Raw genomic sequence first — 144179 nt, 5'->3', positions numbered from 1 at the left:
AATTTTAACAATTAAACAGTGGTGTCAGGTAGATGGAAAGATGTACAGATGTCTCCAAGAGCTGGACTCTGTCTAAATGTGAAGCTATGACAGCACATGTTCCAGAATTCCTTGTCTGATTAACTGTTCACACTTCCAACGAGGTAAAAAATGCTGAGGGAAAAAAGGGACACAGAAAAGAAATTATTGGAAAATAACCTCTTGGATTATATTTTACATCAATAAAAAACAAACTAATAGCTTATTTTAAAATTCCAACACTGATAGATCATAATCAACTCAACAGCAACAAGTAGTTAATAAGGAATTAAGTTAAGTTTACTATATTTATTGCTTTATTCAAATTTTGTTAAAGCTATTGGTATTTTAATCAGAATTACTTAAATGAATTGTATAGTTTAAATTAAATTCAATAAGAAACTTGTAAACACAGAAGTGGTTTTTTGCCCAACTTTAATAAACCCTGAATTTTCCAGGAGTGTAACTAGTATATATATTTTTTTTAAAAAAGAAGAACTTATGAATTAAGGACATCAGGTATAATGAATAACTATACAGACAACTTACAACAAAGATACAAGAGATCTAGTAAAACTAGGTAATCTTGGAACCTTGAGCTTCAGAAGAAATTATAGAAAAGTGGACTGAAAACTAACTAGAAGATGAAGGGAAACAAAAGTGGTGCAAGAACAGACAGGTGAATTGTCAGCTAGCCTGACGCATTCCATCCAGACAGAAGCCTGGCACATTGGTAGCTGGCACTAAGAAAGGATCCTCACTTGTTTCCCACACCCTCCTGATATCACAATTGCCAGCCCCTACCTTCACCCATACACCAGACAGAGATATCCTTGTAAGTCCATTTCTGCTTGAAGACAAAGCTATGCCCTCATGGTTTAACATCCCCATGCCTAGAGATGGATTATCACCCCCATGCCCAGAAATGCTTGAGATTCTCCTCATAGCACTAGCAAAAAATACAATGCTGGATCCCTCGCTGCTCTTGGACACGTGGAAAGTTCCCCCATGATTAGCCATTCTGACCCAGCTGCTTCTCTACCAGAAAGATTCCCCTCAGCTATCACCTAAGCTGTAAAAACACCCTACTGGATCAGGTACGTGGACCACAGAAAACAGATAGGCCTGCCAAGCTCCATCTGGAATCAATATTCAACCCCCTAGAGGCTGTGACCTATACAAAAAGGTCCTCACCCCAAGTTTTCTCTTTGTTTTTCCTTTTCCTTCACTTCCTTTTATTTATTTTAATCACTTCTGCACTCTGCTTTCTTCTTTATTTCTGCTTCTACTTCTATTCTTTCCATTTTAATTTACTTTTCCAGTTCCCTTCCTTTCCTTTTTTATGTTTTGATTAGCTTCTCTTTTATTTTTCTCTACCTTGGTTTTTGACACACACACACACACACACAGACACACACACACACACACTTCTAGTTATTAAATTCCTTTCACTTGCTCTTGTTTGTCCGCTGTCTCTTGCTGGTTTCTTTTTCAAAAATTATTTCTTCGTTGGCAATTTTTTTTGTCCCTTCCTGTTCTACCTGACAGTGGACAGCAATCGCAGGCCTAGCCACCTCTATGACTGTAGTCATACCTATACAGTGACAGACAATACATACTCCTGTACCACCTGATCATCTTTACGTAAGTGAGACCACCAAACAAACCATTGCTAACTGTGCTATAATAACAACAAACAGTACCACACACATTCTCAAATTATCCTTTACAACAACCACTAGATAGGTGGAGTGTCTGCAGTCTCAAATACTAAGATCAATTAAACACAAAAACACTAATACTACAACATCTCAGTGGCAAAGGCAATTTAAGTTTATATGAAGAAACAAGACAGAACAGCTGAAGCACATGACCAATATAGAGCTAGAAGACCTTTTTTCAGGAAGAAAAGGCATTGAAATTACCTGATAAACTATTAAAAATTATACTTTTATACTATCAATGAACCGGGAGAAAGGAAAGATTGCGAAGCTAAAGAAAAACTGAACACACACACACACACACACTTTAGAGTAATTCAGGAAAGCACTAAAATAACACATCAATTGAAACTAGAAACCGTATACCACAGCAAAGAGAAATTCAGAAGATTAATACTAAGATGAGAGAAACAGATAACGCATTAGAAGAGCAAAGGACTTTGCGAGTAGAAGGAGGCAGGGGAAGGGAGTGGTAAGCAAACAACGCCAAAGACAGGGGAACAACTAAGGAATTAAAATCAACAATGAGGAGGACATAGAGATCCTGGTGGTGTTGGGGTAACAGCAATTTAGCTGAGAAGAACTACTAAGGTGGAAGAAGGGTGAGTGTGATGGTGAGGTAGAAGAAAGGTAAAAAGAAACAGGAAAGATCTAGGAAGCAAAGCTATAGATAGAGGTATAAGCATAAGTGTGTACCTATGTAAATACATTAATTCATAAAAATAGAGGTATTGGTCTATGTACATCATATATGGCAAGACATTGATGTAGTAGATGGACGTTAGGTCTCTGCTCAGGGCCTGCCTTCAATACAAGAATACTTTGTTCTAAGAACCTGGCATGTTGTGATGCTCACCCTCCTGGCATGATCGGTGAAGACAAAATGGGTGCACAAGCAAATGTGGTAAAGAAAGCTGAAGGATTGCCTGCAACAATGATGCAAAAATAGAGCGATACTGGGGATGGTTCAGGACTGGATGGGGTGTGCTCTCTTGTCTAGAGGGTCACTGTGAGGTGGAGCTGGTTCGACAGCACCCGACCACAACAACAACAGAAAACTAAGACTGGCTCTGACAAGTGTCAGATGCTGCTCACCCAGGCTTGGACATTAACTTTCCATCGCATTAAATGTAATCGCTTGGTGTCAGAGTTGGAGAAGCTGCTATTCATACTCTAGTGATCAAGTGTTATGTGAGAAAATTACTTGTACATTTACTAGTTTGCTATTCATACCTTATTTCAGTTTAGCTTAATAACCCATTCCCTTGTTTTCTTTATCTCTGGGGAAAATAAGTATCACTAATTGGAGCAGGATATGTGAAAGTACTGCAAAAATAAAACACACCATGCTAATATTAAAAAAAAAAGAAAGCTGATGGTACCTCTTCTATCAAAAGATATAGCATCTGGGATCTGAAAGGCTTGAGGTTAAACAAGCAGCTGTCTAGCTGATAAACAAACCCACATGGAAGAAGCACACCAGCCTGTGTGATCATGAGATGGGATCAGGTAACAGGCATCAGAAGACGCAAAACACACACACACACCCCCACACCCCCCCCCCCAAATCCATCTGTAGATAATGGAACATCTCCTTGCAAAAGGGTCACAAGGGATGAGTCAACTAGGATGCAGTATAACACCAATGAAATATACAATATTCCTCTGGTTCCTTGAGGTTCCTCACCCCCCACTACCATGACTCCAGTCCTGCCTTTCACTGTGGGCTAGACCAGAACATGTACACAGATACAGATAAGAGCTCGAGACACACACTGAATCAAGGAATAACAATGGAAGTAGTGATACCAGGAGGGCAGGAGAAAGGTGACTCCAATGATTGAAACATAACCACACCCCCACCCCAGGGGGACGATCAACAGAAACCAAGGGTGATGGGAGAGAGTGGTTGGTTAAGATATGAAAATAATAATAATTTATAATTTATCAAGGGGTCAAGGTGGGGTGGGGAGGGAGGGGAAAAAGAGGGACTGATATTTTGACCCTGGCCTCTAAACCCCTGATAAGGCCTGACCGTGGCAGCCTGCTCTCTGCTGGCTCCTCTAAGCCCCATGTCCATCACATGGCTGGTTCATTTTCTGTCAGCGCCCACGTAACTGACATATCTCCCCCACTTGCCTGAAAAGACAGCCAGGAGATCACCTCGCTAGGGTTTGGGATCAACGGTGGCCCTCTCTCCTTTGGGGACTGCCTACACCAGCGGAGCTCTTAACACTGGTCTCACTTCATGCCCTGCCTTGCCCTAGGGGCTAACTGACCCTGGGGCACAGCAAGGCCAGTATCATCACAAGGGCATAAGGACTGCACCTCTTGGCCTCCTAGTACAATCCTGCCCCTTGAGAGTCCCTGGCGTCTAATAGTAAGGGCTCAAATAGAAAGTAAATGTTTAGAAAATAATCTTGGCAACATATGTACAAATATGCTTGATACAATTGATGTATTGATTGTTATAAGAGCTCTAAGAGCCCCTTTATTAGTCTAGGTACTTTGGAGAAGTAAATCTACAGCAACTTGTGTATAAGAGAGAGTTGTATGTAAAGGTTAAGTGCGCATCAAGAAAATATCCCAACCCAGTGCTGCCCAAGCCCACAAGTCCAACATTAACCCATTAGTCCAATAACAGTCCACAAAGTCCTGCTCCATCTCACAAAACAGACACAATGATGTCGACTGCAGAGGAAAGCTGAGTCAATGAATATGTAAGCATCTCAGCGCTGGCAGGGGTCTCCACGTGGGTGCTCCAGCACCCAGGGCTGCATCGGGGTACGTTCATGTGGCTTCTCCCTGGGAATGTCTTGCAGGAAGTCTGTCTTGCAAGCTGAAGCAGGGAACTGCGAAAGCAGTTGCACCCTGGTGTGACCACAAAGCAAGAGACCCGAGAACTAGAAAGGTGAGGCTCACTGAGCCATTTATCCCTCTGCCCTTCAATTAACCCCACATGTGTTTATCGGCCAGGTTGGCACAATAAACTAACTGAGTCCCCAGTAGTATGATCTTTTAATTTTAAAAAAGAGCAAATGGACTAGAATTGAATCAGAGAGAGTTCATCAGTGAGATTAAAGAAAATCTCTCAACCTAATTTGGTAAAGGAATAATTTTTAAAATAGACAAGAAAATCTAGAGAAAATCACAGAATTCTGTGGGACAACATCAAGTACATTATGTGTGATTGGACAAAAAAACAGGAAGAAACAAACAAAACAATCAAAAGAGCAGAGAGAAGGAAACTTCCTTAATATATCATGACATGGTAAAAAATGTACTCATGAAGCTAAACAAACCAAAAGCAGGGCTGACTGAAATAAAATAATCATGACATATCATGATGAAAGTTACAAATGACAGGAATCCTGACAGCAATTGAGGAAAAATAAGTTACTTAAAAAGAGGAACTGAAAACAAAAATTGTCTTAGAAAAAGTGCATCCAGAAGGCTCTGTAGCAGAAAATGACGAGACTTGGTTTAATGTACTTTGGACATTTTGTCCAGGGAGACAGACCTTGGAGACGTGTCCCACGCATGATAAAAGTACCGGGTTTTAGAACCGAGGAAAACCTTCAACAAGATGGATTGACACAGTAGCTGCATCACTGGGCTCAAAGATAAGAACAATAGTGAGGACTGCACAGTATGGGGCAGGGTTTTGCTCTATTGTCCATAGGAACACTGAGTTGGAATAACTCCACAGCACCTTCCAATAACAGCAACAACACCACCATCTATCATACACGAACACACTGAAGCAGGAAAAGTAAACATACATATTGAAAAGAGAAACGAGTCATGCAATTAAAAACTCCCAATACATTCAAAGAAGAGTTGACACCAATTTTATTCAAACCATTGTAGGACATAATAAAAATGGAAAGTCCCCAAATTCATTTTATGAAACTTGTAAAATCATTATACCCAAATCAGACAGAAACATAGCCAGGAAAGAAAATAATACAGCAATATCCCTTATGAACATAAATGTAAAAATATCTCAACAAAACCCTACCTAATAAAGCCAACAATAAATATCTCAGTAAAGTAAATCATCATGACCAACATGAATTCATAACAAGGGTGCAATGATGGTTACATATTAGAAAAACAATCAATGTTATCCACTATATAAACAAAACAACAGGAAAGAACTTTATAACCATATTAGAAAAATTCAAATCCTACAATCCTGAGAAGAAAATGGGACCGACGGTTCCAGGGGATAATAGAAAGGGAGAGCTAGGGAAGGGGGAGGGGAGCCAACAGACCCACGGACAGGGAACAACAAGAGATCTAAAATTGATGGAGAGGAAGGTGTAGAATGCCTGGTGGGGTTAGATCAAGTGCAATGTAGCTGAAAGAGGAATTACTGAGAGCCAAATGAAGGTCAAACATGATAGTGGGACAGGAGGAAAGTAAAGGGAAATAGAGGAGGAAAGGAGGCAAAAGACATTTTTTTTTACATTTTATTAGGGGCTCATACAATTCTTATCACAATCCATACAAATACATACATAAATTGTATAAAGCACACCCCTACATTCTTTGCCCTAATCATTTTCAAAGCATTTGCCCTCCACTTAAGCCCTTTGCATCAGGTCCTCTTTTTTTCCCCGTCCCTCCCGGTTGCCCCCTCCCTCATGAGCCTTTGATAATTTATAGATTGTTATTTTGTCATATCTTTCCCTATCCGGAGGCTCCCTTCCTCCCTTTCTCTGCCGTCCATCTCCCAGGGAGGAGGTCACATGTGGATCCTTGTAATCGGGTCCCCCTTTCCAACCCACTCACCCTCACTCTCCTAGTATCACCCCTCAGACCCCTGGTCCTGAAGGTATCATCCACCCTGGATTCCCTGTGTCTCCAGCTCCCATATGCACCAGTGTACATACAACCTCTGCCCTATCGAGTCCTGCAAGGTAGAATTCGGATCATGGTAGTTGGGGGAAGGAAGTATCCAGGATCTGGGGGAAAGCTGTGTTCTTCATCGGTACTACATCGCACCCTGACTGACCCATCTCCTCTCCTAAACCCCTCTATGAGGGGATCTCCAGTGGTTGACAAATGGGCTCTGGGTCTCCACTCTGCACTTCCCCCTTCATTCACTATGGTATATATATATATATATATATATATATATATATATATATATATATATATATATATATATATATATATATATATATATATATATATTGCATGATGCCTTTGGCACCTCGTGATTGCACAGGCTGGTGTGCTTCTTCCATGTGGGCTTTATTGCTTCTGAGCTAGATGGCCGCTTGTTCACCTTCAAGCCTTTAAGACCCCAGACACTATCTCTTTTGATGGCCGGGTACCATCAGCTTTCTTCGCCACATTTGCTTATGCACCCGTTTGTCATTGGTGATCGTATCATGGAGGTGTGCACCCAATGATATGATTTTTTTGTTCTTTGATACCTGATAACTGATCCCTTCAGGACCACGCGATCACACAGGCTGGTGTGTTCTTCCATGTGGGCTTTGTGCCTTCTGAGTTAGATGGCCGCTTGTTTATCTTCAAGCCTTTAAGACCCCAGACACTATCTCGTTTGATTGCCGGGCACCATCAGCTTTCTTCACTACATTTACTTGTTCACGCACTTTGGCTTCAGCAGTTGTGTAGGGAGGGTGAGCATCGTAGAGTGCCAACTTAATAAAAGAAAGTATTCATGCATTGAGGGAGTGCTTGAGTAGAGGTCCAAGGTCCTTCTGCCACCTTAAAACTAAACCTATAAATACAGAAACATAGATCTATTTCCCCATCCTCATATATATATTTGCATGTACATGTCTTTGTCTAGACCTCTATAAATGCCCTTTGACTCCTAGCTCTTTCCTCCATCTCCCTTGACTTTCCTCCTGCCCTACTACCAAGCTCCATCCCCACCTGGGTTACAGCTATACCTCTTCTTTATGTAACCTTACCCTTGATCATTCCCTACCAGGCCTGCCACTCCCTCCTCACTACCATTTTGGGTCCCATGTTGTTCCCTTGTCCCTGGGTTTGTTAACACCACTTCCTTACCCCCCCACTTCCCCTATCCCAAGCCCCCCCCGGAACTGTCGGTCCATTGTTTTTCCTCCAGATAGTTCATCCAGCCTGTCTTATTTAGACAGACCTGTGGAGACAATAACATGCACGAAAATAAGACAGAGGAAAACAAAGCAACAGTATACAACCAGACAACAAAACAACAACAAATCACTGACAAAGAACAAAACAAAACACATCAAGAAAGAAAACTTGTAGTTAGTTCAAGGATCGTTTGTTGGAGGCAAAAGACATTTATAGAGGTGTAAATATACACACATATATAAAAATATACTTATATAATGATAGGGATATGGGTCTATGTTCATATATTTATGTTTAATATCAAGGTTGCAGATGAATATTGGTTCTCTATTTAAGTCCTCCCGCAACGCAAGAACACTTCCTTCTAATAACCTGGCATTCTGTGATGCTCACCTTCCTGACATGATAGCTAAAGTCAAATGGGTGCATTAGCAAATGTGGTGAAGAAAGCTGATGGTGCCTAGCTATGAAAAGATACAGTGTTTGGGGTCTTAAAGGCTTGAAGTTAAACAAGCGGCCATCTAGCAGGGAAGCAATAAAACCCACATGAAAGAAGCACACAGCCTGTGTGATCACAAGGTGTCAACAGGATCAGGTATCAGATGACCCAAAACAAACCATCATATAGATATGAATTGGGGGGGGGGGTTTGGAGTGGAGACCCAAGGCCCATTTGTAAACAATTGGACATCTCCTCACAGAAGGGTCAAGTCAGTCAGGGTGAAGTTTAGCACCAACAAAATACACACTACTCTAGCTCTTTAATTGACCTTGGCACCCCACTATCCTGACCCCAGTTCTAGCTTACAAATCTGGCTTGACAGGAACATGTACCCTAGTACATATCAGAGCTCTTGGTACACGGAATCCAGGACAGATAAATCCCTCAGGAACAGTAATGGGAGTAGCAATACCATGAGGGGAAGGGGAAGATGGGAGAGGAAAGGGAGAAAAGGAAAACCAGTCACAATGATCGACATATAAGCCACTCCCCACCTGCAGGGGACAAGCAACAGAGTAAAGGGAGACTGCAGACAGTGTAAAATATGAAAATAATAATAATTTATAATTTAACAAGGAGTCATGAGGGTGAGGGAGGGAAGGAGGGAAATAAAACAGGAGCTGATACCAAGGCCTCAATTAGAAAATGTTTTGAAAATAATGGTGACAACATATGTACAAATGTGCTTGATACAATTGATATATGGATTGCTATAAGAGGTGTAAGAGCCCCTAGTAAAATGATATTAAAAAATACATCTACCTCTCCGTCTCTCTGCCACCCCGAGTGTGGTGGTGCTCCGACTTCACCATGTCATCTCATAAGACTTTCAGGATCAAGAGATTCCTGGCCAAGAAACAGAAGCAGAATCTGCCCATTCCCCAATGGATTCGAATGAAAACCGGTAATAAAATCAGGTACAACTCCAAGAGAAGACATTGGAGAAGAACCAAGCTGGGTCTGTAAGGAGCCCCCTGAAGGATGGCACGCATGGCCGCATTTTCCCAGGCTCAAATCATGAATTAAGATTTTTGTCCCCATCTGATGAATTGAACTTCAATCGGCAAATAATCTGGTTTATTCCTTGTTTTTTTGCTTCCTAATCAAGTTTAACAATAAATAATGTAAGGTTGTTGTTGTGAGAAAAAAATACATCTATACTACTATAATACCTCAAGTAGAAAAAGACAGAAAATGGGGTAAGATGGCCACCATATAACAAGCCCGGGAAGATGTGCTCAGCAACTACCAAAGAGTTTCCACTATGAGAGAGATTCTGCACTTCCTGGTAGCAAGAAATTCAACTTAAAAGCCAAGTTGACCCAAGTTTCTCAAAGTGGAAAGCAGCAAGGCCTGCTGACAGACTCCCCTTTACGGATGAGCAGCAACATGAGTTGCTTCTACAAGCATCGTGATTCTTCGTGGCCCCTGAGAAAAGACAGTCAGCCAGCCAACCCTCTACCTCCCTGGCCTCTAGGGACACAGATAGCTAGATCACTTGGGCAGCTTGGTACACACATGCTCAGTACCCAAGGTATGCTTTGTACCATTTCCCCATCTTCCTCCTCTTTTCCTGCTTTGTTCTACAAGGCATTCCATCCCGTGTGCCAGCGCCGTGATACCGCATACATGTACACACAGACTACTAAAAGAGCAGGAATCCCCACCCACAAGGTAGCTTTATTATATATATTTTTGGATTTTGTACTTTTGTTCTATTTTAATACTCTCTCTCTCTCTCTTTTTTGATCTCCTACTTCCTCTTCTGGAGTGACTCCACCCTCCTGAGAATCCACATTCCTCCCAGGAAGAGACAGGTCTGTGTATCCCAGCATACCCACTCTAGCATGGGCTTTCCAGGACCTCCTAAGTGCACAGATATGCTCACATTCATTCACATTGCCACAATAGCAGAATCTGGTACCCACAACCATACCCAAGTCTTTTTTTTTGATCCTTGTACTTCTATCAATTATCTTTCTATTTTCTTGCTGTTCTCTCGTTAAATATCTTTCCATGAAACCTATTAATTGAGATTAACTCTCTGCCCGCAAGTGTCAACTCACAGTGATCCTATAGGACAGGGTAAAACTGTCCGGTGAGTTTCTGAGACTGTAACTGTTTATGGGAATAGAAAGTCTCCTTTTTTTGGCGGAGCAGCTGGTGGTTTTAAAATGTTGACCTTTCGGATTACAACTCAATACATAACCATTATATGACCAGAGCTCCTTATTGTGATTACCCCTCTGAAAATATTTTCCCATTATTTTTGCAAGTCTGTTGGCTTATTCACAGTCACTTATTACTATCATTACTTTATTCTTATCATTACTTTTATTTTATTCTATTTTTCCCAGCCACTATCCCCACTTAGGCACCTTTCCCCTTCTTTTCATTTCACCACTGTATGTTTTCCAGCTCCTATTAGAACTCACCTGTGTCACTAGACAAACTCTACCTCTGTATGACCAGCAGCTCACACACCACAATGCTGAAGAAACAGCAGTCAAGCACAGAAAGCTTCCAAATTCAAGAAAAACAAACATGAACAACCAAGTAGCACTCAAACCAATGGAATAGTCTGAAGATGTGATTGTGAACCACCAGTAACAGAATTCAGAAGAATGATGCTTAGGTCAAGAGATCTGGGGAATGTTCATCAGAAAAACAGAAGAAATTGAGAAACTAAAATCCTTAAACCAAAGGATTCTAGAAGACAAGCAATGAGATAACTGAATTAGGCAACATAGTAAAAGGCTAGAGGAATAAAATGGAAAAGGAAAATAAAATAAATGAGCTTGAAGACAATTACCCTCACGACAGTAGACAAGAGAAGCAATCAACAAAAAAACCCGGAAGCATCCAAATAAATCCTGTAGGACACTATCATAAGAACCCATCTAAGAAAAGAAAAAAGAAAAGAAATGCTGGGAAAAGAACACCACCAAAAAAAAAATCTACAGAGAATAGTACAAGAAACCATGGAAGAAAATTTCAACATACTATTCAACAAGCTGAGAAGAATGGACAACCAAAGAGAAAACATCAAGACATAAAGAAAAGGAGAGAATCTGAGGGCAGCTAGAGAAAAAGGAAAAGTCATCTACAAAGGAAAGTTGAAAAGGATAAATTCAGACTTCTCAGCAAAAGACCTGCAGGCAAGAAGACAATGGAATGACATATATACAATTGTGACGGGTGGAAGGGGGGGTGGGGCGGAAGGAAGCCAGCCAAGAATATTATACTGAACAAAAATATCCCTCAAATACAAGGGAGAAATAAAGGTTATTTCCTGAGGAGGAAAAAATAAAGGAATTTTGAATTCAACAATTCATTTTCTCAGATCACAATGTTATAAAACTGGAAATCTACAACAGAAAGAAAAGGAACAAAAAGACAAACACATGGAGACTGAACAACATACCATTTCAAAATGACTGGACACTAGAGTAAACGAAAACGAGAAATTAAGAAACTCCTTAAAACAAGCAAACCTATAACACATCATACCAAAAACTCGGATACAACAAATGCAGTTATCTGAAGTCAATTTATAGCAATCAATACACACACGAAATATGAGAGAAATCCAAAACCAATACTAATAAAACACTTCCAAGAAGTAGAAAGAGGGAAACCACATAAGTCCTTCAACAATAAAGGGAAAGAACTAATAAAAATTGAAGCAGAAATAAATGAACTGAAAAATGGGGGGGAAATCAACAAGACAAAAAGTTGGTTATGAAAAGATTAACAAAATCGACAAACTGCTAGAAAACTTAACAAAGGAAAAGAAAGATGCAAATATCTAGAATTTGAGATGAAAAGGGTGCCATCACAAAAGATCCAAATGAAATAAAAAGATACATGTAGAGCAAAAGAAGAATTAGAGGTCACCAAGAGACTTCCAACCAAGAAAGATTCTAAAGAAGTATGTATGTTGCCTTCACAGGAGAATGCTAGCAAGTATTCAGGGAAGAGCCATAACTAATTCTGTGCAGACTATTCCAAAATATAGAAACTGACAGCAAACTCCCACACGCATTCTATGAAATGAGCATAATCCTCAAAACCTGATCACGATCATTTAGAAAAAATGAAAACAGGAAGTAGATAAGAGTGTCCCTCATCAATATTCTTATTCAACATTGTACTACAATAAACATCTTAGCCAGACAGACAGCAAAAAAATTTTAAAATAAAAGGAATATAATTGGGCAAAAAATAGGTCAAGCTGTCACTATTTGCAGATAGTATGATTTTACATAGTGAGAGCCCCAAGGACTCCACAGAAAGATTGTTGGAAAGTACTAACGAATCTGTTAAAGTAATGGCATACAAGATTAATAAGCAGAAATCAATTTTAATATGCTATTGAAGAGCTCCAAAATAAAAACATCAAGAAAAAAAATTAAAAAAGAGAAAACAATATCATTTATAATATCCATACAAAAGATGAATACCTGGGAATAAACTTAACCAAAGAAACAAAAGACCTGTACAAAGGAAACTACAGAAAAATCAAAATGTGAATATTACTGAAAGCAATAAATCTATAGATAGAACACAATTCTGATCAAAATCATTTTCTTGGGGGCTCATACAGCTCTTATCACAATCTATGCATCCATCCATTGTGTCTAGCACATTTGTTCATTGTTGCCATCATCATTTTCAAAACAATTTCATTCTACTTGAGCCCTTGGCATGGGCTCCTCATTTTTCCCTCTTCCCTTCTTCACGAACTCTTAATAATTCATAAATTGTTATTAATTTTTCATGTCTTACACTGTCCGAGGTCTCTCTTTACCCTCTTTTCTACTGCCCATGCCCAAGGAGGGGTTACATTGTGATCAGTGCCCCCTCTTGTTACCACTACTCTCACAGCTGTCTACAAATGGGTTTGGGGTCTCCAGTCCACCCTCCCCCTCAATCACATCAAAAAGGCTTTTTGTTCTGGGTCTTTGATGCCAGATACCTGATCCCTTCGACACCTCTTTATCACACAAGCTGGTGTGCTTCTTCCATGTGGGCTTTGTTGCTTCTTAGAGAGAGTCACTTGTTCATCTTCAAGCCTGTAAGACCCCAGATGCTATATCTTTGCATTGCTGGACACCATCACCTTTCTTCATTACATTTGCTTATGCACCCATTTGTCTTCAGCAATTCTGGCGGGAAGGTTATCACAGAATGCCAGGTGACTAGAACAAAGTGTTCTTGCGTTGAGGGAGTACTTGAGTAGAGGCCCACTTAATTGGACCTTTTGGACCTACTTTCTATCCAGCTCTTGGTAATCCAGGGTGTGTGCTACAGACTCGTGGACTTAATATTGTTCTTTGGAGGCACACAATATCTTTCATAGGCCACACCAGAAAGAATCCATATGGAAGCTACATTCACTGGAGTTTGTAAACTGGGCTTTCATTCAAACTCATCAGGAGCCCTTTGATTTAAGACTGAAATTCATCAGTGTGAGAAGATGATGACTGCTATCCCAAGTTATGGAATTGGCAGTTATTGGACTTTGGTTTGACTCTCTGGCCTTCAGGGTGCCTAATGAATGGTGATCCAGGAATACCAAATATTTACTACTTTAATGCTCTTCTTATTTTGTTATGACATGTATTAGTCAGGTATGCATGTTGCTACCTTTTGGAATGAATTTTGTTGAAAGTTTTGTTCCAACATCAACCCTAATTATTTGTGTAAATAGTGTCCAGCCCAGCCTGTGTGATCACGAGGTGTCAATGGGATCAGGTATCAGGCATCAAAAAACAAAAAGTCCTATCACTGTGATGAGTGGGAGTGCGAAATGGGGACACAAAACCCATCTATAGGCAACTGGACATACCCTTACAGAAGGGCCTTGGGGAGGAGACAAACCAGTCAGGGTATAGTATAGTAAAGATAAAACATACAGCTTTCCTCTAGTTCTTTAATGCTTCCTCCCTCCCACTATCATGATCCCAATTCTACCTTACAAATACGGGTAGACCAGAGGATGTACACTGGTACAGACAGGAACTAGAAACAGAGGCAATCCAGGACAGATGACCCTCTGAGGACTAGTAGTGAGAGTAGCGATACCGGGAGGGTGGAGGGAAGGTAGGGTAGAAAGGGGCAAGGGATTATAAAGATCTACATATAAACTCCTCCATGGGGGACAGACAACAGAAAAGTGGGTGAAGGGAGACGTTGGACAGTGTGAGATATGCCAAAATAATAATAATTTATAAATAATCAAGGGTTCGTGAGGGAGGGTGGGGGAAGGAGGGTGAAAATGAGGAGCTGATACCAAGGGCTCAAGTAGAAAGAAAATGTTTTGAAAATTATATGGCAACAAATGTACAAATGTGCTTGACACAATGTATGTATGGATGAATTGTAATAAGAGCTGTATGAGTCCCCCCAGAAAAGATTTTTTAATAAATTGTTCAGAAACTTGAATTTAATCTATATAAGTCAACAATTCGAGCATGAATTGATGTCTGAAACCAGCCTATACTTCTATATGCTTTTCTCAACCGTGTTTTAAATTCTGTATCATTAGCTAAATGAATCACACTATCGTTACCTTATGTCCCAGGAAGATGGTTTGAAAAGTTTTCGTTATCATAAAATGATAATGTTGTTTCTAAAGTGAACCAGAGACATATATAAACCACAGATATGTGAATGGATTTTGTGCTCCCATTTAAATCTAGCCCCAATCTAAGAACTATGCGTTCTTAGGATGTGGCCCTCTTTAATGCTTAAAGAAGTCACTAAAGATATAGGTGCTATAGAAAAAACAAAACAAAAGAGAATGAAAAAACAACAAACAAAGCCCAAGTAATATACTCATAAAAATTATATCTGTTTGTAATTAATAGATAAAAATTTTACTAGTACATTGCTTAGAACACATGGTAGATAAATGGAATCACAGAATGGAATTTTCCCACTTTTTGCAGTCCATTGTATATTCAATATTTGTAAGTCTTACCATTTACAAAAAGTACAAAACAAGGTGATCTATATTAAACATAATGCCTGTGCTATAAATTGTCATCACAAGGTAATTATTTTACTATTGATTCGAACATTTTCTTCATTCAATACTTTTATTGAAGTTCAAAGTATACATTCTTAAGATAATAAATACCTGGCTGTTTTTTCTTAGTATCACAGAGGTACCATCATCAACTTCAAATTCTCCATAGTCTCTTAGACACCGTACCTGAAAAGAAAATCAGATATTTTATCCAAATTACCTTTTAAAATATGCAGTGATCATAACATGAAGTGGGATTATATAAATGCCTGAACAGTAAAAGTACTGTATTTTATGTGTCTGTTTCCTCCTCTGTGTACTTAGGACCCTTACTATTCCCAGATATTTACTGTGGTCCTAAACCTAAAGATCTCAATTTCCTACGTCACCGGGAAGGGAAAAATAAGCTTTGCAAATGTATACATGGATGGTATTACCAATAAGGAAACCAGGGATTTAGATAAAAGGAGACTACATAGTTGGACGTTTTCCCTCTCAAACAATGCACTATATTAATCAGAAGGAATAAAAATGAGGGACATAACAGTGGCAAACAAGAAAGAAAAGAGCATTTTACCTCAACTAGATTGACCAGATCCTTCCCATAATCCATCAGGATAAAAGAACATACATCTAAAAAAAAACTGTTTTTCTTTTTAACAATTTATTGGGGCTCATACAATTCTTATCACAGTTCATACATATACATACATCAATTGTATAAAGCACATCTGTACAGTCTTTGCCCTAATCATATTTTTCTCTTTTCCTTTTTTACATTTTATTAGGGACTCATACAACTCTTATCACAATCCATACATATACATACATCAATTGTATAAAGCACATCCATACATTCCCTTGCCCCAATCATTCTCAAGGCATTTGCTCTCCACTTAAGCCCCTTGCATCAGGTCCTCTTTTTTATTTTTTCCCCCTCCCTCCCCTTTCCCCCCTCCCTCGTGTGCACTTGGTAATTTATACATCGTTATTTTGTCATATCTTGCCCTATCCGGAGTCTCCCTTACCCCCCTTCTCTGCTGTCCCTCTCCCAGGGAAGAGGTCACATGTGGATCCTTGTAATCAGTACCCCCTTTCCAACCCACTCACCCTCCACTCTCCCAGCATCATCCCTCACACCCTTGGTCCTGAAGGTATCATCCACCTTGGATTCCCTGTACCTCCAGCCCTCATATGTACCAGTGTACAGCCTCTGCCCTATCCAGCCCTGCAAGGTAGAATTCGTATCATGGTAGTTGGGGGGAGGAAGCATCCAGGATCTGGAGGAAAGTTGTGTTCTTCATCGGTACTACCTCGCACCCTAATTAACCCATCTCCTCTCCTAAACCCCTCTATGAGGGGATCTCCATTGGCCGACACTTGGGCCTTGGGTCTCCACTCTGCACTTCCCCCTTCATTTAATATGGTATATATATACATATATACATATACATATATACATATACACACATGTACACATACATACACACATATCTTTTTTTTTTTGCATGATGCCTTATACCTGGTCCCTTGGCACCTCGCGATCGCACTGGCCGGTGTGCTTATTCCATGTGGGCTTTTTTGCTTCTGAGCTAGATGGCCGCTTTTTCACCTTCAAGCATTTAAGACCCCAGTCACTATCTCTTTTGATAGCCGGGCACCATCAGCTTTCTTCACCATATTTACTTGTTCACCCACTTTGGCTCCAGACGTTGTGTCGGGAGAGTGAGCATCATAGAGTTCCAATTTAATAAAAGGAGATATTCATGCATTGAGGGAGTGAACAAACTGTTTTTCAAAAGCAATCAAGTCTTCCAATCTCTTGTTTCTCAGGAATACTTAAAAATACATTTAAAAGATTCAGTTTCATGCTCTTTCATTTTGCTTACACAGTAACTTAGCAATCAATTAATTTTCATTTAGTATTTTAAAAATAAAACAAAATTTATGGAAGATGGAATGTTAGATTACATTAAGATGCTTGAAATTAAAGTGCCAACATCCAATCATTTTTGACCTATAAAATATAAGCTTAATATAGTTCAGCTCACACATCACTATTACCTTAAAACTGTGAATCAAAGTTTGTTGCAGAGAGGGCACTATAAGTATTTCCATACTCCTGTCCCTCTATAGCAGTGTTTCCCAAAGTGGGGATACTGCAATGATCCAGGAGGAGTATAAAGCAGATAGCTACACTTTATCCTGGAGTATAGGCTATTGTATAAAAGTTTTTAATTTTACACACACACACACACACACACACACCATAGTGAATGAAGGGGTAAGTGCAGCGTGGAGACTCAAAGCCCATTTGTCGGCCACTGGAGATCCCCTCATAGAGGGGTTTAGGAGAGGAGATGGGTCAGTCAGGGTGCGATGCAGTACCGATGAAGAACACAGCTTTCTCCCAGAACCTGGATGCTTCCTCCCCCAACTACCATGATCCGAATTCTACCTTGCAGGACTGGATAGGGCAGAGGTTGTACACTGGTGCATATGGGAGCTGGAGGCACAGGGAATCCAGGGTGGATGATAACTTCAGGACCATTGGTATGAGGGGCAATGCTGGGAGAGTGGAGGGTGAGTGGGTTGGAAAGGGGGAACTGATTACAAGGATCCACATGTGACCTCCTCTCTGGGAGACAGACGGCAGAGAAGGGTGGGGGGGGGGGTAAGGGAGACTCCGGATAGGGAAAGATATGACAAAATAACAATGTATAAATTACCAAGGGCACATGAGGGAGGGGAGAAAAAAAAGAGGACCTGATGCAAAGGTAAAGTGAAGAGCAAATGCTTTGAGAGTGATTAGGGCAAAGAATGTAGGGATGTGCTTTATACAATTGATGTATGTATATGTGTGGATTGTGATAAGAGTTGTATGAGCCACTAATGAAATGTAAAAAAAGAAAGAAAAAAAAAAAAGAACACAGCTTTCCCCCGGATCCGGGATGCTTCCTCCCCCCAACTACCATGATCCTAATTCTACACTGGTGCATATGGGAGCTGAAAGCACAGGGAATCCAGGGTGGATGATAACTTCAGGACCAATGGTATGAGGGGCAATGCTGGGAGAGTGGAGGGTGAGTGGGTTGGAAAGGGGGAACTGATTACAAGGATCGACATGTGATCTCCTCTCTGGGAGACGGACGGCAGAGAAGGGTGGGGGGGTGGGGGGTAAGGGAGACTCCGGATAGGGAAAGATATGACAAAATAACAATCTATAAATTATCAAGGGCTCATGAGGGAGGGGGGGCAAGGGAGGGAGGGGGGAAAAAAAGAGGACCTAATGCAAAGGGCTTAAGTGGAGAGCAAATGCTTTCAAAATGATTAGGGCAAAGAATGTAGGAATGTGCTTTACACAATTGATGTATGTATATGTGTGGATTGTGATAATAATTGTATGAGCCCCTAATAAAATGTAAAAAAAATGATTAGGGCAAAGAATGTACAGATGTGCTTTATACAATTGATGTACGTATATATATGGATTGTGATAAGAGTTCTATGAGCCCCTAATAAAACAATTAGGAAAAAAAACAGGCCCAAAGAACAAAAGAAAACTGGGTTAGCAATATATATATACATAAATTAAAATATCTATAAAGAGATTCTATCACCGCCCTCTAGTTGATTCTAACTCACAATGACCCTATATTGGTTTTCCAAGGCTGTAAATCCTTACAGAAACTAAGAGTCTCATCTTTCCCCTGAGCAACAGTTGGTAAATTTGAACCGTAAGAACCTCAGAACCCTGGTGGTACAGCAGTTAATCACTGGGTTGCAATCTGCATGGTCGACAGTTCAAAACTACCAGTACCAGTAGGAGAAAGCCTGGGCTTTCTACTCAGAAACCCATAGGGGATCCCTAGGAATCAGCATTGACTCAATACCAGAGAGTTTGGTTCTGGAACCTTATGGTTAGCAGTCCAATCAATGCCTATCCTACAATGCCAGCAGGGATCCTAAGAAAGAGATGAAGAGATGTAGTCAATGAATAAGGCCCATCTAGCAATCATCTCTTATGCATTGTATTATCAATTCTAGCCTATATGGCTATGGTTAAAATCCCATTTTGGAGGGATGGTTATGTGGAAAAGCCATCTCAGAAGCAGGAACACAGAGAAATGCTGGACCATCAAGGTGTAAGAGGCCCTAGTGGGACATACTTGAGATCTTTGTCTGAAGTGGTAGAGACTGAGATGGAGGCATCAAAGGCTGCATCACAGAGACCATGGGACAGAACAGAGGGACTAGGCCAAGACCAGAGCTGAGGCAAGGCGTCCATGACATAAAACAGAGGAGCAATACTGAGACTATGATACTTTGAGGCAGAGCAGTGGGCTGCCTTTCTGGCCCAAAGAGGCAAAGGGACTATGTGACTGAGAGGCTAAGGACTAAAGACTGACATGACTGCTGGATGACAGGAGAGGTACACTTACTGTTTCCTGATGCTGACTTGTGGTAACTAGTTACCTTCCTTAATAAGCCCACTAAATTGTGAATATTGTCTGTGAGTTCTGTGAGGCCAACTGGGACCGATAATTGAACCCGACAGAAAGGCAGTGTGTGAGGGAGGAGTGGGTGGTGTCAGAATAGATATTGAAGGATGAAGGATGGAGGCATGTCTGAACTCTGCCTCATGGAAACAGTGAAGCCAGAGAAAGTCAAATACGGCCCTCTGATATGTCTTCCTACATTTAAAGCAGCCAATCCAATTACTAGCACTAACAAATAAGAGAAACAACGTTACTGGATAACTCAACAGGATATTTGAGTTGGCAGAAGAACAGAACAGCTTATTGAGTCTGAGGAACAAAAGTAAAGAAACATGATCCCAAGGAACACCATCAAGCAAATCAATGCAAATATTATGGAAGTCCCAGAAGAGGGCAAAGGGTAACTAAATAAAACTTAATAGACAACAGCAGAACATTACCAAAACTTGACAAAGGACAAGAATGTACATATCAATGACACTTAAGAATTTCCAAATCAGAAGAAAGCCTGAGAGATCCACACCAAAATATCTTATCATCAAACTCTTTAAAAAAAAGATAAAATCTTGACAATATCAAATAAAATGAAGTACCAATTTACATATATAGAAACCCTGGAAACCAGGAGGTAATAGAGTCACATATTTAAAATAATGAAAGAAATGAACAGCCATCCAAGATTCCTATAGCCAGCAAAACTTTCCTTTATAAATGAGGATAAAATTCAAGAAAACAAATAAAACCTGAGGGAATGTTGAGACATTCCTTTAGATTGAAATACAAGGAGAGTAGATTGCAAGATGAAGCAATATAGAGAAAAAGGTGTTAGGTTCCTGGATTCAGGTACCTGAAAGAATTCACACAGCAGAAGCAGGTTTGTAATCCAAGTGATTTTATGGGGAAAAGGGAAGTTTCAGGTATTACAGCCTCAAAAAATACACATTGTTTTAAGAAAGCATAAAAGGATCCGCAGAACTGCACATGGGTTCACTGCTGAATGGGAAAAAAACACATAGAAAGAACAGGAACACATAACCCAGCACGTGGAACCAGGAAATCCCAGGGGCCAAAAGGGCTCCCACCCCCCACTTGTGGAGAATGCTGGAATGGAAGGAAGTCAAGGCAGGGTCTTTATTCCCTCCTCTCCACAACGGCTGGGGGAAGCATGGTTGAAGGTATTGGTTGGTTCCACTGGCTTGAGTTTAGGCCCACCTGTGTGAGGTAATGTAACTGAGCCTAATCTGTGTGCCCTGGTGGACCTCCCCTTGGGGCGGAGGGAGCTCTTGTCTGAGCATGCTCAGTTTGATTGTTCTAAAATTTAACGGATGCCTGATTTCTTCCAATCCTTTTGCTTTAGCCTTATCCAGTTAGTGCGGAGACAACCCCCTTGTGGTGCTTATGTAATCTGATGTCAGTTTGGGACTTGAGAGGATTAAGAGTGAAGTGGTGGAGTCTAGTTGGTCAATCAGGATAGCCAGTGAGGCCTCTGTGTGGGCATTGCCTTCGCCTGAGAATTCTGGGAACTCCAGTATTTCCTCCTTAAACAGGAGACGCTTCTCTCTCTCAGCTCACTTCCTTGGAGATGCTCTACTGGCAAGACACATGGCACTACGTCCTGGTAGCTGGGAAAGCCACATGGACCTACCCTGATGCAACAGACCTCTGGAGCCAGAGAAGCTACATAGAGAAGAACCCTGCCAGCGCTGAGATGTTTACAATGCTACTGGATCCAAAAACTTTCTACTCGCTGGTTCAAGATCGTCCTGCAATCGGAGTCATTGCATGTTTCGTGAGTCTGACGAGGCCTTTACAGATTGGTATCAGACATATGGGCTAATATTGGGCTCACGGACTTGACCTGGACTGGGCTGGGACGTTTTCGCAATATTCAGTTGTTCTTCTATATAAACCTCTTTCTTATAAACATGAGTTTCTATGAATTTGTTTCTCTTGTCTACCCAGACTAACACTCCCCCTTTATGGCCCCTATTCTGGCTACCTAACATATTTAGCCAACACCTAAGTTGAATGCAAACATTTTTCTTTGGTCTACTTTATTCAATATTCAAAAGTATACAAAAGAGGATAATAAAGATGGTTCAAAATCCAAAAATTAACTAAGCGCCAAAGTATGTGGTACTACTGGAAGAAATGAGGAGCAAAGAGAGGATAACCCACTTAACAAGTAACAAAATGACAACTATATGACAGGGACTTCAAGTGTGTGCAAATATGGAATTTAAAAACTGAAAAAAGTCCCAGAAACATTTGAAGCTCCTTGGTAAGTACTTCCTTAGTGGTAGTAACTTTCAATATGAAAGTATTAAAATGTCCAGTGTAAAAGCAGAGACCTTGTGATATGCATATGATACAACTTTGCTTATGGAAAGCTAAGAGGATTCAACACATTAATGAAGAACTGAGACTAAAGCTTTCTGTAGGGATTATGGCTCGATGGGAAAAAAAGCCTCATGCTCGGGCCAATAAACACAATGATAAAAAGAGAAAAAAATAAATTGACACGGATTTCATTTATTTCAATGCATAATCAACATTCATGGAATTAGTGAAGAAATCAAGCCATGAGATAAATGCTGCAAAAGACTTCTTTAAAGTGTTAAAGAGCAGCAGAGTCAGCAAAATGACTGTCAGACAACAAACTCGGACAACTCTCAGCAATTATAGAGAAGGTCCACTAGGAGCGATATCCTAAACTTCATGGAAGAGAATCTCAATATGAAGTACATCCAAGCTTCTTAAACTGAGAGAGCAGTAGCAACTACTAACAGATTCCCCTCTTTGTTATAGGCTGTCCACACGCTGGGGAAGCGTCCCTCCTGCCTGGCATAGCCAATTTTTTCTGGTCCCTGAGCTAACCCAGCTGACCAAGCCTCTTGGCTTGCTGTCCTCTGGTGAAGAACAGCTTTGCAGAGTCAGCTTGGTGCAGACAGTCACTAGCCAAGCTTAACTTTTGCTTTGTTCTACAGTTCCACCAGCCCTTGCTCAACATTCCTCACCTTGCCACCCCCAAGCAGGAAATGTGTTAGCAAAACAACACAATTAGGGGGCAAGGGGGAAAGAGAAGCCTAGCACTTCCCGCACCAATCTCAAAGTAGACTTGAGAGGTTTAATTTAACCCCCCCATTGGGTGAGAAATCCACACACCTGGCCCTAGACCTGGCAGGAACCCCATCTTATCCCTCAAGGGGTGGAGTCAAGGGACAGAGTTTTTGTGGGTTTTGAACTGCGGACCATGCTGATCGCAACCCAATGTGTAACCACTGTACCACCAGGGGTCCTTTTATCTCAGTAAAACTATGAAAACTAGTCCTCGGTTTATCTGACCCCAGCCATGCTATTTTTTAATCACCTAATATGTATATGAAAGGTGAACAATGAATAAGACAGAGGTGAATTGATAACTATGAATTATGATATCGCAGAAAAGCACTGACAAAACATCAACAGCCAGAAGAGCAAACAAAGCTATGCTGGAAGAGCTACAGCGGGAGTGCCCCTTAAAGAGGCCGACTCCGTGTATATGTCATCTGGATGGCAAGTCCCTGGATGGTCAAAAAGAGGAAGCCTCTCAGTGGTACACATTGACACCATGACTGCAATAATGGGCTCAAACAGCAATGTTTGAGAAGAGGGTGCGGGGCAAGGCAGTGTTTCATTCTGTTGTACATCTAGTTACTATGAATAGGACTTGGTGGCACCTAACAAAACTATATTCATATCTCCTTCTTACATAATAGGAGCATAATCCACACATTCAATAAAATCCATTCTCAAGAGGTAAAACTTACTTCAATATATAAGCTTTGGGGAGGCTTCATATCCTGTGTTATGTCCAAACCTTCATTTCCTCCCAATGATCTCATGTAAGTAGCAAGGGACTTCTTATAACAATTGAACCATTCTATCTGAAAACAGAAAAATGGTCTTTTTACCAAGTGACAAAGAAAACAAGCTTGCCAACATTGTGTAATCGTGACTTCAAACAGCACATACGCCCATGTAGATCATGAGTGTGGCATTCCTGTATTTATATAGCGAACATTAATGGTTGTCTTCTACGAGTCAGGAACTGTCTGTGCACTTAGGATGGAGCATTCAACCAAAACAGAAAAAATTCTTGTTATCACATAGCTTACAAACCAGTAGACCTAAGCACAGATCTAAAAAAACCATTCAACCAGAAACAACACTACGAAAAACACATGATTCAGTTATGGTCGCTTTAAATACTGCACGGACTCTTTTTATAAGAATGGAACAACATGCTTGAGCAGACAATGCAAATGTCCCCAAAGAGAAGGAAGGACAAGCAAAATGAGGAGTGCACACAATAGAAGATAGTGAGGCTTACTTTGGAATTCAGTTCTAAGTTGTATCTGACAAGGGTAAACCTTTATCACACGTAAAGTGGCGCAAGAGGTCACATTATTTTACGACTGCATTTGTAGGAAAGTCAGTCATCGGAATTCTATAAATGTAAAAAAGTAGATTAAGAGTTGCCAAAGGGCTGGGGGAAGGAAATAATAATAAAAGTCATTTGTTATTTTTTAAAGTCTATTATGGTTAGGGTGAAAGTTTACAGAGAAAACTCATGTTTTATACAGTAATTTATATATATTTTGTTTTGTGACATTAGTTGCAATCTCCTCAGAATCTTATTTATGTATAATTACAGAAAGGTAGGCAAAACAAAGATGTACAGGTTAATGACATTATTAAGAAACAGCCTGGTCAAGGAGTAACACATCCTCAGCCCCAAAATGGAGACTTATCATTTTGTTCCATTCTGAAAATTTTACATTATCACCCAAGAATGCATCCCTAAAACACTAGTTTAGTGCTGTTCATTATTTGTACTTTAAATAGATCCACACAGTATTTATTATTTTGTGACAAATTTCTTTCACTAAACATATTTTGGATTTCTGAAATTCTACTTTAAAGTGATGAAGAGCAAGGATGTCACACTTTGAGGACTGAGCAATGCCATGGGATTTTCCATTGACCTTAGCCATGGGATTTTCCATTGCCTCATAAGCATATGAAAGTTGGACAACAATTAATAAAGACCAAAGAATAGATGCCTTTGAATTAGCATGTTGGCAAAGAACACCGAAAGTACCATGGACTGCTAACTGAACAAACAAATCTGTCTCGGAAGATCACAGCCAGACTGATCCTTAGAGATGAGTATGGCAAGACTTGTCTCACAAGTTTTGGGCATGTTTTCAGGAGACCAGTCCTTAGAAAACGACACAATACTTGGTACAGTGCAAAGTCAGTGGGAAAAACAAAAACAACTCAAGGAGATGAATTGATACGGTAACTCAACAATGGGTTCAAACATAACAATTGTGAGGATGCAGAGTCTAGTAGTACTTCATGCTGATCTAGACAGGGCCACTATGAGGCGGAACTGACGAGAAGGCACCCACCACTACTATGTTGGTTAGTATTGGGTTATGTGTTGGCTAAAGCCAAGGTCAACAGTTTGACTCAACCAGTTACACCTAGGGAGAAAGGGGATTTCTGCTCCTATAAAGAAATACAGCTTCAGAAACCTAAAGAGCCAGTTCTACTTTGCTCATCCTTAAGGATTGTTAAAAGTCAATGGCAGTGGGTGTTTTACACAATTAATGTATGTATGTATGGATTGTGATAATAGTTGTATGAGCCCCAATAAAATGATTTTTAAAAAAGAAATTATGACATAAGATTATCTCTCTCTAAAGTGTCTTGGAGTCTCTAACTTGTAAACTACTATTTGTCTACCTTCATGGAAAAAAATAATACACTAATCTTTGTTAAAGATGGCATCACCTATCCCTTATCGGTGAGTTCAAAGTGAAATGTTCACATATAGAAACTGAATTTCGGTTTATGCTCTGAGAAGGAAAAGGCAGAGGCAGTGATTCTCTCCATAGACTAGACCTTGTAGAGACTCTATTAACACCGAATTTGGACCCCAGCTATAAGGGATTTCCATTGAACTCAAGGTCAAAATGAAGTCTAAAGTATGGAAATCTAATCTCAAGACTAACATTATAATTCTTAATTATAATTTTCTGGTTCGAAAATCAGCATCTTGAAGTCTTACTTGTGTGCCTTGTCATGACTACCTTGTACTAAACTAAAAAAGTTTATGCACGACAAGTTCATGTATTTATGTTTAAAATAAAATCCTCATCTATTGGTTACTTAAATTTTAAGATAAAATCCTACAAGAACTATTACTCTTAAACACTCTATGTTTTTAAAAAAATACTATAGCTATTGTTATTAGAGAAAGAACATGTTCTGTTCATTTCACCATAATAAAGAGGCACCCCTCAAGTCCACTTAATGTAAGATTCCGGCACAAAGACCATGGAAAAAGAACCTGAAAAATTAACTGGTAACGTAATTATTTAGTAGTTCCCTCAAGAAGCTGAGGTACTTTGTTTCTTTCTCCAGAACATGAACAGAATAAAAGTAAAGCATGGAAATGTACTTAGCAATCCAAGATCAGAGGAGGCAATGGTATTAGAGATTAAAACCTGAGCAGACTGCGGATGACAGTGGAAGCCCAAACTCCATTTGCACAGTTCCCACACAGATTAAGCCTCCAGTGAATCTCCTTAGACCATGAACAAAGAATGGAAATAGTCTTGTTATACACTGAGTGCATTGGAAAGTAGATTAACACAGATAATTTTTAACGTTATTGTTTTTCTCTCTTTTGGTCCCTTTTAAATTTGTTCTAGTTTTTATATTTTCTTTTGGATTGAGGGCTGTTTTTTTTGCATATGATTTTCTTTCCTTTTTTTTGGAGTTTTCAGTGGTTTATTGAGCATTCAATATTTTGCCATGATGACTTAGGATAGTTAGGTGTTTTTTTTATTTTGTGTTTTACATTTTATTAGGGGCTCATACAACTCTTATCACAATCCATACGCATATGATTTTCTTTAAGTAAAATCTAGGATAGGACTTAGTTACTGTGAAGACTATAAATGGATTAAGTTTCTTTGGGTTAGGACAGGGCAGGCTGGGGCAAATGGTGAGTTTAAGACTGAAGAAAATGTTCTAAAATTGATGGAGATCATAACTGCACAGCTATTTTTAATATATTTAAACCACTGGGTTGTGTGGTATATGAATTATGTCAATTAAACTCAAGTTAAATTTTTTAAATGCAGTTAGCAAGTAAATTGTTTATAAAACTCATGGCAAATTTACTGAATACATGCCGTGGCAATTACATTATATCCTGTCAGCCTGTCAATAAAATTGCAGCTTGATGACCTCATTTTGAGGCATGACAGAAATAAGTAGCTCAATGGAGATCAAACCCAGTCTCTCTGCCTTCCTTTTCTGCGCTGAGACAGTCAGAGAGCTGGAGGAGACCCGTGCCAACACTGAAATGCATACACTGCCACTGGATCCACAAGACCTTCTACCCACTGGCCTGCGATATTCCTGCATTTGGCATCATTACATATACTGTGAATCTAAAGAGGAATTTATCGACTAGTACCGAACATATAGGCTAATATCGGACTTAGGAACTTGATCTGAACTGGGCTGAGATGTTTTCTCAATATATAATTGCTCTTTTATATAAAGTTCTTATACACATGAGTGTATGACTGTTCCTCTAGTCAACCCAGACTAACACTTTCTTTCATAAGTGATATACTATACCAAACTCACACAATAACAGCATTGATCACATTCCGTTCTATGCTATGTTCCAAATGGGCAGCCTTAATCATCCTGTAACAACCCTGTTAATACAGCAGTTCTCAACCTGTGGGTTACGACCTCTTTTGGGGTCAAAGGACCCTTTCACAGGAGTCACTTAAGACCATTGGAAAACATGTATTTCCAATGGTCTTAGGAACCAAGTCACTGCTCCTCTATCCATCTCCAGGAGGGTCTGCCCACATACGAGTACGCAGCGTAATGACATAATCAGACAACCCCATCACATTCAACTTGTACAAATAAAGGTGGATGTGACAGGGTTGGCACCACAATGTGTTTATGTGGACAAGTCACACATGCGTAGAGAGCAGCTGCTGTGTTAAAAGCAGCTACTGTGTTAAAAGCAGCGACAGTGTTAAAAGCAGCAGTATTGGTGGTAAATGACACTTCATGAATTATTATTTCTGGGTAAAATCATAAACTACTGCAAAAAATCGATATCTGTACCATGGGAACTTTATCTGGATGCTGATTGGTCTTTTTATATTCAGCTGTGGTTGATGTGAATACTGCTCCTTGTGATAGTAACAGGTATGTAAAAACACAACATAGAGAATGTTAAATCATAGGAAATTTTAATAAACTATATTGACTAAATTGTGCCATGTATCATCTTTAGTACTATTTTTTTTTAAATAAGAAATTTAAAAAAGACGCTTGACTTGAAGGGAAAACTATCTAGGCTTCATTGAGAGTAATTTACGCCTACTTAAAGACAGATTGCCCTACATGTAATAGCTACATACAAAAATGTTATAAAACTGTCCTTGGTTTTACAATGATAAATGAAAAACATAAAAATTCTTCAATCGAACAAGGCATGCAAGGATTTTTTTCATGTCATTTTTTTTGTTTTTGTTAAACAGTGAGAGCAAAATAACCTACTGAAATACAAAGAGAGAAGCTGAATGAGCAAGCCACTGATGGAGAAGGGGAGCTTTCACAGAACCAGTGTTTTCCCCATCCCATCTCCACCTGATGTTGATCAAAACATACCATTGGTGATTTAGTAAACGAATAAACAAAGGGAAAAATTTAATATGCTTGTGTACATGCACCAGTTACTTTGTGTACAATAAAGGAATGAGGAAGGGGAAATGAAATAAAGAGAAAACTATACTGTAGTTGTCAGGAGGTGGTGGAATCAAACTGTGGTTTTCTAATCGAGAATGGATTCTTGGTCGGCTGGAAGAGAGTTCTGGAGGAAAGGAGCAGGCTCCCTTAGAAGATGCCTCCTGTCTGCTGCTGGAACACATCAATTGTATCTTCATCCTCCATTTCCAACTGTGCAGGTGTGTCTGTTTCATTGATTGGCTGTCTGTCGAATCAAATCAGATCTGACTCATTGACAAACCCTGTTCACAATAGGCTTCCATTAGCTTACTAAGTGGGTGTGCCTCTGAATCTTAAACTGCACCACAGAACCATCCTGCCCTACCACCTTCAAGTTAATCTGATCATTGTTCTCAGTCCTGACTCCTCCCTTGAGTTTTTTGTTGGCCAGGGTGAATGCTGAAGTCTTCTCAAAAGAGGTACCAGGTCCGCACCAAACGAGCACACAGGCAGCTGCAGGAACAGCAGGAGGAGGTGGCAGTGGTGGAGGAGGGAGAGCCATCTTTTGTATTATTAAAGCTATGGTTATATATTATTTTCATTAGCCAACCATCCCATGACAATGGATCATGTAGAAGAACGTTAAGAAAAGATAGTGAGGATTTTTTATGTTATGGTTTTCTTCAATGACAGCAGGAACTGAGAAACTACAATGTCTTACTTGTTGTGAAGTTCTATTAGTTGAATCTATGAAGCTGAACAAACTAATATGCCATTTTGATAGCAAATATCCGAGCTTTGCTGGCAAGGATACCAACTATTTTAAAAGCAAAGCTGATGATAAACTCAAGAAAGCCAGACTTGACACTGGTGGCAAGTACCACAAACAAAACGTAGCAGTCATTGAAGTTTCATATTTGGTGGCACTCAGAATCACCAGCGCTATGAAACCCTACACCATTGCTGAGGATTCACTGTTGCCAGGGGCCAGTAAATTGTTCGAGTTATGATCAGAGATGAATTTGTTACAAAATTGAGCGCAATTTTCTTATCAAATGACACTGCCTGCAGAAGAATAGCAGACAAGGCTGCTGATATTCTTGATCAGATAATCCAGGAAAGTAAATCTGCTCCACTTCCAATATTTAGCATCCAGCGTGATGAATCTACAGACGTTGCAAACTGTTCACAGTTACTGTTTACCTGAGGCATATTAATGATGGCGACTTTAAATATGAGTTTCTTTTTTTGCAAACCTCTTAAAATGGCAACTACTACACGTGATGTATTTGATAGTTGGTTCATTCTGAAAGAGCATAAGATCTCTTGGGAAAAGGTTTGTGGTGTTTGCAGATGATGCTCCACTATGCTAGGATGTCAATCTGAATTTCAACGTTTGGTACTGAGTCACCGAAAGTCACCGGAACTCACTGTATAACTCATCAGAAAATATTAGCAACAAATACACGGCCAAAAGAGTTACAAGAAGTAATGAGAAGCATCATAAATTCTGTCAATTTTGTAAAGGCGAGCACTTTAAACAGTCTACTGCTTTCGCAACTGAAGTGAGACGGTTGTCCAGAGGAAAAGTTTTAAAAGGTGTTTTTGAGCATGGTGATGAACTCAAAACGTTTTTTATCAGAAAACATGACCGCAGTTCAAAGCATTTTGCAGCGATAAAAGTGAGATACAGAAAATAGTTTGATTGCCATCTTTGCCATCTTGAATGAGTTACAATTTATTACTGCAAGGACAAAATGCAACATGCCTTGATTTATCTGAAAATATCTGATCATTCCAAAGGAAACATCAGCTTTGGGGGAAAAAATTGGATGAAAATAAAATTTACCAAAAAAATAATAAAAAGAAAATAAAATTTACATGCCTACCCTATCTGTTTTCTTTGAAGAACATGACACTGAACCAGACAAAAGGATTACAATTTCTGTGAAAGAACACTTGCATATGCTTGCAGATGAAATTTCATCGTACTTTCCAAATCTACCCGACACCTCATTTGCACTTGCCAGAAGCCCATTTGCAGTCAAAGTTGAAGATGTTCCTGAGATAGCACAAGAGACGTTTATTGAACTAACAGCGATGCAGCGAGAACTGATTTCTCTACAATGCCAGTTACAAAATTCTGGATCAAGTGTTTGCAGTCAGGTCCTGTTCTGTCGGAGACTGTGTTGCACCTTTTTCTTCCATTTCCAACAACTTATCTTTGTGAAACAGGGTTTTCCAGCTTGTTTGTTATCAAGTCTAAATAAAGAAGTAGATTTGTTGTGGAAGATGATCTTGTGCTCTTGCAAAGACTGTCTGGAGAATTTCTGATCTAGTGAGAAAGAAACTATCTCAACCTTCTGGCTTTTTACGCACACTGTCGCAAAATGTAGCAATGTAGTTCACTATTGTTATATTAAGACTGTTACTCATGCTACACCATGCTTCAAGACAAAATTTCATTTATTTATAATTAGAAATCAGTATTTCACAAGATATAATTACCTATTTTTGTGATTAATCACTATGCTTTAAATATGTTCAATTTGTAAACTAAAAATATATCCTACATATCAGATGTTTACATTATAATTCACAACAGTAGCAAAATTACAGTTATGAAGTAGCAACAAAAATGATTTTAAGATTGGGGATCACCACAACATGAGGAACTCTATTCAAGGGTCGTGGCATTAGGAAGGTTGAGAACCAAGGCTGTAGTAGGACACACTATGACCCCATTTTGTAAATAAAGGAGTGAACACAGAGCAATGAGGTTACTTGCCCAAGATTAGAAAGCAGTGTCAGGAGTTGAAACCAAGTGTTCTGACTCTAATGTTCTATCTTGAAATACTGGTCTAGCACCCTACCTTCAGTGACAAATACTCATCTTATTCTGAATATTTATTCATGCTGACTAGAAAACTACATATCTCCTAAGAATAATGTCGGCTTTTCAACTCCACTGATGAATCACTAATAAATAAAAGAAACTCTTTTTTATTGTTTGTCAGTTTTCCCTGTAGCACTAGAATTACTTACTACTACTCCCTTCCAGGAGGGTACCCCAGTGGCAGTTGCCACATTTGTCACTATTAATGGAAAGGTTGGCAATTTGAATCCACTTAGCTACTCTGTAAGAGAAAAATATGGCAGTTGGTTTCCATAAAGATTGATAGTGTATATGGATTATGTGCCAAATAAGACAGTTCAAAACAAAAATAATGTATAGCCTTATAAACCTCTGAGGCAGTTTGAGTCACAATCGACTTGAGAGTAATGAGTTTGGTTTTATACTTCCCATGCCTATCGCAGTAAGTACTAACTGCTTAAAAAACGCTGAAAACTTATTGCTGAAAAGGTGATCAAATCATGGATCAAATGATAGCAACTCAAAAGATTAGCTAGGAATCTTGGAGTAGTAAGCTTATGCTAGTGAGGAATAACTCAGAAAAGTATGGTAAGAATGGTTGCTTAATTCAAAAAGTATGTGTCAATAAATTATATATACAAACTGCTGAGTTAGTAGTTTATATTTACCTCTACACATTCTCACAAACAAAATATAGAAAATTTACAGAAAACAGAGAAATACCAGTAAACATCATTGTAGGAAAAAAAAGCCAGGATCTCAGTATTTTCCCAAAATCATTAACTTGAAAAAGTGCTAACTTACTTCTTCAGCAGACATGTGAAATCGTAAAGCATTAGGCAACACACTGCCATATTCCCACCTAAGTGCACGAATCCGCAGTAACCGGTCATACCTAGGACATTGAGAGTATTAGCATAGAAACAAGCAGGAAATCAGACACTGTTCTATCAGTAAGGACTCAAGGATCTTATCAACTAAACTGTCATTTGTGGATTTTTTTTTTTAAGATTCTGATGCAAATAGATCTACTCTAAGAAGACATCTTTGGGACTACCAGAAATCGGGAATAGGAACTGGGCTGATGCCCCTAGCACTGTTCATTGTCGTAACTGTGATGGTGACACAGCAGTAATGTGGAAAAAGATCAGAAAGGCCCTTATTTCTTAGAGATGTATCCTAAAGTATATAGTGGTAAAATGTTATCTGATGTTTAGTACTTAGTTTTAAGTAGCCTAACATACATATGTCATAAATTATGGAAAATGTATTGTTAAATTTATAAGACAACTCCAGGAGCTTCACTATATTATTCTCTCTGCTTTCAAGAATAGTGCAATCTTTTACAATACAAATTTTAAACTGGAAAAACGAAATTAAAATGCTTACATTAAATCAAACTTAAAAGAAATAACTCACTGCCACATGGAGTTGTTTGACTCATACTGACACTGTAAGGACAGGATAGAAGCGCACCAGTGAGTTTCCGAGATTGTAACTCTTTTTTAAGAGTAGAAAGCCTCATCTTTTCCCCGCAGAACAGCTGGTGGTTTTGAAATGCTGTTTCTGGTTAACAGTCCAGCGCATAAACACTGAAAACACTCTCACTTCCATCAAGCCAATGCTGACTCATAGCAAACCCCTGTGGGTTTCCAAGATTGTAATTATTTACAGGAATAGAAACACGGCCTTTTCCCCTCGGAACTACTAGTGGTTTTGAACTGTGGACCATGTAGATCACAGCCCAACAAGTAACCATGCTACCAGGGCTCCATGCATAACCACAGAGATAAATAAATCTGAGATCTGTTGCTATCAACCAGAAACTTAATTGAGAAACCCCATGGAAAACTCTTCTTTGTTTCCTGCTACTACAAGTAAAATCACAGCAGCTTACAAGTACGCAATAGTGCAGCGTCGATTTCTTAACAAAGAACAGTGCCGAAATTGGATGGTTGGTATCAAATTGCTTCTTCCGTCTGATTTTGCTTCATTACTAGGAAGAGAATTAAAGAGAAAATGGATAAATACACTGCAGAACAACAAAAATTTTTAAGTTTTATTGACATGTAACAATTCACATCAAACAATTCAATAGTTATTAAGAATTGTACAAAAAACTGTACAATTACCACTACAATCAATTTTAGAACATTTTCTTATTTCTTGTACTCATTGTTATTAGCTTCCTCTTTCCCACCAACCACCCCTACAATCCCCACAAGAAACCATTAAATCCAGTTCCTGGCACTACAGAACCAAAAAAATTAATTTTTCCATGATATTTTTCAAAGGACTGATACACGTACACATTTTTACCTATTTGTACGTAACAGTTTACCTAAGCAAATTGTGCTGCTTCTACTTCAGAACTTTTATTTACACATTACAAGATTAAAGTAAGAAAAAGCCAAGTTAACTAACTTGTCAATGCAATGATACTATAATAATTTAATCTCCTTTAACCAGTTGGTATTGTACAGTTTTGCACACTGATTGCTTTCTATTATTTCAAAAGACAAGTGTCCTATTTGTTCACTGAGGTAAGAGAAAACCTGACATCCTGGCCCGAAGAAGGTGGTCTTACATGATGTTTCTATTGTATGAGCACTCCGCTTCTAGGAGCACTTCTGAATCCTCACCACACTACTGTAGCTGGACATGGAGTCAGCAGTTTATTCATTCAACAAATATTTGCTATTTCCCCATCTATATTTTTTACTATACTTTAGGGTTTTTTCATATACAGAGGAAGTAGTTTCACCCTATAAAATGCACATCTTCTTAGACACTTGATATGGATCACATTTTAAAACCAGAAGAACAAAAGGAGTAAGTATCTACTTTAGCATTTTAAAGCAATTAGATGAATATAAAAAGGGTCCACCATGCTTTGTTCCACATAATGCACTAGGCCCTGAAAACAGGAAAAATGCACACCCTGTGCTGTTAGGTTTTTCTATCTGCTGTCACTCTATGGGTACCAGATTATGGTCTACATTGTACAAACTAAGCACAAATACACCTAATACCAAGTACTTAAAAACATACATCAAATGTCCTAAACAAAAATCACATTTATAGGTGGGTAAATAAAAAGATTTCTTTTGATATATAATTTAACCAGACATTGCTTACAGTGATTGTTTTCTCAGAAGGACATCAGGAAGATGGGGGACAAATTTTTAAAACAAGAATTTACAAGTGTTATGAATACAAGAAAGTAGTTCAAAGTGGAACACATCCTGGCCCACCAAGCCCTGAGGACGATATTTCCACTCAGAGAAGTCAAAGCACAGAGAGGACCATATGGCCAGTCCACTATGAGACACGATGTACCTCACTGACCCATAGTGCTACCAGGGGACAACACTGGAAACACAGTGTGGGAACTGTGCCCAATCTGACCCCATCACACTGAGGCAAAACACTAAGAGCCATGCAACAGAACAGCAAAGGAAGCAGAGCAAAGAAGTCTTGAGGGAGTACAAAAAATAGACTTTGGGGCCAGAGTGTGCCACCCCATCAGACTCAACTGGAAAACACTCCTAAAGGTCAACAAACAGACCTTGAACTATTTACAGGCTTTTCTTTTTTTTTTTTTGTCTTTTTTTGGTTTTCTTTTGTTGCTTCGTTTTGCTCTGTCTTGTTTTTTGTGCATATTATTATCTCTGCAATTCTATCTAGAAAAAATAGGCGGGATAAACAATCTGAAGGAGAAAACAACGGACTGCTGGTTCTGGGGAGATATGGGAGCAGGGGAGGCGGGGGTGGGGGGAAAGGAAGTGGGTGTTAACAAACCTAGGGACAAGGGAACAATAAGTGATTCAAAATCAATGGCCAGGAGGGTGCAGGAGGCCTGGTAGGGCTTGATCAAGAGCAGTATAACCTAGAGGAATTACTGAAATCCAAATGAAGACTGAGCATGATAGTGGGACAAGAAGAAAGCAAAAGGAAATAGAGGAAAGAATTAGGAGTCAGAGTATTTAAAGGTCTAAATACAGGTGTGTACATGCCAATATTTATATATGATGATGGAGAAGTAGATCTAATGTGCATGTATTTATAGGTTTAGTATTAAAGGACATTGGGACTCTACTCAAATACTCCCTCAATGCAAGAACACTTTGTTCTATTAAATTGGCATTCCATGATGCTCACCTTCCCTACATGATTGCTGAAGACAAAACAGGTGCATAAGCAAATGTGAAAAAGAAAGCTGATGGTACCAGCTATCAAAAGATATGGCCTCTGGGATCTTAAAGGCTTGAAGATAGAGACCCACATGGATGAAGCACACTAACCTGTGTGATCACGAGGTATCTATAGGAACAGGTACCAGTCATCAAAGAACAAAAAAAATCATCACTGTGAATGAGGGGGAGTGCGGAGTGGAGACTCAAAGTCCATCTGTAGGCAAGTAGACATCCCTTTACAGCAGGGTCACAGGGAGGAGACGAGCCAGTCAGTGTGCAGTATAACACTGATGAAACACGCAACTTTCCTCTAGTTCTTTAATGCTTCCTCCCCCAATTATCATGATCTCAATTCTACCTTACAAATCCGGGTAGACCAGAGGCTGTACACTGATACAGATAAGAGGCGGAAACACAGGGAATCCAGGGCAGATAAACCCTTCAGGATCAATGAGTGCAGCAATACCAGGAGGGTAAGGGGAAGGTGGGGGAGAAAAGAGGAACCAACGATCCACATAAACCCCTCCCTGGGGGTGGAAAACAGAAAAGTGGGTGAAGGGAGATATTGGACAGTGTAAGACATGAAAAAAATTTTATAAATTATCAAAGTTTTGTGAGGTAGGGAGGGAGGGAGAAGAAGGGTAAAAAATGAGCGGATACCAAAGACTCAAGAAGAAAGAAAATGTTTTGAGAATGATGATGGCAACAAATGTGCTTGACATAATAGATGGATTTATGGATTGTGCAAAGAGTTAGTTATACAAGCCCCCAATAAAAGGATTTAATAAAATAAATAAACCTAACCAAACTCACTACCAAAAAAAAAAAATTTCCTGTATCCATTGCTGGTAGGAATGTAAAATGGTATCGCTAATGTAGGTAGTAGTGTCGCAGCTCAACAAAAATCTGATCTCCTACACCCAGATTTGAAAAGACATGCAAACAGACTTGTACACCAACATTCCTTGCTATACTATTTGCAATGGGTGAAGATAAGAACCACCTAATGCCCATGAATAGGAAAATGTGATATATATGTGTACACACTACTGCTGCTGCTGATGTTACTCAGCCAATCGGAGAAATGAAGAATTGGCACAATCTATAATATGGATGGGACTCGATGTCATTAAACTAGTGAAAGAAGTCAACCACAGCACGGGACTTGGTTTCAATCTCTTGCCACCAAGAACAGTGGCCCAGAACTACCAGTCTGTTTTAATGCTTCTTTGCTTTTTATGGCAGGTGTGGCTCTGCTGTTGTAAATATTATTGGAACGTTTGCCCTATCACCAACTCCTGTTGTTTCTGTAAATAGTGCTCAGTCACTTAAAGGTTTAATTTACACAAGTCAACAATTCATGTATTGCAGTTCATAGCTGGCCCATACTTGTATAATTTCCCTTTCTCGACAATGTTCTAAATTCTGTAACATTGGCTAAACTAATGACACCATCAAAGTGTACCGGCTACACATTAGACTCCTAAGTGAAACATCAGCAGTTTAAAGTCACCAGCCAAGTCTGTGGGGGAAGGATGAGGCTTTTTACTCCTGTGATGATGTGCAGGCTGGGAGACTCACAGGACAGTTCTACCCTGCCCTATAAAGTTGTCATGAGTCAGCAAGGGGATGATAATTGATAATGTTCTGTAACATAAAATGACAATGATGTCTCTTAGGTGAACCAGAGTCATTTATAAACCATGAGTGGATTTTAGGCTTGTACTTAATTCTAGTCCCAATCTAAGAACAGCTAGTTCTTATGACATGGTCCTGCTTAGTGGTTGCCCTCATGAAGAAATCACTGAAGATATGAGTCTACAGCAAAATGTGGTGAAGAACCTAGATGGTGCCCAGCTATTAGAAAAAATAGTGTTGGGGATTTTAAAGGTTTGTTTTCAAACAAGCAGCCATCTAAGTGGGGTGTCACATGGAAGGAGCACATCAGCCTGTGTGAACATAATCCAAATCTAAAGGCTGGAATGATATCAAAGCTTAAATTGTGAACAATTGGTTTGTAGAAGGCTATGGTTGTCAGTGGAAGCCCAAAATCCATTTAGAGGGTCCACAAAGAGATCAAGCCTCTTGTGAATTCCCTCTCGTTATAGCTGAGGGATGTGAAGAGCTCTATTATCAGACACTGTAAATCAATATGTCAGACATAGATCAAAATGCAGTATATCTTATTTGATTTTCCTTTGGACCCATTTTAAAGCTGTTTCAATTTAAAAAAAAAAGTGAAGGGAAAATACTCATGAAGCAAACCCTTGGAGCCTCACTGTGACCATGGACGAGGGGTGGAGGGCCTCGCTAGCATGCAGAGCGCAGTGGATTCCTGCGGATGCGGTTAGGTTCAAACTCAGCACCCCACCATTTCCTCTCCCTTATGAGCCATCTAAATGTGTTCTAGTTCTTAAGATACTTGTAGCTTTCTTTTGACTGAGGTTTTTGTTTACTTTCATAGTCTTGTTAGTGTTGTTTTTATTGTTTTCACTGTTTTTCTGTATATAAAATCCAAGATAGGTGAATCAGAGGCAGTAACTGGATTCATGGTTCCTTGGGGCAGGGCAGGGGAGGTGGGGAGGAAATGGGGAGCTAATAACAATGAGTCCAAGAATGAAGAAAATATCTAAACCTGATTATGGTGATGATTCTACAACGATATGTGAATTATATACCAATAAACTGTTAAAAAGTCCATCGCAAATTATATAAATGGTTCAATCATATTAAGAAGAGTTGTACAATCATTACCACAATCGAATTTAGAACATTTTCTTCCTTCTTGTACTCACTGTTATTATTGTACTCACTTCCTTCAAACCGCCCCGGCCACAACTCAGGAACCATTAATCAAGATACTGTCTCAATAGATATACCTACCCTAGATTTCATATACACTAAAACATTTAAAAACAGCAAAAAACCTACTAAAAATAACAAAGTAAAACAAAAGTATCCCAACTGAAAAGATAGAAAATATAAAAAACTAAAATCAATTTAAAATGGGTCAAAAAGGAGATCAATGGCTATGGTGCTAAATTTTAAAGGAATTGCATCTGCAATAATCCACTTTCCAATGCACTCTGCATAACAGCAAGGCTAACCACAACACTTGTCTATGCTCAGAGAGGACTCACAGAGCTTTATCCATACATATTTCCCCTGCACTTTGTTTTTACTGAAGTAAAATGGGTCAAAACAGAGGTCAAATGATATCATGCTTTATTGTAATCATCTCTATAACACTCTCTGTCTGATAGCAAGACTACTGACATCCTTCAACTGAGTCAGAGAGGATTCACTGGAATCTTAAACCACTTGTGTGGAACTTGCAAATGATTTTGGATTTCCACTGTCATCTATATCCTTCTGCAAATCAGGTGTTCACAATTTAAGCTCTAATACTATTCCCTCCTTCATATTTGAGTTTTAATTATTCACACTCCTCTGGTCACAAAGGCTGATGTGCTTCTTCCATGTGGACTTAGGTGACATTTCACTCAGAAGGCTGCTTGTTGAAAAATAAGACCCCCATGCGCCATTCTTTCTAAAAATCATACCATCTAAATTTCTTTACTACACTTTGCTATAGCATCCATATCTTCAGTGAGCATCAAAAAGGGCCAAGTCACAAGAACTAATTCTCATATTGGGCTAGAATTAAATGCAAGTCTAAATCCCATTCATGTTATCTATGGTTTACGTACATCTCTGGTTAATCTTAAGAGACATCATTGTAATTTTATATTAGAGAACATTATCAATCACCCCCAGGGGCACATGGCAATTCTATTGATAGTGTGAACTTTTTGATTAAAGAATCTATAAACGAATGCTGATCAAAAGGGAAAAATTCAAAATTGAATTTCAAATTACCAAGAACGCTAGACTTTCTAGAGCCACGTAAACTGGAAAAACCCAAGTCCTAAAATAATCCTTAAACCAAAAATATCCTCCAAAGTGGGTCACTCCACAAAGAGGTGGGATATGGGATAAGACCATCCACCTGAGGGTCTACACCAAGACAAGGCTGGGGCAAATCCCCACAGAAATGAAAGAACCTTGCCAGGAAATCAAGTTTAGGCCAGGGGAGAGGAACATCACTGATAGTTCTGTTGGCGAGCATGGTAGGTGATTGGGGAGAAATATCCTCACATTGGGAAGGGGTGCTAAACAATGATTGTAGGGAACCTATAGGGACAGATTTTATGTTCCTGGGTAAACACTACAAATATGTCTCTAGCCAAAGCTCAATAAAACATGCCATGGACTAAACACCAAGATGTCACTGGATGCTGACCTTGTGGTACGGTAAACCTTGTGGTCAGCATGGCATCACTCGGGCTACACAAGCGCTTAACACAGAGGCCCAGCAGAATGAACTGAGCCTGGCCTCAAAGGTGCCTGTACCCTTGGACTGAGGACTGGGGTGCTTAGATAGAAGAGGAAGCAGAGTGGCTGCCCTGGACCTGTGGAAGTGATGGTCATTGGACCTTGGGGGGAACCCCATTTGGTTGGAGTCCATCAAAAGGGACTCAGAATCACCATATATTTAGTACCTTGATGCTCCCCTCTCAGTGATATGACTGGCTTTGATCTGTTGGGCAGGGATTTAAACTTGGAAGAATTGATCCAGGATGTTTCCCCTGGCATCGATCCCCCCTGCTTAGGGTAAACAGAATTCAACTGAATATGAGATCTAACTGTGTGGAGCAACAACTCATGGGTTTCGGCTCAAGTTAGAACTGTACTTGCAGACTCCTCAAACCTACAGCAGAATGATGTGTCATCGGAAAACTTGATGGTGTTGCCAGTGCAATCATCTTATACTCCAGGGGGAATGATTGACAATGTGTTACTTTTCTGTTTCTATGGGTTTTTTTCCTTGCCTTTCATTTGCTTGTTTTGTTTGTGTTTGTCTGTAGTTGTCTGCTAGTTGTTTTGTTGCTGTTGGTGGGGTAGTTGGTCTTACAGGGTATTAATTTGTCATAGTATGGCTGTCAAAGTAAACCCGAGCTATGCATATCCCAGGGACAAGCAGATGGATTCTGGCCCCAATTTAACTTTAGTCCCAATCCAAAGACAGTTAGTTTGGATAACATGGCCTTGCCCACCTCATGTAATGATCACTGAAGATAAGGGTGCTATAGCTAAGTGTGGTGAAGAAAACAAATGGTGCTCACTATCAATCGGAATAGTGTGTGGAGTCTTAAATTCAAACAAGTAGTCATCTAAACGAGGAGTGAACTATGTCCACAAAGAAGAAGCACACCAGCTTGCGTGACCCAAAGGCACGCAAAACAAAATTCAAAAATGACAAAGGGAAAAGTATCAGAGCCCAAATTTCGAAGACCCAATTTATAGAATGCTATAGAAGATAGGGGGGGCCCCAAACCCATCTGCAGAGTATCTAGTCAGATTAAGCCACCAGCAGATCCCCTCTAGTCACAGGAAAGTGTCTCGAACAGCTTTTCTATCAGATAGAGATCATTGTAAGTGTGATTATGCTGGAATGAACTGGATACATGGTCAGATGACCTCCCTTCTAACCTGAACTTGTTCTTGGTCAGTGGTTTTCAACCTTCCTAATATACATTTACTACAGTCCCTCATATTGTGGTGACCCCCCCAACCATAAAATTATTTTTGTTGCTACTTCATAACTGTAATTTTGCTACTGTTATGAATCGTCATGTAAAACCTGATAAGCAGGAAATATTTTCATTGTTACAATTTGAACACAATTAAAGCAGAGTGATTAATCACAAAAACATTTTCTATTGTGAAAGACTAATTTCTAACTACAAATGAAATTAATTTTGTTGTAAAGCATAGTGTAGCATGGGTAACAGTTTTCACGCCAGTTACTCGTATGTGGGCATATCTGCATATGGGCAGCCCTGCCTAGAGACAGCTAGAGGAACAGTGTCTTGGTTCCTAAGACCATTGGAAATGTGTTTTCAGGTCTTAGGTGACTCCTGTGAAAGGGTTGTTTGACCCCCAACGGGTCGTAACCAACAGGTTGACAACTGCTGTTTAGGTGAGAGCATTTCTTGCTTGTTCTAAGACAAGGTGGTCTTTTCTTTCTTACTCATTATTTGTAATTTTATCTCTAAAGAATTGATTGTGTTAATGATTATGTAAGTCTTCTTGATATGACTGAACTATTGAATTGTGTGATATATGTGGATTAAGTACCAATAAAACTGTTTTAAAAAAGGCTCAGAAACCCACACAGGCAGTCTATCCTGTCCCATAGAGTCACTATGAGTCGGCATTGACTCAATGGCAGTGAGCTTGGTTTGTTTTTTGACCAAATCACAGGGCACTATTACTTTGTCTTACAGCTCAAATTCTTCACTGTGCCAAATCCCAGGCTGAACTTTTACTATCTGTAAATCTAGAAACCTTTTGAGCTTTCTGCAGCACTAGTTCTGTATAAACTCCACTCCAACTATGAATAATCTCTACTGCGCCGATACTCAAACCAAACTCTGCCCCAGTGAGTTGATTTCCACCCAAAGCAGTTCTGCCCATAGGACAGGGTAGAACTGCCCCTCTGGATTTTTAAGACTGTCACTTTATAGGAGTAGAAAGCTTCATCTTTCCTCCTCAGAGTAGCTGATGGTTCCAAACAGCTGATCTTGCAGTCAGCAGCCCAACATGTAGCTATCATGTTGTCTATTGTCTATACTGCCTACTATATATTGTCTATTCTCTTTACTCAATGCATTAAAACATCTATTAATTTTTTTAAAAAGTAAAATGTATGTATTCCACTTTGTTAGTGCTTTTATTCACTTGTATCTCAATTTGGGTCTATCCTAATTCCGTCATATCAATCAACCAACAAATATGCATTAAAGCACCCAAAATGCAGATATAACAATAAGCAATATTAAGTCCTTTAGAGCTGGGCTAAATTATATAGTTAGAATATAATCAGGTGCACAGAGATTAAAAAAAACCCAAATATGATGCAAAATCAACTAGCTAATATTATTTCTGATTAATTCTTAACTCTGATAACTTAAAAAAAATCTTATGAAAACTTACACATCGGATTGGTTTTGTTCATATAAAGCCTTCATCTCCTCCAGAATTTGTCTGAATCCATCCTCCTGGAATATATAAACTGCTTTTGATATATATCCATGGATTCCCCAATGCATTCAATTAATCCCCTAAGTCTATCTGTACTACATTTATCCTCAATTTATATATATAATTTATTTAAAATCCATAGCCATTGCATAAATTCTGGCTATTTATGTACCTATATCAAAAATAAAGGCTTAATCGAGCATGAAAGTACACATTTTCACTGCAAAAACAACAAATACAAGTTTTAAAATATTTCTCCCAATTTTTTCCCCCAAAGACACAGTTTTGGTTTGTACTGCAAGAAAAGAAAGGCCAAAGGAATTTTTCCTACCATCTACCTTAAGATAGAAATTTTTCACTTAGACAAATAAAATGTTTTAATTCTAAAATTCATAAATATTAATAAGATAGTTGACCATTTGAAAAGAAGTGACATCACATATTCTTTCAGCCAAAATACAGTCTTGGGTTCAACCAACCCTGTAGCCAATTATATGTTGAAAATATTTGATGATGATGAATAGCCTTGTTTACTCTTGATGTCATTTATTACCCATTTCATCTCCACAATTCTAAAAGTTACAAGTCCTGCTAGTCTTCAATCACTTAAAAAACTCATTTATCAATATCTGTAGAATTGAGTTTCAATCATCCACATTTCTCACCACTAGCTCATCTCTCTGCCTCCATTAGTTCTTCTCTTCTGATGCATTTTCCATATTGCCAATAACCAAAACCACTTCCATTAAGTACATTTTGATTAAATGACCCTATAGGACGGAGAAAATTGCTCCCTATGGTTTACACAGCTGTAAATCTTTACAGAAGCGGCTATCTTTCTCCCTTAGAATGGCTGGTGTGTTTGAATTGCTGACCATTAGGCTAGCAGCCCAATGCATAATTCCAGGCCTCATTTTACTGCCAATAAGTACTCCAAAATATAAAAACATCCCGCCACACCCCTACCTGAAAACCTCTACCTGATTCCAAATGCCTGTGGAATAATGCCGAAGTTTTTCTAATCCTAGAACCCACCATTGACATCTCCATACATAACCTTTCCAGTTGTGATCATGAGTCTTAAGCCATTGTTTATCACCTGCCTGTGTGAGGGCTAATACTTCATACAAGGCTCGAACACCCACTCCCAACCCCCCAGTAGCATTTCTCTTTATGCTCCCATCTACGCAACACCAGTTTCACTTACCACATTGCATTCTATTCACTTGTGTTTCTTGGTCCTCTCACTGACATCTATCTAGTTGCTGCCCTATGATTGTTTACTACGATGCTTAAACGTACAGGCTCTTGAGCCAGACTTCCAGGGTTCAAGCTCTAGCTCTGCTCTTTACTGGCTATATCACCACTGACAAATCTCCTAACTTCAATTCTCCACTCACATGTTTGAGGTGGGGGGAGACAGCTCAGATCTCACACAATGATGAGGAGAGACAATTGCAAGCTAAGTGCTGAACATCATTCCTACTTCCATGGTATTGTAGTGGACAAATAATCATAATAGTAACAATACGACTGTTAGCACTATTATTATTTCTTGTAGAAACAGCATACAGGGACTCAGCCCTGGGTGTGTCAGGTACAGTTCCTCACTACACCAAGAGCTCTGTACCATCATCATGCCCATTTTTGTTGGTGAGAACACTGGACGCACAGAAAGCCTGAGTCCACAGTGATCGAACAGAGTATGAATCTCAGTCTGGCACCAGAGGCCTACTTCATCATCACATTTTGCTCACTGAGTGCGTGCGCGCACACTAACGCGCATAAAACGCTAGATCCAATAAAAACGACTGGTTCTGTGGGTTTCTGAGGCTGTCAATCTTTAAAAGAACAGAAAGCTTCCAGCTTTCTTCGGCAGAATGGAGGTGGATTCGTATTTACTTTAGTTCGTATTAGGCAACCTTTTACTTGGCTAAGCAAAGGAAAAGCAACAAAGCTAAAAATGAAGCAAAACGGAAGGAAGTAGACTTTGAGGAAGCGCAATTGCTGAGTTGTACAGTAACTTCCTTCTTTCTCCCACAGTAACCTTTTGTTATGCTGTTACTTTCCCTTCCGGAACTTGGCTCACACCCTCAGGGGAATCTGAAGCAAACCGCGAAAAGAGCAGCCCAGGGGAGATCCCGCTCACCCTCCAGCCCCTTTCAGCCAAGCTCCCCGGACCTCCATCCCGCCCTCTGCCGTCCAGCCCGTCATATTAAAGGCGGGCAGCTGCCCTTCTGGCGTGTGGTGCAGTTCGCGGACCACCTCCGTCGCCTTTTCACAGAACATGGCGGGTAGACCTGGTACCGGGACCTCCTTGTCGGCCGCCCACTTGACCGAAGAGTCTGCGGGCTCCCTGCAGCCTAGTTCGCGCCGCGCTTATTAGCGCAGGTCTAGGAAATCGCCTGCGCTTTGGCGGTAAAAATCCCCAACCAATGGGAAGGCAAGGACGCAGGTTGCGTGGCTACGGTGGTTGCAAAGGGACAATTCCATACGCGGTACAGAAATATGACCGGAAGTGGGGAGGCGGTGACCGGTGCCTTCTTCCGGTGGAACGCGGCCCTCCGGAAAGAGTCCTTGGGGTTCCATTTGACTTTATCCATGAGGTTAGACGAATTTTCCAATACTAATCTGAGCACATAGTTTAGGGAGCAGCATAGCTTGGAATAGATGTACCGCCCACACCCCCCGAAACTTCCTCTTTTCCCTTTTTAAAAAATAAAAATCATTCTATTGAGGGCTCATATAACTATCCATATGTACATACATTGTGTCACGCTCATTTGTACATTTTTGCCATCATTCTCAAAACATTTGCTTTCTCCTTACTCCCTTTATATCAGCTCCTCACTTTTTCCCCTGCTTCATGGAACCTTGATCATTTATCAATTATTTTGTCATGTCTTACAGTGCCCACATCTCCCTTCATCCACTTTTCTGTTGTGCAACTCCATGGAGGGGGTTATATGTAAATCCTTGTAATCAGTCGCCCCCCTTTTTTTTTAAATCATTTTATTGGGGGCTTGTACAACCCTTATCACAATCAATACATCATTCCATTGTGTTTAGGACATTTGTGCATTTGTTGACCTCATCATTCTCAACACATTTCCTTTCTAATTGAGCCCTTGGTATCAGCTCCTCGTTTTTCTATCTCCCTCCCTACCCCCTCCCTCCTAAAACCTTGTTAATATTGATAGGTTTAGAATTAAGGTAGCAGATGGACATTGGACCTCCACTTCTTTTCTCCCTCAATTGCAAGAACACTTTGTTCTATTGAACTGGCATGCCGTGATGCTCACCTTAAAAGCTTGAAAATAAACAATCCGCGATCTAGCTCAGAAACAGCAAAGCCCACATGGGAGAAGCACACCAGCATGTGTGATCACGAGGTGTTGAAGGGATCAGGCATTAAAGAACAAAAAAAATCACATCATTGTGAATGAGGAAGGGTATGGAGTAGGGACGAGGCCAAAACCCATCTGAAGGAAAGTGGACATCCCCTTACAGAACGGTTGTGGGAAGAGAAGAGGTGTTCAGGGTGCAGTGGAGCAACAATGAAACATACAGCTTTGCTCTAGTTATTTTCTATTTGTTTATGTATTTGTTTGTATCATTTTATCAGGAGCTTGCACATCTCTTATCACAACCCATACATACATTGTGTCGAGCACATTTCTACATTTGTTGCCATCATTATTCTCAAAACCTTTGCTTTCTACTTGAGCCCTTGGTATCAACTCCTCATTTTCTCCAACCCTCCCCGCTACCCCCTCCCTCATGAACCCTTGATAATTTATAAATTATTATTTTGTCATATCTTACACTGTCCGACATCTCCCTTCACCCACTTTTCTGTTGTCCTTCCCCCAGGGTGGAGGTTATGTAGGTCCTTGTAATCGGTCCCCCCTTAATACCCCACTTTCCCTCCACCCTCACGGTATAGCCATTCTTAGCACTGGTCCTAAAGAGAGCGTCTGACCTGGATTCCCTGTGTTTCAAGTTCCTATCTGTACCAGTGTACATCCTCTGGTCTAGCCAGATTTGTGCGGCAGAATTGGGATCATGATACAGGAGGGGGTTGGGAGAGGAAGCATTTAGGAATTAGAGGAAAGTTGTATGTTTCATCATTGCTACACTGCACCGACTGGATCATCTCCCGACAACCCTTCTGAAAGGGGATGACCACTTGCCTACACATGGTTCTTGGGTTCCCAATCTTCACTGCCCTCATTCACAATGATATAAATTTTTTGTTCTTTGATGCCTGATACCTGATCCCTTTGAAACATCATGATCACACAGGCTGGTGTGCTTCTTCCATGTTGCCTTTGTTGCTTCTGAGCTAGATGGCTGCTTGTTTACCTTCAAGTCTTTAAGAGCCCAGACGCTATCTCTTTTGACAGCCAGGATTTGTTTCACCACATTTGTTTATGCGCCCATTTGTCTTCAGCAATCATATCGGGAAGGTGAGCACACAATTATATGACTTTTTTTGTTCTTTGATGCCTGATAACTGATCCCTTTGGCACCTCATGATCACACAGGCTGGTGTGCTTCTTCCATGTGGGTTTTCTTGTTTCTGAGCTAGACAGCTGCTTATTTACTTTGAAGTCTCTAAGACCCTATATCTTTTGATAGCCATTTGTCTTCAGTGATCAGATCATTACACACCTCTTTTTAACAAGTTTAAACTATTGTATTATATGACATCTGAATTATATGTCAATAAAACTGAAAAAATTTTAAAGATTAAAGGAATATATGGAGTCGCTATACTAAAAAGAACTAGTCAATATTGCATCATGTTAAGAGGTATCATATAAGAACCAAAGGTACTGAAAGAAGAAGTCCAAGTTGCACTGAAAGCATTAGTCAAAAACAAGGCTCCAGGAATTGTTGGAAAACCCACTGTAGGCAGTTACATAATCTAATAACTTGAGAAAGGGTAAAGTCTAGCCTGTCAATAGGGTCACAGCGAATGAGGCCTCTGTGGGGCCTGGCTTTCTCCAGAGGATTTTGGGTATTCCTGTATTGCTATCTTGTGGTGGAACACACTGTCTCTTTTCTACACAATCCTGTTGACAAACCACATGGAGACACACTGAGAGAGCCAGAGCCCTGGAGCTGGAGGAGCCACATAGTGACCCCTGCCAGCACCAAGATCCTTCACCGCTACTGGATCTACATGACTTTCCACCCACTGGTCTGTGATATTCTTGCATTTGGCATTATTGCATGGTTACATGAGTCTAAAGAGGAATTTATTGACCAGTATTGGACATAGGGGATAATATTGGACTTACGGACTTGATCTGGACTGGGCTGGGATGTTTCTCAATATACAATTGCTCTTTTATACAAAGCTCTTTCTTATACACATGAGTGTCTGTGAATTTGTTTCTCTGGTCTACCTGGACTAACACATTATGCTACCTGGAGTGGTGTACTAGAGAAACAAATCACAAAGATGGAGAGTGGATGCTTGTTTGACGTCTGCTCATGGTAGTACTTTTTTGGCTAGCCAGAGGTTAGATCTGGCCATTCAGTTTGCTGGGTTGTTTTATGGAAAAAATACAGGAAGTTAAACTTTTTATGATTTCCTTTGATTGCTGTCTTTGGTGATTCCTGTACTAACTGGTAAAAATGAATGTGATTAATGTATATTTGGAGCTCAGGGGTAGAAATCCAGATTGGAGACTGGAAAGTCAACTCGGTGCTCCTCAAGGGGACAGGCACTCCCCTCTCTGGATCTCACTTTTAACATCGATACACAAAGGTCGATTCTGTGAGGGTCACAGACTGGGGACTCCCATGGCCAAATGAGGACCTGTGTGGACTCTGGTTGGCCTGCTTATTCACTGCCATCTAGAAGATTCCAACTCACAGTGACCCTGTAAGACCGAGCGGAACTGCCCCTGTGGGTTTCCGAGACTGAAATTCTATATGGACTAGAAGGTCTCATCTCTGCACAGCCCCCCACCCTATCCCCCAACCCCCGCTCCCCCAGTGTGACTGGTGGTTTCAAACTACTGACCTTCTAGTTAGCTGCCCAACACATAACCCACTGTGCCATCAGGGCTCTTTGGCCTACTTGGCTTCTATCCAATGTTATTGAATTGCCTTTGAAAAAATCAGGAGGTTTTTAAGAAAACAGGAATTTTGACTTTCTCTAGAAAAATCGATCTGGCATCACTGGAACCTAAACTAGAGGATCCACAATTCCACGTGGCTCTGGGAATCTCAACATTTCTTCCTCCTGCTCAAAGTAAAATGGTTTAAGGGGACCTTTCACAGCTGGTGGGCTGGTCTCCTTTCTAGAAAGTTGCCTCTGTAAAGAAAATGCATCTTTCTTCCCTTTTACCTAGTTGGGGGTGGTGAGGGTAGCAGGAGCTATTGGGTTAAGAAAAAACAGTCCAGGTAGCTTCAGTCTGCCCTGCCAGGGCTTTAGAGGCCAAGCCTTTTTTGCTCCAGCTGACTGACCTGCTGTTTCCAGGGCAGCCCCACCATCTGTTCCCAGATGCAGGGAGGGAGCCGACTTTCCTCCATCACACCTGCCCCAAACTCAGGCCCAGAACTACTGTCTAAACACAGAACAACTTTTGTCTGTGGCCAAATGTGGGACCCCAAATTTCTTCCCTCTTTCCCGATACTCCTTCAGTGACTTGATGACCTGGGCCAGGCTGAGATGAATTAGCTTGCTCCTCACAGCTGGCTGCTGGGTTCCAGTCAACTCCCAGAGGCCACTGGCTGTGCCCATCAGTAGAAGTGGGAGTTGAGAACCCTCAGCTCTTGGCTGAGCAGCTCTGTCAGTCTGTAGCTGTTGACTGTAGCTGCTTCTGACAGCCAGTCTAGCTGGTGCTTTAAGTCATTTCAGTCGCTCCACCTCAGCTGTGATTAGTCTAGTCTCTGTAGCCTCAGAGGGAGGGGAAAACAAAACACCTCAATGACTTTGAATCAGAGTGGGTTATCCTCTTTTAAAAGGCAGAAAGTCTGAATTGGAGGATATTTTTGGGGGGTCTCTTTTATGCATTTCACATATATGAAATAAGAACTAACAGTATTTGTTCCAGTAAGTGGATCAGAACCACCTAAGGGCACACTCCTCCCACCAGGCCACGCCTCACTAAGAATAGAGGTCCATCACTTGTCTGGCATTTTGTGGTACTGTGGTGACTTTTGTTTTGTGAGATACTGGGAGCTATGTGATTGGCATTTCATATACCAGCAGGGTCACCCAAAGAGCTTCCAGACAAAGAACAGACAATGAAGAAGGAATTGGCTGCCTGCATGGGAAGAATGAGCCATTGAAAACCCTATGGATAGCAGCAACACTGTCAGTTACTAGACCCCCCATGAACAACAGAAGAACATTGTCAGAACGTGTGCCAGAAGATGAGCTCTTCAACTTGGAAAGTACTCAAAATACGGCTGAGGAAGAGGAAGAGCTGACTTTTCATAGGCAAGTCGACCATAATGATGCAAATCGAGTATAGCCATCAGGACCTTCATTTGCTGATGGGGCACAACTCAAAATGAGGAGAAACAGTTCAAATCGTCATTAATAATTGAAACTTGGGATGTATGAAATATGAATCTAGGGACATTGGAAGTCATTAAAAATGAAATGGAATACATAAAGATTGATATTGTAAGCATTAGTTAGCTGAAATGGACTGATATTGACCATTTTGAAACAGAAAATCTTACGGTTTACTCTGCTGGAAATGACACAATCAAGAGAAACAACATTGCATTCATCATCAAAAGGACATTTTAAGATCTATTTTAATGTACAATGCTATCTTTGATAGGATGCTATCTATGCCCCTTCAAGGAGAACCAATCAATACAACTATTGTTCAAATTTATGCACCAACCACCCAAAGCTGGTGATGCAGAAATTGAATAATTCTACCACCATATTCAGTCCCAAATTTGTCAGACTTGCTATCAAAATGCTATTGGAATGCAAAAGTTGAAAACAAAGAGGAAGGATCAGTAGTTGAAAAATATGGTCTTGGTGATAGAAAACAAGCTGGAGATCGCATGACAGAGTTTGCAAGACCAATAAATTGCTGATAGCATATACTATATTTTCCAACTTCTGTTCTTTCCTCTTTGGTTCCAACATTTGCACTCCAATCACCAATAATTACCAATTTATCTTGATTGTATGTTAGAATTTTGCATGATTAATGATTTCTTCAAACATTTGATCAACAACAAAAAAGGTGACCATAAATGTGGACTTCTCCAGATGGAATACACGGAAATCAAATTGACTACACCTGTGGGAAGAGACAATAAAAGAAGCTCAATATCAGCAACTGAAACCAGTCCAGGGACTGATTGTGGAACAGATCAGCAATTGTTCATATGTGAGCTCAAGTTGAAGTTCAAGAAAATGCAAACAAGTACACGAGAGTCAATATACAACCTTGATAATAACCAACCAAATTTTGAGAACATCTCTGAATAAAGCACAGTGTCATTATAAAAAAAAGGAAATAAAGAAAAGATACAAGTGCATGTCCAAAGAGACTCTGAAACTTACTCTTAATCAGAGAGTAGCTAAAGCAAAAGGAAGAAATGATGAAGTAAAGAGCTAAATAGAAAATTTCAAAGGACAACTCGAGAATACAAAGTAAAATATTATCACAAAATGTGCAAAAGCCTAGAGTTAGAAAACCAAAACAAAACATATTCAGCATATCTTAAACTGAAAGAACTGAAGAAAAATGTCAAGTCTTGAGGTGCAATATTAAAAAATTCTATGGGCAAAATATTGAATGATGAAGGAAACATCTGAGGAAGATGGAAACAATATGGAGTCACTGTATCAAAAAGAATAGACCAACATTCAACCATTTCAGGAGGTAACATATGAGCAAGAACCAATGGTCAGGAAAGAAGAAATTCAAGATGCATAGAAAGCACTAGCCCAAAACAAGATGCCAGGAATTGCTGGAATATCTATTGAAATGTTTCCACAAGCTGATAAAGCACTGGCAGCACTCACTCATCTATGTCAGGAAATTTGGAATACAGCTACTTGGCTAACGGACTGGAAAAGATCCATATGTGTATACATACCAAAGAAGGGAGACCAACAGAATGGTCAAATTATGTAACACTATCATTGGCATCACATGTGAGTCAAATTGTACTGAAGCTAATACAACAACAGTTGCATTGATTCATTGACAGAAAGTTACCATATTCAGCATTCAAGAGCCATCGTGGCACAGTGGTTACAGGTTGGATTGCAAACCCCAAGGTCAGCAGTTCAAAACCACCAGTCACTCCGTGGGAGAAAGGCAAGGTTTTCTACTCCCATAATGAGTTACAGTCTCAGAAACTCACAGGGGCAGTTCTACCCTATACTATAGGGTCAGGATGAGTTGTCATCAACTACAAGGCAGTGAGTTTGGTTTCCCAGAGATTTAAGCCAGATTCAGAAGAGGATGTGGAACAAAGGATATCAGATATCAGATGGATCTTGCCTGAAAGCAGTGAATACCCTAAAGATGGTTACTTATGTTTTATTAACACCCAAGCTATCTGACTGTGTGGATCATAAGAAAACATGGATAGTTTTGAGAAGAGAATTCCAGAACACTTATAGAACAAGGGTAGATTGCATGGTTTAAGAACCAAGAAAGGTGTGCATCCTGGTTGCACCCACTTATTATACTTTTTCAATTGTATGGTGAGCAAATAATCAGAGAAGCCAAATTATATGAAGAAGAACACAGAATCAGATTTGGAGGAAATATTATTAACTACCTGCTATATGCAGACGACACAGTTTGGCTTGCTGACAAGGATGGGGGACTTGAAGCACTTGCTGGTGAAGATCAAGGATTGCAGCCTTCAATGTGGGATACAACTCAACACAAAGAAAACCAAAATCCTCACAACTGAACCAATAGGTAACATGATGATAAATCGAGAAAAACCTGAAGTTGTCAAGGATTTTGTCTTGTCTGGATCCACAAGCAATGCTCCTGGAAGCAGCAGTCAAGAGATGAAAAGATACATTGCACTGGGTAGATCTGCTGCATAAGAGCTCTTTAGAATGTTGAAAAGTTAGGATGTTACTTTAAGCAGGAAGTACACCTGATCCAAACCATAGTATTTTCATTTGCCTCATCTGCATGTGAAAAGCTTGCCATTGAGTGAAGAAGACCCAGGTAAACTGTATGAATTTGAACCATGGTACTGGCAAAGAATATTGACAGTACCATGGACTGCCAAAAGAACAAACAAAATCTGTCTTGGAAGTACGGCCAGAATTCCCATTAGAAGTAAGGATGGTGAGACTTTGGACATGTTGTCAGTGGAGACCAGTCCCTGGAGAGGCATCATGCTTAGAAAAATGGAAGGGCTGTGAAAAAAGGTTGAAGGCCCTTGAAGAGCTGGATTGACACAGTGACGACAACAAGAGGACTGAGCATAGGAACACTTGGGTGGATGGAGGAGGAGCTGTTATTGCTACATTCTGCTGTGAATAGGTTTGCCATGGACCAGAACCAACTGGATGGCAAACTAACAACAACAACAACAACAACAGGGAGAGACATTAAAAAGCCAAACTCACTGCCATTGAGTTGACCTTGATTCAGAGCAACCCTGGGGGACAGGGTAGGACTGGCACCCGTGAGTTTCCCAAGAGTGTAACTTTTCACAGGAGGGGAAAGCCCCTTTAACCTACTACTTAGCAGCCCAGCCCATCACCAGGGCTCCACAAGGATAGAGAGAAACACTGTTAGGGCTGGATAGGGCAGAGGCTGTACACTGGTACAAATGAGGGCTGGAGGTACAGGGAATCCTTGGTGGACGATACCTTCAGGACCAAGGGTGTGAGGGGCGATGCTGGGAGAGTGGAGGGTGAGTGGGTTGGAAAGGGGGAACTGATTACAGGATCCACATGTGACCTCTTCCCTGGGAGAGGGACAGCAGAGAACCGGGGAAGGGAGACTCCGGATAGGGCAAGATATGACAAAATAACGATGTATAAATTACCAAGGGCACATGAGGGAGGGGGGGAAGGGGAGGGAGGGGAAAAAAAGAGGACCTGATGCAAAGGGCTTAAGTGGAGAGCAAATGCTTTGAGAATGATTGGGGTAGGGAATGTATGGATGTGCTTTATACAATTGATGTATGAATATGTATGGATTGTGATAAGAGTTGTATGAGTCCCTAATAAAATGTAAAAAAGGAAAAGAGGAGAAAAAAATTATTAGGGCAAAGACTGTACAGATGTGCTTTACACAATTGATGTATGTATATGTATGAACTGTGATAAGAGTTGTATGAGCCCCTAATAAATTGTTTAAAAAAATGATCCTCAATTCTATCTGAATCCTTGCCAGAGCTGCAAGTTGCCTTAATAAACACGTGCAAAAAAAGTACCTCTGGCAGCAGACCGCTCAGGTTCAAATCCAGGCTCTCTAACTTATTGACTATGTGACCTTGGGCAAACCTGGACCTCTCTGTGCTTCCAAAGACTCACTTTCCAAAAGGGAAGTCATAAGCCAACTTTTCTTATTCCTCACTGGGTTGCTTTGAAGATGAAATGAGACATCTGTCTAAAAATGCTTCTGACCATCCCTTGGTTCTCAGAGCTCCACAAATGCTATGGATTATTGTTATAAGATTATGAATGATTTTTTCCAAGGGTAGTGCAAAGATTAACATCAGTGCTACTTCTCTCTGACAAAATATCAATCCAAATTTCTAAATAGCAGGGTCTGAACGGATGCGCTGTTAACAGCATCTTGCTTTTCTCCCATCACTTGTCACAGTAAATCTGATAAGAAATGCTGGGCTAGGGCCTGCAGCCAAGCCCCTCACTGGCAGCGTGCAGGACCTCAGGTTGTTGCCAGGCCAAGGGACATCACAATGGCAAGAGGAGACTCCACAAAGGGCCCCTGCTTCCACCCCCACGCCACCCTTCCCCACATTCAGGGTGAAACGTCAAAATACAATTTTTTTTGTCACCTGGTGAAATAATGAGCCCCCATTCCCGTTGCCTTGGTATCATCAGAGCGCAACAGCCACGTGGGGTAATCGCTGTCTCCGTGTTAATGCTGCTCAGTTCAAACATTTTCACAGGCCCTGGCGAAATGAAACCCGTGCTTTCTACCTAGGTAGAGTTTGAGGCGATTCAGCCCATTTGCTTCTGCTGAAGAGGCTACCTCAGAAAAACAGGAAATAAAAACATAGAGGGTGCCAATTGACATTAGGTTTCTCGTTTTCTTCCTTTCTTCCCTACCTTCCTTTCTTCTTGCCCTTCTCTTTCTCTTTTCTTCCTTCCCTCCCTTTGCTCACGTCTTCCTGCCTGCCTTCACTTTCCATCTTCCCTCCCAAACTCCTCCATTTCTTCTTCGCTCCTCTCTCCCCACCGCCACCTTTCTCCTTTCCTTCCCTGCCTTTTCCCTTCAGCCTCCCAGTTTCCCTCCTTCACTCTCTCCTTTGCTCCTTCCTTTCCCCACCTTGTTTTGATCCAGTGATTTGTACTCCTTTCTTCCTCTCATCCCACCCCTCCCCATTGCTGGAGAAACATCAGTTCCTTGTGGTGCTGGTTTCTTGGCGCCAGACCCTGTTCTTTGGGTGTTCACAAGTCTGTGTCCTGTGTGCAAACATAAGACAGACATATGATCAGGATTGGACAGAAGATGGGATTTGACAGGTGTTCTGCATCCCAAATCTCCAGGAGGCAAAGGTAAAGTCAGGCTCCTGCCTTTAAGGTTATGTCTCCCATTGTAACTGCATCCCACAAAGGCTCCTGCCTCCTGGCCACCTGAGGCCTGCTGCCTGCCTTCCTCTAGCTCCTGGGGAATTGGGGCAGCAGTGGCAAGAACAACAAAAATCCCCAGGAGTTGACAAGAAGGGAAGCTGCCTTGCTCGAGAGACGGCCCCCTCACCCACCTGCATGATGTTGAGATACAGGTTCTCATCCCTGTGGCTGGGCAAGAAACGCCCCCTCCCCAAACGCAGTGGCTTCAAACAAGGACCATCATCGTGTGGTTGCTGGGAGGCCACTGGGTCGTGCTTGGAGTCTCCCATGAGTTGGCAATCACATGGGAGCTGGGGCAGGGGCCTCTGGTGACTCCAGTGCCTACATGTGCACTCAGAGGGCTGGAAGCTGAAGCTGGGTGCTTAGCTGGGTTGTTGGTTGGAGTGTCTCCACGTGGCCTTTCCAGGCGGCTCAAGCTTCTTTCAGCATAGTGTCCGGGTGCTGAGAAGTGTCCTGAGAGGTAGCACGTGGAGGCTGGACATTCTAAGGGTGAGCACTCAAGAAGAAGTCTTTGAAGGGATTTTTCAGAAGCTGTGAAGCACTTTGTGGGAGGGAAGGGGGTTGCCCAAACTAGATGTCACAGTGTCATCTTCTCCATAATCTATTGGTCACAGAGGTCATGGAACATCCCAATTTAAGGGGAAAGGGCATAGACTCTACCTTCCTATAGGTAACCTGTCAAGGAATTTGGGGGTCACATACGAAGACTGGGAGACCCTGGGTGGCACAAATGGTTAAGGACTCAACGTATCAAGAGGTGGGCAGCTGCACCCCTCAGAAGAAATAACTAATGGCCTGCTTCTAGAAGCCCACAGGCTTGAGAATCCTGTGATGTGTAGTTTCTCCCTGGCACCCAGAGGGTCCTCGGGAACCAGAACCAACATAACAGCAATGGGTTGGGTTTTTGTTGGTTTTGTTTGGGCTAATATTAAAATGACTAGTATGAAATTATATATGTATTGTGTTTAACTCTCAGGACTCTGATTATGCTGAAGTTGAACAAAACCGTCTGCCTCTTCTATGAACGCCAGCCGATGGAGGCAAAGGGTGAGGGTCTAGAGGAAGAATGAATGTCCCATTCCCGTCCTTATGTTTCAGTTGTCCTTAAAGGGCACAGGGGACAAACCAGATGTCTTTGATATGATTTTAGCCTAATGATGTGCTAGTATGATGATGAGCAGCCTGAAAAGTGGTTTTAACTAATGTGATCCAATATTTGAAAAGTTGACGATTTCACATCGAATTTTATATTCTCAGCATCTCAGTTACAAACAGAAAATCAGGCTTTAAAATCCTTGCATTTCCCCAAGGCAACAACAGTCTGGAGCTAGAATTTGAATGTCCCCTGTGGATGAGCTGACACGTGCCTGTTAACCACAGTCCCCATCCATCCCTATTGCCCCCAAAACAGAGGTTGGCTACAAGTATCCTTTATCTATATGGCTAAATAGGTTAGTTAGTTTGGATTGGGTTGCTAGTTTTTCCTGTTTTGTTTTGCTTACTTTTGATTTTTTGGGGGGCTAGGAAATGGTGTGTATTTTGGTACCATGTCTTCCAAAGCGAGAAAACCAAACCCAGTAAGCCAAGAAGGTCAAACAGTCTAGATTAATGATGAAAGGAGGAGCCCTGTTGGTGTGGTAGATTATGAGTTGGACTTCTAACTGCAACATCAGAAGTTCGAAACTCCCCCCACCCCCACTCCACAGGAGAAAGATGAGATTTTCTACTCCTGTAAAGATTTACAGCCTTGGAAACCCACAGGGGCAGTTCTATACTCTGTCCAAAGGGTTGCTATATGTCAGAATTGATTCCAGGGTAGTGAGGTTTTCTTGATTGATATAAATAATTTTTGATGAGTATTGAAAAAACCAGTCAATATTATTTTTAATACACATCAAAGAAGGTCCACATTAATTGTTCACACAACCCTGCCACCTTCTTTCTTTATTCCCTTGCCTCCCACTCTCCTTTCTTCCTTCCTATGGTCTTTTATCTCATTCATTTTCTTTCAAGGGTTAGCCTAGGAGTGGGAAAGTCTGACTAATTCTTAACCAAAAGACTAAATTGGTTTTATTGTTGGTGTTATTACTTGGGTTAAATTTTTTTCTTTTCTCTTCTTCTATTGGTTTGTGTCATGTAACCCAGAAAATGGGGAAACATTTGGAACATCAAAACACTATCCTTTCTCAGTAGACTACAAGCATTAAAGGCAACAGAGATAAATACTCCAATAATAACAATAACATACAAGGATAGCTAGAGAGATAAATAGATAGATAGAAAAACCACAAAATTTGAGCAGTTGTGGGAAGGGGAATGGGAATAGCCCCATGAATAAATATAGGTTTGCCAGAGAATAGTTCTATATACATATTAGCATATACTACAAATATGACCATGAATATAATAGTGCATCCAGGAGGCATAGTTAGGAAATGTCTTAGCTAGAACAAAACCCCTTGAGGGAGCGTGTCCTAAATATCGGGGATCAGGAACATAGCTCTGAGAGACCTCAAGATCAATTGGTACAAACTAGCTCACAAAGACAATGTTCTGTATCCATCAGGGAAGTGACTGGGATCTTCAAAAGCTAGTGAGTAGCAAACTAAAAGTCGGTTCTTGGTCTCACCCTATGTGTTGGACAGGGTTCTCTAGAGAGACAAAACCATATTGCTAGTAATTATATATAAATATATTTATAAAGCTAGATATGCAATACAAGAAATGAACCACTAAATTATATACAGATAGATAACACAAGAAACTAACAGTTAAATTATAAAACAGTGAGACACTAGCAGTCCTTTAAGGCTTGAGAGCCGCCAGTTGCCAGTCCCTTTCTGTAGAGAGAGCTGGGCTATATATACCCAGGCAGCAAAGAGCAAGGCAAGTCACCAACTGTCACCAACTGTCGGTCCCCAGCTCCAGAGACGAACATTCCAATCCTGTGGGATTAAATGGACCTCAACTTACAGCGACAGAGTCCACAAGCTAGGCATCCCACAGGTAGTGTACCCCTTTAAATTGAGGCATAGAACAAGCAAGGCGAGGCTCACGAAGCCATTTATCCCTCTGCCCTTCGATTAATCCTACTTGTGTTTATCGGCCAGGCTGGCACAATAAACTATTGCACCCTGTCTGGAGCGAATAACATTGAAGAAGCTCAAGATGCCTGGCAACAATTAGTCCAAATCAGTAATGGACTATGCGTACCTCAGCCTCTATGATGCTAAGGTCAGAAGAACTAAATGATGCCTGCCTATGACAAACAGCTGCTCTGAAAGGGATCATGGTACATGGTCCTAGATAGAGTGGGGAGTAATGTGTAAGAAAACTGAAAGTCATACTACTACTACCAATAGTAATAATAATAATGGTAAAAGATGAGGTTTATTGGTTAGATAGACTAGTGAGATCCCCACTACTATGGTCCTTCATCACCCTTCAGGTCTGGAACTGAATTCAACCCCCTGAAAAATAGACAGGTTTATAAAGTGAACCTTATGAGAAAAGATTGCAGCCCTCAGTATGGTTTACAACTCAATGTCAAGAAGACACACATCCTCACAACTTGATCAATAGGTACCATGATAAATGGAGAAGTTTGTTGTTTTTTTTACTTGTTGTTATTTGTTGAAGTTGTCACGGATTTTTTGTCTTGATGAGGTCTATAATCAATGCTCTTGGAAGCTGCAATCATGAGATCAAATGACGCATTCCATATGGATACATTTGGTGCACAATACGTCTGTAGAGTGCTAAAAAGCAAGGATGTTACTTTGAGGACTAAGGTGCACCTTACCCAAGCCATAGTAATTTAAATTGCCTCATAAGTATGTGAAAGTCAGACATTGAATAAGGAAGGCTGAAGAAGAATTGATATGTCTGAATTGTGGTGCTGGTGAAGAATATTAAAAGTAACATGGACTGGCAAGGGAACAAACAGATCTGTCTTAGAAGAAGTATGGTCAGAGGGCTCCTTAAAGGCAAGGATGGTGAGACTTCCTCTCACATACTTTGGTCATGTTATTAAGAGAGACTAGTCCCTGGAGAAGGACATCATGCCAGGTGAAGTAGAGGGACAGTGAAAGAGAGGAAGCCCCTTAAGGAGATGGATTGACAGTGACTGAAACAAGGGGCTCAAGCTTGGGAACAATTAGGAGAATTATTCAGGGCTAGGTAGTGTTTCTGTCTGTTTGGCATAGGGTCAATGTGGGTTGCAACTGGCTCAATGGCACCTGATAAGAACAACTACACCAAAATGAATCATAGCACTGAGGAGCACACATTCCTCAGAACCATCAACCATTCATAAGCAAATAGGCAGTATTTGCCCAAGGCCAAATTCAAAAGGCAGGCAAGGTTAGGGGAGAAGGATGAATGAAAACAGGAAGCAGAGTTTCAATGGCATGAGTGATATTACATTGCAGGAGATTGTCATCAATGTCACATAACAAAACGTGTATAAATTGTTACGTGCAAAGCTGATTTTCTCTGTAAACCTTAACCCACCTTACAATAAAAACTTTCTTTTTTTAAAACAAAGACACCATCGTTCATATTATAGACACAGCCAAAGAAAGATCTCCTGGACAATCCTAAAAGGATCTCCCAAATGATTTGGGTAGTTAGCCCTCCCCAGGGAGTTCTACCCATTGAAACGCTGGGCGGTTATGGCTGCAATTATATTTCAGGCCAGAAGAGGCAGCAGAGGCCTGGTTGTTCAAATGCTACAAAACTACCAGACAATGGGCAAACAGTTTCTTTCCACGGACGACTAGCGGCTCTGTCATATCCATGTCTGGTGTTCAACACTTGGCGACAGAATCCAGCCCGCTGGGTTTGGGTGGGGTCTGTTTCTCACCCATGCTTGGCTTGGGATTGTTCTATGACATCCACAAAGTGGAGTCCTTTCCTTTCTGATGTCCCGAGAAAGCTGTTTTCTCCTTTTTCTCTCTCTGGCCCTCTTCCCAAGAACCCTGGGGTTCACTCTGCTTTCCTCTGGTTGATGTTTCTCAGGCAGTTACTTGACCTCGGTTCATCTACTGCAGGTGACCATTAGCAAGTAACTGTACCGTCCTTGGATGGTATTGTTCATGAGCTAGGCTGCGAACTACGGGTTAAAGGTTTGAGTTCACCCAGAGGTGCCTTCCAAGAAGGGCCTGGTGCTATGCCTCTGGAAAAAAACCCACCCCAGCCATGGAAAATTCTAGGGACCGGACTTCTCTAACACACTTGGGCTCTCCATGAGTCCGAGTTGACTCAATGGCAATTGGTTGCTGGTATTCCTGTAAGTAGAAGACAACAATCTTTAAGCAGTCCCTCTTGGATTCATGGGAGGAGGATGGCTTCCCCTGGAGAATTTCTCAGGGCTCCAAGGGCTCAATGATCTTACAAAAAATGAGAGAAATGATGAGCCTGATGACAGATGATATTGCTATGCAGGCCTCGTTTCAGGATGCTCAAGTTTCCAGGTCTTTCCCTGACTCACAGTGTAGCCCTGTGAGGTTCCAAATAGAAGGGCACCCTTGCTCCCAGGACCTGGAGCCTTGTAGCTGAGCAGAGCAGTCATGATGAGAAAGAGGACCCAAGGGGGAAGTCAGGGGGCTGCTTCACTTGTCTCAGTGTCAAGCAAACAAATGTTTTGGCAGGAAATTTCTCTTCAAGAGTGTTCTGATTTCTTGAAGGAAATCTTTTTCTGAACCATTTCCTCAGGGGAAAACCACTCAACTACCTCGGGAAGGAAGATTTTTCTCCTTCCAAGCTTACCAGGCTGTGCTAACTCACAGAGGAGGTGTGACTAGCAGGCAATGAAACTGATTTCCAGACTCCTATGAAAATCAGCAAGTGCTCGGCTACTAAGTGAAAGGTCGGCAGTTGGAAAACCCCAGCTGCTCTGCAGGAGAAAGTGGTGGCTGACTGTGTCTGACAAGATGACAGCTTTGGAAACCCAATGGGGCAGTTCTCCTCTGTGTTCTACAGTTGCTTTGAGTTGGAGTGGACTTGACAGTGATAGATCTGATCTTTTTCCCCATGAAAATCAACTTTCACGAATACATGTGCATTCATGGATGTCTGTGTCTGCTTTGGCATGCATGTGCACATATGTGCCTATTTGCACGTGGATGAATACGTCTGTGAATGTGGGCATCTCTATTTACTTTGCCATGTGTGTGCACATGTCTGCCTTTGTCAGTATGCATGCGGGCTCAGGCAGCATAAAGAGATCACAGAGAAACTTGGAGAGAAAGAGAAAAGTAACCTATTTTCTCATGGGTCTCCCATACCTGACGGTCTACTGGCATCCACCGCCACGAAGACCAGAGGTCACTTCATGCCATGTGTCCAGCTGCACATTGCTGGTTGAGGTCAGTCACCAGGGAGGCAAGTGAGACTGGCCTCGCCAACCTACCACCCACCTGCAGGAGTGATTCCCACCATCTGTCCTGGAGCCCCTCCCACCTTACTCAGCCTCCCTAGACCTTGAGTGAAAGGCGTTTCCAACGTTTTTACATAAAGATTTCTGAGATTGACTGAAGAAATGATTTCATTTGACAAAACAAGAAGCTTTGAATTTAAAGATTTGAGGCAAGTGCCCTTCAGAGAGGGGCCACAGGACGGGGCCATGCTCCCTTCCGGTATGCACAGGGGTTGCTATGAGTTGGAACCAACTTGATGAGCACCTGCCAGCAACAACAACAACCAGAAGTTGTCCAAACTTCTGTGGCCTCAACTCGGAAATGAGAATATTATTATTGCCTCCTAGAAAGAACTCAAGGTATGTACAATTGGTTAATAGGCGTTTGGAAAGTGAGTACATTAAGTGGACTGATGACATTGATAAGGCAATAAGAAACTGAGAAGGCTTCACTAACAGGTGCTTTCACATCTGTAACCAGTAGATTCCTTCCTTCTTCATCTCTTGCCATCTTAATCAGCTCCCACACTTTCCAGGCAGCTTGAGGGATTAAATGTTCAGTCTGATCCTATTATAAGCCTCAGCCTCAGAATCAGAGGCTTTACCTGAGGTTTGAGGAGCTATACTGGGAATGAGGGAGAGTAACCTGTCTTTTCTATTGCTCTCCTATCGCTCCCTCTTCCCTAGCCCTTCCCTGTCTCTGGGCCTGCCTTTCCTCCCTAGAGCATTGGCTTCCGGGAGAAGGGGATGGAAACAATGAGCACAATGAGCACATTCCTGACCAGGCCTCTTACCATGCTATGTTCCAACCCTCTCTTGGAAGGGCCTCCACGAAGTCCTCTTATGTCATCTCACAATAACTTGTTAGATACCATTGAGTGAGCTCCTGACTCATAGCAAAAGTACACACAAGAGATTGAAGCACCACCTGGTCCTGCACCGTCCTCACAATGGTCCTTGTGTGTGAACCCATGGTTGCAGCAGTGTGGAGGAGATCCTGTCCAAGAAGGCTGCCAGTGGGTGGGAGGGGCTGCAGCTTTCAGAGACTTTGGAGGATGCCAAGGTGGATAGTTCACGGCGTATCATATGAGGTCAGCCAGCGGGCCTTGGGGGCCCTTCCCATTATCCATAGATATATGAAATAAATGGAGGCCCTCAGCAAGATGGGCTGCAGACACCTCCAGGACTCACTTGATCCTTGGCAAGCTCCCTTAGCCTTAGGACACCACCTGCTGGAACTGTGGCTTTGCTGCCTCTCCTGGCTCTCAACTTCCCTCCTAGAGGACTCCAGCCACCCTTCTCCTTCCAGATCCTTCCAGCAGGAGGCAGATATTGGTCTCTATGCTTTTGCATGTGGCCAGTTTTCTAGGGACAGATCAGCCTCTCCCAAGAATTTGGGTTCACCAGAGTGAGCGTGCCCACAAGTCTGCAGAGCGTACGGCCAGGCCTCTGAAGAGAGAACTGCTGGAAGATTTGCCCCTTTTCAAAAGCGCTAATTCCACAGTTGAGAGCTCGTCTCCTGGGGACTCAGCTTGAGTCTCAAGGAGCACATCCCCTTTGACACTGCTGGCAACTCGAGGTGCTGTGGGTCATTTTCTTGCCTTTGAGGAGTGCAAGGGAAATGCTACAATATGTCCCTTCACATGAACCACCAATCCTTATCTGGAGAACTCTCTGAGATGACAGGGATGAGAGGGAGATGTTCCTGGGGCACGCTTTCACCTGCACATCTCTCAGGTGAGTCAAACATTTGACCCCCAAAAGTTGAGTATGATGGTGAGAGTTCAGGCTGGGAGATAGAGTGTCTGGGTTCAAATCAAGAGACTGCACATCTCAACTCCCATGGTTCTCCTGCATAAAACCCAAGCCAAGCAGTTTATCACTTCCCGGCTGAGTATCCTACTGAGGCCAGCTAAACTCATTCTTTGCTGATGACAACGTTGCTTGTACCAAATGGCTTTGCCATGTAGCCCTTAGCAATGGCCAGAAGGGCTGCTCATCAAACCGCAGAGCAGGGCTTCTGGCGCACACGTTAAGAAGGGGGCTATTCACAACAAGGTCAGTAGTTCAGAACCCACTAGCTGTTTCTCTGGAGAAAAACTGTGGCTGTGTGCTTCCATAAAGATGCCCAGCCATGGAACCCCCCTGGAGAGGGTCATGATGAGCTGGAGTGAGCTCTACAGGAGTGGGATTTTTTACTGTGGATGTAATCCCACCTGGGCAGAGATTTTCTTTGTGACTTAAAGAGGCTGTACCTTACACCAATGACTTGGCTGATACAAAAGGATTCAATTCAACACTGAAGCAAACCAACTCCAAGGGAAGAAGGCAGCTGCCATGCAGAGAGCTCCAAGGACCACCAACCATGGAGGTCATTGAAGCCAAAACAAGAATACTGCCCACCAGCCCTCAGCCCCCAGGGATGGACAAAGAGAGCGTGCCCATCAAGCTGGTGCACTGGCATGATGCTGTCAGCCTCCGGTGCTGTGAGAACATTGACTTTGGTGTGTTAAAGGCACCCACTTGCGGTATGTTTGTGATGTCAGCGTGTGGAAACTATGGCAAGCCCCCCCTCCCTGCCTCACAGCAGCAAAGCCTCGGCATTAAAACCCTGTGCCTTCTGTGGCGCTTGCCAGCTGTGAGAGGGCAGGAAATGCCCTTGGCTTTTCTGCTCCTTGTTGCGACCTCCCTCTGAGGCAGGGAGCAGAGGATTTGAGGTTGGAATCTGTTTTGTTTCATCACTACCCTTTGTCATCTCTCTGAACACTGTCATGTGCTCCTCACCAGTGCTTCGCCCTCTCTATCACCACGCCATGTGCTCTTTAAAACATGCACACACACACACACACACACACACCTAATGTTCACATTTTGAGGCACATTTGTCTTTAATTCACTAATAATAACAATAATTATTCAAAGCCACTTTACCATCTGAAAAGAAATCTCTATGCATACACTTAGATCATGGATGCCAACTGCCTTCTTAACAACATTTCCCAATGAAATATTCAGCAGCGATTATATTAAGCCTGAAGTTGTTCATCCAGTTTGTGTTAATCAAAACAAAAACAAGAGACGAAGGGATCCAAAAGGACATGTAAGATCATAGACTGAAAGTAGCCCCATCGAGCACCAAAGGCTTGTCCAGAAGGGCAGAGCCACAGGGTAAAGCTACATCTCTCTGGAGTTGCTGGCATTTAACTAGATGCAAAATGTCAGCGCAGGAAATGGCTTACCCAATGCAAATACTAACAAGGGAGGCATGTGTTCCTGTGTAAATGGAGCTTTAGCCAATCCGGGCCTTCAGGATCCAGCTCCCATCGCAGCATCCACGGGAAGTACCAGGGGAATGTTCCGTTTGCTTATTTTCCCTCTCTTTGCTAAGAAGAAAAAGAGCCTTTGTGGCCTAGTGGCTACAAGTTGGGCTGCTAATTGCTATATCAGCAGTTTGAAACTACCAGCTGCTTTGTGGGAGAAAGATAAGGCATTCTGCTCCCATAAAGAGTTCGAGTCTCAGACACTCACAGGGGCAGTTCTACGCTGCCCTATAAGTTGGCTGTGAGTCAGCATGGATTCGATGGCAGTGAGTTTTCTAAGAGTAAGAAGTATCTAGGGGTGTAAACAGTTAATGAGCTCTGCTATTAAGGGAAAAGTTGTCATTCCCAACCCACTTAGAGGAGCAGTGAAAGAGAAGCCTGGCAATCTTCTTCAGAATCCTCGGCCATTGAAAAGTTTATAGAATGTATTGACCTAGGTTGTTAAATAGATCCAGGTATATGGTGGAGCATACAGGGACCAATGTCATAAAACGGGGTGGGGGTGGAAAAAATCTCTGAGACAGATGCAAAAACTGTGAGGGAATGAGTTTTTGAGGCTGGGGGATCAGGACCATCGTCTCTGGGATTTTCAAAGTTCCTGAGCAATCAGGAAAGGGGCAAGAGTTGGTCTCTCCCCATCCAGAGGACAGCAGAAGAGGAGAACTGATTGGGCACAATGAATCAATGACTAGTGACTCAAGCAACGATCACCCTCCAACACTGGAGACCAGAAGAACTAGATGGTGCCTAGCTCTCACTATCGACTGCTATGAAAGAGATCACATTAGAAGGGCTTGATTAGAGTAGAAGGGAAATGTGGGGCTAAACTCAAAATCATGATTGTCGCGCGCCAGGTCTCGCCAGCAAGAAAAGACGCACCACAACAGGATTCTTCCACAAGCATTTAATTTTTCATAATGCGGTAAAAGACCCCGAAACCCCAAACTACTGCTGCTTATATATGCTCTATGGGGACGTGCTGTGCCCTGATTGGTGCATTTGCCAAAACCTCATGCATTGATTGGTGAGTTCGCCAGAACCTTCGTTTGCATACTCCAGGGTGGAGTTATGACTACGTCATCTCAGCATCGCGCATGCGCTAAGTGGTTGTTTATCACTTAGTTGGACCACCGCCCTGACTGCCCGGCGCCATCTAGTAATGGCGGCGAGAGCTGCGGCTACCCACATCACGAGAGCTGTGGCTTCCCACATCTCGCGAGAGCTATGGCTTCCCACATCTCCTCCTTTCTTTTTTATTTTAAGCCTAATCCATCGATCAATTCCAGAGCCTCCATCAGCTCCAAAAGATCAAGATGGATATAAAGTCCATCGATCCATCCCGGAGCCTCCAGCAGCCCCAGGAGATCAAGATTGATATAAAAACCCAAATCTGGTCACCCTAATGTGTGCAATGAGCAAAGCTCCACATGGTGCAAGGGCTGACCAAGATCCAATTTCTGTCACTCTTCCCAGTGCAATGGGACAATTCCCTTGGGGTGCAGGAGCTGACAACTTATGGGGGTTAATTTTCTCTTAACAAAGAAAGCCAAAGATCATGGGAACCACCGCGCTCAATCGCTAAGAGCGCCTGCGTGATGATGACTTTGTCACGTTTTTGCTGGGCTTTAAGCTTGCAGAGCAACCATAGCAACAACACTCCTCCACAGCACATTATTGCAGCAAATGTAAACACCCCCACCCACTCTTTAAAGTAGGAAAAGGCAGTAGAAAGCCAAGAAGTAAAATCTCCAACAGTTATGGGTTTCATTCTTGTGCCATTAAGAGTCGTAATCTGCATCCGGAGTTGTTCTTGAAGTTCTTCCAGCTCAGCTGTCCATTGTCCTGTAAGATACTGGGATATATTCTTGCTGCTAAAAGAAGACTCATTCAAGAATTTTAAAGGTGTTATGCACAAATTAGGTGTTGAAGAAACACAACTTAATTGCACCATGCTCGTAAGAGTATCCACTTGGTGTTGTAATAAATCAACTCTCTGGTTCACTAACAGTAAACCAGACATTAATCGAGCATCCAACATATGGACTGTAGATAAAGCTTCTGATGTAGATTGCGTAATATTGCTAATGACATTTGCTGTCATTACTTGAATAGACATAGCCAATCCTGCTGTAACCGCTGCTGCAGCTGAGATAGTAATAGCTGTAATAATTGCTGCGGTAATGCCAAAATCTCTTTTATATCTATAAAGTGTAGCAATAGGAAAAGTATTGGGATCTGCTTCAACCGGTACAGGTATCATAGTGGGAATCTTTACTATCAAGGCAAATGCCTCAGAGCCATTCCAACATTCAGCAAGCCAACACTGACTGCTAAATCTATTACATGAAGCTTCCCAAAATGTATCATTTGCATGACTAAAGTTGAATGTTAACAGAAAGAAAAATGGGGGCTGGACACAAACAGGTGATGGCTGAAATTGCACTCTTGATATATTAACCATAGTATTTACTTTCAGCCTCTTTGTAGTGGTATTGTATACACCAGTGACATTGTATAAAGTATCATTAATTCCAAACATTTTTGCAAAAGGAGTTACTATCGTAGATGCTCCACGTTGATTATATACCATCCATTCATACCATGGCCAGGTATTATCAGGACCAGTGGTATTAGTATTACTATTCCATTTTGCTTTACCTAAAGTCGGAGTCATATCAAAACCTGGTATAATAGGGTTGCTCCGATAATTTGGAGACTGACATTGAGTAAAAGTAGGCGGAAAACTTTTTTCAGGTGAGCAACTAGGTAATATGACACGTCTGGTCACATTAGGTGGCACTACTGATCCATTAATGGGCCCAGAGGGCCTGGATCCTTCACGAATCACCATAAGTGTTGTTGTATTTACACGTTTTCCTTTCTCAGAGGTGCCACTTCCACCTGTAGCACCTTGTGCAACTTTCATAAGGGTGGATATAATATTATTAAATGTAGAGTCTCCAGAAGGATCCACCCAATTGACTAAAGATCCATTTCTTACAGATATACAAGGTGCACTAGTATTAATGGTGGTAAAACACAAACTATATGCCAATGTAAAATTGCTTGCATTATATACTTTAGGAGGCTCCCCTCTAGGCGTAATACATGGTATTCCCAAATCACATTGCGTTGATAAGAATAAGGGTAATATTGACGCATTCGAGTGTATGGGAATAGGTACAGGCCAAGTTTTAGCTATGGCCCATAAAAAAACTCCTTTAACTATTGGGGTCCATATTACCATCAGTATCAGCAACATTATTAGGTTGATCATCGTCTTCTTCATTCTTCCTGCTCGCACGATCTTCATCCTCCTTAATTAATCTCACCAGTCTCTCTGGCACCCAGATGGGGTTTTCTTCTTTCTGTGGAAAAACACAAATTGCTCCCCTGGACCTGATTAATATGGGGTCCGGGCCATACCATTTGTTGTCTAGGACATTTTTCCATCGGGCCATTTCCTTTGGTGGCTTTGGCCATTGTCCATGTCTGTCTGCAGCTGATTGGCCTTTCTCATCCAGATTTAAAAAAATTTCAGTTTCTCCCTATTGAGTAAGATGCTGGCAGTTGGTTTTTCATATATGTCCCTGATTTCATTGAGAATTTCCCTTCGATTCCTATTTTTTAGTATTTGTATCTAGAATGGCTGTTAGATATTATCAAATACCTTTTCTGAATCAATTGAAATGCTCATGTGGTTGTTTTTCTTTTTTATATGGTAGATCACATTCATTATTTTTCTCATTTCAAACCATCTTTGCATCCCTGGAACCAATCTCACCTGCTGTGGTTCTTTTGCTTAGCTTTTTGATAGATTGTTGGATTCTGTTGGCCAGGATTTTGAGATTTTGCCCCTATATTCATAAGGGATATTGGTTTACAGTTTTGTTTTGTTTGAAATATTTATTTCTGTTGACAAATAAATGAAATTTTGTCTTAAAGCATGGTGCAGCATGGGTAACAATGTTCACTCACGGTACTCACATGTGGGTGTATCTGCATGTGGGCGGACCCACCTAGAGACAGATAGAGGAGCGGTGTCTTGGTTCCTAAGAACATTGGTAACACAGAAAAATATGAGAAAAAAGACAAAAAGGATGGTAATAGAAATAAATTAATAAAAATATCTATTAAAGGCAACAAAAGAGAGACAATGGGAAGAAAACATAAAATTTAAATTTACAAGACATATTTTTGTTTTAAATTCTATACCATTGGCTAAATTAACTACACCATCAATAAAATTGCCTTATGCCCAAGGGGATGATTGATAATGTTCTCTAACAGAAAATAACAATTATATCTCTGAGGTGAACCAGAGCCAGATGAACCATAAATATGTGAATGGATTTTGCGCTTGCACTTAATTCTAGCCTCAATCTAAGTACAATTAGTTCTTATGAAATGGCCCTATTTGATGCTCGTCCTCATGAAGAAATCACTCAAGACATGAATGCTATAGGAAAGTGTAATGAAGAAACTAGATGGTGCCCACCTATCAGAAAAAAATAGCCTCTGGGGTCTTAAAAGCTGGTCTTAAACAGCCATCTAAGTGAGGGATCAACTAAGTCCATGTGGAAGAAGCACACCAGCCTGTAAGGTCCTAGGATTTTAACTCATGAAATTCAAATCTGAAGGAGGGAATGATATCAGCTTCAATTATGAACACCTGGTTTTAAGGTTGTGGATAACATTTGCAAGCTCTGGGGAATCCTCTCTGACCAGAGCCATGGGATGTGAACAGCCCTGTTATCAGACAGATAGCATTGTAAAATTGGTTATTGCAGATGTATTTAAGTTAAAATTTATACATCTCCCTTTTGACTCATTTTAAATATATTCCAGTCCTTTTAACCTCTGCTTTCTTTTCTAGAGCTTTTTTTAATCTGTTTTCTTTGTTATTGTTGTTAGGCTTTTAAAAATACATTTTTCTGTATATGAAATCCAGGATAACTAAATCTATATAGACAATGGTTTGGGGGCTATGGCAGGGGAGGTTGGGGGAAATAACATGAATACAATAAAGAAAAAATGTTCTAAAATTGATTGTGGTGATAATGATTATTACAATTTATCTTAATATAATTGAGCTATTGTATGGCATGTGAGTCATATGCCAATAAAAGTGTTTTTGTAAATGAATTAAAACAATTTTTCCAAGCTGTTCTCAGCCTGCTAATTGTTTCTGTCTTGGAAATTTCAACGACAATATGTTCCAGTGTTTTCTTTTGGGATCTGTGGTGTTTTGGGTTCTCTCTGCTTCCTGGAGAATTATTTTCTCCTCCTCTGTTCTGTTAAGGAAGTATTATTCCGGAATTTCTTATATGGATAGAATCCCACTTCATTCTTATGTTTTCTTCAGATTCTTTTGTTCTTTTAGCTGATTGTATCACTCATAAATTGGAGTTAAGAGATATGCCTTCAAACTCACCAATTCAGCTTTCCATTTCTTCAATTCTCTTACTCTGTTCTTCTAAATTGTTGCCTAATTCTCTTATCTTAATATTTTCTGCATTTCTTTTTAGAGGTTTTTGTTGAAGATATCTAGCTTTTCTATTCTGACCATTGTTCTCGCAAACTCTTTGTTGAAAGTACATGACAACATTTTTCTGAATTCAATTTATGATAGTTTCAGAGCCTGTTCTTTTTAAGAAAATTCCTTGAGATCTGAGTGTTGTTCATTTGTTAATCCTTCTTCTGATGAATCAGGAGTGACTGCTGCCACTGCAGCATCGTGGCCGGGTATTACGGTTGGGAGGGCTGCTAGATTTTGTGGGAGTCTATGACTTTGTTGAGTAGTGCCAGAAATGAATAATAGAAGAGGGACGGGGGAGGGAAAAAAGGCTTTGGGCAGTAAAAGGCTGTACTAAGAAAAGTTGGGAGGGGGAGGAACACTGTACTTGAGTGTATTCTTCCCTAAGGCCTAGAGCTTCTTAACATAGTCCGTCAAAGCACAGGCAATCTTCAGGAAAACCATCATGGTGCCAAGTTTGTCCTTGGGATAGCCTAGGCTGGTCCTTTGGGACCTATGCTCCGGGAACTGTGCAGGCCAGCTTGCTTGGAGAGCTGGAAGCCACATGGGACCTGCGTGCTTATTACACGTGAAGCTTTGGACCCTGCTCACAATGATAGTCTTTGAGGAGTGGAGCTGGGTTGCTGTAGCCAGCAGTGCAGAATGGAGCTACAGATGGGTAGCAGGAGACCACTGGGCGCCTCTTCAGTGGACCTGCTCTTTCCTTCCCTTCTCTGCTTGCTCCCACAGTCTCTGATATATGGAAGCCTCCTTTTACTTCACTTTCAAGCCATTGTCTGAGATCACAGGCCACCTGTCTTTTCTTAGGGCCTAGTCTATCCTGGTTGTTACATAAGGATCTACCTGTGTGTATGTGTTCAGTTGGACATGTTCTAGTCCCCTTTCTTTAATGTTTTTAAAAGTTTCTATAGAACTGGTGTCAGCACTTCTGAATTTTTTATGAAATATCCCAGTGAAGCCATCTTGCCATTGACTTTTCTTTTTATATATATTTTTGGTCTTTTTTGAAGGGGTGGAGCAGGGGGTTAATCACATTCTGAATTGCTTATTTCATAATTACTCTGCTTAAACCTATTTCTATTCATATTAGTTTAGGTATGTCATATATTTTCAGGAATTTGTCCCATTCATCTGCACTTTCAAATCTGTTGCAGTTCTTTTTCATAGTGTTATGATTCTTTATTCAATGAATATGTTGTGTTGTCTCCAGATTCATTTCTTTTGATTATTTGCCCTTCCCCACCCCCACCCCCCCCCAGTATATCCAGTAGTTTGTTTCAGTGATTCTTTTCAAAGAACCAACTTCTGGTTTGATTGATTTTTTTCTGTTGTTTAACTGTATTCTATTTCATTTCTTTCTCACTGGTATTTATTATTCATTTCAGCTAGTATCTTTGGCCTCTTGCTCTTCCTTTCCTTTTTGTTCAAGTTTTCATTTAAACAATTGATTTTCATCCATCTTTTTAAATATGGGCATGTATTGCTATGAATTTCCCTCTGAGAATGGTTTGCGCTGTGTCACAAAGGATTTGGTATGTTGTGCTTTCCTTTATATTTGATACCAAGTATATTTTTATTTCACTTTTAATTTCTTACATAGAGAGATTGTTTTCTAGTCGTACAATATTTAATTTTGGTATAATAATAATTATTCATTTTTATTCTTCCTGTGATTGATTTCTTACTTCATACCATTATGGTCAGAAAGTATGCTTTGTATGATTTTAATGTTTTAAAACTTGAGATTTGTGGCATAATCTGTAGTTGGTTCTGGAAAAATTATCCTGTGAAAATGTCTGCTGATGATGGATGGAGTGTTCTAAGTTAAATTGGCTTATGATTTTCTTTATGTTCTTAATGTCCTTATTGATTCACTTTTTAAATGTTCTGTCGAGAACTGAAATTGAAGGTTTCAAAACTACAAATATTAATAGCGGCACTGTAATTTTTTTCTTTGATATTAGTGTTTGTGTCATGTTTTTGGACAGGTTAGGTGAATATATGCTAATAATTGTTGTATCTTCTTGAAGTATTAGCCCTTTTATTATGTAATAGCCTTTATCAGTATGACCACACTCCTTTTTTTGGGTGCTGGTTGCACGGAACATTTTTTCCATCCTTTATTTTCAGTCAGTTTGTGTCCTAATGTGAATGTGTGTTTTGTGTAGGTAACAAAAGATGAATCATGTTTTTTATCCAGTCTATCACTCTGCCTTTTGTGTAAATATTTTGGCTATTTACATTTTCTTCATTCTTTTAGCTAATTGGGTTTTGAGTTTCTTTTATCTGGTTTCTCTTTTTATCAATTTTCCTGTTATTTTTTGTATTTAGCATCTTTTGTTATGAGCTTTAATTCCTCTTTACATATTCTCTTAGTGGTTACTACAAATATTATACTATACAACATGCAATTACAGTAACATTTAGCATGCAATCAACAATGAATGTGAAATATTAAGTATTCCTGGTTTACTGTTCCCTCTCCTTTTTCTGTTGGTGAACCTCCAGTGACAGTGATGTACACCCTACATCCAGTAGTCGTAATATGTACTTATTTTCTGAGATCTCTGTCTGACTCCTTCCTTTGTGTACATTTGAGTGTTTGATTAATGTTCTTTCCTTTCCATTTAGAAAACTTCCTTAAGTACATGTAGGGCTGGTCTGGTATTGCCAAATTCCCAAGGCTTCTGGTTATTTGGGACTCTTCTTCCCTGTTTCAAAGAAATGCCTTGACTTAGTGCTTTTCTGTTGTTTCCTTTTTAATTAAAGTAGGGCGATGCCATCTATCGGTTGGCGTGTGTCACATATTGGTATAAGGAGCCCTGGTGGTGCAGATTGGTGTGATACTGCTAACCACAAGTCAGCAATTCACATCCATCTTTCTCTGTAGGGGAAAGATCAAGCTATTGCTCCCATAAACATGTACGCTCTCAGAACTCTAGGGTAAAAAAAGAAACCAAGAAACCATGGGGAGCAGTTTTACTCTTCCCATAGGGACACGAACAGTCAGAATCAACTTGAAGGCAGTGGGTTTTTACCTGTTGTTATGGAATTAAAGAATTTCCGATTTATTACCAAAGGTTTATAATTCATTACTGTGCTTAGATTTCTGGTGTTCAAATTGTGCCAGACAGGTCAACCTATCTGCTAAGTTTTTGCACTGCACCATCATTGTTTTGGTTGTTTTATTACGTGGTTCCTGAGATACTCCAGATTTACCTTGTACATTGCTGCCATTTACCCCAGAATCAGCCATTTCTCCAATGACTGCCGGTTCATTTGACAAGAGAATGATTCTTGAGGTCGATTAGGTTACCAGATGGGCTCATTGCTACAGGGATATCCTTGCTTGTTGGCTGAACTCAGTGTCTTACACTCATTCTACAGAAGGAGAAATAGCATGACCTTTCCCCCTGCGTAGCGCCCATTCTTTTCCAAATTTTAGCGTAAAGTTTCACTGTAATTTACAATGCATATTGCAAAGCACAACAACCATGCTTCTTCCCTTTGTCGCTGAATTTTCCTCCAATTTAGCTATCATTTTAACTTTCTTTCTCTTTCTCTCAGCTGGTAATCTTTGTTTTCTCGATGAGGCTGCCCTTGGCAAATATAAGATTTTAGTCAGATCGCTTTCAGTGGCAGTTTTTACTGCTATTGTGGACACTACAATGGATTTATCAAATGTTCTTTCTCTTTAAGCATCATTTCAGCTTTTTCTTTTTTTTCCCCAACTGTCCATCTTGATTTTCCTGGTGAGGCTGCCTTTGATAAAAGGAAATATAAGATGGTAACCCGCTATCTTTGGTTTGATACTTTTTTCTGCTGTGTATTTTGCTGGACACCATAATGGCTTTCTGTGGCCTCTGTAAGAAACCCAGAGTCCTTTGTTCTTAATGCTGTGATAGACCTGAGTGGACTTGCTACTTCACAAGACTTTCCCCAGATTCCTTATCACCTTCAACATCCACAGCCACCCACTTAAGCAAGTGATAACTTAAAAACAGTAGTCTGACTTCCATCCTTCCAGAGAGCCACCAAGCAGACGTGCTAAGGCCCTGCTGCTCCAGCTCAGGCTCCACACATCTCTACCAGTTGTAATGGACTATGCTCCTAGGTTTTGTGTTACTAAATCTCAAGACAGAGAGACTTCGACTCGTTGTATATCAGGCATCAGCTTTCTCACACTGCTGAGTGGTGTGGATGTGTCTAAAGGAGTCCTAGTGTTACTTAGTGGCTATGTTTGGGTGCTGTTAAAATCTAGGTCAGTCGTTCAAACCCATCAGCCAGTCTGTGGGAGCGAGATGAAGCCGTCTGTTCCTGTAAAGATTTTCCACCTCAAAAACCGAAAGAAGTAGTTCAATGCCCTATATGGTCGTTGTGAGTCAGAATCAACTTGTTATCAGCAGTGGACATTTTCAGAATACCTATTTGGAATATAAGAAGAACCACACAAGAAGCAGGCCACCAGATAAATATGACTGTGGATGTTGCTTCCAAGATCCGTGCTGCCCAGTGGAAAGGGAAATGAGCTGCAAGTGCACACAGTTGACGCATCCCACTGCCGACTGCGAGGCTGGCAGTTTGAGTCCACCCACATTGAAAGGGATATTGAAAGAAAGACCTGGTGATCTACTTCTGAAAAATCACCATCGAAAACCCTGTGAAGCACAGTTCTACCCTGACACCCATGGGATTGGCAGTACTACTCAACCGGGTGCCTAGCAAGACACCATTCTTTGTGGGATTTTTCCTATTTTAATTACCATCCATTGCTTTTTATTTTTTTAATCATTTTACTGAGGGCTCGTACAACATTTATCACAATCCATACGTACATCCATTGTGTCAAGCACATTTGTACATTTCTTGCCATCATCATTCTCAAAATAGTTCTTTCTGCTTGAGCCCTTGGTATCAGCTCCTCATTTTTCCCCTCCCTCCTAACCCTTCTCCCTCATGAATCCTTGATAAATTTATAAATTATTATTATTTTGCCATGTCTTACACTGTCCAGCATCTTCCTTCACGCACATTTCTGTTGTCTGTCCCCCAGGGGGTGGTTATATGTAGATCCTTGTGATCAGTTCCTGCTTTCGACCCCTCCGTCCCTCCACCCTCCCTGTTTCGCCGCTCTCACCACTGGTCCTGAGAGGGTCATCTGTCCTGGATTGCCTCTGTTTCCAGTTCCTGTGTGTACCAGTATACATCCTTTGGTCTAGCTGGATTTGTAAGGTAGAATTGGGATGATGATAGTGGGGAGGAGGAAGCATTGAAACTAGAGTAAAGTTGTATGTTTCATCATTGCTACACAGCACCTTGACTTGCTCATCTCCTCCCTGCGACCCTTCTGTGAGGGGATCTCCACTTCCCTACAGATGGGCTTTGGATCCCCACTCTGCACTGCCCCTCATTCACAGTGATAATAATATTTTTGTTCTTTGATGCCTGATACCTGAACCCATCAACATCTCATGATCACACAGGGTAGTGTGCTTCTTCCATGTGGGATTTATTGCTTCTCAGCTAAATGGCCTCTTTATTTTTAAGCCATTAAGACCCTAGGTGCTATATCTTTTGATAGCCAGGCACTACCAGCTTTCTTCACCACATTTGCTTACGCACCTGTGTTGTCTTCAGCGATCGTGTTGGGAAGATGAGCCTTATGGAATGCCAGTTTAATAGAACAAGTGTTCTTGCATTGAGGGAGTACTTGAGTAGAGGCCCAATGTTCATCTGCTACGTTAATACTATAAATATATGCACATAGATCGATTATTTCCCCATTGTCATATATAAATATGTTTGCATATGTACATGCCTGTATTTAGACCTCTATAAATGTCCTTTGCCTTCTAGTTCTTTCCTCTATTTCCTTTTACTTTTATCTTGTCCCACTATCATGCTCAGCCTTCATTTGGGTTTCAGTAATTCCTCTCAGTTACATTACCCTTGAACAAGCCCTACCAGGCCTTTTACACCCTCCTCATCACTGATTTTGGATCACTTGTTATTCCATTGTCCCTGGGATTTATTAACACCACTTCCTTTCCCCCACCTCTCCCTCTACCCATCCCCTGGAACCTTCGGTCCTGTTGTTTTCTCCTCCAGATTGTTTATCCAGACTCTTTTATCTAGACAGACCTGCAGAGATAATACTATGCACAAACCAAGACAGAGCAAAACAAAGCAACAAAAAAGAAAATAGCTCAAGGTCTATTGACATTTAGGAGTGTTTTCTGGTGGAGTCTGATGGAGTGCCACACCATGGCCCCAAAGTCTATTTTTGGTATTCCCTCGAGACGTCCTTGCTCTGCTCCCCTTGCTGTTCTGTTGCACGCCTTTAGTGTTTTGCCTCGGTGTGGTGGGGTCTGATCAGGCATAATTCCCTCACTGTGTATCCAGTGTTGTCCCCTATAGGGCTATGGGCCAGTGAGGGATGTCATGTCTCATAGTGGGGTTGACCATATGGCCCTCTCTAGCTATTGGCTGCTCTGAGCAGGGATATCATCTTCAAGTCTTGGTGGGCCAGGATGTGCTCCACTCTCTCTTCCTCCCCCCTCATTTGCTCCTGTGTGCTCTGATCAGACATGTCCCTCTCCCTGAGCTGTAGCTTCAGTGCTGCCCCTAAGGTAAATTCTTCAGGGGGCAGGGGTGGTTGTCCACATAGTTGGGATTGGGGCCTGTCTCTCAGACCCCTCTACTGGTTCCCTGCTTCATGCCAGTATGTTGCATTCACATCTTAGAGCACCGCTTTGTAGTCTGGTCCCTCTTTCCCTGAGAAGATATGAATAATACACTCCCCTTGGGGAAGTTAGTGCCCTGTTCCCCAACTACTCTTTTGTTTTTGTTTTTTCTCTCTTTCCCCTTCCTTTTTAGTTGTCTACCATATGTATTCCTGGATTTGGTCTGGTCCCTGCCATACTCCCTGAACCTGAACCCAGGAATGTTTATATACAATAGTTTTTTCCCTAAGCCCGTTTTGCACTTTTTTTTTTTTAAGCTTTCCTCATCAGACTCATATAGTACTTCTCATTTTCTGCTTGGCTTACTTCGCTTAGTATAATTTCCTCCAATTCTTTCCAATGTGCTTCATGCATTCATCACTACTTTTTTTCTTATTTTTTTAATCATTTTATTGGGGGCTCATAGAATTCTTATCACAATATGTTCTTGATCCATTGTGTCAAGAACATATGTACATTTGTTGCCATCATCATCCTCAAAACATTTGCCTTCTATTTGAGCCCTTAATATCTGCTGCTTATTTTCCCCCTCCCTCCCCACTGTCCCCTACCTCATGAACCCTTCATCATTAATAAATTATGATTATTTTGTCATATACTACACTGTCCGATGTCTCCCACCGCCTTCTTCTCAACTGTCCCTCCCCCAGGGAGGAGACTATATGTAGATTCTTGTAATCAGTTCCCCCTATCCACCCCACATTCTCTCCACCCTCCAGGCATCGCCACTCTCACCACTGGTCCTGAATGAGTCATCTGTCCTGGATTCCCTGTGTTTCCAGTTGCTATCTGTACCAATGTACATCCTCTGGTCTAGCCAGATTTGTAAGGTAGAATTGGGATCATGATAGTGGAGGAGAGGAAGTATTTAAGAACTAGAGGAAAGTTATATGTTTCATCGCTGCTACCCGGCACTCTGACTGGTTCATCTCTTCCCCACAACCCTTCACTAAGGGGTGTCCGATTGGCTACCAATGGGCTTTGAGTCTCCACTCTGCACTCACACACATTTTCAATGATATGATCTTTTGTTCCTTGATGCTTGAAACCTGATCCCTTCGACAGCTCGTGGTCACACAGGCTGGTGTGTTTCTTCCATGTGGGTTTTATTGCTTTTGAGCTAGATGGCCACTTGTTTATCTTAGAACCTTTAAGAACACAGACGCTATATCTTTTGATAGCTGGGCACCATCACTTTTCTTCACTACATTTGCTTACACACACGTTTGTCTTCATTGAGCGTATCAGGGAGGTGGGCACCCATTGATATGATTTTTAGTTCTTTCATGTCTGATAACCAGTCCCTTCTGCACCTTGTGGTCAGACAGGCTGTGTGCTTCTTCCATGTTGGCTTTGATGCTTCTCAGCTAGATGGCCGCTTGTTTATCTTCAACGCTTTAAGATCCCAGACGCTTTGATAGCCACGTACCATCAGCCTTCTTCACCACATTTGCTTATGCACACATTTTTCTTCAGCAATCATGTCGGGAATGTATGCATCCTGGAATGCCAATTTAATAGAACAAAGTGTTCTTGCATTGAGTAAGTGGAGGCCTAATTGTTTTATTAGGAGTTCACACAACTCTTATCACAATTCATACATACATCAGTTGTGTAGAGCACATTTGTACATTCATTGCCCTCATCATTCTCAAAACATTTCCTCTCCACTTAAGCGCTTGGCATCAGGTCCTCATTTTGTCCCCTCCATCCCCGCTTCCCCCTCCCTCATGAACCCTGGATAATTTATAAATTATTATTTTGTCATATCTTGCCTTGTCCGACATCTCCCTTCACCCACTTTTCTGTTGTCCACCCCCTAGTAACAAGGTCAAATGCAGATCCTTGAAATCGATTCCTCCTTTCCAACCTACTCTCCCTCTACGCGTCTAGTAGTGCCACTCTCACCACTGGTCCTGAAGAGCTCATCCACCCTGGTTTCCCTATGTTTCTGGTTCCTATCTGCACCAGTGTACATCCTCTGGTCTAGCCAGACTTGCAAGGTAGAAATCAGATCATGATAGTGCAGGAGGATGAAGCATTTAGGAACTAGAGGAAAGTTGTATTTTTCATTGTTGCTACATCACACCTTGACTGGCTCGCCTCCTCCCCTACACCCCTCTGCAAGGGGATTCCGGTGACTGACAAATGGGCTTTGGATCTCCAATCTGCACCCCGCCCCCCTACCTCATTCACTATGGTAAGATTTTTTGTTCTGATGATGCCTGATACCTGATCCCTTCAAAACCTTGTGATCGCACGGGATGGTGTGGTTCTTCCATGTGGGCTTTGTTGCTTCTGAGCTAAGTGGCTGCTTGTTTGCCTTTAAGACACCAGACGCTATGCCTTTTGATATCCAGGCACCATCAGCTTTCTTTGCCACATTTGCTTATGCACCCATTTGTCTTCAGCGATCATATCTTGGAGGCAAGCACAAAATGTTATGATTTTTTGTTCTTTGATGCCTGATAACTGATCCCTTTGGCACCTTGTGATCACACAAGCTGGTGTGCGTCTTCCATGTGGGCTTTGTTGCTTCAGAGCTAGATGACCACTTGTTTATCTTCAATCCTTTAAGACCCCAGACGTTATATCTTTTGATAGCCGGGCACCATCAGCTTTATTCACCACATTTGCTTATGCACCCGCTTTGTCTTCAGCAGTTGCGTTGAAAAGGTCAGCATCACAGAATGTCAATTTAATAGAAGAAAGTATTCTTGCATTAAGGGAGTACTTGAGTGGAGGCCCAATGTCCTTCTGCTACCTTAATACTAAACGTATAAATATATGCACATAGATCTATTTACCCATCCTCATATATAAATATATTTGCATATATACATGTCTTTATCTAAACCTCTATAAATGCCCTTTGTCTCCTAGCTCTTTCCTCTATTTCCCTTGACTTTCCTTCTGTCCCACTATCATGCTCAGTCCCGACCAGGGTTTCAGCAAATCCTCTTTGTTACATTACCCTTGATCATGCCCTACCAGGCCTCCCAGCCCCTCCTCACCACTGATTTAGATCACTTGTTCCCTTGTCCCTGGGTTTGTTAACACCACTACCTTTTCCCCCACCTCTCCTATGTCCCTCCTGAACTGTCGGTCCTGTTGTTTTATCCTCCAGATTGTTCATCCAGCCTATCTTATTTAGAAAGACCAGCGGAGATAATAACATGCACAAAAACAAGACATAAAAATACCAAGGAACAATATACAACCAACCAACAACAATAAATCAATGACAAAAAAAAACACAAGAAAGAAAAGTTTGTAGTTAGTTCAAGGATTGTGTGTTGGCCTTTAGGAGTGTTTTCCAGTTCAATCAATTGGGGTACCACACCCTAGCCCCAAAGTCCACCTTCATCATTCCCTGAGGACCTCGCCGTTCCATTCCCTTGCTATTCTGTTGCACCCCCTTAGTGTTTTGCCTCGGTGTGGCGGGATCAGATCAGGCGTAGTTCCCACACTGTGTCTCCAGTGTTGTCCCCGGTAGAGCTATGGGTCAGTGAGGGGCGTCATGTCTCATAGTGGGGCTGGCCATGTGGTCCTCTCTGTGGACTGGCTGCTCTAATCGGGATAATCGTCCTCAAGACCTGGTGGGCCAGGATGTGCTCCACTTTCTCCTCCTCCCCCTTCATCATCACCCATGTGCTCCCATCAGATATGTCCCTCTCCTGGAGCTGCAGATTCAATGCCGTCTTTTGAAATAAGTTCTTCTGGTGGGAGGGCCAGGCGTCCTCTTAGTATTTGTCATCACTGCTTTTTAGTGATGTGTAGTACTCCATTGTATGTATATACCACTGTTTTTTAATCCAATCATTTGTTGGTGGAAATTTGGGTTGTTTCCAACTCCTTGCATTCGGATTTGTACCCTTGTGGAACTGCTGTTCAGGTCCTTTGCCCACCTCCTCGGTGGGCAATTAGTTTTTTTTTCTCTTTGGAAACTAGCAGAGTATTGTAGATTTTAGTAATAAGGCCTTTGTCTGACGTGTCAGGCTAAAGATGTTTTCCCAGTCCGTGGGCTCTCCTATTACTCTCTTGGTGAATTATTTTGATGTACACAGATGTTTTATCTTCAGTGTATCCCACATGTCAATTTGTGACTCATGTGCATTTGTGTCCTTCCCTGTTTCTGCTATCCCATGTATTCCCAGTGCCAAAATTCTCAGATTGGTCCCAGTTCCCTTATTGATGGACCTAATAGTTTGGAGTTTTACCTCAAGGTCTGTGATTTACCTTGAGTTTATTCTTGTGCATGGAGTCAGATAAGGGTCATGCTTCATTTTTCTGCAGGTAGATATCCATTTTTTCCAACACCGCTTGTTAAAGAGGGTACCTGCTTTTGATATTTTGGGGGCTTTATCAAAAGTGAGTTGTCTGTATGCTGATGATTTTATTTCTGGGTTTTCAGTTCTTTTCCAGTAGTCTAAGTATCTGTCATTATACCAATACCTCCCAGTTTTGACCATGATGGCATTATAATATGTGCTAAAGTCAGGTAAAGCAAGCCCTCCCACTGTGTCCTTCTTAGGGAGTCTCTGCTAATTCTGGGCTTCTTCCCTCTCCATATGAATTTGGTAATCAGTTTTTCCATTTCTTTCAAGAAAGATGAGGGTAATTCTCTCAGGATTGCATTAAAGTTATATAGTGCCTAGGAGAGAACTGACATCTTTACTATATTGAGTCTTCTGATCGACAAAAATGGGATATTCTCCCATTTGTTGAATCACTCTTGGTTTCTTGTAATAGTGTTCCATAGTTTTCCTCATATAAATCTTTTGTTCTTTTAGTCTGCTATTTCCCTAGATATTTTAATTTGTGCTTGGCTATTGTGATGGGTACCACCTTTTTGACCTCCTCTTCTGTTATTTTAGCTGATATGTATAGCAGTCCAGTGGACTTCTGTTTGTTGATCTTGTATCCTGCCACTCTGCCCCTTTTGGATCTTTTGGGATTTTCCATTTATAAAATCATGTCATCTACATATAACGATAGTTTTACCTCTTCCTTCCCCAGACGAATACCTTTGATGTCTCTCCTTTGCCTTATGCTGCGAGCTAAAACCTCCAGTACGATGTTAAATAAGAGTGGGGACAAGGGGCATCCTTGTCTGGACCCTTTTTCTGTGGAATTGTGTTCCTCTTTTCTGCATTGACTACCATGTTGGCTGTTGGTTCTTCATATATAGCTTGTATTGTCTTGAGGAATTGTCCTTCCATTCCTATCTCCTGACGTGTCTTAAAAAGGAATTGGTGTTGGATGTTGTCGAATGCTTTTTCCACATCTATCAATATTATCATGTGGTTCTTAGAGTTTTTCATGTCAATGTGGCACATGATACTAATGGTCTTTCGTATGTTGAACTATCCCTGGTATGAATCTTGCTTGGTCATGGTGAATTACCATATATACTCGTGTATAAGCTGAATTTTTCAGCACAAAAAATGTGCTGAAAAACTGGGGTTTAACTTATACGAGGTGTAATATCTCACAGGTGATTGTCGTTCCTCCGCTGTTCATTCAAAGCCCCACTGATACTGCAGGGCTTTGAATGTTTGTTACCCACATCTAACCAATTCGAGCCATCCTATGACATGGAAGGCTCCAATTTGCAGAAGCACCCATAGTGATTCACTTACGCTGGCAGCTGAACTGGTCAGGATGTGTCCGTGGCTGCGCTCCGTCTCTCCCCTCTGGTCTCTGTGTTAATTCACATCCTGCATTTCCCACCCTAGGCTTATACTCAAGTCATCAGTTTTTCTAGTTTCCCAGGTAATAACTAGGTACCTAGGCTTATACTCAGGTCGGCTTATATTCAAGTATATATGGTATTCGTTTTATATACATTTGTATTCTATTGGCAAGTATTTTGTTAACAATTTTTGCATCTGTGTTCATTAAGAATATTGGTCTGTAGTTCTCAATTCTTGTAGGATTCCTGCCCTGTTTGGGTATCATATTTATACTTGCTTCAAGAGGTTGCCGTCTTTTCTATGTTCTGGAAGATTTTGTGTAGGATTGGTGTCATTTCTTCCCTAAATGCTTGGTAGAATTGTCCTGTGAAGCCATCTGGTCCAGGGAATTTGGGGTTGGTAATCCCTTGATATCCTTGTCTATTTCTTCTATTGCTATGGGTCTATTGACATTCTTGATGTTCCTCTGGGAAATTCGAGGGAGGGATTGTTTTTCAAAATTTGACCATGTCTTCCAAGTTGTTGAATTCATTGGAGTACAGTCCTTCGTAATACTCTTTAATTATCATTTTGAATTCATTAGAGTCTGTTGTAATGCCCCCTCTTTCATCCCTCATTCTTGCTATTGAAATTTGTTCCCGTCTTTCTTTGGTTAGGTTTACCCACGATATGTTGATTCTGTTTATCTTTTCAAAGAACCAACTTTTAGCAGCATTAATTTTTTCCATAGTTTTCTTATTTTCCCTCTCCTAAATCTCAGCCCTGATTTTTATTATTTCTTTTCTTTTGCTATTAGCACGATGGTGCTGTTGACTCAGCCCTAGTTGCTGTAAATTTTGTGCCAGCATATCAATCATATGGCTTTCTTCCTTTCTCAGGTGTGCATGTATTGCTATGAAACTTCCTCTGATAACTGCCTTTGCTGTGTCCCATAAGTTTTGGTACGTCTTATTCTCATTCTCATTGGTTTCTAGAAATTTCCTAATTTCATCTATGATCTGAGCCAGTACACACTCCTTTTTCAGTAGAGAGTTATTCATCCTCCAATTGTTTGCCTTGTTTTATTCATCTTCCTTTTGCTGATTTCCAGCCTTATGGCACAGTGGTCAGTGAGAGAAGTCTATATGATATCAATGTGCTTAAATTTATGCAGATTTGACTTATGCCCCAGCATGTGGTCTATCTTCGAATATGTGCTATGTGGGCTTGAAAAGAATGTGAAATATTTTGTATTTTCATGAAAAGCTCTGTAAATATATATCAGGTCAAACTGACTAATTGTAGTGTTTAGATCTCTGGCCTCCTTGTTGAGTTTCTTTCCCTGTGATATTTCTTTCTCAGAGAGTGGTGTATTGAAGTCACCTACTATAATTGTTGAGGCTGTGACTTCCTTTTTCATATTTTGAAGCATTTGTTTGACGTATTCAGCAGGTCTGTCATTTGGGGAATATGTTTACAATGCTTAGTGGTTCTTTGCCTACTGCTCCCTTGAGCATTATATAGTGTTCCTCATCTCTTTTTATGGTTTGCACTTTGAGGTCAGTTTTATCCAAGATTACGATTGCAACCCTTGGTTTTTTTTTAATTGCTGTTTCTTTGGTATGTTTTTCTCCAGCATTTGATTCTCAGCCTAGTTTTGTTTGTAGTCTTGACATGTGTCTCCTGTTGGCAGCAGATTGATTAGTTGTATTTCTAAACTAGTCTAAACTAGTCTGCTAGCCTCAGTCTTTTAATGCCTGAGTTTAGTTCATAGATATTCAGGGGTATTATTTCCATCCGTGGACTCTGTGATGTCATCTTACACCTTTTGTGTTGGGTGTTTTCCCACCTCCCTTTCTTTTTAATGTAGTGTGTGTGTGTGTGTGTGTGTGTGTGTGTTTCATTCTTGACTTCTTTTCACCCTTAATCCAATGCTATCTTGGGGGCTGTTTTCTCTTTGTTTCCCTCTGGGTGAGGTTGTTCTCTGTGGCAGTCTCTTACTTATGCTTGGTGAGTGCTGTTCTTCTGCCTATACTGGATCGACAAGGATCCAGGCTGGGTTTCTTCTAATGTATTCTTTGAGTTTTTCCTTCTCTAACAAGACAATTACTTCTTCATCTATCTTGATCAGTAATTTGGCTGTGTAGAGTATTCTTGGGTTTGCATTATTTTCCTTCAATTTTTGCAATGTTACTCAACAACTCTCTCCTCTTCTTCATAGTGTTCTCTGATACCCTGTTTCCCCGAAAATAAGACAGTGTCTTATATTAATTTTTGCTCCCAAAGATGCACTAGGTCTTATTTTCAGGGGATATCTTATTTTTCCATGGAGAAGAATGTGGTACACGTTTATTGTTTATTGTTTTATTAAAAGAGACCTCGTACTACCTGTCTGCTCTGACTGCGCTGCAGCCAATAGTGAGCTGCGTGGTGGTGCCCACCACTATGATCCAGAGTCCAGAGTTACGGTAGCTTCGGGGGTGCTGATTTTTGGGGAGGTCTTATTTTTGGGAGATGCCTTATATTTCAGCCCGAGGCAAAACTGTAAGTAGGTCTTATTTTGGGGGGATGTCTGACTTTTGGGGAAACATGATAGGTCTGAGCATATTCTTATTTGGAAAACTATGTGATTGCTTGTTTTTCCCTAGCTCTTCTCATGATTTTCTCCTTTTCCTCAAAGTTGGATAGTAAGTATGATGTGCCTTGATTTCTTCTTGGGTTTCAATCTGACTGGTGTTCTTTCAGCTTCCTGAATGGTTGCCAGGTTTTCATTCATTAAGCTCGGGAAGTTTTCCTCCAAGAATTTCCTCTCTGTTGCAGTTGACTTCTTTGTGGTGTCTTCCTCTGGTAATCCAATAATTCTAATGTTGTTCCACTTCATAGCATCAGACCTAGCTTTTAGGTTCTCTTCATCTTCATTAATGATCTTATTAGATTTTTGTTCGCATTTAAAGTCTCCTTGGCTGTCCTCTAGGTCACTGGTGCAATTATCTGCCTCCTCCAGTCGATTCTCGTGGTCTGCGTGTCTGCTACTAGTTTTTGTTATCTCTTCCCTGATCTCTTGTATTTCCCTTTGGTGTATGGACTTAATCTCCTCTTTCATTTCATCTTTTTTCTGTATTGTTTTTCTCATATCCTGTATTACAGCAAGAAGTATTCTGAAAAATTCATTATGTGGCAGATAAATATCTGCTTCTTCTATGCATGTCGTTCGGTTCAGGACATCTCTGCCATTGAAGTTTGTTTCTCATGTTTTTTTGTTGAGGTCATTGGGCCTGATTGCTGTTTGTTTTAGAGGAGCCAGGTGCCATTTTTCAGGGAGTCAAAGAGCACTGGCTCTCTCTGGGAGACTCGTAGGAAAGCTTCTTCGAACTGCTACAGCTAATTTCACTATGGAATTAGCCAACCACTTTATCCTCCTGTGGCTTCACTCTTTCCCTAGTCAACAAGTTGGATGGGCCTCTCCGGAGATGCTGGTTGGGTTGTTGTGGATCCACGAGGATGGTGCTTTACTGGGTGATCTCACAAGAATCCATGATGGTGTGGCCCATGACGGCTTGGGTTGCCACAGGTGGCATGCAAAGGTGCCCGCTGCAACAGGAGTGTCACAGAAATCTGGTTGGTTGCCTGCTTTGGTATAGAGCACCGTGAATGTTGGGCGGAATTTCCCTGATCAGGTAGATCACTGCGTAGGTTAGGCAGAGGTTCCCACTGCTCCGTGGAAAGCTGGTGAGTGTTTGATAAGCTTTCTTAGTCTGTGAGGCACTACAGCAGGCGGGAGGAAGCTCCCTCAGTAACGTGGGACCACAGAGGATGGATAGGAGCTCCCCAAGGCACACAGGCAGGATTTCCCCCAAAGAAGGGGTGCCGAATTTCTCCAGCCATGTCTTAAGCACTACAGAGGACTGGCAGGTGGGCTTTTCCAGGGAAGAAGTTGGGCAGGATATCCCCTGTTGGTGTGTGGGTGGGCTTTCCCAGCTTCCGGTTATGCTGCAGATGGAGGAGCTCGCCCAGCAGGGTTGAGTGCAGGCATTAATGCCCTAGGCTAAGGGTAGTGGTCAGGATGTTGGCAGTGCTGTGTGAGAGAAAGGGGAAGAGAAAAAGAGATGGAAAAAAACAGCCCACTGAGACAGGGAGATAGGGGGGAATAGCGAGAAGAGAGGGAAACTGAAGCATCAATATAAATGAACCTGATCCTTGACCATGGGGCTGCAGGGGTTTAATCCCTGCCCTGAGATGGTGTCAAATTGTGGCTGTGTTGAGATAAAGCCCCTGTGTTGGCTACAAATGATCCTGGCTCCAGCCAAGACAGTGGCCGGGCCAAGGTAAGGTGACCAGATTTTAACATTGGTATAGCGGGACACCATTGATAAAACTCATATCCTGGTGAAATTGCCACATGGCAGCCGAAAACCGTACATACCCTCACTTGTTGTCCATTCTTTCCAAAAATTGGGACTTTTTAAAAACACCATAGACACGAGAAAAAATGTTTAAAAAGCGGTACGTCTGGTCACCTTAGGCTAAGGTCAAACCCTAGCTGGCCTCCATTGTGGTAAGCCAAAAGACCCAGCTCCTTAAAACCTATTGGATCTCTGCCTACTTATCTTTCTGATGCTCCTTCTGCGACCTGGCGGTGTGGAATTTCCCTCTTAGTGACTCTCCTGCACAGATTTCTGTGGAGTTCCTCTGCTATGTGTTACTCAGTCGCCATCTTCCTGGAAGTCTCTACCATCCATTTCTTAACAGATTTTTGTGAGAACTTTTTTTTCTCTCCCACTTAAAATTAATATACTTTTCCCCTCAAGAGACTGTAATTTACCTATGTAAATTACAGAAAAAGGGCTTCAAAAATTCATGGAAAATTCCTTTTTACCTTTTAATCCTATTTCCATGAGCTATTTGTGACTCACTCATACATGTTATTCCAGTTACTATGGCTCCATAAGAAATTATCGCCAACACTTAATGGCCTAAAATAGCAATTAAATATGCTCATAGATTTTATATTTTGTGGGAAGGAACTCAGACATAGCATAACAAACATGTTTCTTCTCTGCCCTATGATGCCGGGGCCTCAGCTACACACCTTACTGGCTAGACCAGAAATGTCTGAAAGCTCGCTTACCATGTGGCTGCCTGATGGGCCAGTTTGGGCTTCTTCACAGTTCAATGTCTAGTGTCCCTCCAGAGTACGTTTCCTAAAGGAGAAACCAGGTAGAATCATACTCCTATAGTCCCTGGGAGCACTGCTGCCGTATTCATTAGGTCTGAAGAGTCCCAAGTCCCCCATCCCCAGGTGCACAAAAGGGAAAGTGACCACACACCTCACATTCCTTCACGAAGGGATCTAGGGTCCCTGAGTAAACCGCATGGAGTGCATAGCTGACCTCTGGCTACATCAAGGAGAAGAATCCTACGTAGCTCCATCAATCAAGGCCGATTGCCACAAAATAGAGATCAGGCATGCCTCCACCCTCCATCATTCTTTACCCTTTTCTGATAGTAACTGTTTCTTCCACAGCATTCTACTTTTGTGCTGTGTTCTATAATCCATTGCACTGGTCTCACAGAGCTCACAGGCAATACTCACAATTAAGGGAGCTTTTTAGAGAACTTAATGGGTTACTACAAGCCAAGATCAGAAAACACTAAGGATACACTCATTGGTCCACAGTATCATCTCGCCTCAATCAAGTCTTTCTCTAGTCCTTAGTCTCTGTGTTGCTCTTCAATTCTGTCTCGTGTCTCCTTGCCTCAGCCTCTGACTTTGCCTTGTTCTTTCAGTCTGTCCAGTAATTTCTGTTTCACAGCCTCTGGTTCCTCTTGTCTTTAGACAGAGATCTCATTTGTTCTCCACTGGTAGTTCTTTATCCCTTAAGTTCATGGGATTCCTCTCTGTTCCTGTTCTAAGATAACACATCCCTATGGCCAGGGAAGTGGCAACGAAAATGAACCAGTCCACTCTGTTTTGTGTTAGACATGCCCTATTTGCAAAGTCCCACCTAATCATCAATGGGAATCACAAAGACCTAGACAGAAGAGCCATGCCAAGAGACTTCACACCACGATACTCCCACAGACAGGTGCTTCTTGCCTTCTTACCCTTAAATCTACAAGTGAGAGCTGTGTCTTGGGAGATTCGCCTCTAAACCCTGGCAACCAAGTGTGCTTTTTACAGTGAATTTCCTCAACTCCTGTGCAGACAGACCACTGCAGCCAGGTGCTGATTCAGGGCAGCCTCCCAGCATTGCCTGTCTGTCCTGCAGCCCCCACTCTATGTGCCTCATTGGGCCTCAGCCATCCATGTGGCCTTTCTGCTCTGCTGGGTGGCATTTTGTTTTAAGATGATGGCAACGCCTTGACAGTCAAAGCTGCAGAACCCTCTGGAGAAAGGACACCAGTGAGTTGCTTTTCTTGCCCACACCCCATCACTGTGGTGGACTTGCACACATTCCTGTTGAGTCAGATGTTGGTGATCTGCATTTCTCCTCCACATTCACTTCACTTAAAAAAAAATTTAGCCCCTGCTATGATTCTAGTGATAGAAGGCAATGTAGGATTTAAGAAAGCTGAATTATCCCTGTCATGTTTAACTCACTGCATAGTTGGAAACTTATAGTTTGAATGTTACATGTTTGCTGTCAGGAATTGAATTTCCTTTCCACTGGGCATCCTGCAGACCCTGCGGTGCTGCATTGCTCCTTGGGCCTTGCTGTGTAGCATGGGGATTGCAGGGCCATCTCTACTCTGCTTATGGGACCTGCAGGACCGCAATGATGAGTTGCAGGCTGCGCTGGAAGGCCTACAGACATGGATGCACAAGACACAGAGTAGCCCATCTAGTTTCCGGCCAGATGGATGCCTGCCCCCAGCAGATTGCTCCGAAGGTAGAGGATCTTCTTGGGGAAAGGGTGGAGTCCTTGTTCCAGCAAACTGGGCTATCTCTCAGACCTACCCGTAGTTTGTGTCATGGGCCACTTCCAAGCATCATAGGGTATATTGAGGCACAAACACCTGCCCCAGACACACTGGCACCACCCGGCTGAGTTCCTTGTAGCTGGGAATTTATGGAAGGGGATGGGGGCTTTATCAACTGTAATGAAATGGCAGCAGTTATGTGATCTCACAATGACCTCATGAGAGGCATGTCCATCACTCGTAGATGTTCCAAAGCCACCTCCAGAGTTGTGATTAAGATGAAGGGACTTGGTGGTGAGGTTTCAGCATAGGCTAGAGACAGAGAGAGTGAGGGTATGTGACAGTAAATAAAGGAGCTATATTTCCTTTGCCCAGGTCACAGACCAGTCTCTATACAGATTGTCCTCTGAGCTGTAAGCTGGTTGATGTGAAAACTCTTTTAATAAAAGAGATAAATTATATCTAAAACATATTAATGACTCCCTGATGTTCAGAGAGAGCTTGAGATTTGTCCCCTTGAGTGTCAGAATTCGTCAGAATAGACCTGTGCCAGCGGCGCCTGCGCAGGACACAGGTCAAGCACTGGAAGCAGTTGGGACCTGTGTGCATAGGCGTGCATATCTGCTTAAAAGTAGATATCTCTGGCTTCAGGATCCTCTTAGTGCTGAGGTTTATGACAAATTCCACCTACAGTGTAGACTGTGTTTGATTAATCTCAGCTCCTTCAAAAGACAAGAACAAGGAGGTAACACAGCTGCCCTAGAGTTTTGTCATAGTCCTGTATAGCCAGGGGTTGGTTCTTGGATCAGTGCCCCCAACTGTGCATCAGCAGACACCGTGGCAAGTCTCTCAGCCCTGCTGCCAAAGCTCTGATACACAGTGGTTTTGTGTGCTAAGTTTTGGCCACTCCCTCACCCCAGGGAGATCTGTTGACACTGACAGGACACTCCCTCACCCCAGGGAGATCTGTGGACACTGACAGGCCACTCCCTCACCCCAGGGAGATCTGTGGACACTGACCTGTGGATCTTTGGCAGTCGAGCATTTTGCATCCTCCTCCCTCCCAGTTTTGTAGTGCTCTAAAGCTATTTATTTAATAAAATGTAAATGAATTATAGCTAAAAGAGCCAACCTGGGAACCTTAAGTTTTCTCTGAATGTGGGTACAGCGTCTTTGGACCCCAACATAACCTGCTCACCTGCAAATGGCAGATTGGTGTCTTGAAATCCTGTGAGTCAACAGCCAAAGGCCATTAGACTCATTTGGGAAATGTGGGATGGAGCCTGACACAGCCAGCTGCACCACATCCAGAGATGCCAAGGGTGCTGTGACATCCATTTAAGGCATCCTACGTATTCTTCCACACAACAGACAGGTCAGCCATCCCCAGGGAAATGGACACTGTGTCCCCTCAACTACACAGAATTTATGGCCCTCAGCACGAACCACTGACCCAAAACCTGGGAGACAAGGCCCTGAAGTCTTGGGTCTGCTCGAGACTGGGGACTGCGGCACCAGATCACAGACCTAGGCTTCATGCCATCGCTAATGAAACCTAGCAGTTTCACAATGTGGCCTTTTTATGTACTGTCCTCCCATCCCTCTGATGGAAACCATTTTAGAAGCAGCACCAAGGCTCAGTTGACCCTTCCGATGTTTTGTCTGATGCTGAGAGAATAGTAAGAAGCTGGGTTGTAGTAAGCCTAGTGATGTGGACTGTCCAGCCTCACGGACCTCCTGTCAGCCCAGGTGACTGCGCAAGTTGACAGTTCTCAGTTTCCAAGGCAAAGTAATTCTTTCCAGAGGTTCTCATTCAGGTTTTTGTCTTGTCCCTTATGTCAAAGTTTGTCACCATTTTCAGGGTGACAATGAGAGTAGAGGATGACTTTGCCACGTCCCATCCTTGACACTGCAAAATGAAGACGGAGTCATGGCATAAATGCAATTCTGAGTCTCAGACCAGCTCTCTTCCAAGCCCTAGCAACACACGTAGTTCAAAGATGTGCCTTGTGTGCCTGGTGTGCGGAGTGGTGATTCAGGTCGGAAAGCGAGTCCTTGCAGTGCTCTCAAGCACCATTCCTCATTCCACACGTATGGAATGTGCCTGACTGCTTTATTTATTATTATTATTATTATTGTATTTTAAAATCATTTTGTTGGGAGATCTTACAAGTATAACATTCCATAGTTAAATCACATCAAACAGTGTTGTACAGTTGCTGCCACAATCCGTTTCAAAACATTTTCTTTTTCTTGAACTCCTTGATATCTGCTCCCCATTTATTCCCTCCTTTGCCCACCATACCCCGCCCCAGGAAACCTTACTTTATTTTTTTCCATATCTTGCACATCCAATATATCCACTCACATACAATTCTGTTGTTCAATCCCATTGAGTGGGGTTATTCAGTCATCAGTGCTCTCAGCTCCCTGTTATCTCCTCCCCCCTTCCCGTACCCTCAGGGAACCGTTACTCCATTTATTGTTTCTGAAGGGTTATCTATCTTAGCTTTCATGTATCAAATGATATTAAATATACGATGAACCTACATCAAATCTGATATGATTAAAGAGGCAAAACAAATAAAAACCATAATCATAAGGGGAGGGAATATTAAGGAACTAGAGGATAATTATGTAGTTCATCAGTGCTATACCACACCCTGGATTTATCATCCCTTCCTGTGTCCCTTCTGAGCGTGACTGTCCAATTACCAGAGGGGCTGTGATTTCTGGGTCTCTACTACATCCATGCCCCTTCACATCAATTTGGTTGCTTATCTTTTGAACTTCTGATACCATTTCTCCTCAATACCTCATGATCACACAGGCTGGTGTGCTTCCTTGTGGGCTGTTTCTTACCTGCTAGTTGGGCACTTATTTAACTGCAAAGCATCTAAGACCCCATATGCTATTAATAACCAGGCACCATCAGCTTTTTTCAACCACATTTGCTTATGCACCCATTTTGGCTTCAGCAATCATCTGACCAGTTTATCGAGCAACACACAGACTTACTGCCATCAAGTTGATGCCAACTCATAATGACCCTATAGGACATGGGAGACCTGCCCCTGTGGGTTTCTGAGACTGTAACTCTTGATGGTGGTTTCAAACTGCTGACATTTCAGATCACAGTCCAATGCATAAACACCATGCCACCAGAGCTCCTACATATCCTGAAACCCAGCATTATTTGTGTGATATAATAATGTGGAGGAGGAGGAGGCCAATTTGAAGTCTTTAGCTAATAAATAGGCCATGAGGTGTGTCTGGCCACCTTCACACACAGTGAGGCTCATTCCCAGGCATCACACTGCCCAGAGGCATGTGTCACCAGGTCACCCCACTTCTTCCATCTCCCCACCTCCTCTATGATCCTGGCATCACCAGGGAATAAACTTGAAGTGAAGTAAAAGGGGGCCTTACATTCATGGACAATTCCATTATCTTTTTCTTCCGTGTTCTGGAGGTTTTTTGAAGTCCCTTCACACGATATCACTGCCACTTTGTAGGAACTTGAAGGGTGTGATGGGCTGCAGGAGCCTCCTGAGCAATCTGTTCTGGTGAAAGTGTGAAATGGTTCTAAATGAGTGTTTCCTAACGTGGGCAATGCTGCCCCCTGGGGGGCACTGGAATAATCCGTGGGAGCTGCCAAAGCAAATAACCTACACCCTATCCTGGATTAGGGATGGGCTATTGTATAAAAGTTAATTGCCAGAGGGTTGCTGGGTAACTATTTTTCTGAAAATTGGACAGCTGACCAAATAAGTTTGAGATCCTTTATTCTACATGGATACAACATAGCAGATCACCAGTGATGCGTGCTGTTGTACGCCAGTGCGGCAGGACTCCACCATCACTGCCTTTCCCTTGAAAAAGCACATGTAGAATCTGTGCTTTGTTGTCCCTTGGGAATAGGAAAGCTGTAAGAAACCTGTAATGTCCTCACTGAGCTAAGCTGAGATTTCCTCTTCTTCGCAGGCTTTTTCACATGCGTTACAGCTCCTACTCCAGTGAGCCTCGAAACGGAACTCATGATGGAGCAGGTGAAAGAACATTACCAAGACGTCAAGAGCCAGCTGGAGACGAAGGTAGGTGTGAGGGGTGCCCGAGGGGGAGCCTGGGGCTTCCTTTTGTGCACAGAGAGCCGTGCTTAGTGCTGACCCTTCTCCAGGCAGCTGCCTTGGATTTCTCTGGTTGGTGAGCGGGCACTAAGAAGACAGTCTGAGGGAAATACAAGCAGAAATGACTGTCAGTGCCTGGCCCAAAGTCGCTGGGGGCTGGCATGCTGAGTGCAGCCCTGCCAACTGCTGTGCGGGAATTCACACCACCTACCTCATTCTTAGCATAACTTATCCTTGGCTTTGCCTCTCTTGGGATGCTGCATAGTTTCTCAGCCAGGATTACCCTGGCTCACAAGGTCTTCTCAGATGAAGTTAGCTCCTGCCTCTCCTTAGATGGTGACTAAGAGAATGTCCGCACACAGTTGCCATGTGCCGCGTTCTTTCTACTTTCAGGACTCAGAGAGCCAGCCACCCTGTTTCCACCGGGACCTCTGAGCTCCTGGGTGCAAGTTACTTACCTAAACGGAGCTTGCCAGCCAACGGCCAGACAATATCTTCTCCCACGGGAGGTTATCCAACTGGTCCAGACAAGGCTGTGCCTACATCTTGAGCACTGAGTCTTGGGGATGTCACCGCTGCCTTTTCATCCCTGACTTCTGCAGGCCTCAGCTCGTTGGCATGCCCGACAACCTTGCTGTTTCCATGTCATATTGTCAGGGGCTAATGTTTCTCTTTCCAGGTAAACTACAAGCAGGAAATTGAACTAATGAAGAAAAACTTTGAGAAGGAGAAAAGGGAAATGGAGCTTATGTTCAAAAGTGAAGTCAGCATGCTAGAGAGCCAGAGAGCAGACCTGGAGGCGCTCCATGCACAGTCTCAGGATGCCCTTTGCAGCCTGCATGGCAGCTGTGGGAGATAAGGAGTGGGGGCCCACATTGCCCCAAGGAGTTGGCCACCTTAGCTCAGTGGCCAGACGAGAAGCTACGCCTGCGACACCAGCACGGACTACCACAAATCAGGTCTGCTGCCCTGTTTTCTTCTGGGTCCTCCTTCAGTCTGAAGTTCTTCCCCAAAACCCACATTAGATATTTAATTCAGGAAATGACTCAACTGCAGTGCATGCTAAGTGGGTAGTTTTTCTCTGGCCACAGAGAGGAAGGTAGGAAAAAATAGGGCTTTGTATGAGTTGTTTTAACTTAAATTAGAAATATATATATTAAAACTTAAGTTATGAAGTAATTTAGTTTGTAGACTACTTTTAACACATTCATATTTATTTTCTGCCTCAGACTTCTCTGTAGCAAAGGAACAAAGTAGCAAAGCATCTTCCTTATTTAATGTCATGTTCTAATTTTCCAGTGCACGCGGTAGCATGTGGGCAAATGGAGAAAAAGGCTAAAAGCTCCTTTGCAATAGGGAGGCCAGTTATCTGCGAAGGTAGCTTTTCAAAGCTGTCCTAAGCGAAAGGAGCCCTGCTGGGGCTTTGGGTTAGCATCAGGCTGCTAACTACAAGATTGGTGATTCCAACCTCCCAACTGCTTTGTGAGAGAAAAACAGACTTGCTCCTCCAAGAAGAGGGACCATCTGAGAGCCTCGGCAGCAGTTTGCTCCATCCTGCAGAGCATAGGAGTTAGAATCGGTTTCATGGCAGCGAGTTGCTGTGTCATCACAAAGAAAAGCAATGAAAGATTTCTTTGGAAAACTGAGCGTATCAAGTAGGTTTCACTTAGTGGAATGATAACTGGTTGCTGCCAGCCCATGCCTATTTATCATGACCTCACTCTCCCACAGAGAACCTTGGCCCTCGCCAACTTGGACACCAAGCGGGCTAGAGCCCTGCTGACCAGACCTGCAAAGCCTCCTTGGGAAGCATTCTTAGCTGGGAACATGGCTCGGGTTAGAAGTGGCACTACGATGACCACAGTGGACCAAGCCATCTCCCGTGTCCTGTGACCTGGGGAGGTTGATGATCCCAGAGCCAGTCTGCCTTTCTGTCATGGTGCAAGGAAATTGAGGCAGCTTGAGTATGGGCGGTAAAGAAAATCCTGGACTACTGAATTGTACCCTCTTCTGTACCCTGCCTTTCTGTTCCCCAAAAGATGACCACACAGTGGCCTCAGACCTGGGCGTTGCAATAACACATACTGCCCGCTAGGATGATCCAGAGCTTCCTCCTGAGAATTTTGCTTCATAGTATCTGAACCTGTGAACTGTCTGGTAAAGGGCGGGCTACTGTCCAGAACACCTTATAGACCATTGCCACTATTCCCAAGCCCTCTCAGGCTCTAAGAAGCAGCAAAGGGACATGTCTGGTCCCAGGAGTTTCCTTAACTGGCTGGAAGGCTGCTCCCACCCCCATTCCCACCCCATGTCATGATTGTGAGTCGAGCCATATTGCATGACTCTGATGAGCTGAGTTACTCTTGTTCTCCCAGGCTGACTGCTCTCAGCTGGGCCTCACTCCACCGCAGTGTTATTTTCCTGGGGCTTCTAAAGGCCTCTTTCCTAGATGTTTAAAATACTTTTTAGAGTAATTTCGACTAAAGGTACTTTTTTTTTTTCACTAAACTTTAGGCCAGTACTGCCCAATACAGCTTTCTGTAGTGATAGACATATCTTGTGTTTGCCTGCCCATTACAGGAGCCACTGGCCACATGGGGTCACTGAAAGTGACTGATGTGACCAAGAATCTGAGCTTTGATTTTATTCCATTTTAATCCGTCTAAATGTAAATTTAGTCCCATTTGACAAGTCGTGTCTGCTGCATTATCAACTAGATCCTGTGCATGCACTCTCTGAGCGCAGCTGGCACGAGTAGCGAGGAGTTGTGCACTTAGAACGTGCGCTTGGGCAGGCCTTTCTAACCCTGTGATACATGTGACATTCGTGTTTCTGAGCCAGGTCCATGTGAAAGTTTCTGTAGAAAGGGGGCAAAGGCTGAACTGAGCCAGAAACTCCTGTGGATGGAAGCAGCGCACTTGTTACAGCAATGGGACTGTAAAAAGAAAAAGATGCTTCAGAGGCAACTGCAGCTAGTGACAGACATGGGAGCCCAGCTGGACTTGGACAAGGGATAGAGAAGAGAGGCAGAAGGAGATGCTAGCCCAGTGCAAGAAGCAGCAACGCAAGTTGGGTGGGGGGTGGAGGGTGGAGGGTGGCAGGGAGGGCTGATGAGTAAAGAGCAAGCTAAAATTTGCAAAGTGTTTGCACTTGACAAGTTAGAAACCACATATAGGAAGCAATTAAAAGGGCTTTCCCTGGAGGCAGAGGGGCTGAAAGCCTTCTTGAAGGAGGGAAAGGCAACTGCCTCCAGGCCTGCTGAGGTCCACAGAAGTCAGAAAGGAGACGGGACCAGCAGGGTCAGAACGTGGAGAGGCTGAGTTCCTGCGTATGCCAGGGAGACATCTCACTGCAGATCCTGTCCAGTGCCCGGTCCCGAGAGCAGCCCCACAGCCCAGAGGACCCTCTGCATAGCTCACTATCAGGGCCATCCCATCTTGGTGAATGATATAGAGGTGGCTCCTGCTCCTTTAGAGACATGGGTGATCTATGCTATCCCCTAGAGGGGCAAGGCCCATGTTCCTGGAGAAACCCGTACCTTTGGCTAGCAGCCTTGCTGGTCAGAAGCAAAGATCATCTGAGCAGCAGGAGTCCAAAGCCACAGAGCAGCCCTTACTGGACATGGCTGGACACAAGCTGCCCCTCTAGGAGCCTCTGTGTCTTGGAAGGTGAGCATGGGGTAGGGACCACTAGGACAGGACAGCAGAAATTAGAAGCTGCTGTACCGATAACAGAAGGTAGAAACTGTGCTGGAGAGAGAAAAGAATGACATGAAAACCAGGCTCCTACAGCTGGAAGATAAGCTTCTGGCTAGGGAGAAAGAAGCAGACTCGAGAGAGAATAACAGGTTTGCCCTCTATCCATTCTTAAACAAGTGGAACTGAGTCATCTCAGTCCCTGATGACTTGATTGCATAACCCCCTTTCCTCCTAGCAGGCTGGTAGACTCGGCACCAGGAGAATACCACGTAGCCCAGGTGTGCCCAAGCTTACAAGCCCAGTCTGGCCTGTACTCGGGCCGTGGTGTTGCTAGGTGCTGTGTGAATGCGAAAAGAGAAATTTTCCATACAGAAACCCCCAGAACTTCACCAAGAGGACTGCTGTGGCTTAGACTCAGGTTTTCACTATCTCTGTCGGCAGGAAATCTGTGCTTGTCTCACGGGGCCCACGAAAGACTGCCCTGAACCCCATTTCATTCCTTTGGGGTCTCTGAAGGTCTCTGCCTGCCAGCTCCAAGCACCTTCCTTTAGTCCCACTGTGTGTATTTATTGAAAGTGTCCTTGGCGCAGATCTACTGCTTCGTGAATTCTGTGAGAGCCCCAAGAACTGACTGGGACACTCGGATGTTGGCCGCAGAAGCCAATGCCTTCTAGAGAAAGCTGAGCTGAGAGGGAGTTCTTAATTCCACCAGCTGGGCAGGCTGCTTGAAAGGCCACAGGTGGAACTGGCCTTCTCGCTTGAGGACTTTGGCTGGCAAATGCTCTATCTCAAAAGCCTGGGATATAGGAAGGCCTTTCCCAATATTTTCCATAGATGGGCCCATGTCCCTGAGTGGCTTAAAACAACACAGATTTAATATCTTACAGTTCTAGACGCTACAGGTCAGAAATAGGTTAAAATTTAGCTAATTTCTTGACAGCTTAGTTGCATGTTAGCTAGAACTGAGAGCTAAATTGTACTCTAATCGAGGTGTCATCACGGTTGTGCCCCTTCCAAGGGGTTCTAAGGAGAACCCATGTACTTACTTTTTCCACCTTCTAGAAGCCACTCACATTTCTTGACTCGTGGCCTCTTCCACTTTTCAAAGCGTCCAATGGCTGGCTGAATCTAAGGCTGTGCCTCTTCTGCCTCTTTCATTTAAAAGGACCCTAGTCTGTACAATAGGCCCACTAGAATAGTCCAGAATAATCTCATTATCTCACAGTCAGCTGATCAGCAGACTTAATTTCATCTTCAACTGTAATTCCCCTTAGCCATGTAACATAATATTCACAATCGGGAATTAGAACATGAATAATGTTTTACCAACTGCCATCGAGTTAATTCTGACTCATATCCACCCCAAAGGGCAGAGTAAAACTGATCCCTAGGGTTTGTGAGGCTATAAATCTTGATAGAAGCAGAAAGCCCCATCGTTCTCCTTTAGAGCAGTGAGTGGGTGGGTCTTTTAGCTGCTGGCTTTCCAGTTAGCAACCTAGAGTGAAATGCAGATGAATACAATACCAACTGCACCACCATGGCTTCCCAGAACAGTCTTTAGGAGGTCATTAATCTGCCAACCACAGCAGTGATCTGGATGTTTTTTATCTCTGATACATTCATGATCACATATCTTTGGTGTATTTAGGTGTGTATTTTTTAAAATATTCTAATGTTATATGCAATAAAAAAGTGTACTGCTATGATTTTATAAGAAATTGATCAGATCGTTTTACCAGCACCCAAAACAAGAAATAGAACCCTCCTGGATTCCCCACACATAGCCAGTATCCTGACTTCTAACTCCTTAATTTTGCCTGTTTTTGCACTTTATATAAAAGAAGCATACCATCCGTCCTTTCTTACCATATGTTGTTTGTGAGATTCTTCCATATTGTTGCTTAGAGCTATAGTTATTTCATTTGCACTTTATTTTTCATTCTCTTGCCTGCATTTTTCTACTGCTATGAAAGTTCTGGGTCAATGCAATATGTTTGTATGGAATGGAATTTTTTAGATTTTAAGATATAATAATGTTTACCTTTTTATTGACATAAGAAACAATGTGTCTTGTGCAAAACTCAACTACAACTCTTTTTTTAATGAAGTTTTTATTGTGAATTAAGGTTTACAGAGCAGATCATACTTTAACACTCTGCAATTCATACATATTTTGATGCCATTCATTCATTCCAGTCCCCTTAATATGCCCTCCCTTAGTCCACGACTTCCCTGTTTTCTATGTCCTTTTCTCCTCCTTTCCTAGCCTTCTGTCTTTGGGTGAATGCTCCCCATCTCATTTTAACGGTTGACTTTTCTAACACAGTAGTGAGTTGAAGTCCAGACCCAAGGGAGCACGGTCTTAGGGGCCCTACCAGACGCTGTCTGACCAGTAAGCCTGGTTTCTTTTAGGATTTTGATTGACAGGTTCTTCTTCTCTTTCCAGGACTCTCTAGTGTGATTTTATGCAGAGCTGGTGGTGGTGGCGCCAGGTATCACCCCGTTCTTCTGGGCCCAGGATTGTGGAGACCGGTGTTCTCACTGTCCCTTCGACTAAGTGTTTTCCCTGTGTCTGTTTAACTGCCACCCCGCTGCTCTGCTCTGGACAGGGAGAGATCAGTCCTTGCACCCTAGACGGCTGCTCAGAGACCTTTAAGACCGCTGCTACTTACCAGATTAGAATGTAGAGCACTGTCTTTGTGAACTATGATATGCTAATGGATCATTTTGTCCCCTGCAACTATTGTGATACCACTCCCCCAAAGCCCAGTACCTTATTCCTTCAGAGTATCTGCTTATATTTAAGAAGTTGTCATAATTTTGTCCTCTGTTCGCCCCACCACATTCATGGATATATTTGCAGTAAAAGTAAATATACAAATACTCTCTTTTAAACACACACACACACACACACACACACACACACACATATATGTATATATATATATATATATATATATATATATATATATATATATATATATATATATATATATATGTTTGTAAAAGTCTCCTATCTGTTCAGCCTGTGTGTATGTCCAAGTACTCACTTGTAGATTCCCCAATCCCCCACTGTTGTAGGACTTTGAATCTAACAGTGTTTGCGTCTGTAGTTTCTCACTCTTGCAAACTACCGGTGTACTCGCCTGCCTGCCTCCATCGTTTCTCCTGTGTGTTGCATTCCCCTCCGCCCAGGCTATCACTTGCCTGTGTTCTAGCCGCACCTCCCCCCCCTCCTTTCCATCCTCTGCAACCATCAAAGAATGTTTTTATTTCCATAAGAAAACTTACTGTTGATTTTTATAGTGGTGGTCTCATACAATATCTGTCCTTTTTGTTTTTGACTAATTCCACTCGGTGTACTGTCCTCCGTGTCCATCCCTCTGTGAGGGCTTTGCAGGTGCATCGTTATTCTTCGACGTTGCATAGCATTTCATTGTGTGTTTATTGCACCCAAGTTTGTTCATCCATTCTTCCACTGCAGGGCATTTAGATTGTTCCTGTTTTTTGCTATTGTGAATAATGCTATGATGAACATGGGTCTGTATCTATTTATTTGTGTCATAGTTTTTATTTCTCGAAGACACATACCAAGTAGAGGGATTGATGTGTCATGGTATTTCTCTTCCCAACTTTCTCAGGGTGCACCATACTGCCTGCCACAGTGGCTGCACCATTTCCCAGTTCCTCCGGCAGTGTATGAAAGTGCCAGTCTTTCCACACCCTCACCATCATTTGTTGTTATCTGTTGTTGTTTTTTTAACCTTCCAGTTAATTTGGGGGGTGAGGTCGTATCTCATTTTGATGTGTATTTCTCTAATGGCTAATGATTAAGAGCATTTCTTCATATATTTTTGCCCCCCTGAATGTCTTCTTTGGTGAAGGATCTGTTCACATCCTTTGACCATTTTTTAAATTAGATTGCCTATCTCTTTCTGTTGAGATACTCAATTTTCTGTAAATTTTAGAGATGAGTCTCTTGTCCAGTATGTCATTGTCCAATATGAAGTTCCACAGCCTTTGGCTGCTCTTTTGACTCTTGGTGGAATCTCTTGACACACACAATTGTCTACGTTTTCGGAGCCCCTAGTCATCCATTGTCTTCTGCTCTGAGTGTGTTCTCCATTACTTCTGTGAGGGCAGTTACATACTTGGCTTCACATAGTCTCTTAATTGTTCAGCAGATAGGATGAGCAATCTTCAGTGTATCTGCGCTCCAAGCAGCCAAAAGTAGAATTCCACCTCCACCTAACACAGTGTACACACCTAGAATCAGTCTGTTTCCCATACTAGAGCCAGAGTGACCATTTCAAATTTCATGTCCCATTTATTTGACAGCCCTACTCTAAACCCTTTGCTGCTTTTAAAGTTCCCATGACTTCTTTTTCTCTATTTTTCCCTTAGTGCCCCATGAGATCAAATGAAGTCAGATGAGACATACTTGTGCTTGATACTAGAACATAATGCATAAGAAGTGTCATACACGCAATATTTTTGTTATATCCTTAAGAACCTAAAGTTATCATTTCAACGACCGTGGAATGAACAGGGTCGGGAGCATGTACCCCTTCCCTGCACTCACAGTAATGGGTGGCTCTCTTCCCTCTCTAGTTTGAAAACAGCGTGAAGTCCAATTTGCTGCTCAAGGAGCTTTATGTGGAGAATGCACACCTGCTAAAAGCCCTCCAGGTTACTGAAGAGAAACAAAGAGGAGCTGAGAAAAACAGCCTCATCTTGGAAGAAAAACTCAGAGCTCTCAACAAATTAATCAGTAAGATTTCTCCGGCATCCCTCTGTGTGTAAAGACTGCTTGCTTTCTTGGAATTCATTCTGAAAAGAAAATCTTAAAACCTGAGCCTCTGTGATGCCTTAATCACTTGCAGCTTATTGGCCATGGTCCTCAGAAACAGGGCGACTGTGGTGTCTGGCTCGTTCCAGCAGCATCTGCTCTGTGCCAGATCCTGGGAACATACACGTGTTGGACAAGAGCACATTTTTATAAAACTCCCAATTTTACCACTGGGAAAACATGATGGAAACACTTGGTCAGGCCTGACAGAGAAAGTGGGTTAAGATAATGCAGTTCCAATACTGCATTTTCGACTTAAGCTCTCATTGCCATCGAGTCAATTACAATTCGTAGTGACTTTGGCTTCAAAGATTAAAATGTAAAGTAGGGCTCTAGACAGCTTTATCATATTTTTCCTTTTAAATTTCATTTATGTTTTCTTCAGCAGACACACAACAAAACATACATCACTTCAGCAGTTTTTAATGTATACAGTTTGCTGATACGGATTTTATTCCTCCGGTCTGTAGCCATTTTCAGCTTTTTTGAGTTGTTGCTCATCTGTTAGCATAAATTCACTCCCCTTAGAGTTCCAGGGGAGTCCAGGTGGCATGGTGATGACAGCGCTGGGCTTCTAGCCACAAAAGCAGCACTTTAAATCCAACAGACTTGGGAGAAAGACATGGCTGTCTGCTCCCATGAAGAGTTGCGGTCTCAGAAACGCATAGGGGCAGGTCTACTCGGTCCTGTAAGGTCATTGTGAATCAGAATTGATTTCATGGCAGTGTGGTTGGCTTTGTTTTTTGTTTAAAGTCCCAGGCAAATACTTCAAGTTGTTTTCCATTTTATTCCACATACATAGTTGTTAAAAGATCATCAAGCTCAAAGCAGACTTTTTTTTTTACTAGTTAAGCCAAACTATTACTTGGTTTCAAGAAGACATTATGGTACATTTCTGGTTTAAGGCAATAGTTTTAGGAGTTCAGCCACCGTCCATGGCTCCAGAAAGTTGGGAATTATGAGAATTTTCTATTTTTGTCTGTATTTTTGCCCCATTTTGTTCAGGATCCTTCTCTGAACTCTTTGATCAAAATGCTCAGCAGTGGTAGCCAGGCACCATGCAGTTCATTTGGACTCGTGACAAAGGAGGGCATTGTTTATGGAGGCAGCTAATTAGCCATGCATTCCAGAATCCTACTCTATTCGATTCTGTTGTTCCACATGAATCGACACCAACTGTGCCTGACAACTGAAGGAGGAGGTAGAACAGAAGCACCAAACATGTTAATAAGCCAAATAATGGTATGTCCCATGAAACCATTACCCTGAACCTAAGAGCTTTACTGTCTGGTTATTCAGCTCTGTCCTCTGTTACACTTCCCAATGGCTGCTGAGTGCAGACTTTCCAGAAGGGCTTCCCTCTGTAAGCAGAGTGTCCTCTAGACAATAAAGGGGAGGACTCTTGTTCGTTTGGAACCACTTTACCACATGTAAATATTGGTACTGTGGTTACATCTGTAGGCTTGTATTTATTGTACATTAATCTTTTTTTCATTGGAGTGTTTTTGCACTGGGAATTGAACTATATGTTAAAAAAGATAAAAATATAGTTTTATACCAAAATTGATGGTCATTTGTTTATCTGAATGTACTACTGTAATGTGAAATGAGTCACTGTATTTGCAGTTTTTCAATTAAAAATTTTCAATGTTGTCCTTTGTTCTTCAATTATAAAATATCTCAAATAATTAGAAAATACAATTTTAGGAGAAAACCCATATACCCATCAACTAGATACATTTAATATAATATTTTGAAATTTTTCTTTTTAAAAGGTATAAAATATTTTAGATAGAGGTGAAGGTCGTATTCTATTGATTGCAACCTTTTACTCGTCCTAAAGGCACGCACTATCCCAAAGATGGTAAGTAAGTCTCCTGGTCTCTTTGTACATTTATTATATATGCATTATATAGTCTTGATTAGTGTCCACTCTTTTACTTTTGCATGTATCCATTGCAACGGCTACACAGAAACTCACAGACAAAATGCGTGATGAAAGAATTTAATAACTCAATAAGTTATAGTGCCAAGAGAAATGCTCAGGGTAGGTGTTTAACAGGACACATTACAGAGTTTCAGGTATGCTAATAAACACCCGAAGTGGCATACAACTCTGCTATGAGCCTCAACCCAAAGACATTCAGCTCAGGCTCTGGTCAAACCCAGGTCAGCAAACCCAGGTCTCCGAATTAAGTGCCCAGACTGAAGGACCAGGAAAACGTCAGTCTTCACAACCTAGAAATTGAAAACATTGTTCGGCACCCAGCTACCATGACCAAGTGTTATGAAAAGGATCACAACAGAAGGTTCTGTCTAGAGTGTGGGAGAAGTTAAGAACATAACCCTAAAGGATGCCAGGTTTACTGATCGAACAGAGATAGGCAGGACCTCCAAGATTTGCACTCTTCCCCTGCAGATCGGGAACTGAACTCAAATGGTACATTGACGGTATTGCTGCAATTAATGGGTTGAATCAGAATGCATATGAATTGTGGTAAATGATGTAAAAATATCACCTGATCTTTTGAGGGCAGGCCAGGTATGAGTGATAGGCTTTTTCACTGGGGTCAAGGAGGGGAGCCAAGCCCTTCTTTCAAAAGATATTTTTAATTAAAAGTTTCTTTTTTCATATAACACTGTTTAGGAATGAATAAAATGTAGCACAAAACCTGTCTCTTTCAGCCCTGCCATGTTCCCAAACATGCTCCGCAGTGTTCCCCTTGCTCATATGATAAATATGATTATATCTATCCATACTTGTTTTATGAAAAATGCTCACACTGTACAAGTTGTAAAGCGGTCCTTCAAAAATTAAGGACTGTAAAAATTGTCCTTCAAAAAAAAGTTAAGTATTCCAAGATAAAAGCTGAGCGTTCATAGCTATTAGACTCCCATACAAGAAAACTTAAATCCAGTCCTCCAACGTGAGAAATGTGAAGGAATGATACTAGAAAGTCACTCAAAGTTGAACACAAAAGGGAAAATGATGAGAACAAATGTACAAATGTGCTTGAAAATTGATATATTTATGGATTGTGATAAGAGTTATACAAGCCCCCAATAAAACTATTTTTTAAGTTGTACGAGCCCCCCAAAAACTGATTTAATAAAAAAGAAAGAGCTAGATCTGGAAATGGTGGAATGTCACCTGGCTTATATTCTTTTCTTATTTTTTGTACAATGACTATATTCCTTTCTCTCTTTTTTAATCATTTTTCCACAATCCATATCTACACCCATTGTGTCAAGCACATGTGTACATTTATTTCCATCATCATTCTCAAAATACTTTCTTTCTACTTGAGGCCTTGGTATCAGCTCCTCATTTTTCCCCTCCCTCCCCACCCCCTTCCCTCATGAACCCTTGACAATTTATAAATTACTATTATTTTGTTATGTCTTACACTGTCCAACATCTCCTTTCACCCACTTTTCTGTTGCCTGTTCCTCAGGGAGGGGCTTATATTGTAGATCCTTGTAATCGGTTCCTCCATTCTATCCCACCTTTCCTCCACCCTTGAATTATCGCCACTCTCACCACTAGTCCTGAGGGGTTCATCTGTCCTGGATCCCCTGTGTTTCTTTCTGTACCCGTGTACATCCTCTGGTCTAGCCAGATTTTAAGATAGAATTGGGATCATGATAGTGGTGGGGAGGAAATATTTAAGAACTAGAGGAAAGTTGACTCATCCTTCCATTGTGGTCCCTCTGTGGGGAGTTTGTTCCACTATCTACAGATGAGCTTTGGATCTCTGCTCCAGCCCTCTCGTTTTTATTTGTTATGTGTCTGCTGATGCCCAGTTCCTATGACTCCTCATGATCGCACCAGCGATGTGCTTCTTCCATGTGGACTTGTTGCTTCACTGCTGAATGGCAGCTTGTGTGACATCAAGCCTTTTAGACCCCAGACACTATATCTTTTAATAACCGGGCACCATTTGCCCTCTTCACCACATTTGTTTATGCACCTATTTTGTCTTCAGCGATTGTGTCAGGAGGGTAAACATCTCATGCTGCTGACTGGTTAGAACAAAACTTTCTCTTTTTTAAAAAATTTATGTATTGGGGCTCATGCAATTCTTATCACAATCCACACATACATCAATTGTGTAAAGCACACTTATACATTCATTGCCCTCATCATTCTCAAACTTCGCATTCCGCTTTGGTTCCTGGAATAAGCTCCTCATTTTCCTTTTTTCTCTCCCTCTCCCTCCCCGCTCCCCTCTCCCTCATGAACCCTTGATAATTTATAAATTATTATTTTATCTTATCTTACACTGCCAGGCGTCTCCCTTCACCCACTTTCCTGTTGCCCATTCCCCAGAGAGGAGGTTATATATAGATCCCCGTGATTGGTTTCCCCTTTCTACCCCTCCTTCCCTCCCGGTATCACCACTCTCACTGTTGGTCCTGAGGGGGTTCATCTGTCCTAGATTCCCTGTTTCCAAATCCCAACTGTACCGCTGTGCATCCTCTGGTCTAACCAGGTTTGCAAGGTAGAAGTGGGATCATGATAGTTGGGGGGCGGAAGTGTTTAAGAACTAGAGGAAAGTTGTGAGTTTCGTTATTGCTACACTGAAGCCTGAGTGACTCATCTCCCCACTACCGCTCTGCAATGGATGTCCAGTTGTCTACAGATGGGCATTGGGTCCCCATAGAACAAAGTGTTCTTGAATGGAAGGAGGATATGAGTGGATGCCCAAAGTCCATCCCCTACCTCAGGGTATTGCCATATAAATATATGTACATGGGCCAATACCTCTATTTTTGTAGATTAATGTATTTACATATGCACACCACTATGTTTATACCTCTATCCATTGCTTTGCTTCCTTGGTCCTTCCTCTGTTGCCTTTTACCTTCCTCATGTCCCACTGCCACTTTCCCCTTATTTCTGCCTCTTGGTAACCCCCTTAGCTAGTCTGCTGTTGCTCCAACATTACCACCACCCCCACCTTGGATCCCTATATCCTCATTACTGGCTCTGACACCCCAGTTGTTCCCCTGTCCATGGCGCAGCCTGCTCAGCACCCCCTTCCTCCACCACTCTGACCTCCCAGGTCTCCCTGGAACTGTTGGTCCCAATGCTCTCACCTCAAGCATGCCTCCCATACCTATCCTATATAGGTAGGTACACCGACTATGACATAGCCCAAAATGATTTTTTAAAATAAAAATAGTAAATCAATAAGAAAAATTTTTTAAAAAGAGAAAAGAACTATACAAAAATCCTGGGTCTCTTCGCTGGCCTTCAAGACTGTCCAGGAGCTGCCTCTCCCAGCCTGGAGTGCATGTAGACCCTACTATGAAGCACCAAACCATGAGGACAGCATGGTCACATGGAAGGATGCATGAAGAGAGAGAGCTACAGGCTAGGGAGAGGAGCCAGCGTGCCACACCCACACAGAGGCAGGCCAGGAGAGAGGAAGAGAAAGAGAGCAGGACTAGACCCCACGCTGGCACGCCAGGCTCGGAGGATGACGTCCCTGGGGGAAGCTAATGGGACACAGAGGGAACTGGACAACTGACAACAGCTGGTGGCATACTGTCCCCTTGCTGGAGCAGACTGCGACAAAGTATATTTCTTGATCACAATTGAATGTAAACAGAATTTGGTAACACAATGAAACTGAAATACACAATTATATGGAAATTAAACCATTATACAAACAACCAGTGAATATTTAGAGTCAAATGAAAATGAAGATACAACACACGAAAACATTTGAGACTCTGAAACTGTTAGGGTGGGGGAAGGGAAGTATACTTATTACCAATTAAGTGAAGGTTTACAGAGAAGTTCATCAGTTTTACATCGAAAAATTCATACACATTGATTTTGCACATCCACTCCAATACCTTCCATGTGCCATCCTACTTCCCCACTGGGCTTTCTCTTACCATCACTCCTTCTTTAGTAACCCTCTGGACTTTGTCATTGGGTAAATGCTGCCCTTTGGGTTTTAAGCTGTTGATGGTTTTAAAAAAGGTCATTTCAGTTCCACGCCTAGAGGACATTGGCTATATTCTTGGGGTATGCTACTAGACTCCATTCAACCAGTAAACCCAGTCTGTTTTATGATCATGAGTTCTGTTCCACATTTTACCCCCATTCCATTGAGGACCTTCTAATGTGATTGTGTTCAGAGTAATAGGTAGCGGTAGTCAGGCACCATTTAGGTTTTCCAAGCTCAAGATTATAGAGACTAATGTTTGGGTTGTTCATCATTCTATTGTAATAATTGTATTCAACATGTCTTTTGACTTCACTCTTGTTTCCTCCGAGTGCAGAGAGACCAATAGTTACTACTGGCTGCTCATGCACAGTTTTTCTTATTTAAGTCACTTTTTTAAAAAACAAAAATTTCAAAAGAGGACCTGATGCAAGGGGCTTAAGTGGAGAGCAAATGCCTTGAGAATGATTGGGGCAGGGAATGTATGGATGTGCTTTATACAATTGATGTATGTATATGTATGGATTGTGGTAAGAGTTGTTTGAGTCCCTAATAAAATGTAAAAGAAGAAAAGAGAAAAAAATAATTAGGGCAAAGACTGTACAGATGTGCTTTATATAATTGATGTATGTATATGTATGAACTGTGAAAAGAATTGTATCAGCCCCAATAAATTGTTAAAAAAATAAATTTAAAAAAATTCCTTTTTTTTTTTTGTACTGTCCGACGTCTCCCTTCACCAACTTTTCTGTTCTGTTTTAATGTAATTTTTATCATTAAACTGTGAGTCTAATGGTAACAAAATAGAACGTGTGTGTGTCTGTGTTAAAACAGTCATTAAAGAATAGAATTCAGAGACAGAGAATTTTTTTAAGTTTTTAAAAATATTTTCTATTGTTACTTAGGTGAAGGTTTAAAGAGCAGACATCAGTTTTAGACATTAAATAAGTCGTTAAATCTACCATTGTCTTTTCATTTCCAATATTTTTTGCCAATCTCTTGTTTTATATTGTCTTCCCTTCACAAAAATAACACCTGTCTACCCTCTAGCTTCCACAGACAGAGAACTTATTGTTGACAAAGGCCTAAAAAACATTAAATGGGAAGCAGACACCTCTTCAATAAATGCTATTGGAAATACTGGCTATCCACTTGCAGAAGAACAAAAAAAAAGACGACTGCCTCACCCATGCACAGAAACAAACTCAAGATGGATCAAATTCCTAAATGTAAAACCAAAAGCTCTCAGGATCAGAAAACTGGGACAAAACTAGGAACCCTAGTGCAGTAGATGGGCTATCAGAAATAACAAAGCTGACACAATCCATAGAAAACAAAATAGTGGGACATATTAAAAAATAAAAAACTTGCATACATTAAAAGACTTCATTGAAAGAGTAAAAAGACCCATAGACTGGGAAAAGATATTTAGTAATGACATAACAAAGGACTAATTACTAAAATCTACAGAATTTACAAGGTGGCAAGAAAAACAAACTAGTAGCCCTATGAAAAAGTGGGCAAAGGACCGGAGCAGATAATTCACAAAGGATGATACGTGAATAACTAATAAACATATGAGTAAGTTCTCTCAGTCATTAGCTATCCAGGAAATGCAAGTCAAAGCAACCATGAGATACCACCTAACACCCATAACTGTAGCCCAGTTAAAGTAAAAAAGCTGAGAACAGCAAATGTTGGAGAGTGTGTGGTGAGATAGGAACTCTTATCCTCTGCTGGTGGACTTGTAAATATGTACAGACACTCAGGAAGGCAGTATGACGATACCTAGAACAGATGGCAACTGAACTACCATATGATCCAGCAATACCATTACTGAACATATACCCCAAAGAAATAAAAAACATCATAAGCAGACATTTGCTCCCCCATGTTCATCACAGCACAGCTCACAATTGCTAGAAGCGGCCTCCATTCCCAACAATGGATTAAAAACCTCTGGTACATAAACATGATGAGTACTGCGCATGCCTGAAGAACAGCAATGAGACCCCTCACGTCGTGGAGGGCTCTGGAAGACATGCTGAGGGAAGCGAGTGAAGCACGAAAGGACAAGCACTGTGTGAGTCCAGAAGAGCAGGAACAAGCAGCAGAAGGGGCGCAAGCTCAAGCGTGCAGGCCATGCAGTCGTCTGGCTGGGGTCAGACAGGCCGCTAACGAGCTGGACCAGTGCCAATGACCTACACATCATCTGCTCCTGGTGAGTATAGTGTAGGTCACTTGGCCGGAGGTCACCTCACAACAGCTGGGATGAAATGGAGGGTGCGAGGGGGTAGTGGCTGTTCGCTGAATAGTAGCCATTTAGATCTGTGGTGAGGTCTCCCAGAGAGGGAGGTAGCCCTGTCGGAGGAATGGGGTTTACTGATGAGAGGTGCCGCACAGGAGATGAAAGGGAATGGTCAAATTTGGGGGTACATAGGTGCATGCCTGTTGAAGGGAGGGGAGGGAGAGCTAACCTCCAGGTGGGGGACAAAAGACTGAGGATGCTCTTGGCAACAATAAATGGGAGGTGTCTTCAGTGGCATGCAATGGGTGGGCATAACTGGTGTAGGGCATCTGGGGGGGGGTATACCAGGAAAGCAGACCAGGTGCCATAAAATGCTGGGACACCAAATCCTGGATCTTTGGGGTGCATGCATGCTCCAGAGGCTACATCAGTGAGCCCCATATGGGAATCCCACTGGGTGAACTAGACTCTACCTCAGACACACTTGTAACATGAGGACTTAAGCGGGAAATACATGGTGCCTGAGGAAGCAGAAAACAGCTGTACCAAGAGTGGTGTACTGATGGTTGGTGGACAAATAAGGTCATGTTACATCAACCCCCTTTATGCTGGGTTAAGATATCTAGTATTCTGGAAATCTTGTGAAAGCCCCTCTACTGTGTGTTGCATGTGCTTGGGTATATTAAGGTGTGTCTCAGGGGTGCAGCACCATGGGGGTCACTTTCTTGAAGCTGTTATTTGTTTCTGCTTTTTAGTAAATGAGACCCAGAGACTTTGAGAAAGAAAATATAACAATAGTTTGGGGGGGCGAGGATAAAGAGGGTCGGGGGAAGTAAGAGGGAGATGATGTCAAGTAGTCTAGGAGGGAAATGTATGTGTGGAGACTGATTATGGCAGCAATTTTACAATTCTGTTTGATGTGATTGAACTATGGAATAATATGACATTTGTATTAACTCCTAAGTTAGCAAATTTTTTAAAAAGCATAGATTCAGGAATGGTTTGGGGGCTCACACTTAAAAAGAATTATCATGGCCCTGCTCAGTACTCACCTTCATGAAATGGTCACTGAAGATAAAGGTACTACAGCGAAGTGTCGCAAAAAAGTAGATAGTAGCACTCCGTCAATGTATGAATACTTTCTTTTATTAAATTGGCACTCTGTGATGCTCACCCTCCCGACACAACTGCTGAAGCCAAAGCGGGTGAACAAGTAAATGTGAAGAAAGCTGATGGTGCCCGGCTATCAAAAGAGATAGTGTCTGGGGTCTTAAAAGCTTGAAGATATACAAGCGGCCATCTAGCTCAGAAGCAACAAAGCCCACATGGAAGAACACACCAGCCTGTGTGATTGCATGGTCCCGAAGGGAACAGATATCAAAGAACAAAAACTCAAATCATTGGCTGCACACCTCCATGATACAATCACCGAAGACAAACAGGTGCATAAGCAAATGTGGCGAAGAAAGCTGATGGTGCCCGACTATCGAAAGAGATAGTGTCTGGGGTCTTAAAGGCTTGAAGGTGAACAAGCGGCCATCTAGCTCAGAAGCAATAAGGGCCACATGGAAGAAGCACACCAGCCTGTGCAATCACGAGGTGCCAAAGGGACCAGGTATAAGGCATCATGCAATATATATATATATATATATATATATATACACACACACACACACACACACACACACCATAGTGAATGAAGGGGGAAGTGCAGAGTGGAGACCCAAAGCCCATTTGTCGGCCACTGGAGATCCCCTCATAGAGGGGTTTTGGAGAGGAGATGGGTCAGTCAGGGTGCGATGTAGTACCGATGAAGAACACAGCTTTCCCCCAGATCCTGGATACTTCCTTCCCCCAACTACCATGATCCGAATTCTACCTTGCAGGACTGGATAGGGCAGAGGTTGTACACTGGTGCATATGGGAGCTGGAGGCACAGGGAATCCAGGGTGGATGATACCTTCAGGACTAGGGGTGTGAGGGCCGATGCTGGGAGAGTGGAGGGTGAGTGGGTTGGAAAGGGGGAACTGATTACAAGGATCCACATGTGACCTCCTCCCTGGGAGATGGACGGCAGAGAAGGGGGGGGGGGGCGGTAGACTCTGGATAGGGCAAGATATGACAAAATAACAATCTATAAATTATCAAGGGCTCATGAGGGATGGAGGAGCGGGGATGGAGGGGGGAAAAAAAGAGGACCTGATGCAGAGGGCTTAAGTGGAGAGCAAATGCTTTGAAAATGATTAGGGCAAATAATGTATAGATGTGCTTTATACAATTGATGTATGTATATGTATGGGTTGTGATAAGAGTTGTATGAACCCCTAATAAAATGTTTTTTTAAAAAGTACTAAATCTAAAAAAAAAAAGAGTGGCTGAATTACAACACTAACTGAACCCTCTACTTAGAATGATTTCTGATGTTAATAGGAGAGCATGGATTGGGACTAAATGGGAACCTGAAAGTTACGGTGGAGAGGACTGTGCTACGCTGAGTTTTCTAGAGAAATAAATCAAACTACACTCAAATAACTTTATAGCAAAAATCAATTTACATCAGGAAGCCCAGCCCAGTTCAACTCAAGTCCATGGGTCAGATGCTAGATGAAGTCCCCTTTAGACTCACCCAGCTTCCAGCCAATGAAGCAAAGGCAAAGCAGGAATCGGGAAAATCACAGGCCAGTAGGGGCAAGAGCATCTGGATGTAAGGTCAGCAGGAAGAGGGCAGGGCACTGCAGCTCCTATGATCAGCAGGCCGGCTCGGCCATGAATCCTAGAGATGCAGAATCAAGGTAAGCAGGATGGAGGGAGAGGGAAGGAAAGTTGTCCATGGCATGTCTCTAAATTGGGCACCTCCTCCAAGGAGAGGGCCTTATTGAGATTGAACTCTACCCATACTTTCACACAGATGCATCAAACTGATATAAAATCGAACCATCATAGGGACACACGGAAAGATTATTCTCAGAAATATCAGAACATGGATCCTTGACATGCCATTGAGTTACTTCAGCCAACAACACTACCACTCACATCTGAAGAGTTTAATCCATCATTAGTAAAGCCATTGTCCCCTCCACCTGCACTTGAGCTTAGCCCAACTTTCCCTGCTGATAGGGAACCTCGAGTTGTATCTGGAGCATTCCCTGCAGCAGATGCCTTGCAAGATAATGCTGACACTTGCTGGGAAACACCTTCGACACTCATGCCTGCTTCGACACTGCCTCTAAACTTGTCTCAGTAATCCCAAAGGTGACCTCCAAATATTGATCCAGAAAGAGCTGTGCTATCCTCTTAAAGGACTGCTAGCATTTTCTAGTATGTACAGGCAGAGACCCGAGGAATGTGTGCGGGAGTGAGATGATGATGCAAGGAGCGAACGGTTGCATCAGTCTGAATGTGTTGACGTGGACCAACTAAGCACTGATCCTTCAGTCAGTGTTTCAGCACCAGACGTTAGGACAGAATCTAATAGTTTATCTGTTTGGTTTACTGAAGCAAAGCTTCTGCAGTGGCTTAGAGCAAGTTAAGTTGAAGTACCAGACCTAGCTTGGTATACTTTAGAGGATTAAGGGAATGGGCGTGTTTCAGGGCAGACCCATAGACTCACAAATGGAATGCACTGAGGACACACCTTTTCTCTCAGTGGGAAACAAATTTCTGAAGGGATCATAAGTATCTCTAAAGACTGCTGTGATTGATATTTTATTTTGAGCCAGTTTTGACAGTGGAAAATACCCTAATTAAGACGTTTGCACATAACATGGCTGATTGGGTCCCATGGTAGTAGGCGGTAAGCAGTAGCATTTAACAGAGACAAGGTGGGTGTGGTTGCCAAATGGTTAGCAGAGTCAAAGTAGTAACAGAATAGCCTGACTTGTATGGCATGGATACCTAAGCAGAGTGTCCCTAGGAGTGAAATAAATGAGAAACCTACCAAATCTATCATTGATCTGTACAAGTTGAAAAATTCTAGGCCAGTTGAATAGCAGTCTAATTCAAATAGCCAGATATAGAGTCGCAAATGCTCGATCAATTCCCAAAAATTGAGCCAGTTCACAAACGCTTCATTTACGGGGAAGCCAGGACCCTTTGAGGAAGGCACCCACTACACTAATAAAAAAAATGCATAGTTAGCCTTTCTCCCAGGCCTGCCCAGTGGAAACTGCGCCTTTTATAAGTGACAATTCATTGGAGAAAGGAAATAATCAGACATTGGGGATGGTTACTGGACATTGGCTCCAAACTGACATTAACCTAAGTGACCCTAAATTTTAAGGTCCCACAATCAGACTAGGAGCATATAAAGGTCAAGTTATAATGGAGTCTTAGCTCAGGTTATCTCACAGGGGATCCAGTATGAGCCCAAACCTATCCTATAGTAATTTCCCTGTTCTAGAACACATAAATGGAATAGACAGACTCACTGACTGCCAGTACCCCATATGGCTACCTGACTCTAGAACATGGACTACTATGGCAGGGGCAGGAGTGGAAGCTAGTAAAGCTACCTCTACTTAGGAAAATGGTAAAGCCAACGCAATTATGTTTTCCTGGAGGGATTGCAAAGATCAGGGTGCAAAGATTGCACCATCAAGGAATTGAAGAATATAGGGCTGGAGACCATTACTTCCGAACTGAGCTGTTGTCTATGGGGGGACTAGCAAACTCTAGACCTATGTGGTTTGTAAGGGTCCAGGTATAAGCTGTGCTTACACACACACAAGCACCAGCAGCGGTTAAGCCAGTTTTTAGTGTGGGGTTTTTTAATCACTTTATTAGGGGCTCTTACATCTCTTTTATAACAATCCATACATCAGTGGAGTCAAGCATATTTGTACATATGTTGCCATCGTCATTTTCAAAACATTTTCTTTCTACTTGAGCCCTTGATATCAGCTCCTTTTTTCCCTCCCTCACCCACCCTCCCACCCTCAAGACCCTTGATAAATTATTATCGTTTTCCTATCTTACACCATCTTCTGTCTCCCTTCACCCACATTGCTGTTGTTTGTCCCCCTCAGGGTGTGGGGGTTATGTCTACATCATCATTGTAATCAATTCTCTGTTTCTCCCCCTTCTCCCCCTACATTCCCCCTAAGTGGCCTACGCTGATAGTATTGCTACTCCCATTACGGTTCCTGATGTGTTTATCTGTCCTGGATCCCGTGTGACAAGAGCTCTTATCTGTACCATCTGGTCTAGCTAGATTTGTAAGCTAGAACTGGGATTTGTAAAGTAGAAGTGGGGTCATGATAGGTGGGTGGGGTGGGGTGCGGGAAGCACTAAAGAACTAAAGAAATGTGTGTCTCGTTGGTGCTGTACTGCACTCTGGCTGACTTGTCCCTCCTGTGAGGGATGTCCAATTGTCTACAGATGGGCTTTGAGTCTCCATCCGACTCCCTTCATTCACATCATATGATGGTTTGGGGTCTCCTGATGTCTGATACTGTTAGATTCCTCAGGTGGAAATACCTGGGTCATTGGCTTCCCATGAGAATGAATTCACACCGAAGCCTGGTTTGTGATCCAAGTGAATTTTTATAAAGGATAGAAGTGTAAAGGTGAAACTGAGGTACAGGGAGGAAGACAGACATAACTGACAGGACAAGGAAAGCAGAAACAGAAATAGCTTTATTAGGTGGGGCAGTAGGGCGGCTCCTGGGGCTCCCTGCCGAGGTTTCGTGACCTAGGCGGACAGGTCAGGGAAGTCCCATTCAGCAGCTGGGGGCGAGGGTTTTTACAGGGGTAGTGAGGAATGTATGGCGATTAGCATATGGGGTCTGGAGACCTGGAGAATTGCTTGTCATCTCCTTGCAATTCTGACTTTTCAGGGCCCTCCACTGGGAGGCGTAGTTGACAGTACTGGTTGACTCCATTGACTCAATTAAGCTCACCTGGCCTAGATTGAGGTCCTCCCAAGAGTACTGGCTTCGTCTCAACTGCCTGAATTTATTCATGCCATCCAGCCTGGAGCAGCTTCCCACAGTCTGTAAGGGTGGAGGGAGGCCTTGGCAGGTAGAGGTAGAGGTTTCTGCCTCTAGCTCCCTAACACTTTCTGATCCCATCTACACCTTGTGATCACACAGGCTGGGCAACAATTTTATTAAAGCATAGATAGAATCATTTCCAAAGAAAGTATGTGAGTCCTTCTGGCATGGTGAAAAGGATACCTTAAGCATAGATAAAATATGCTTTGCTCCCGGAATGTAGTGGGGGCCCCTTTCACAAATTAAGAAGGGTCATTCATTGTCTAGGGGAAGACTCCTAGTTTCTAAAAGACAGTTTTAAAGGGGAGGAGTTTGCCACTCCACAGATGTACAATTAGCTTTCTAATTAGTTATTTAGACCACCCTTGAGGCTCTTTAAATTGCAATCTCAGCTTTTGTCTCTGGATCAGTGTGCTGTCAGATTTATCTCCAGCAGCACTGCTGTGTGAGGACATTCATTAGGGCCTAGCTTCAAGGTTGACCTGCTTACTAACCTGTTCTCACAAGGTCTTCTGTTAATTCCCATATTGCAGGCAGAAAATGCCTCTTCTGTCCCTGTCAATTTGGTCAGTGCAAAAAACAGGTGGATCTTTGAGAATGGCAGGGGGTGCCTGGAAACTTATCCAGGTGGTGACTCCAATTGCAGCTGCTGTCCCAGAAATGGTTTTATTGCTTGAGTAGATTAATATCTCTTCTAGTATCTGATAGCAGCTACTAATTGGGCAAATGTGTTTTTCTCAATTCCAGTTTTAAAGGAGCAGCACAAGCAGTTTGCCTTTAGCTGTTGTGGCAGTTAGATGTTATGTCAACGTGACCCTGTGGGAAACTGTAGCACTAGTCCCACCTATCAAACAGGTTACAGCCTGATGATTCCTCCTAGGGGATATGAACTTTCAAATAAGAAAGACAATGAGAGCAGCAAGAGGAGATAAGCAGCACTTGAGAGGGGATTGAGGGGCAGCTGGGAGGAGGAGGATGACCAAGCAGCACACACTGCAGAGAACAGCGCAAAAGAGTTACTGAAAGGGATAGCACTTCCAGACCACAGGATTGTCACCATAAAGATAGGTAGACACAAATAGACTACAACGAGAGAGCAGAAACACCAGCCAATTAGAACCGTTTAGGGCATCTCCTCGGCCGCCTGAGGGGAGATTCCCGGGTCTTTGAATTGGGAAGCTAGCTGAGGGGGTGGGGGGTACGTGCCAGTGGGGTGTGATGGAGCAAAAGGATCATAATTCGAAGTGACCAGACTGGGACCAGGGAAAATAAAAATATAAATTTCTTTGGCTTCCTGCCAAGACCAGAAGACTGCCAGTGGAGATCCCCCATCTAGGACTCACTCCTAGTAGTGGGTACTTCACAGCTTACTGAGCCTCACAGGGCTGAGAACAGGGCAGCTGAAAGCAGGTGTTAAGTGATTAACACCAAGAGCTCCAGCCCCCTCCTGAGGTACCACTCAGCACAACCCCTGATCGGAAGACACCCCAAAGGCCTGGTACCTTAAATAATTGGGCCACTCTGAGGATTTATTTTCATATTACTTGTTACACATACCTGGATTGCATACACCTGACTCATTGACTAAGTATTTGCATCACAAAACAAGAAGCTGGAGCAGGTTTGGCAGGCAGAACAGGTTTTACAAGCCCAGGCAAGGAATTTATATAAGGGAGTTTATATATATCATTTGTATGATATGTTACTTTACGTTTTTTCCTTCCGATCTCATTGGTTTATTTCCTAGACCCCTAACACCCCATCTACCTACTAGTTCGCACCCACAACAGAGACTAAGCTCTGTGTGAAGCTTAGTGTCCCGGACAAACATACATTAACAGCTCTCCTGCATCTTATGCTAGTATGATTTTTCCTATTACTATTATTAAAACTGTCATCTCTTACCCCTTTTCTTTCATTTTCCTTTCTTTAGTCTAAATATCCAAAGTTTTACTTCACAACATCATTAACCTGTCTTTTAGTTTCACTGTACTGATCATCAAAATTTTTCTTACATTTTCAGACTCATAAAACCAAAGACTAATACTACTATCACAATATTTAAAATTGTTTTTGCTCTCAAATACGAGCACCCATTGATCCATCGTTGCAAATGAAGCATTTCAGGCCCAAATACCCCTTCCTTTAACCTACTATATAACACTACCTGATCCTCCACCCTCTTTTTTAACCTACTGCTTCCTTCACTCTCCCAACACTCATAACATTTCCTCCCCAAATTTCATATGACTCCCTTAACACATAAATTAGCAACCTCCCTCAGACACTTAATACAAACTATCCATTAGCCCTCTACTGCACCACCTAATAGAGTTAACCAGTTCCAAATAACATCGCCTACATAACACTCCCAATAGACTCCAAGATGACAAGGAAACAACAGAAGATATTAGTCACACACACACACACACACACAAAACAAGAGAAACATAAACAAATAACCAAATAGCAATCAGACTTAAATGTAATACCTGAAACTGTACAAGTTATGGATTTCCCAGAAAAAGAATGTAAAGAATGATGTTTGTGCTCATGCAACAGCTGAAAGAAGTCTGAAAGGAAAAATAAAACAATAGAAAAGCTATAACCTCATTAGAGAAACAAACAGAAACACAAAAATCAAACACTATAATAGCAGAATTACAAAGCAGCGGTGTCAAACTCAATTAAAAAGCGGGCCATTTGGTGCAACAGGCAAGATTCACATGGGCCACATCACATTTACAAATTTTGTTCAATTTCTATTTTGAAGTGAGGATTCAGGAATATGGATAGGATAATTAAAATACTATAATAGCTTTTATTTAATGTATTTATAAAACTAAAATTATTGTTTTACCCTTAACTTGACAGTGCTTTCCTTCTACTAGTTTTCACTACGTCTTATGTTGTGACCGGAAAATATAACAAGGTAACTAATAAAAAACACCAAGATTTGGGCAGCTGACAAACGTGATGCACAATTGTAATGGCTTCCCTCTAAAAATGTTCACTAGCACTGCTGCTAGGTATGATCATAACAGCACAACCCAGAGTGCTATTTTTCACCTTTTCACTATTGGGATCTCTTTACATTATGTGACACTGAGAGTGGCAGACAGATCGCTTCCAATCATCACTGGAACTAGGTCAGTGCATGTATACACATCCACAGGCCCCCCAGAAAGCACTGGGCCACATGTATACTCATCTTCAGATAAAGGGTTAACGAGGGAATTGTGTGTACGGTATTGCCTCGATCTCCCCTAAGTGCTATTTTCTTCATAACAATTTTTTCTATTTTCATTTTATTTCAGAGCATCGCAGGCCACAAAAACAGCTCCTCAGGGGCTACATGCGGCCGACAGGGCCAGTTTGACACCCCTGCTATAAAGGAAAAGCGGGAGGCTGTAAAAAAAATAGAGATACAGAATTGAAGAGATAGAAACCCAAATTAGTGAACTGAAAGACAAATCTATAGATTCCAATCAAAAGGAAGGACAAATAACCAAAAAATGCAAAAGAGACTGAGAAAAGCTTGATAATAATGTGGGACACCATTAAGAGGAACAACCTGCATCTTGTAAGAATTCCAGAAGAGGAAGAAACAAACAAAGTTACATCCACACAGAGAATAGTCCAAGAGCGCCAGCCAAAGAACTTTGCTCAATGTCTAAAAGAGAAAAAGACGATTGTTTAGGAAGCCAAAAGAACCCCAGCCAGGAGAGATTCTAAAAGGCAAACTCCACGGCATATTGTAGTCAAGATGTCGAACATCAGAACGGAAACAACAAATAATCTAAAAGCACCTAGAGAAAAAGATCAATTACACACAAAGGTTCAGCAACTAAATATGGTGGTATAATACAATTATTTCAAGACAAGAAAAGCCAAAAGCAAGACCACCATTACAAAAAATACTCAATGAAGTACTGTGGCCAAAAAAACCAACAGCAACAACACACAAACCTGAAACCAACATTCAAGACAATTCCTCACAAAAACCAGCACACACAGAACAACACCCAGAGCAAGGGAACGACACAGGAAGAACAAAGAAACTGAACACAATACACATCCAAACACACAACACACGCATATATAAACCAAAATGGTGGAAACAAATACACATACATGTCAATAATTTCACTGAATGTTAATGTACTAAATACACCAGTACAGAGACAGAGAGAAGCTGAATGGATAAGAAAGCAAGCCCCATCAATATGCTGCCTACAAGAAAAACACCTCACAAACAGAGACTTGAAGACATTAAAAATCAGAGGTGGAACAAAAGCATACCCAGCAAACAGCAACAAAACTCAGCAGGGGTAACAATATTAATCTCCAAGAAGATAAACTTCAAGGTAAACAACATAACGAGAAAAGATTGAATACTACATAATGATAAAGGGAAAAATAGCTCAGAAAACCATAACTTTAATAGTCATCTATGCACTCAATGAAATACCTTTGAAATACATCAGATCCTCATAGAATTGAAAAAGAACCAAGACACATCGACAGTAAGAACAGAAGACTTCAATACACCACTCTCAAAGAAAAAAAAATGTCAAGAAAAAAGGCAATGAAGACCAAAAAAAGTTTAATAACACAATCAATAAAAACTATCTTGGATGTATGAGCCCCTAATAAAATGTTTTTTAAAAAAACTATCTTGGAGGGAAGATGGTGACTGAGTAACACATACCAGAGGGACTCCACAGAAATCAACCCAGGAGAGCTACTAAGAGGGAAATTCAACACTGCTGGGTCGCAGGAGGCGCATCATAAAGATAAGTAGGCACAGATCCACAAGGTTTGAAGGGACTGGCGGGCCCTCAAAGTTTAGTATTAAGGTAGTAGATAGACATTGGGCCTCCATTCAAGTACTGCCTCAATGCAACACTGTGTTCTATTAAACTGGCATTCCATGATGCTCACCTTCCCAACACAATCGATGAAGACAAATGAGTGCATAAGCAAATGTGGTGAAGAAAACTGATGGTGGCAAAAGATATAGTGTCTAAGGTCTTAAAGGCTCAAGGTAAACAAGCGACCATCTAGCTGAGGAGCAACAAAGCCCACATGGAAGAAGCACACCAGCCTGTGGGATTATGAGGTGTCAAAGGGATGAGGTAGGAGCCATCAAAGAACAAAAAATATTATCATTGTGAACGAGGGGGGTGCAGATTAGGGAACCAAGAGAGACTCATCTGTAGACAACTGGACATCCCCTTACAGAAGGGTTGGGCGAGACAGCCAATCAGGGTGCATTGTAGCAACAATGAAACTTACAACTTTCTTCTAGTTCTTTAATGCTTCCTTCCCCACCACTATCATGATCCCAATTCTAATTTACAAATCTGGCTAGATGAGAGGATGTACACTGGTACAGATAGGAACTGGAAAAACAGGGAATCCAGGACAGATGATCCCTTCAGGACCAGTGGTGAGAGTGGGGATACCAGGAGGGTGGAAGGAGGGGGGGGAGGGGAAACCGATTACAAGGATGTACATATAACCTCCTCCCTGGGGAATGGACAACAGAAAAGTTGGTGGAGGGCGATGTTGGACAGTGCAAGATATTACAAAATAATACATTGCCAAGGGTTAATGAGAGAGAGGGCAGCGACGGGTGGGGGGGGGGAATGAGGAGCTGATGCCAAGGGCTTAAGTGGAGAGCAAATGTTTTGAGAATGATGTGGGCAACGAATGTACAAATGTGCTTGACACAATTGATGTGCTATGGATTGTGATAAGAGTTGTATGAGCCCCCAATAAAATGATTAAAAAAATAAAGATTTATTTGAACATAAAAAATAGATATAACTGATGGCATATATTCAATCTTGTTTTGTTAGGTGCCACCCAGTCAGTTCAGACTCGGTGACCCTATCGACAACATAAGGAAACAGTGCTTGTTTCTTGTGTCATCCTTACACACGTTTTCTCTTTGAGCCTATGATTTCAGTCATGTCAATCCATCTTTTTTGCTGTGCCTTTTCTGTAACAAGCATTCTTTCAGGGACTGGTCTCTCCTGAAAACCTGTCCAATGTCCAACATCTTGCCATCCTTGTATCTAAGGAGCATTCCGGCTGTACTTCTTCCAAGACAGATTTGTTGTTGTTTTTTGGCAGTCCAATTACTTCCAATATTTTTCACAAGCACCATAATTCAAATACATCGATTCTACATTGATCTTCCTTAATCAATGTCCAATTTTTACATGTGAATGAGATGATTAAAAATGCCATGGCCCCTAAAAGACTGGACTGGAAAACGCTCCTAAGGGCCAGCAAACGATCCCTGAACTAACTACAAGCTTTTCTCTTGTGAACTGTTTTGTTCTGTTCTTTGTCAGTGGTTTGTTTTTGTTGTTTTGTTGCCTGGTTGTATACTGTTGCTTTGTTTTCCTCTGTCTTGTTTTCGTGCATGTTAGTGTCTCCACAGGTCTGTTTGAATAGGACAGGCTGGATGAACTATCTGGAGGAAAAACAACGGGAACGACAGTTCCGGGGGGACTTGGGGTGGGGGGTAGAGGGGTATAAGGAAGTGGTGTTAACAAACCCAGGGACAAGGGAAAAACATGGGACCCCAAATGGTAGAGAAGGGGGAGTGGCAGGCCTGGTGGGAAATGATCAAGGGTAAGGTTGATTAGAGAAGAGGTATACTCTAGCCCAGGTGGCGATGAAGCATGGTAGTAGGGCAGGAGGAAGGTCAAGGGAGATGGAGGAAAGAGCTAGGAGTCAAAGGGCATTCATGGAGGTCTAGACAAAGACAGGTACATGCAAATATATATAGGAGGATGGGGAAATAGATCTATGTGTCTATATTTATAGGTCAAGTATTAAGGTGGCGGAAGGACCTTGGGCCTCTACTCAAACACTCCCTCAATGTATGAATACCTTCTTTTATTAAATTGGAACTCTATGATGCTCACTTTCCCAACACAACGGCTGGAGCCAAAGTGGGTGAAAAAGTAAATGTGGTGAAGAAATCGGATGGTGCCCGGCTATCAAAAGATATAGTGACTGGGGTCTTAAAGGCTTGAAGATAAACAAGCAGCCATCTAGCTCAGAAGAAACAAAGTCCACATGGAAGAACACACCAGCCTGTGTGATCGAGTGGTCCCAAAGGGATCAGTTACCAGGCATCAAAGAACAAAAAATCATATCATTGACTGCACACCTCCATGATAGGATCGCTGAAGACAAATGGGTGCATAAGCAAATGTGGTGAAGAAAGCTGATGGTGCCCGGCTATCAAAAGAGATAGTGTCTGGGGTCTTAAAGGCTTGAAGGTGAACAAGCGGCCATCTAGCTCAGAAGCAAATAAGCCCACATGGAAGAAGCACATCGGCCAGTGCGATCCCGAGGTGCCCAAGGGACCAGGTATAAGGCATCTTGCAAAAAAAAAAACATATAAGTGTGTGTATGTATGTGTATATATGTGTATATGTATATATGTATGTATATATGTATATATATATATATCATAATAAATAAAGGGGGAAGTGCAGAGTGGAGACCCAAGGCCCAAGTGTCGACCAATGGAGATCCCCTCATAGAGGGGTTTAGGAGAGGAGATGGGTTAATTAGGGTGTGAGGTAGTATCGATGAAGAACACAGCTTTCCCCCAGATCCTGGATGCTTCCTCTCCCCAACTACCATGATCCGAATTCTACCTTGCAGGGCTGGATAGGACAGAGGCTGTACACGGGTACATATGAGGGTTGGAGGTACAGGGAATCCAGGGTGGATGATACCTTCAGGACCAAGGGTGTGAGGGACGATGCTGGGAGAGTGGAGGGTGAGTGGGTTGGAAAGGGGGAACTGATTACAAGGATCCACATGTGACCTCTTCCCTGGGAGAGGGACAGCAGAGAAGAGGGGAAGGGAGACTGGATAGGGCAAGATATGACAAAATAACGAGGTATAAATTACCAAGGGCATACGAGGGAAGGGGGAATGGGGAGGGAGGGGGGTGGAAAAAAGAGGACCTTATGCAAGGGGCTTAAGTGGAGAGCAAATGCCTTGAGAATGATTGGGGCAGGGAATGTATGGATGTGCTTTATACAATTGATGTATGTATATGTATGGATTGTGGTAAGAGTTGCTTGAGTCCCTAATAAAATGTAAAAGAAGAAAAGAGAAAAAAATGATTAGGGCAAAGACTGTACAGATGTGCTTTATACAATTGATGTATGTATATGTATGAACTGTGAAAAGAATTGTATCAGCCCCAATAAATTGTTAAAATAAAAAAATTTTTAAAAAAAGCAAAAAAAAGATGTGTGTGTATGTATGTGTATATATATGTGTATATATATGTGTATATATGTATATATATGCCATATTAAATGAAGGGGGAAGTGCAGATTGGAGACCCAAGGCCGAAGGGTCGGCCAATGGAGATCCCCTCATAGAGGCGTTTAGGCGAAGAGATGGGTTAATTAGGGTGTGAGGTAGTACCGATGAAGAACACAGCTTTCACCCAGATCCTGGATGCTTCCTCACCCCAACTACCATGATCCGAATTCTACCTTGCAGGCCTGGATAGGACAGAGGCTGTACACTGGTACATATGAGGGCTGGAGGCACAGGGAATCCAGGGTGGAGGATACCTTCAGGACCAAGGGTGTGAGGGACGATGCTGGGAGAGTGGAGGGTGAGTGGGTTGGAAAGGGGGAACTGATTACAAGCATCCACATGTGACCTCTTCCCTGGGAGAGGGACAGCAGAGAAGGGGGGAAGAGAGACTCCTGATAGGGCAAGATATGACAACATAACGATGTATAAATTACCAAGGGCACATGAGGGAGGGGAGAAAGGGGAGGGAGTGGGGGAAAAAAAAGAGGACCTGATGCAAGGGGCTTAAGTGGAGAGCAAATGCCTTGAGAATGATTGGGGCAGGGAATGAATGGATGTGCTTTATACAATTGATGTATGTATATGTATGGATGGTGATAAGAGTTGTATGAGTCCCTAATAAAATGTAAAAAAAGAAAAAAAAATGCCACGGCATGGTGAGGCGCAACTTGGTACTCAAAATATTCAGTTACCCAAATACATGTCTTCTGATTTCTTTGACTGCTGCATCCATGAGCATTGATTGTGGATCCAATCAAGACAAAATCCTTGACAACTTCAACCTTTTCTCCATTTATCATGCTGTTACCTACTGGTCCAGTTGTATTTTGGTTTACCTTATAGAGTAGTAACCCATACTGAAGGCTGCAATCCTTGACCTTCATCAGCAAGTGCTTCCATTTCTCTTCATTTTCAGCAAGCAAGGTTGTGACATCCGCATATTGCAGTTTGTTAATATGCCTTCCTCCGATTCTGGTGTCACATTCTTCATATAATCGAGCTAATCATACAGATTGAGTAAGTATGGTAAGACAATATAAACCTGACTAACACCTTTCATGATTTTAAACTATGCAGTATTCCCATGTTTGATAAATTACAGAATGGAGACATAGGTACATAGGTAGAAATTTTCAATTTCTGTATCACTAGCTTGAATGGTTGGTATGTAAATTTGAATAATCACAATTGTTTGGATTTCCTTATATGAGGATAGATTTTGCATCACAGACAGCATTATTCTCTAGATCTTGAAATGTCCTTTTTGACAATGCATGAAACACTATTCCTCTTGAATCTATCATTCTCAGCAAGCTACATTTAGATTCAGAATGGCCAATGCTAGTCCATTTTGGTTCACTAACACCACGAATATCTATTTCTGTCTTCCATTTCATTTTTTACAACTCTCAATTTTCCTAAATCCCTACATTCTAAGTTCCATTACTGTATATACTCAAGTATATGACCTGAATATCTGCTGAAGCACCTAATTTTAACACAAAAATTACATTAAAATGTGCTGAAAAACGTGCCTTACCCACATGGAAGAAGCACACCGGCCAGTGCGATCACGAGGTGCCAAGGGACCAGGTATAAGGCATCATGCAAAAAAAAACAAACAACGATATAAGTGTGTGTATGTATGTGTATATATGTGTATATGTATATGTATATATATACCATATTAAATGAAGGGGGAAGTGCAGAGTGGAGACCCAAGGCCCAAGTGTCGGCCAATGGAGATCCCCTCACAGAGGCATTTAGGAGAGGAGATGGGTTAATTAGGGTGCGAGGTAGTACCGATGAAGAACACAGCTTTCCCCCAGATCCTGGATGCTTCCCCCCCCCCCAACTACCATGATCCAAATTCTAACTTGGAGGCCTGGATAGGACAGAGGCTGTACACTGGTACATATGAGGGCTGGAGGTACAGGGAATCCAGGGTGGATGATACCTTCAGGACCAAGGGTGTGAGGGACGATGCTGGGAGAGTGGAGGGTGAGTGGGTTGGAAAGGGGGAACTGATTACAAGGATCCACATATGACCTCTTCCCTGGGAGAGGGACAGCAGAGAAGGGGGGAAGGGAGACTCCGGATAGGGCAAGATATGACAAAATAACGATGTATAAATTACCAAGGGCACATGAGGGAGGGGAGAAAGGGGAGGGAGGGGGAAAAAAAAAGAAGACCTGATGCAAGGGGCTTAAGTGGAGAGCAAATGCCTTGAGAATGATTGGGGCAGGGAATGTATGGATGTGCTTTATACAATTGATGTATGTATATGTATGGATGGTGATAAGAGTTGTATGAGTCCCTAATAAAATGTAAAAAAAGAAAAGAGGAGAAAAAATGATTAGGGCAAAGACTGTACAGATGTGCTTTATACAATTGATTTATGTATATGTATGAACTGTGATAAGAATTGTATGAGCCCCTAATAAGTTGTTAAAATTAAAAAACAAAAAACGTGGCTTACACTCAAGCATATATGGTAATTGGTGTTTTCAGCTATCTCTTCTCCTTTTGAGTCATGTCCCAACAGTAAATGAAGGTCCTGAAGGCTTTACTCATGTAGGGTGTATTCCACCCACATCACAATAGACTCTACTTTGTGAAGGCAGTTCTCCTGGAGTCATACTGAGTGTCTTCTGGACTGAAGGCTCATCTTCTGGCACCATCTCTGACAATGTTGTTTCTACTCTTAAGGTTTTCTGTATCTGATTCACTCTGTTTGTCTCCCTGTGAGACATTCCTGTTGACAAGCCACTGGGAGCTACACTGATGGAGCCAGGGCCCTGGAGATGGAGGAGTCATATGGAGACCCATGACATCGCTCAGATGCTTCCACCACCACTGGATCCGGATTTTTCACCCACTGGCCTGTGATTTTCCTCATTCAACCTCATTGCATGTGTTGCTTGAGTCTGAAGAGGAATTTATAGACTGGTATTGGACATATGGACTAATATCAGACTTATGGACTTGATCTGGACTGGGCAGGGATGTTTTCTCAATATACAGTTGCTCTTTTATATAAAGTTCTTTTTTATACACGAGTGTCTCCCTGGATCTCTCTACCTGGACTAACACACACAACCACCACAGTAAACCTGAGTCATGAATATCCCCGGGAGAAGCAGCTAGATTATGGGCCCCAAATGAACTCTAGCTCCAGCCCAAGAATAGTCAGTTCTGAAAACATGGCCCTGCTCAATACTCACTCACATGAAAAGATCACTGAAGAGTGTCCTACGCATTGTGGTGAGAAAGCAGATGGTGCCTGGCTCTCAAGTGGAATCGTGTTTGTGGTTTTAAGGTGTGTATTCAAATAAAAAGCCATCTAAGTAAGGAGTCCACTAAGCCAACATGGAAGAAAACCAGCTCGTATGAGTCAAAGATGACAATAAACTCAAATATGATGAAAGAAGTAATATCAGACCTAAAATTATGAACACCCAATTTGTGGAAGGCTATGGAGGACAGTGGGAGCCCAAAATCCATCTGCAGAATATCAAGACAAATTAAGCCACTGGCAGATCTCTAGTTACAGGCAAAGGTCTGAAATACTTACTACCAAACAAAAATCATTGTCATCCTGATTATGCTGGATCAAACTTGGGATTTGATCAGTTGACCTTCTAGATCCATCCTGAATTTGTTCTAGGTGTAAGGATCTCTTGCTTACTCCATGATAAAAACTTCTTCCCTGGCCTTTAAAATATTGATGGTGGTGGGTTAGGAAAAAAAAAATGATGGTGGTGCTTTTTATTTGTCTTTATATATTATTGTCTTATCCATATCATTTTATTTTTTGTTATTATTTCTGTTGGATTTACCAGTTGAAGCACAGGAGTGGATAAATATAGTTAACTGATGAAAGGGTTTCTAGGAGATATAGGGGTGGGTGAGCAGGGATTGGGGAGGGTGAGGCTATTTCGGGAGTAAACAATGAAGGTGGGAGGGGGAGTGAGTACTAGGACTCAAGGTGATTACACAACTCAATTTAAAGATGATTTAACCATGGGAGTGGGGGGGTATAGAGAAAATATTCTGAAATTGTGGTAATGATTGTACAATTCTTCTTGATATGACTGAACTTTTGAATTGTGTGAATGTGGATTAAAGAGAATTTCAAAACTTAAAGTACAATGCTTTCTGTAATATGAAAATATCTATATACCTACAAGGAAGCCCAATTAGTATGACTATTATTCTAATTTAAGAATAAAGAAATTGAATTCTACCAACTTCAGTCTGAACTGATCACAAATATAATCAAGATGCATTATTGATAATTGGAATGAGAGCTGGAACAAAGAGGGACAATAGTTTGAAACTATGGCTTCAGAGAAACAAAAGTTGCTGATTGCATGATAGAATTTTCTGAGATGGACTTAAATGCAATACCTTTTTCAAGAACATAATGTGTACTTGGATAGACAGCATACAGAATGTATAGATAGGTCTCATACTGACTACCTCCATGGGAAGAGATGACAGAGAAGCTCAGTAATAGCAGCCAAAAGGCTGACTGTGAAACAGAACATCAATTGCTCACATAAAAGTTCAGGTTGATGTTGAAAATTAAAACATGCCCACAAAAGCCCCAATATGACCTTGCATATATCCCACCTCAATTTTATAGACACATCAAGAACAGCATTAAATATTAACAACACTGATGACAACTGATATGCTGTGGGATAAAATAAATGACAAGGTTATATAATAAGAAAGCAATATGCCAATAAAAAGAAAATAAAGCAGATATCAGAAGAGACCCTAAAACTTGCAGTTGATCATAGATCAACTGTAATAAATTTAAGAAATGAAGTTCACAGAAAATCACAAAGGGCAGATTAATGAGACAAAGTATCAAATATGCAGACTTGAAGTTAGAAAACCAAAAAGGAAGAACACACTCAACATATCTCATGCTGAAGGACTGAAAAAAAAAATCCAAGCATTGAGTTAAACATTAAGGATTCCTATGGGCAAAATATTGAACAAAGCAGGAAGTACCCAAAGATGATGGGAAGAACACTCACTGTACTGAAAAGTACATTCAGCTATTTTAAGAGGTAACTTCTGATCACAAACCAATGGTATTGAAGGAAGAAGTCCAAGCCCTATCAAAGGCATTCGCAAAAAATAAAGTTCCTGCAATTGGTCAATGGAAATGTTCCTTCAGCGAAGTAATATACAGGCTCATCTATGCCTAAGAAATTTGGCACAAGGTTACAAGGCCAACTGAAAATCTGTGCCTACGTCAAAGAAAGGTGACACAACAGACTGCAGAAGTTATCAAACTTCTTATATTAATATCTGTTAAATCAACTTTTGCTGAAAAAAATTCATCAATGGTTACAATCAACAGAGTGCTGCCAGAAATTCAAGTCAGATTCAGGAGAGGATGTGGAACAAAGGATTTATCATTGATTATATGAGATGGATCTTGGATGAACAAAGATAACAACTGTTGCTACTTGCGTTGTAAAGGTAACAGGGTACATAGATCATAACTATTGATCACATTTGGAAAAATGGGAATTCCTCAACCCTTGATCATCCCTGTACAAACCAAGTAGTATTTGAGGCATTCATTGGAATAGAACAATATGGGGCTGTTTAAAAGCAGCTAATATTCATGTCAGAGCTGCTTTCTTTCGCCATATTTAATCAAAATATATGGTGAAGTAATAATCTAAGAACATATGAAGACAGGCCCAGGATTGGAGAGAGTGTTTATTAACAACTTACAATATACAGATGACACCTCAACTGCTACAGGTGAGGACCTGAAACACTTGCTGATGAAGATCAAGGGTTGCAATCTTCAGTATGGAATACAACTCAATGCAAAGGAAACCAAAACCCTTATAATCAGTAGTCAACATTATGGTAAAGACTAATATTATCTAAAATGTCATTCTGCTTGGATTGACAAGCAATGCCCATGGAAGGAGCAGTCAAGAAAACAAACAGTATTGCACTGGACAAATCTGCTGCACAAGACATTTTAGTGTTGAAGAGCAAGGGAGTCACTTTGAGACTGAGACCTGTCTGACCCAAGAGAGTGTGGCATTTGGGCATTGAGACCAGAGAAGAATGGATACATTTGAATCATGGTATTGATGAAGAACAGTGAGAAGACCAGGGACAGGCAGAACAAGTATTCTAGAACAAATACAGCTAGAATGATCCTTAATGGTAAAGATGACAAGATTTCATTTCACATACTTTGAACATATTGTCTCAAGATGTTGGACATCAGACTTGTTAAAATAGGGTAGTAAAAAAGATTCTCACAATGGACTGATAAAATGGTTACAAGTTCAAACCTAATTGTGAAGAGGCACAGGACGGTAGTATTTTGCTCTTTTGTACACTGGGTTGCTATGAGGAACCAACTAAATAGCACCTAAAAATGATCAGCTTAATGAGCTTTGTCTTCTCTTGATGAATGTTTCTTCTTGATTACATTTCATTGACTTACCTTCAATGCTACCTACTTCTGTAATCTTTTGGATTTTAATTTGCTGTGTTGGTATAATTTCTAATGTTTCATTTATTTTGTTATTGTAGTCGTCCCTGAATTTTCCCAAAGTTTTGTTTGCCTTGCAATATTCTCTATGTAAAATGCCCAATTATTAACTATTAGGAAGTTCCCATGACATTTCTTCCTTAGAAAGGGTTTCTAGATCTTTATTTTGGTGAATTGTTTCTTTGGGTGAAATGAAATTGAATTCTTCAGTGTACTGTAATGGTACTATTTGTACTTAATTGGTGATTATATGTTGTTAGGTGCTAAGCACCTGTCTCCTTATGGGTGTGACACAGAACGGGAATGACTATAATTCTCTGTTCACTGCGGAGTGCAGTTGAGAACAGATTTAGAAGATGTTGGCCACTATCATTAGTCAAAAAGTGGCCCCCACCTGTAGGTAGAACTCCTATGGTAAATGGGTGGGGGGAGGGGGAGGGCTGGGCACCTGGGCTGCCAGCTATTGATATGGGGCAGTTGTCAGCTCATTGTTCTGATCAAACCCTGTTCACAAAACTTCATAATGTTCAACAGCAATGGGTACAAGAAGAAAATCTTCCAATGTTGATTATAGTGATGATTTCACATTAAACACAAATTCCATAATGGATGTGTTGTAATGTCAGTTGAGAATTTACTAGTCTCGTGTCTTCATATTTAGATTTTATTCAGCTTCTTGTAGTCAGCATTCAAATAATCTCTCTATCCTCTCCTCTAAAACTGAGGGTCCCTGGATTTTCATTCGTGTTTTATTTGGTCTTTCACATATTTCTTGTACAGGATCTTGGTAGTGTGTCTGTTTGGGCCAGGTCCGGACCAGGCAGCCCCTTGCACCAGCCTCTCAAGAAGACAAATGACCTGCTGAACTTCAAAGCAGCTGCCTCCAGCATGTCACAAAGCTTACCCCCGGGCAGAACACAGACTCCCCCCCAGCGTGCCAGGAAGCAAGTTTGCTGAGAACAAGATGATTTATGGACAGGTCATCTCCTGCTCCGAAACTTGCAGCCGCAGTACAAAGAACCTCCCTTCCCCTTACCGGCCCATATGCCTTTAAGCTCATATAATATGTATATATCCTGCCACCCTAGCACCATGCGCGACTTCCTTAACCTATTCTTGTTGGGTTGCGGAATCCATCTGGGAGTTCTTTTCCCTCAATAAAATCTTTTTCTTTCACTCATTTTTGTCTGAACCCTGCCTCTGTTCTGTGACTCTGTCTCAATCTCTCGGTGTCTATTTAATCTTGGCAGAAGTCCTTCTTGATTATCTTTTAGTTCTATTTCCACATGACTTTTTGGAAAAGCTTTACTCACTTACTTAACATTTCATCATTTCATAATTTAAAATATAGTAGAGATGACCAAAACTACAGCCCCAACAAACACTTATGGGGTTGCTGAGTTGAAAATCTTAAACAGCACCCAACATGCACAGCAACAACAATCTAATACTAAGTTTTTATTTAATTAAAGAACACTTCATCATTGTACCTGTTTACAGAATTAGTTTCGCATTCAACAATTCTTAATTTGTTTCTTTTGTGACATTAGTTGTAATCCCTTAAACATCCTTTTTGGGTTCCCATTTCACCCTCTTCCTGCCTTCTGAACTTGGCTTTTAGCAACATTTCTTCTCATATGATTGTCAGTATACTTTGTTCTCATGAGTCCTCACAAGTGTTACTATTTTACAGGTCTGTCCAGTATGGCATAAAAATGATCTCTGGGAATAGGTTCATTTTCAGGTTTGACGGATGTTTAAGGGTTATAGTCTTAGGGGGAGAGGGGATTCTCTACCTGTCTTTATCAGACCAGTGAAGCTGGTCTTTTCTCTCCTACTCTGTTCAGGATCTTCGATTTTTACTAGAGTGGTAGCCAGGAACCTTCCAGTTCTCCTCGTCTTAAGGTTAGAGAGGTTGTGGGATACAGAAAGGTTTTCCCCAGGTTGTCACAACCTTATTATGACACATGGTAAATGACTGTACACTTGGAGGTCAGCTGCTTAGAGGGTATCTTGTCACAGGTGTATCCCCAGTGTTTCCCCCTTCCTATTGTGTGTGTATTCTTAGCTCGTCCCCTTCCTGTCACGCATAAACCTATTGTACAGCCCCTTCCTGTTACGCATATGGTTACCTGTCACTAGGGGGCTTGAATGTCCTCAAAATGTATATACAGCATGATTAGAAATATGATACATTTTCTCTCTGTGTGTGGACCTGGCTGTTGAGATCATGGCCGTCCTGAAGGTGAGCAATTGTATACTTTATTTTGTCTGTTGTCTCTTTAATTTTACCCCTCAATTACACAACTGGACCCGTTTGATTGTGGGAGTTGGTACCCCTCAGGAGGTAGGAGTTCATGTGGTCCAATAGTTCTTTAACCTAATTGTTTGGGTCTTTGATTTCAACTCTTTTCCAAATGGAAAGAGACTAACAGTTGGAACTTAACTGGTCACCACGCAAGCTTATAAGACTCCCTGTAACTGCTACTCATCCAAATAAAATGCAAAACATTCGGTTTAAAGACTGTTACACCAATTGCCCTAGACAGTCTCCAAACTATGGTCTTTACCCTTCCAGTCCAGTGCCTCAGAACTTGAAGGTGTTTTTGGATATGAATAAGTTTTCATAACTTTGTACCCTGTATGCTCTATCACATACGTGGACATATTGACATATTTACAGTACAAATAAGTATATCAAAATAGTCCCTGCCACACAGGTATACTCCCACAGACCACCGGTTCAACTCATATCTACCTATATATATACATACACTTATAAATTATTATTTGCTTTCACTGTTATTTCAAAATGGTGATTGGTATCTTTAAAAGGCATTTGAATCCAAAAACACAATTAAATAGATAATGAATGATTGACTACAAGCTAAGCAACTCTAAGAATTGCTGGCAGTTCCCAAAAGCTGAGAAAAACGATATACGGACCTCCCTTATTTCAGAGAGAGAACAAGGTGCTGTCAACACTTGCCTTCAGATTTCTGGCCTCCAGAACCGAGAATAAACTTCCCTTTGTTTTAAGCTACCTTGCTTATGGCATTTAGTTGTTGCTGATGCACAAGTTCATTGATAGTCATGTGCCAGGCTAGCCATTACTGTCTGCCTTCGCAAATCAGATGATAAACAATTGTGGTTACACATTAAATATAGCAAGAGGTCTTACACATCATCGTAACTTGCTTGTGTGAAACATTAATAAATATTCAAGAATCTTGGGCTTCTTGGCTTCACCAGGAATGCTACAGCATCCCTGCCGAATGTAAGACCCATGAGGGTCTGCCTTCTTCTTGTACAGCCAAATGCAACTGTGTTTGGGGGGAAAAGAGGAAAAAGACTCAAAGGTAATTAACAAACCACTAATATAAAATGTTATATATATGGATAGAGATTACTGCAAGGATGAGAATTCTTAGGATTCTAATAAATTCTTAGAAATGAGCACTAAAACTATGTAGTCAAGTAATTCTGGTTTTACATAAAGAATGCCTGTAATTTTAACAATTAAACAGTGGTGTCAGGTAGATGGAAAGATGTACAGATGTCTCCAAGAGCTGGACTCTGTCTAAATGTGAAGCTATGACAGCACATGTTCCAGAATTCCTTGTCTGATTAACTGTTCACACTTCCAACGAGGTAAAAAATGCTGAGGGAAAAAAGGGACACAGAAAAGAAATTATTGGAAAATAACCTCTTGGATTATATTTTACATCAATAAAAAACAAACTAATAGCTTATTTTAAAATTCCAACGGTGATAGATCATAATCAACTCAACAGCAACAAGTAGTTAATAAGGAATTAAGTTAAGTTTACTATATTTATTGCTTTATTCAAATTTTGTTAAAGCTATTGGTATTTTAATCAGAATTACTTAAATGAATTGTATAGTTTAAATTAAATTCAATAAGAAACTTGTAAACACAGAAGTGGTTTTTTGCCCAACTTTAATAAACCCTGAATTTTCCAGGAGTGTAACTAGTATATATATTTTTTTAAAAAAAGAAGAACTTATGAATTAAGGACATCAGGTATAATGAATAACTATACAGACAACTTACAACAAAGATACAAGAGATCTAGTAAAACTAGGTAATCTTGGAACCTTGAGCTTCAGAAGAAATTATAGAAAAGTGGACTGAAAACTAACTAGAAGATGAAGGGAAACAAAAGTGGTGCAAGAACAGACAGGTGAATTGTCAGCTAGCCTGACGCATTCCATCCAGACAGAAGCCTGGCACATTGGTAGCTGGCACTAAGAAAGGATCCTCACTTGTTTCCCACACCCTCCTGATATCACAATTGCCAGCCCCTACCTTCACCCATACACCAGACAGAGATATCCTTGTAAGTCCATTTCTGCTTGAAGACAAAGCTATGCCCTCATGGTTTAACATCCCCATGCCTAGAGATGGATTATCACCCCCATGCCCAGAAATGCTTGAGATTCTCCTCATAGCACTAGCAAAAAATACAATGCTGGATCCCTCGCTGCTCTTGGACACGTGGAAAGTTCCCCCATGATTAGCCATTCTGACCCAGCTGCTTCTCTACCAGAAAGATTCCCCTCAGCTATCACCTAAGCTGTAAAAACACCCTACTGGATCAGGTACGTGGACCACAGAAAACAGATAGGCCTGCCAAGCTCCATCTGGAATCAATATTCAACCCCCTAGAGGCTGTGACCTATACAAAAAGGTCCTCACCCCAAGTTTTCTCTTTGTTTTTCCTTTTCCTTCACTTCCTTTTATTTATTTTAATCACTTCTGCACTCTGCTTTCTTCTTTATTTCTGCTTCTACTTCTATTCTTTCCATTTTAATTTACTTTTCCAGTTCCCTTCCTTTCCTTTTTTATGTTTTGATTAGCTTCTCTTTTATTTTTCTCTACCTTGGTTTTTGACACACACACACACACACACACACACACACACACACTTCTAGTTATTAAATTCCTTTCACTTGCTCTTGTTTGTCCGCTGTCTCTTGCTGGTTTCTTTTTCAAAAATTATTTCTTCGTTGGCAATTTTTTTTTGTCCCTTCCTGTTCTACCTGACAGTGGACAGCAATCGCAGGCCTAGCCACCTCTATGACTGTAGTCATACCTATACAGTGACAGACAATACATACTCCTGTACCACCTGATCATCTTTACGTAAGTGAGACCACCAAACAAACCATTGCTAACTGTGCTATAATAACAACAAACAGTACCACACACATTCTCAAATTATCCTTTACAACAACCAGTAGATAGGTGGAGTGTCTGCAGTCTCAAATACTAAGATCAATTAAACACAAAAACACTAATACTACAACATCTCAGTGGCAAAGGCAATTTAAGTTTATATGAAGAAACAAGACAGAACAGCTGAAGCACATGACCAATATAGAGCTAGAAGACCTTTTTTCAGGAAGAAAAGGCATTGAAATTACCTGATAAACTATTAAAAATTATACTTTTATACTATCAATGAACCGGGAGAAAGGAAAGATTGCGAAGCTAAAGAAAAACTGAACACACACACACACACACACACTTTAGAGTAATTCAGGAAAGCACTAAAATAACACATCAATTGAAACTAGAAACCGTATACCACAGCAAAGAGAAATTCAGAAGATTAATACTAAGATGAGAGAAACAGATAACGCATTAGAAGAGCAAAGGACTTTGCGAGTAGAAGGAGGCAGGGGAAGGGAGTGGTAAGCAAACAACGCCAAAGACAGGGGAACAACTAAGGAATTAAAATCAACAATGAGGAGGACATAGAGATCCTGGTGGTGTTGGGGTAACAGCAATTTAGCTGAGAAGAACTACTAAGGTGGAAGAAGGGTGAGTGTGATGGTGAGATAGAAGAAAGGTAAAAAGAAACAGGAAAGATCTAGGAAGCAAAGCTATAGATAGAGGTATAAGCATAAGTGTGTACCTATGTAAATACATTAATTCATAAAAATAGAGGTATTGGTCTATGTACATCATATATGGCAAGACATTGATGTAGTAGATGGACGTTAGGTCTCTGCTCAGGGCCTGCCTTCAATACAAGAATACTTTGTTCTAAGAACCTGGCATGTTGTGATGCTCACCCTCCTGGCATGATCGGTGAAGACAAAATGGGTGCACAAGCAAATGTGGTAAAGAAAGCTGATGGATTGCCTGCAACAATGATGCAAAAATAGAGCGATACTGGGGATGGTTCAGGACTGGATGGGGTGTGCTCTCTTGTCTAGAGGGTCACTGTGAGGTGGAGCTGGTTCGACAGCACCCGACCACAACAACAACAGAAAACTAAGACTGGCTCTGACAAGTGTCAGATGCTGCTCACCCAGGCTTGGACATTAACTTTCCATCGCATTAAATGTAATCGCTTGGTGTCAGAGTTGGAGAAGCTGCTATTCATACTCTAGTGATCAAGTGTTATGTGAGAAAATTACTTGTACATTTACTAGTTTGCTATTCATACCTTATTTCAGTTTAGCTTAATAACCCATTCCCTTGTTTTCTTTATCTCTGGGGAAAATAAGTATCACTAATTGGAGCAGGATATGTGAAAGTACTGCAAAAATAAAACACACCATGCTAGTATTAAAAAAAAAAAAGAAAGCTGATGGTACCTCTTCTATCAAAAGATATAGCATCTGGGATCTGAAAGGCTTGAGGTTAAACAAGCAGCTGTCTAGCTGATAAACAAACCCACATGGAAGAAGCACACCAGCCTGTGTGATCATGAGATGGGATCAGGTAACAGGCATCAGAAGACGCAAAACACACACACACACCCCCCACACCCCCCCCCCCCAAATCCATCTGTAGATAATGGAACATCTCCTTGCAAAAGGGTCACAAGGGATGAGTCAACTAGGATGCAGTATAACACCAATGAAATATACAATATTCCTCTGATTCCTTGAGGTTCCTCACCCCCCACTACCATGACTCCAGTCCTGCCTTTCACTGCGGGCTAGACCAGAACATGTACACAGATACAGATAAGAGCTCGAGACACACACTGAATCAAGGAATAACAATGGAAGTAGTGATACCAGGAGGGCAGGAGAAAGGTGACTCCAATGATTGACACATAACCACACCCCCACCCCAGGGGGACGATCAACAGAAACCAAGGGTGATGGGAGAGAGTGGTTGGTTAAGATATGAAAATAATAATAATTTATAATTTATCAAGGGGTCAAGGTGGGGTGGGGAGGGAGGGGAAAAAGAGGGACTGATATTTTGACCCTGGCCTCTAAACCCCTGATAAGGCCTGACCGTGGCAGCCTGCTCTCTGCTGGCTCCTCTAAGCCCCATGTCCATCACATGGCTGGTTCATTTTCTGTCAGCGCCCACGTAACTGACATATCTCCCCCACTTGCCTGAAAAGATAGCCAGGAGATCACCTCGCTAGGGTTTGGGATCAACGGTGGCCCTCTCTCCTTTGGGGACTGCCTACACCAGCGGAGCTCTTAACACTGGTCTCACTTCATGCCCTGCCTTGCCCTAGGGGCTAACTGACCCTGGGGCACAGCAAGGCCAGTATCATCACAAGGGCATAAGGACTGCACCTCTTGGCCTCCTAGTACAATCCTGCCCCTTGAGAGTCCCTGGCGTCTAATAGTAAGGGCTCAAATAGAAAGTAAATGTTTAGAAAATAATCTTGGCAACATATGTACAAATATGCTTGATACAATTGATGTATTGATTGTTATAAGAGCTCTAAGAGCCCCTTTATTAGTCTAGGTACTTTGGAGAAGTAAATCTACAGCAACTTGTGTATAAGAGAGAGTTGTATGTAAAGGTTAAGTGCGCATCAAGAAAATATCCCAACCCAGTGCTGCCCAAGCCCACAAGTCCAACATTAACCCATTAGTCCAATAACAGTCCACAAAGTCCTGCTCCATCTCACAAAACAGACACAATGATGTCGACTGCAGAGGAAAGCTGAGTCAATGAATATGTAAGCATCTCAGCGCTGGCAGGGGTCTCCACGTGGGTGCTCCAGCACCCAGGGCTGCATCGGGGTATGTTCATGTGGCTTCTCCCTGGGGATGTCTTGCAGGAAGTCTGTCTTGCAAGCTGAAGCAGGGAACTGCGAAAGCAGTTGCACCCTGGTGTGACCACAAAGCAAGAGACCCGAGAACTAGAAAGGTGAGGCTCACTGAGCCATTTATCCCTCTGCCCTTCAATTAACCCCACATGTGTTTATCGGCCAGGTTGGCACAATAAACTAACTGAGTCCCCAGTAGTATGATCTTTTAATTTTAAAAAAGAGCAAATGGACTAGAATTGAATCAGAGAGAGTTCATCAGTGAGATTAAAGAAAATCTCTCAACCTAATTTGGTAAAGGAATAATTTTTAAAATAGACAAGAAAATCTAGAGAAAATCACAGAATTCTGTGGGACAACATCAAGTACATTATGTGTGATTGGACAAAAAAACAGGAAGAAACAAACAAAACAATCAAAAGAGCAGAGAGAAGGAAACTTCCTTAATATATCATGACATGGTAAAAAATGTACTCATGAAGCTAAACAAACCAAAAGCAGGGCTGACTGAAATAAAATAATCATGACATATCATGATGAAAGTTACAAATGACAGGAATCCTGACAGCAATTGAGGAAAAATAAGTTACTTAAAAAGAGGAACTGAAAACAAAAATTGTCTTAGAAAAAGTGCATCCAGAAGGCTCTGTAGCAGAAAATGACGAGACTTGGTTTAATGTACTTTGGACATGTTGTCCAGGGAGACAGACCTTGGAGACGTGTCCCACGCATGATAAAAGTACCGGGTTTTAGAACCGAGGAAAACCTTCAACAAGATGGATTGACACAGTAGCTGCATCACTGGGCTCAAAGATAAGAACAATAGTGAGGACTGCACAGTATGGGGCAGGGTTTTGCTCTATTGTCCATAGGAACACTGAGTTGGAATAACTCCACAGCACCTTCCAATAACAGCAACAACACCACCATCTATCATACACGAACACACTGAAGCAGGAAAAGTAAACATACATATTGAAAAGAGAAACAAGTCATGCAATTAAAAACTCCCAATACATTCAAAGAAGAGTTGACACCAATTTTATTCAAACCATTGTAGGACATAATAAAAATGGAAAGTCCCCAAATTCATTTTATGAAACTTGTAAAATCATTATACCCAAATCAGACAGAAACATAGCCAGGAAAGAAAATAATACAGCAATATCCCTTATGAACATAAATGTAAAAATATCTCAACAAAACCCTACCTAATAAAGCCAACAATAAATATCTCAGTAAAGTAAATCATCATGACCAACATGAATTCATAACAAGGGTGCAATGATGGTTACATATTAGAAAAACAATCAATGTTATCCACTACATAAACAAAACAACAGGAAAGAACTTTATAACCATATTAGAAAAATTCAAATCCTACAATCCTGAGAAGAAAATGGGACCGACGGTTCCAGGGGATAATAGAAAGGGAGAGCTAGGGAAGGGGGAGGGGAGCCAACAGACCCACGGACAGGGAACAACAAGAGATCTAAAATTGATGGAGAGGAAGGTGTAGAATGCCTGGTGGGGTTAGATCAAGTGCAATGTAGCTGAAAGAGGAATTACTGAGAGCCAAATGAAGGTCAAACATGATAGTGGGACAGGAGGAAAGTAAAGGGAAATAGAGGAGGAAAGGAGGCAAAAGACATTTTTTTTTACATTTTATTAGGGGCTCATACAACTCTTATCACAATCCATACAAATACATACATAAATTGTATAAAGCACACCCCTACATTCTTTGCCCTAATCATTTTCAAAGCATTTGCCCTCCACTTAAGCCCTTTGCATCAGGTCCTCTTTTTTTCCCCCTCCCTCCCCGGTTGCCCCCTCCCTCATGAGCCTTTGATAATTTATAGATTGTTATTTTGTCATATCTTTCCCTATCCGGAGGCTCCCTTCCTCCCTTTCTCTGCCGTCCATCTCCCAGGGAGGAGGTCACATGTGGATCCTTGTAATCGGTTCCCCCTTTCCAACCCACTCACCCTCACTCTCCTAGTATCACCCCTCAGACCCCTGGTCCTGAAGGTATCATCCACCCTGGATTCCCTGTGTCTCCAGCTCCCATATGCACCAGTGTACATACAACCTCTGCCCTATCGAGTCCTGCAAGGTAGAATTCGGATCATGGTAGTTGGGGGAAGGAAGTATCCAGGATCTGGGGGAAAGCTGTGTTCTTCATCGGTACTACATCGCACCCTGACTGACCCATCTCCTCTCCTAAACCCCTCTATGAGGGGATCTCCAGTGGTTGACAAATTGGCTCTGGGTCTCCACTCTGCACTTCCCCCTTCATTCACTATGGTATATATATATATATATATATATATATATATATTGCATGATGCCTTTGGCACCTCGTGATTGCACAGGCTGGTGTGCTTCTTCCATGTGGGCTTTATTGCTTCTGAGCTAGATGGCCGCTTGTTCACCTTCAAGCCTTTAAGACCCCAGACACTATCTCTTTTGATGGCCGGGTACCATCAGCTTTCTTCGCCACATTTGCTTATGCACCCGTTTGTCATTGGTGATCGTATCATGGAGGTGTGCACCCAATGATATGATTTTTTTTGTTCTTTGATACCTGATAACTGATCCTTCAGGACCACGCGATCACACAGGCTGGTGTGTTCTTCCATGTGGGCTTTGTGCCTTCTGAGTTAGATGGCCGCTTGTTTATCTTCAAGCCTTTAAGACCCCAGACACTATCTCGTTTGATTGCCGGGCACCATCAGCTTTCTTCACTACATTTACTTGTTCACGCACTTTGGCTTCAGCAGTTGTGTAGGGAGGGTGAGCATCGTAGAGTGCCAACTTAATAAAAGAAAGTATTCATGCATTGAGGGAGTGCTTGAGTAGAGGTCCAAGGTCCTTCTGCCACCTTAAAACTAAACCTATAAATACAGAAACATAGATCTATTTCCCCATCCTCATATATATATTTGCATGTACATGTCTTTGTCTAGACCTCTATAAATGCCCCTTGACTCCTAGCTCTTTCCTCCATCTCCCTTGACTTTCCTCCTGCCCTACTACCAAGCTCCATCCCCACCTGGGTTACAGCTATACCTCTTCTTTATGTAACCTTACCCTTGATCATTCCCTACCAGGCCTGCCACTCCCTCCTCACTACCATTTTGGGTCCCATGTTGTTCCCTTGTCCCTGGGTTTGTTAACACCACTTCCTTACCCCCCCACTTCCCCTATCCCAAGCCCCCCCCGGAACTGTCGGTCCATTGTTTTTCCTCCAGATAGTTCATCCAGCCTGTCTTATTTAGACAGACCTGTGGAGACAATAACATGCACGAAAATAAGACAGAGGAAAACAAAGCAACAGTATACAACCAGACAACAAAACAACAACAAATCACTGACAAAGAACAAAACAAAACACATCAAGAAAGAAAACTTGTAGTTAGTTCAAGGATCGTTTGTTGGAGGCAAAAGACATTTATAGAGGTGTAAATATACACACATATATAAAAATATACTTATATAATGATAGGGATATGGGTCTATGTTCATATATTTATGTTTAATATCAAGGTTGCAGATGAATATTGGTTCTCTATTTAAGTCCTCCCGCAACGCAAGAAAACTTCCTTCTAATAACCTGGCATTCTGTGATGCTCACCTTCCTGACATGATAGCTAAAGTCAAATGGGTGCATTAGCAAATGTGGTGAAGAAAGCTGATGGTGCCTAGCTATGAAAAGATACAGTGTTTGGGGTCTTAAAGGCTTGAAGTTAAACAAGCGGCCATCTAGCAGGGAAGCAATAAAACCCACATGAAAGAAGCACCCAGCCTGTGTGATCACAAGGTGTCAACAGGATCAGGTATCAGATGACCCAAAACAAACCATCATATAGATATGAATTGGGGGAGGGGTTTGGAGTGGAGACCCAAGGCCCATTTGTAAACAATTGGACATCTCCTCACAGAAGGGTCAAGTCAGTCAGGGTGAAGTTTAGCACCAACAAAATACACACTACTCTAGCTCTTTAATTGACCTTGGCACCCCACTATCCTG

This window comes from Tenrec ecaudatus, chromosome 2 (assembly GCF_050624435.1).
Source record: "Tenrec ecaudatus isolate mTenEca1 chromosome 2, mTenEca1.hap1, whole genome shotgun sequence".
NCBI lineage: Eukaryota > Metazoa > Chordata > Mammalia > Afrosoricida > Tenrecidae > Tenrec > Tenrec ecaudatus.
The sequence above is the reverse complement of the archived record's forward strand: the minus strand, read 5'-3'. Positions refer to the sequence as shown.